At 38.8% G+C, this 144,179-nt stretch overlaps 1 protein-coding gene and 1 non-coding gene across 2 annotated transcripts; both read right to left on the bottom strand.

The window, feature by feature from the left end:
* Positions 1 to 35,483: 35,483 nt before the first annotated feature.
* LOC118500871 (1-phosphatidylinositol 4,5-bisphosphate phosphodiesterase epsilon-1-like) lies at positions 35,484 to 69,366 on the bottom strand. Its single transcript, XM_036027011.1, has 2 exons — positions 69,141 to 69,366; positions 35,484 to 40,610 (listed from the first exon to the last, which is right to left on the bottom strand). Exon 2 carries the CDS (start codon positions 40,272 to 40,274, stop codon positions 39,060 to 39,062), a length of 1,215 nt encoding a protein of 404 aa, XP_035882904.1. The 5' UTR covers positions 40,275 to 40,610; positions 69,141 to 69,366; the 3' UTR covers positions 35,484 to 39,059.
* Positions 69,367 to 100,268: 30,902 nt separating this feature from the next.
* LOC114498237 lies at positions 100,269 to 100,370 on the bottom strand. Its single transcript, XR_003684682.1, has one exon. It is a non-coding gene; the product is annotated as a U6 spliceosomal RNA (small nuclear RNA).
* Positions 100,371 to 144,179: the final 43,809 nt, after the last annotated feature.

The raw sequence follows: 144,179 nt of genomic DNA, 5'->3' as shown, positions 1-144,179 counted from the left end.
CTAGCTTTTCTGGCAGGGTGACAATTCCCAATTAATTTTTAAAAAATCATTAATTAAAGGTCTTCTTTTATTTTCCAGAACTTGAACTAAATGCTGGGAACACAGAGATAATTAAGGAAAATTGCTGTCCTCAGAGATTTCATAATTCAATGGGACAAGCAAATATGATAAAGTCTAAGTCTGCAACCTGACCAAAGTACAGAGAGGATGATGCAGATAGAATTTTGTTTTCAGGATGCTGGGAGAGAGAATTGGTGATGGGAATCCAAAGGCCATGCCTCTTATTTAGGAAGAAATAAAGGCAGCAACAGTATGAGATTTTACACATAGGGTGGAAGGCCAAGAAAAGGTTAAACATGAGTCTGGATCTAGGATTGGAAAACTAGGTTTATATTTCCCCAGATGGCAGGAGTCAAAGAGGGGGAAAGGAATGCATGGTATCACCTATCCAGGGTAATCCAAGAGTTTGGGGCCAGACTAATGGATAGTTGAACAAAGATAATCAGATATCTCAATGACCAGGGCAGACAAAGGTCCAGTCTCAGGATAAGTAGAGGCAAGGGTGAGTGACCAGCTGGGGTAGGAAATATACACGTGGAGAGTGACAGTCAGAGATAAGCTAGTAGAAGATCTAAGTACAGATGGTTTCCCTAAGCGATACTGAATGAAAAACAGAGGCCAGGACTCAATGTGGATGTCAAATGCTTTGGGGAATAGAACAAGGAATGATTAAAAAAAAAAGTCTTTGGATCATATTCTAAGGAAACAATTGCAGAACAAAACACACACACACACACACACACACACACACACACACACTGAATTCTCCCTCCAGTCATTGCTCAAGGCTCTACTGACAAAGGGCAAGAAGTAGCAGAAACAGGGTTGGGTTACTGTTTTCTATGGCACAGAGGTTCTAAACACTCCTAACCTTTCAACAAGCATGGCCATGTAATGAGCAATTAATATGACCCAACTTCTGTGCCCAGTGTCTTTAGTGCACTATTTCATTTTTTATTTCATTTTTTACCAAATCCACATAGTAAAGGTTACCATCATCATTTTTGGCTGAGAGAATGAAAGCTCAGAGAGGGTAAATAAGTTGCCCAGGGTCACCCAGTTAGAAGAGAAGAAGCTAAGATCTGAACCATAGCTCTGCTGATTGCAAGGCTCACATTCTTAGTTATTAAGGTAGCTTTCCACACCATGATTAAATTCTCTAGGGTCTGGTCATTGTGATCACTGATTTGGAGATAAGGCAAAATGAGTTTTACAGGAATAAAAATGTACAATGTATAGAAACACACAAGGCCAAGGATGTCCTTGTACAATTAATGGCCATGATGTTAAGAAACATCACCGATCATAAAAATGTGTGTTAAAGTCCCCGGGCCTGGCCCTTGCCTATCTCCTAACAATCTGCTCCTGTTTCTCTGCCTCTGGTCTTCCTTCAGTACTTTCGACATGTGGTGCAATCCCTTTCTCCTTAGGGCCTTTGCACATGATATTCATTCTGCCTAGAATACTCTTTCCCAGCCTCCTCCTATTCACCTTGACTTAACAATTACTATTCCCTCTCATGGTACACAATTGAACCTCACTTCCTTACAGAAGCCCTCACTGACCACCCCATTTCCCACTAGGTTAGGCCCCATAGAACCATTTCCTTTTTCTTCAAACACTTATCACAATGCTAATTTATTTAAGCAATATATCTTCCTCCCACTAAATGGCATATCTAAATAAAATAGAAGATATGTTTTCTTGTTCACCACAAGTAGTGAACCACCCCTTGTATCTCTATAAATATCCACTGAGTGAAGAAATAAATAATAACTAAATAGGGTTAGGGCAGGCCAAAAAATATGCTGATTGATTAAACTCCTTAGGAAGAATCAATCATTCATTCACTCATTCACACAGTTCACTCAACACATATCAGCAGAATGTCTGCTATGTGTCTACTAACTTTATAATTCACACAGTGCCTAGAATATAGTAAATACCCAGTAAGTGTTAGCTGTTGGTTTCTTGATTTTTCTTGCCTTCAGATTACAAAGACAACATTTTTAGCCCTCAAGCAGAAAATTGGAGAATAGGAGGATAACAGCTATGGAAGCTAATTTCTACCTTGCATTGCTAGAAGGTCCTTTCCAGATTTTATGTTGGCTCCTGAGAAACACAGTAAATCGTTGTCTTTTTTAATTCACTCTCCAGACCATAGTGTTCTATAGCCAATCTTGGCAACACATCAGGTTCCAGGAAAGTACGTGAATCATCATGGGACTCTGGACTCTGGACTCCTGAACTTCACAAAAACATGTGATTTTATTAGCAGATCTTTTAAATATCTTTCTACCCTGTTGTTTTCACTTCATCTACCATGGAAGCACCCCTTCCATTTGTTTTCCCATCCCTAATTTCACACCCACCAATTCTTGCCCCCTCCCCTCCTGCCACCTTTGGCCTGATCCCAAAAACATATCCCTTTTTCATGGGGACTCATTTCCCACTTACTTTCTTCCTGCTCTCTTCAGAACACCTGGTTTGCTGTGTGCAGACCCTGTATCTCCACCTTATTCACCACTCTCCTTCCTGTTGCTCCTGTAAGCAATTTCATCCTTAACTCCAGACATCCCGTACTCTGCTATCTTCATACATGGAAGCCTCACCTTGTTGGGCAAGCAGAAGATTTGGCTTTCTCATTGCCTTACGCTGGGAGTAGACACTGAACCACCACCTTCTCCCCAATTCTCACAGGATGTTAACATCTGTCTTAGGTCCTGGCTATAGTATTGCCACATCCATAATCCCAGACTGAGTATCTAGAACAAAAGCTAGGCAATTTCTCTTTGGCTAATGGCATCCACATCATAAGAAATCCAGCTACTGTTCTGTGTGATGTTAATCACTGCTTTTTATTTCTCCTGGGTAACTTACTTAAGGGCCAGATCTTCAGTACACTTCAATCGTCATCCACAGACATGCGGCGCTGCTCTGCTATGTTTTTTTTTTCCTATTTCCATGGACTCCTGGAGAACTACCAGCTAGAGATCACCTGTTCAGGCTAATCTTTTGATCTCCAGAAAAGAACTTCATTTTTACTACAACCTGTAATAAGATTCCCACACAACTGGTTTCTCCAGCTTTGTCTCAGTGAGAAGCACATTTAATTTAGTTTTCTCAGACCAGAAAAATGTAAAACAGGTTTTGCTTGAAATTTGCCATGCCAAGAATCCAGTGTCCTTGTCTCGTGGCTTCCTCCTCCCTGAACCCTTGGAGGCACATTCTCTGCAATTTCCTTAGTCTCACAACCAAAAAACACAGTAAAGTTTCATAAAAATTGAATAAAGGACTTAGAAAAAAAAATCTAAGTCCAGTAATTGTGCCTGGGTTCATGCTAACATTAAAGCTTCACAGCTGCAAAAAATATTTCCTACTTTGCAATCAGAGTTCAATATAGATGTACTAATCCTTGTAATTTTCATGTAAGGCAAGCCACAAGAGTGCTTATTTCTTCAAAGCACAGGGAAGTAAAGTCTTGCCAAGCTCACAAAACTAAAAAACAGACCTTTAGAGGAAGTTAATCTTATTTCCCATATTCTCCTATATTGTTGTGGCTTTCTTCTTTTCTATATAATTAAAATTTCTAACCAGTTCTATCAGTTGTAGACTTCACAAAGTTCCATTGCTGCTGCTGCTGCTGCTGCTGATGATGATATGATGATGATAGTCCCTTTCCACTGAGTACTTCCTAGGTGCCAGGCATCATGCTAAGCCTTTATATGTATCAAGTCACTCAAGTCTTACAACCACATTAGGAAATAAGAAGTATGATTATATCCATTTTAGAGCTAAGAAAGTTGAAGCCTAGAGAAGGAAAGTAATTTGACCAAGGCCAAGCATGTAGTCAGCTTCATTTCAAAGCCACACTGCCACCCATACCACCAGAGTCCTGACCTATATACCATATGCCATTAAAATAATTAAAATTAAAGTGTCCATATGGATATTGTTTTTAACAGTCTCTTTAAGAAGGAAAACAAAACCCAAACAATGCTCCTAATATAACTCGGTACAATTTACTAGTGTGACCAAGTTAACCAACATAGGCACTTCTTTAAAAGCCATGATGGAAACAAACCAACCATCCAGAGCAGGGAAGGAATATTCAGTACTTGAGCTGAAACCAGGACCACTCATTATATTCACTAAAACACAAAGAAATAAAATAGAGCTCAAAAAGCAGTATGTCCAATGTTTTGAAGCACTGTAATAAAACTAGTGTTTCAAACAAACTAAAAGGTGTGGTAAATGGAATACAAAGGTACCTATCCAGTGCAACAGTACCAAGTAAATAAGTTTAGTGTGTGACATGATATTTCTGGTAAGTGAAGCAATGGAGTTATTTTTGCTTAATCACACTTCCCAAGGTGCTTGTCTGCCTTGCTTACTGGCCAGTTCTATTGGGCTGCCTTGTTATCCCTCAAAATATCGACATGTCTAGTGAGAAACATCATTTTACCTCTAAATCACTATTTCTGCATACCCTCTCTGTCACTGCCAATGATATCACTTCCTCTTCTGAGATTTCCACCTTTGAGTTACCAATGGTTCCTCCTTCTCCCCCAAGAGTCAGACCTCATCAATTACCATGTCCCCATAACCCTTCCTCTGCATTGCTCTGGTCATCACCTGGCACAGGCCCATCAAGTTGCTACCAAGGCCCCAGCTCTGGTCTTTGCAGCAATTCTCTTCTGTTCTATCCTATGTATCACAGCCTAAGAAATCTGTCTGGGCCATTAATAATGTCATTTTTATATTCAGGAAGAACCAGGGGCTGCCTATTAGTCCCATGTCATTCAAAGTTCTCAACACATTAATTTTCATATATCTTGCTTTCCACCATGACTGTGTTTGTTCAGCCAAACTTCTTTTCTTCCTTTTCCTTTCACATTGTCACCACTCTATGGGTCTAATATATGGAACATACACCTGACCTTGTCATTTAGACAGGTCAACACAAGCTATATGCCAATATGTGCATATGGCCATGCTATGGGAATATTAAAAAATTCTTGAGGAAAGATTCCCCAAATCTAATTGTTTCTCAGAGACTTTCATCAGATTAAAGTCATCTCAGCAGATGACTTTAATTTTTTGTTTAGATTTTTGTTATAATTTATTTTTGGCAAAGCTGTGCTTATGAGAACTTTTTCCTTTATAGTTTTTTAATAAAGTAAAAGATAGAATCCCATAATGTTAGAACTGAAACTTTAAAGCATTATTAATCCTCCATCCTCATTTTACCAAGGAGGAACTAAACAAGTTAGGTGATTTGTTCTAGATGCCAGACTCGCCCCTTCAGGTTCTTGGTCATCACCCAAGTGTTAAAAGACCCACTCAACTCTGCTTACCCTGATTAATGGAGGGAGATGCATAAATCAGCTTTGCTCATAGCATATTTATTTTGTGGCCAAAGAAAACTTGGTCTAGTAATTCAAACAAATTCTTTACATAGGAATTTTTCATATATTCATGTACTATGACTTCCCATAGGAGCAAAGGGGAGAGTGAAAATATGAAATGTAATGTTTCCCAAACTTAGTTATCATGGAATGCTTGGCTCAAAACAAAACAAACAAACAAAAAAACTTTGCAGAGATAGAGTTCCACAGAACACACTTTTGAAAGGGCTGCTATAGTTAACATCCTCAACGGGCCCTTCAAAAGGGCTGCCTTTGAAGTTTCTGATTCCAGAGTCAGGCACAATCCTGAAAAGGGAAGAGAATCAACAGACTGTACTGAGCTCCCCACAAATGTACACACCAATAACAATAACTTTTTTAATGCTTGTGTAGCACCTGACAATTTAATAAAGCATTTTAACACATAGTAAACAAGCAAATGAAACATTTACTTTCCATTAAAAAATGTCTCCATGTCACAGTTAATAAAAGGTCTCCCTGAAAGACTGTTACAATTCCATTATAGTTAGGTTTTTGTTGCAGAGAGATTACCGAACAGATGACAAATGGTAAAATATTGTAAATAAAAGGGTCTTAAAGTTAATCTAGTCCACTGGTTCTCAAATTTTGTACTTGAAGAATATACCTATTCAACTATTAAAGTGAAGAACAGTATGCTTTCTACAATAATAAAAAAAAGCAACTTAATGAATAGAAAGCATGAGAAGGAAATAAATTCTACCAACAACCAGTGACCTTGAAAGAAGACTCTGAGCCCCGAGTGAGAATGGCAGCCTGACTGATACCTCAATTTAGCCAGGTGAAAATCTGAGCAGGGCATATAGCCATACTGCACCAGGTTTCTCTTCTACAGAAACTGAGATGATAAATTCAAGTTGTTTAAAGGCACTACACTTGTGATAGTCTGCTATGAAGCAACAGAAAACTAATACAAATTTTTGGTAGTTTCTCATTGGAAAAATGGGCAAAGGACATGACAAGGGCAATGCACACAAGTTAGTAGAAGTGTAGGTCTCTAATCCTTTAGTGGGAAATTTATCTCTAAGTATTAGGGGTTTCATATATCTATACCTTTTGACCCAGTCACTTCACTTCTAGGAATTTACTCTAAAAGAAATATTTAGGAATGTATACAATATCACTGTATCATTACTTATAATAATGATGATGATACATTAGGGAAATTGTCAACTTAATTATTGTGTAACCATATGATAGGGTATAGGCCAGCTATTAAAAACATTTTCAAAAAAAAATCAGTAACACATGAAAATAATCTTGATAGAATGCTAGGTGAAAAAGCAGCTTGTAAAACATTATAAAAATGGTGCAGTCATTTTGAAAATTAGTGTGGTGATTTCTCAAAATTTTAAACATAGAATTACTATAAAACCCAGCATTTTTACTCCTACTTATATACCCAAGGAAATTAAAAGCATGTATACCCCAAAACTTGTATAAAATATTCACAGCAGCATTATTTATAATAGCCAAAAGGTAGAAATAATCCAAATGTCTAGCAATTTCTGAGTGAATAAGTAAAAAGTGAAATAGTCATACAAAGAAATATTATTCAGTCAAAAAAAGGAATGAAGCACTGATACAGGCTATACATGAATGAACCCTGAAAATGTTGTGCTAAATAATAACAGCCAGTCACAAAAGACCACATATTGTATGATTCTGTTTATATGAAATGTCAAAAATAAGCACAGAAAGTAGGGGAGTGACTGATAATAGGTATGAACATTTTCTTCAGAATGATAAAAATGTTCTAAAATTGATTATGGTGATGGTTGCACAACTTTGTGAATATACTAAAAACTACTGAGCTGTACATTTTAAAAGGATGGATTTTATGCTATATAAATTATATCTTAATAAAGCTTTATTTAAAAATTCTAAGAAGAGCCCTGGCTGGTGTGGCTCAATGGTTAAGCACCGACCTGTGAACCAAAAAGTCACCAGTTTGATTCCCAGTCGGGGCACGTGCCTGGGTTTCAGGCCAGGTCCCCAGTACAGGGCATGTGGGAAGCAACCACACATTGATGTTTCTCTCTGGCTCTTTCTCCCTCCCTTCCCCTTTCTCTAAAAGTAAATAAATAAAATCTTTAAAAAAAAATTCTAAGAGCTTTACATATGATATGACTCAACAATTTTTTTTAAGTATATGCATAGAATCAAGATTGGAAGTTCGCCAAATACTAACACTGGCCATCTTTTGCTGGTTCAATTACAGATAATTTTTTCTTTCTCTCTTTTTTATATTCTCAATTTTGTAGACTAGATATGTAAATATTAAAATATGAAAAATCAATTATTTTAGGTATTTGTATACTATCTACCACAGTCTATTCCAGAATCAAAATTAAGAAGGTTTAATTTAGTATATATGATACTTCCAGTTATTTAATGTTTCAGTTCATAAAACAGAATTTCACTGTATTTGACAAAGAAAAACATAAATTCTGGGTAATCCTCAAACCGCACTTAAAAAACATTTATCTAGTCCAACACACTGTCTTTTCTCAATCCCCTTTGATTAATGTTATAAAAAGTCCAAGAGTAATAAGTATAAGTTTAAGCATTTGGTTCTGCTTTTTCAAAATGGAACCAAAAGAATGAATCTTCTTTATCTTTTGTAAAATTCATACCTACTGAGGTTGGAAAGAGCTTACTAAAAATTACAATATTGTGGATGTCCAAGATGGTGCCAGAGTGGAACAGCGAACTCACCCCCTGCTACAGGCGAACTCAAATATATACATACAGAGAGAGCAATTACTCCTGTGAGACACAAACCACTTCTAAACAACAAACAAGAGAAAGAGAAGGAATAGAGAAGGCTGAAAAACTGCGGGGACCCTCCAGCGCAATGGGAATTCTCCAGACTGGAAGAGTCAATGAGCACCATTGTTTACATCTCCCTGCACTTCGATGGGGTGGGCCGAAGCTCTATTTGGGTGCTTTAGCCTACCTGCAAGATTGCCACGTGCATTCCCAGCTATATCGCAAGAGCCTTTTGCCTCAGAACAAAGGGAACAAGCAGGAACAACAGGGCATCAGGACAGCACCTGACTTCCCTGCAGGGAGCCAGTCCAGTGCAGGAGGTGCTTACAGTGCCCCAGGCACTGTAAGTACCTGCCCTGCTCCAACCTGCTTCCCAAAACTACATACCACACAAAGCCTAAACCTAGGCCACTTCCCCACAAGAGTACTTTCTTTCTCTATAAGAAACAAGAGAGAGACTGTATAGAGAAGGCTGTGGAGCCATGGAAACCCTCTAAGGACTTCAGGAATTCTGGAATTCTCCAGAGTTGGAGGTGCAGGTGAGCACCATTGTTTATGTCCACCCCCACCTACAAAGGGTGGGCTGGGCTCTATTCAGGTGTTCTGGCCTGCCTGTAAGGTTGGCTCAGTGCAACCTCATCAACTAAGCCCATTTCAGCCTCCAGCAAAAGGAACAAGCAGGATCAATAGGGCATTAATATATATACCTGGCCTCCCCACCCAAAGCCACTCAGAATCAGTGGACCAGTTTCCTGGACACCAGTGCCCTTAGCTCCTACCAGCCTGCCAAAATCACCCAGCAAACACAGCCTACACAGAGACCACTTCTACGTAAGGGCCAGTCTTTTCCAAAACTGAAAGAGATAACTATTTTGTCTAATTCATATAGACAAATGTAGAAAGTCAAAAAATGAAAAGAGAAAAAAATCTCTCCTTTACTTGTATTTACTTATCTCTTCTACTCTCTTACTTACCTCTATTTCCTTAGGGATTGTTTCTAATCTCAAAAAAAAAACCCTAAGGAAATAGAGATAAGTAAGAACAGATTAGTCACATGGAAGACAGAGTAGTGGAGATCAATCAATCAAAACAACTCAAAAAGAGAGAGAGAGAGAGAACAAAAAAATAAGGATAGTTAAAGAGACCTTCAGGATAACATCAAGCACTGACACATTTGCATTATAGGGATCCCATAAAAAGAATACAGAAAGGAACAGAAACTTTTATTTAAAGAAATACTGGCTGAAAACTTTCCTAAACTGGGAAAGAAAACAGACATATAAAAAGATAGTCAACACCACTAATCATCACAAAAATGCAAGTTAAAACCACAATGTAATATCACCTCACACCTGTCAGAATGGCTGTCATCAATAAATCAACAAATAACAAGTGCCAGTGAGGATGTGGAAAAAAAGAAAACTATCATGTATTGTCAAAGTGTAAATTAGTACAGCCAATATGGAAAACAGTATGGAGATTCCTCAAAAAGTGAAAAATAGAGCTGCCATATGATCTAGCAATTTCACTTCTATATATTTATCCAAAGAAAGCAAAAGCACTAATTTGAAAAGATATATGTATCCCAATATCCACTGCAGCTTTACTAGTAATAGCCAAGATATGTAAGCAACCAAGATGTCCATTAAGAGATGAATGGATAGCCCTGGCCACTGTGGCTCAGTTGCTTGGGGTTATCCTGCAAACAGAAGGGTTGTGGGTTCAATTCTCAGTCAGGGTACATGCCTCAGTTATGGGTTTGGTCCCAGTTGTGGTGCATACTAAAGACAACCAATTGATGTTTCTCTCTCACATGGATGTTTCTCTCCCTCTCTTTCTCTCTTTCTTCCCTTCTCTCTGAAATCAATGGGCATGTCCTCAGGTGAGGATTTAAAAACAGAGAGATGAAAGGATGAAGAAGATGTGATATACAGTGGTACCTCGGTACTCATCATTAATTTATTCCGGAACTCATGACAAGTGCCAAAACCAATGAGTAAGCAACTGTTTGCTACCATGAGACTGATGCACTGACCTCTGTATCATCATGAGAGAGAGGTGCCAAGTGGCAAGCAAGCAAACATTTTTTCTCATAATATATATAAATGTGTATATATATATATATTGGCTGAATACATACATATATACAGCAATAAAAAGTATATACATTCAGCAACAAACAAATCTTGCTATTTATAACATGATGGGCCTAAGGGGTATTATGCTAAGAGAAATGTCAAAGACAAATATGGTACTAAAAAAAATAAAACAAATGAATAAACAAACAAAACAGAAACAGATCCATAGATATAGAGAACAAGCTGATTGTTGCCAAAAGGAACAGGGGTGGGGGAGACAGGAATTTCAAAAAAATACATAAGAAAAAATACTATGAAGATTAAATAAAAGATACATGAATAAAATAGCAATTCTATACAAATCAAACTATAGATCCAATACAATTCCAATAGGAATCTTTTTATAGAAGTTATAAAAAAAAAGCCTCCACAGCTTTGGAAGACTTCCAAGTATATCAAAAACCAAGGGAAAATGACACCAGAGAAGGCATGTGATAATTTTCCAGTAACTGATCCCACAGAAATGGAATCTACAAAGTACCAAACAAAAAATTTTAAATAATTATTCTAGGGATGCTCAGGCACTTCATAAGAACACAGATACTCAACTCAATGAAATCAGGAAAACAATAATATGAACAAAACAAGGTTCAACAGATAAATAGAAATCATAAAGAACCAAACAAAAATCTTGGAGCTCAAGAATACAAGTGAAATGAAAAATGCAATAGAGAGCTTTAAAACCCTGACTTAGTGAATCAGAAAAAAAAAACAATTCTTGAAGATAGATCACTTGGAATTATGTAATTACAGGAGAAAAAAAGAGAATAGAAATGAAGAATCCTTATAGGATTTATGGCACCTCATTAAGAGAAATAATATACATATTATGTAAATACCAGAAGAAGATTGAGAGAAAGTGGTGGAAAGCCTATTTAAAGAAATATTGGCATATATACAGGGTGAGCAAAAGTAGGTTTATAGTTGTTTGTGTGGAAAATAATACAGTAATTAATAGGCCCTAACTGGCTAGCTCAGGCAGTTAGAGCATCATCCTGACTATGCCAAGGTTGCAGATTCAATCCCCAGTCAGAGCACACACAACAACCAGTGAATGCATAAATAGGTGGAACAACAAAATAAGTGTTTCTCTCTGTCTCTCGAGCTCTCTCTCTCCCTTCTCTTTTCCCCTCTCTCCCTTCTCCTCTCTCTAAAAATCAATAAATTAAATTTTTTTAATTGTTTACAAGCACAGTTGTTTCCATTTTTCTCCCACCACACACCCTCACCCCACCCATCCTCACCTCCCACACTTGATCCTACTGCCTTTGGCTTTGTGCATGTGTCCTTTACACATGTTCCTCGATGACCCTTCCACTATATTCCCCATTATTCCTCTCCCTCGTCCTTTCTGGTTACTATACATTTGCACTTTATTCCAATATCTCTGGTTATATTTTTGCTTGCTTGTTTTGTGGACTAGGTTCCACTTATAAGTGAGATCATATTGCATTTGTCTTCTTTTTTTAATATATTTTATTGATTATGCTATAACAGTTGTCCCATTTTTTTCTCCCTTTATTCCCCTCTATCCTATATACCCCTCCCACCATCATTCCCCCACCTTAATTCATGTCCATGGGTCATACATATAAGTCCTTTGGCTTCTCCATTTCCCGTACTATTCTTAACCTCCCCCTGTCTAATTTGTACCTACCATTTATGCTTCTTATTCCCTGTAGCTTTTCCTCCATTCTCTCCCCTCCCCCTCCCCACTGATAACCCTCAATGTGATCTCCATTTCTGTGAATCTGTTCCTGTTCTAGTTGTTTGCTTACTATTTGTTTTCATTGTTGTTGTTGTTTTTAGGTTCAGTTGTTGATAGTTGTGAGCTTGTTGTCATTTACTGTTCGTATTTTTTATGGTTATTTTCCCTTTCTTTCTTTCTTTCTTTCTTTCTTTCTTTCTTTCTTTCTTTCTTTCTTTCTTTCTTTCTTTCTTTCTTTCTTCTTTCCTTCCTTCCTTCCTTCCTTCCTTCCTTTTCTTAATTTTTATTTTAATTGTTGTTCAAGTACAGTTTTCTGCCTTTTATCCCCATCCCAGCCGACCCCCCCCAGCCCTCCCCATTCCTCCCTCCTGTTTCCTGCCCCACCTTGTTATTGTTCATGTGTCCTTTATATTTGTTCCTGCAAACCATTCACCCTTTTCCCCTGAAATTCCCTCCCCTCTCCCTTCTGGTCACTGTCAGCCTGTACTCAATTTCAGTATTTTTGATCTTCCTCTTTTTCTTAGATAAGTCCTGTTAACATTTCATATAAGGGCTTGGTGATGATGAACTCCTTCAGCTTGACCTAATCTGGGAAGCACTTTATCTGCCCTTCCTTTCTAAATGATAGCTTTGCTGGATAGAGTAATCTTTGGATGTAGGTCCTTGCCTTTCATGACTTCGAATACTTTTTTCAAGTTGCTTCTTGCCTGTAAGATTTCTTTTGAGAAATCAGCTTATAGCCTTATGGGAACTCCTTTGTAGGTTAACTGTCTCCTTTCCTCTTGCTGCTTTTAAGATTCTCTCCTTATCTTTAATCTTGGATAATGTAAATATGACGTGTCTTGGTGTGCTCCTCCTTGGGTCCAACTTCTTTGGGACTCTCTGAGTTTCCTGGACTTCCTGGAAGTCTATTTCCTTGGCCAGAGAGGGGAAGTTCTCCTTCATTGTTTTTTCAAATAAATTTTCAGTTTCTCGCTCTTCCTCTCCTCCTTCTGGCATCCTTATGATTTGGATATTGGAACATTTAAAGTTGTCTCAGAGGTTCCTGAGTCTCTCCTCATTTTTTTTTGAATTCTTGTTTCTTCATTCTGTTCTGGTTGAATGTTTCTTTCTTCCTTCTGCTCCAAACCATTGATTTGAGTTCCATTTTTCTTCCCTTCACTATTGGTTCTGTCTACATTTTCCTTTATTTCACTTTTCATAGCCTTCAGTTTTTCCTCTATTTGCACCCATACTCAATCATTTCTGTGAGCATCTTGATTACCAGTGTTTTAAACTCTGCATATGATAGGCTGGCTATCTCTTCATTGCTTAGTCATATTTTTTCTGGAGCTTTGATCTGTTCTTTCATTTGGGCCATATTTTTTTGTGTGTTGGTGTGCCTGTTACATAGTAAGTGACTGTAATCCATTTAGGCTTGTCCTTGTATTCTCTGATTGGGCAGGACATTTTAATTGCACATGAATAATCTGTATGGTCATTTAATTTCTCACTGTTCCCCCAACAGACTAAAAGCACTCTAAGGGAATATTATTAATGAATGGCTAAGGTAATTCTGACTACTTAAGAGAGAAACCCTGAACTCTCAGGGCTTTCTCACAAAGTAGTTTATTTTGCACTCACACAGTCAGCTGTGAGTGCTCAGCAGGAAAACTTCAACATGGTGATCAGGAACCAGGCTCTTTGCATCTCTCCCTTCATCTCCAGCAGGTAGATGGGAAAAGAAAGACAGTGTAGAGGGTCAACTAGGGGGTTCTGTTAATGGGCCTACCTAAATGTGGTGTACTTCGCTTCAGTCCACATTCCACTGGCCAAAACTCAGGCATATGGCTGCAAGGGAGTCTGGGATGTGGTCTATCTGAGAGCTGAAGAGGAACGGAAAATAGGTTTGGCAAATAGCTAATCAGTCCCCTTCACAGAATAGACCGCTATGTACATACCTTTTCACCTTCTGCTATTAAAACAGACTGTGCAGCAGTGAGGGACTGATCTCCCTACCATGGGACCCCTTGTGTCACCTAGTGGTATGTCTTTCATTTTCATGACAGAAGAAAGGCCATAGTTCCATGGTAGCAGAAGCTAGGTCTGCCTTGTCTTATTCATCATATCATGCCTATAGCTAACAAACTTTTTTTTCATAGTTCCCTTTTATTTTTTTTTAGACTTTTATTTATTTATTTTTATAGAGGGAAGGGAGATAGAGAGAGAGAGAGAAAAACATCAATGTGCGGTTGCTGGGGGTCATGGCCTGCAACCCAGGCGTGTGCCCTGACTGGGAATCGAACCTGCGACACTTTGGTTCACACCCATGCTCAATCCACTGAGCTACACCAGCCAGGGCAATTTTTTAAGGACTTGTATAAATGATTAAGCACTGAAAAAATAATTTATTAGCTAAAATATGAAAGAACACTATAAAATCAAGATTAATGAATAAATTAAGTCTCCTCAAAAGGTAAATAACATTGTCAATTAGTTTAACTACCAGTTTACACAGTCATTAGGTATTTAACACAGCTGAAATTACAGGAATCAAACAAGTAATTTGTTATTTAAAAGCCTCAGAATTATAAAAATTCCTTCAAAAACATAAAGCTAAAGCTATATTTAGAATGGTTTACATGGTTTGAGGAAGGGCTTCAAAAATGAGTGGGGTTGAATGGAGATTATAATAAAACAGCCCCTCTATACAGTACTGGCCACATAGAAGGTATCTAGACATCATTATTAAATACTATTATGTTGTTTGAGAATGACATTTGGAATTCTTTTTTTTTTTACACTATTTTTTATTTTATTTATTTTATTTATTTTATTTTATTTTAATCATTGTTCAAGTACAGTTTTCTCCCTTTTACTCCCAATCCAGCCCACCCACCCACATTTGGAAATCAGGGATTCCACTTAATGGAAATCCCTGAAAAGCAGCAGTCTGAGGGAAAAAAGAAAATCAAAGATTTAGGGAAGATGAGTGAGGGTAAGATAGCATTGGCTGTCATAGGGAAAGGAAATAATCATGAAGTTGGATTTAATATTGGTCTGTCTGTCTGTCTCTCTTTCCAAACCCTTCTCAGATTGTAAGACTTTCTTAATTACATCCTTAGACTCTTAAACTTGCATTATTCACCTGAGGATTTGATCACCTGTACTGACACTCTTTTTGCCTGTTTCTTTAACCAGGATTCTGGCAACTTACACATCTGAATCTCAAGTTCTGGCCATTTCCTTTTCATAATTTAAAATATTTACTAGTAGAAAAAAAAGAAAAAAGAAAAATAAACTAACCTAGCCACCCCGTAAAATGGACTACCTTCTGTTTTTCAAATCTGATCTACTTTTCAACTTCATTCAGAGACTAGAAGGCTGGCTCTTACTATGGTGACTAGCACCTTGGCAAAACTCAGCTCCTGGTTGGAATGCAAAACCCCAAACCCCTATGCCGAGACTTCATTCAACAACTGTAAGGATATTTCTAAGATAGAGCCCTCACTCTGGATCCCAGTGCCCCACATATAACTTCACAACACAATTCAATAAACCTTTCTTGAGGACCTGTTCAATGCAAGCTACTCTGACGGTCTCCTGACATATGCAAAGGCTAATATGTAAGAGCTGATCAGGAGACGTACAGTCTAGGAGGGGCAACAGACTATAAATAACTGCCATTTAGCAGAGTAAAAAATGTCACACATGCTAAATAAGATACTGATATTGTGTATACTATTTGCTCAGATGTAGAAAGCACATTCCTCTACTATAGAACTTCACAACTGGCTATTTTTAGTAGTCATAATCACAGAGATCATAATTATAATCGTAGCTAAAATTTGTTGAAACAATTTCTATCTGCTTACTTTAATGCTTTTTCAGTGATCCTCTCCTTATGAGTCCCTGCATTAGGTGTTATTTTCATTTTTCTCATTCTACAGATGAGAAAAGTGAAGGCTTAGGGAGATCAAGTGAATTGCAGAAGGCTCCAGTGTGAGTTAACATTGGAGCTGGGACTGTTTCCAGAGCCCAGCTCTTAACTGTTTGTTAGGCTGCCTGTATAACACATTCCACAGTTATGAAAACTCAAAGAAATGGAGGTCCTTCCCAAAGTTTTCCCTTCAGAAAGCACTTCTTGGGACAGTACACTGCAGGTTCACCAGGAGGGATTAAAAGCATATCCTTGGCCATTAATCAGGAACAGCAAATGGCTTATTGCAGTCCAGACTTTTTCAATTTGCAAGCACCAAATAAGCATTTAGTCATGGAGGATAATAAAATAAAAATGAAACCTTGGGGAAATAATACAAATCACACCTTAAGACTATATGTTTTTTAGTCTTCCAAAGTCATTATCTTTTGTATAAAGGCAACTACTGGATAATGAGGAAGAGACATGATGCTCACTACCTTTATTCCCAAAGCAGTAATTAGTTTTTCAGTCCTGGTAGTAAAAGACACTTTGGACTTTCTTTGTTTCTCTTCTTCTGTTCTTCAATTAAGAAAAAGAAAGAAAGAAAGAGGGAGCCCTGTGCTTAAGGAAATAAAATGCAATATGTTTAAATTGCAATGTGGAGTCTTAGATGTGTTTTTAACAGCATAAGTTCAACTTTCTCCAAAAACATCTGTAAAAGAAATTACCCAATAAAAATACTCCACAGCAAATTTTAGAGTCAGGAGATACAAAGTAAGAGACCTATCTATTGCTAGAGCTCCTCTCCTGTCTTGCCCAACCTCCCCTTTCTACATTTTCACTCTGTGTGAAGGAGGTGAGAGAAGGAATCAATGACATCTTTTCTCAAGGTTTTATTTATAATCACTTCATTATTTCATATTAAGGAGGAAGGAACAAGGAGAAAAATACCAGAGTGTTCCTTCAAAGGTTATTAGTGATTATTTCTTGTCAGCACTGCTTTTGGTTTCTCATAAGCCTCTAGGTTTCTATTTGGGCATTCTCCATCCCAATCCCTATTTAATCATCATCAAATAAATATGTTCTGAGAACCTGTTGTTGTTTTTTTTTTTGCAAAGCACTCTTCTGGGTACAAAGGGTTACAAAGCTAAAAAAGAAAGTCATGCCTTCCAGAAGTAGGTTAAAACCTACATAGATTCATACAAAAATGGTTGGAACCAGAACTAACAAACTGTTAACTTGGATTGGGGTACAGGGTAATTGGGGAAGGAAGAATCAATCACTTTAAGAATTTTATACACCACTTTTCCTTTACAAGGAATGTGTTATTACCTTATTTCAAAATTTAAAGCCTTAGTGAGGGAGATACTATATGAAAATACAAACAAAGGCTTTCAAGAAGTTAGCCAGATGATCATAAGCCTACCTACCTATGGGGTCTACAGGTGGTTTCCTTGTCACTGTTCAGTTTTAATTACATTGATGAGAACATCATTGTTTGGCATGCCTAACTATTCTCTAGCAGTATAGACCGTATTCAGCCACAGCATGTTTCAATTCTGAATCCAGGTTTATTTTACTAATGGTGACTTTAAATTTCACTTTTAGAGTTGTTATGATAAGAAATGTACTTTCATAATGCCCATTGGTCTCCAACATTGATTGCCCAACCTTTAAACACATAATCAAAAATTTCTGACTAGTTCTGGGATGTGTATACTTTTGTCCAAAATTTATGGAATGACGTATCCTTTTGATGAGCAGTTTCTTTTCAGACGGATTGGTTTCTCTTAAAATGAACTAGCAATGACAAAGCAGATGTTTGTTCACCACATACACCAAGGCAGCTGGCAAAATCTTAAAGCATGATTCTTACTCATGAAAAACAGTGAATCTCTTCTGCAAGTATGATTTCATTTTTTTCTAAGTAATTGCAAAATAATTGCAAATTCATGAGCTTAGGAACATTTACAAATGGGAGAATTATACATTCCACATATGCCTTCTGATAAAATATCACCTAATTAGAGAATTCTTCTCTTGCCTCTCTTACTAAAATAGCACTGCTTTTCCCTTGATCCTCTATTTCTGTACCCTGCTTTATTTATCACACATCACCATCTGACTATATTAAATTAATTTGTGTTTTGTCTGTTGGGTTTTTCCCTCCGTTACAATGTAGCAGAGACCACTGCATGTCCTCTGTTATCCATTCTTCCATGGATATAGAGTCCTTAAATTTGTCTGTATATATGATTTTTCAGAATCAAGACTACATTTCCCAGTTTCCTTTGGAACCAAGTAGTGACCATGTAATAAAATTCTGGATAAGGGAATATTTTTTAAAGTGATGTGGACAATTTCTGGGGTGTGTCCTTTAAAAAGAGTGAGCATTCCAGTTCTTCCCCCTTCCTCCTGCTGTTGATAACATAGATGCAATGTTGAGCCATCTTGGACCATGTGAATGAGAGAAATATACCAGATAGAGCCTGGGTCTCTGGAGGATGTTGTAGGACAGAATTACCAAATAAATTGGACCAACCGTGGGCTATTCTTAAGTGACAAAGAAACATACTTCTGTCTTATTAAGCCACTTTTATTTTTGGTCAATGTTAAAGACAGCAGAACCTATATCCCAATTAATATACTTTAAAAGGGCAGGGGCATTTCTATTTTGTTCACTACTGTTTATCTAGCTCATTAATAATATCTGACATATAGGAGTAGGTGTTTGATAAATGCTTGTTGAATGAATGAATCAATGAATGTCAAAATGCTATATTCAATTTGAGTCTGAGTATCTTTATTTATTTAAACAAATCAGCATTTATGCTTTTTTTATATTGTTTAGTTTGGATTTTGCTTTTACCTTGCATCTTCTAAATCAGTGCATTCAGATGTCTTGCCCCATTAGTAAGATATGTATGCATTTCAAAGCACTACTAACATACAGAGCCTTTGGTCCCCCCAAATTCCTTAATCTGAAAAAGTAGTTGAGATCTTTTTAACAAGTTTCCATCATCTAGCCATGTGATAGCATTAAAATAAATGCTAAGTCTGATTTAGCTTTAAGTATCCCACCCAACAAACTAGCAATAGTTAAGGGCAGAAGCACATAAATCATTAACAACCATCATTTTTTCCACCACATCATGCTATGAACCTGGCCTACATTTTCTCCTAAAGCAGGGGTGTCACATTCATTTTCAATGGGGGCCAGCCACATCAGCCTCGTGGTTGCTTTCAAAGGGCTGAATGTAATTTTAGGACTGTATAAATGTAACTACTCCTCAACAGTTAAGCAAGAGCTTGGTGCTGCTGCTGGGTAGAAACAAGGTGGAGGGTCCTAAAGATGAAATGGAGGTTCATTGTCCCAATCATCTCTGACTTACATAAACTCTTAGAAGCCTTCAATTCTCTCCTTCCCTTGCATATCTATGTACACATGAACTCAGTGTGTACATGTTTAGGAAAAACTCAAATTAATTCTTGGCAAATGGATAGAACTTACTAGTTCATATTTTCTAGATAATAATTATTTTATAAAAAAAAATTTGGGGGGTGGGGCACTTCCAAAGATTGCACTTAAGGTTCAACTCATGGACTACAAGGTTAGATGCCATAATGGAGAATAACTTTGTATATGGGTAGCCTAAGAAAGTTTCACAAAAGGGATGGGATGTGATTACTAAAGCTTTGAAAAATGGCCAGGATCTTAAGTAAATGGGAGCATGACTGGAAGACGGAACCAACCCAGGCTAGGATTTAGAGGCTGACAGGGAAGACAATAGCACTATTTATGATAGGTTCAAACTGGAACAACCCAAGTGAATGTTGACAGTGGAATGGATAAAGAGTGGGATAGTTGTGAAATAAAATGAAATAGTAAATAGCTATGAAATGCACAAACTATAATTACAAGCAACAACATTGATAAATCTTATAGATACAATGTTCAGTGAAGGAAGACATGCAAAATAGTACCTACTATGACTTCATTTATATAAAGTTCAAAAGTAGGCCAAAAGAATGTATGGTGTTAGAAGACAGGACCTGTTGCTTTGAGGGGAGAGAGAGAGAAAGAGACTGGAAGAGGATACAAGGAAGGCAGGAAGGCTGCTGGGGTGCTAATGTTCCATTTGTTGATTTTGGTGCTAGTTACATCACTATGTTCACTTTGTGGAACACACTGAGCTGTACACTTTTATAGTTTGTTATATATATATCTATATATCTATATATATGTCCTACATCAATCAGCATCATTATAATAGTAAAGAGTAAAGGGCCAAGAATAATAAGGACACGTCTGAAAAATATTGCTAGAACTTCCTAATGTTATTGGCACAGTGATGAATAAGTAAACCAATGAACTATATTAGAGGATTCAAAGACCAACACATGTGTAGAATTTTGGTATATGTCAGGGGTGGCATGTCAGGTTAGAATTAGAAAGTGGCTATCAGCTCTGGCTAGTGTGGCTCATTTGGTTGGAGCATTGTCCCATAAATGAAGGGTTGTGGGTTTGATTCCCAGCCAGGCACTGAACCCACATGCCTAGGTCATGAGTTTGATCCCTGGTCTAGGTGTATACCATCCCCGGTCTGGGTATGCACAGAGGCAACCAATTGATGTTTCTCTTTCTCCCTCAGTCTATCTTCTTCACTCTCTCTAGCTCTAAAAAAAAATAAGCAATGGAATATGTCCTCGAATGAGGATAAGGTATAGATAATATGGAAATAAATTAAAACAATATCCTAGCCTCACACCTTATATAAATTAGGGATTTAAATAAATTAGGGAATTAAATGTCAAAAAATAAAAACTTAAAACTCCTAGTAGGAAATATAGGTAAATATCTTCTAGACTTCATGTAGAGAAAAATTTCTTAAAAACAAAAAGCACTGGCCATAAAATAAAACTTTAATAAATTCAACTATAAACATGAAGAATTTTCTTTATCAAAAGAAATCTTACAGAAAAGACATTTTTTAAAACAAGGATAAAATATTACTAATACATAGAAACAAAAAAGGATAATATTAGGAATATATAAAGAACTACAAATCAATTGGAAGCACAAGCAACAGAATAGAAAACGGGAAAAAGATCTCAGACATTTCACAGAGAAAGAAACACAGATGACAATGACAATATGAAGATATGGTTAACACCAACTGTAATCCAGAAAGTGCAAACTAGCCACAGAGAAATATTTTTAAACCTGTTTGATTAACAAAAACAAGTTAGAAAATATCAAGTGTTAAAGACAATGGTTGATCCAGAGAATCTTTTACATTGTTCTAGCAATTCCACTTGTAGGTATATATCCAAGAGAAAATTCTGAACTGTTTAAAGTAGTAAAAGCATGGAAACAGTCTAACTGTCCTTCAACTGGAGAACACACCAGGAAACTATAATATATTTGCAGAGGAATACTATACAGCAATCAAAACAAATGAACTACAGCAACATACAATGCTATAAATAAAGCTTAGAAAAACAATGTTCTTTCAAAAAGATCTAAAAATATTACACATAGTATACTTTTTAAAAGAATGTGTTATTAATATTTTACTTATTTATTTAGAAAGGAAGGGGATGGGGGAAGAGAGAGAGAGAAACATTGATCAGTTACCTCCTATACACACCCTGACCAGGAATTAATCCTGCTACCTAGGTAAGTGCCCTGACTAGGGATCACACCTGCAACATTTTGCTGTACCAGCAAAATGCTACAACCAACTGAGCCACCCATCAGACCAGAGTAAACACGGCATATTTTTATGTAAACTTCAAAACTACTAAAACTTAAAATGCATATTTTTGAGGTGAAATTCACATAATGTACAACTAACCGACCATTTATTTATTTTTTATTTTTTTATTTTAATCATTGTTCAAATACAGTTTTCTCCCTTTTACTCCCAATCTAGTCCCCCCTCCCAACCTCCCCACTTCCCTCCCATTACCACCCTCCCCTTAGCTTATGACCATCTGTCCTTTAAGTTTGTTCCTGTGAACCCTTCCCACTGTCCCCTTAAATTCCCTCTTCTCTCCCCTCCGGTCACCATCAGCCTGTCCTCTATTTCAGTGTCTTTGGTTATATTTTGCTTGTTTCTTTGTTTTTTTATTTAGGTTTCTGTTAAAGGTGAGATCATATGGTATTTGTCTTTCACTGCCTGGCTTGTTTCACTTAGCATAATGTTTGCAGCTCCATCCAAGCTGTTGCAAAGGGTAGGAGCTCCTTCTTTCTTTCTGCTGCATAGAATTCCATTGTGTAAATGTACCATAGTTTTTTGATCCATTCATTTACTGATGGGCATCTTGGTTGCTTCCAGCATCTAGCTATTGTAAATTGTGCTGCTATGAACATTGGGATGCATAGGTTCTTTTGGATTGGTGTTTTAGTATTCTTAGGATAGAGTCCCAGCAGTGGAATTACTGGGTCAAAAGGCAGATCCATTTTTAGTTTTCTGAGGAAGTTCCATACTGCTTTCCATAGTGGTTGTACCAGTCTGCAGTCCCACCAGCAGTGCACTAGGGTCCACTTTTCTCCACAACCTCTCCAACATTTGTTGTTTGTTGCTTTGTTTATGATGGCCATTCTGTCTGGTGTGAAGTGGTATCTCATTGTGGTTTTAATTTGCATCTCTCTGATAGCTAGCGATATTGAACATCGTTTCATGTGTCTTTGGATTTTCTGTATGTCCTCCTTGGAGAAGTGTCTGTTCAAGTCCTTTGCCCACTTTTTAATTGGATTCCTTGTCTTCTTAGTGTGCAGTTGTGTAAGTTCTTTATATATTTTGGAGATTAAACCCTTGTCTGAGGTATCATTGGCAAATATGTTTCCCCATACAGTTGGTTCTCTTTTAATTTTGATACTGTTTTCTTTAGCTGTGCAGAAGCTTTTAATTTTGATGAGGTCCCATTTATTTATTCTTTCCTTTATGTCCCTTGCTCTAGGGGACACATGAGTAAAAAAGTTTCTTCGTGAAATATCTGAGATTTTCCTACCTACGTTCTCTTCTAGGACTTTAATGGTGTCACGTTTTATATTTAAGTCTTTTATCCACCTTGAATTTATTTTTGTATATGGTGTAAGTTGGTGCTCAAGTTTCATTTTTTTTGCACGTGGCTGTCCAGTTCTCCCAACACCATTTGTTGAAGAGGCTATTTTTATTCCATTTAATGTTGCTGCCTCCTTTGTCAAATATTAATTGACCATAGAGACTTGGGTTTATTTCTGGGCTCTCTGTTCTGTTCCATTGGTCTATGTGCCTGCTTTTATGCCAGTACCAGGCTGTTTTGATTACAGTGGCCTTGTAGTATAGTTTAGTGTCAGGTATTGTGATCCCTCCTACTTTACTCTTCTTTCTCAAAATTGCAGCAGCTATTCGGGGTCATTTATGATTCCATATAAATTTTTGAAGTGTTTGTTCTATGTCTGTGAAATAAGCCATTGGTACTTTAATAAGTATTGCATTGAATGTGTAAATTGCTTTGGGTAGTATGGACATTTTGATGATATTAATTCTTCCAATCCATGAACACGGTATATGTTTCCATTTGTTTGTGCCTTCCTTGATTTCTTTCTTCAGTGTTATGTAGTTTTCTGAATACAGGTCTTTTACCTCTTTGGTTAGGTTTATTCCTAGATATTTTATTTTTCTTTTTGCTATTTCAAATGGGATTTTTTCTTTGATCTCTGCTTCTGCTGTTTCATTGTTGGTGTACAGAAATGCCTTTGATTTCTGGATATTGACTTTGTATCCCGCTGTTTTGCCAAATTCATTTATTAGGTCAAGCAGTTTTTTGGTGGAGTCTATAGGATTTTCTATGTATACTATCATGTCATCTGCAAACAGTGACAGTTTTGTTTCCTCCTTTCCGATTTGGATGCCTTTTATTTCTTTTTCTTGTCTGATCACTGTGGCTAAAACTTCCAGTACTATATTGAATGGAAGTGGTGAAAGTGGACAGCCTTATCTTGTTCCTGATCTTAGTGGAAAAGATTTTAATTTTTGCCCAGTGAGAATGATTTTGTCTGTAGGTCTCTCATATATGGCCTTTATTATGTTGAGGAATGCTCCCTCTATTCCCACTTTGCCGAGTGTTTTTATCATGAATGGGTGCTGTACCTTATCAAAAGCTTTTTCTGCATCAATTGATATGATCATGTGGTTTTTGTCTTTGCTTTTGTTTATGTGATGTATTACATTTACTGACTTGCGAATATTAAACCATTCTTGCATCCCTGGAATGAATCCCACTTGGTCATGGTGTATGATCTTTTTAATGTATTGTTGGATGCGGTCTGCCCAACTAACCAACCATTTAAACAGTACAATTCAGTAGTATTTAGTAAAAATGTATAGTTCTTATTAAGAATACATGCAGATACAACAACAGAGTATAAAAAGGAAAGTAATTATATCCTAAGAACCATGAAACACCAATCCAAAAAAACCTATGCACCACAATGTTCACAGCAGCACAATTTACAATAGCCAGTGTTGGAAACAACCTAAGTGCCCATCAATAAATGAATGGATCAAAAAACTATGGTACATTTACACAATGGAATTCTATGCAGCAGAAAGAAAGATGGAGCTCCTACCCTTTGCAACAGCATGGATGGAACTGGAAAACATTATTCTAAGCGAAATAAGCCAGGCAGTGAAAGACAAATACCGTATGATCTCAGGAATCTAATCAACAAAACAAACAAGCAAACAAAATATAACCAAAAACACTGAAATTGAGAACAGGCTGATAGTGACCAGAGGGGAGAAGGGAGAGAATTTCAGGGGGAGGGGGGAAGGGTTTGAAGGAACTAGTATAAAGGACACATGGACAATAACTGGGGCGGGGGGGGCGCTGCAGGGGGGTGAGGGTAGAGACAGGAGGGAGGAGGGGAGGTCTGGGGGGTGGGCTGGGATAGGGGTAAAGGGCAGAAAACTGTACTTGAACAACAATTAAAATTTTTAAAAAAGAAAAAAATGGAAAGTAAGGGAATGATGGAAATGGGACTCAGGATGAAGGTACATAAGGGATGGGGGGGCAGCGTGGCAGAGGTATGGGGTGGCCAAAAGAGGAGACCCATATCACTAGCGATAGGGTTTTTCAAGGCCCTAGCTTTGGTTCTGGCTACGTTTATGGGTGCTTATTTCATTACTGAAAATGACCAGCTACACAAACTGGTCTTCTTTGCCTCTTCATATTAACAGATGTTGTTAGCAACTTTTTGCAAAGTAGAGAAAGCAATGTGCACAATAGGTGCTTCGAAATAAAACAGGAAAATTTTTATTCTATGACAAAAAATTAGATCACTTTAAATTTTATGTGAAGTAACTTTTTAGGGAGGAAATGGCTAAGGCAAAATGGCAAAAGGCCTCTGAAATCAACGTTACATTTGGAATATGTCACACAGACTCCTCCATGTGAGACAGGTGGTCAGTTTGCTTATAATGAGACATTTGCCTTTTCACTGCTAGAAAATGAGCCATCCTGAGTCCCGACAGGACTCGGCTGGCATCCCACCTTCTTCTTCAGGAAACCTTCTCAGACTACACAAATCCTCCTATTATTATACAGCACTTAGATACTCTACCCCACAATTTGAATTTATTCCATCAGAGTTCCTAAAGAAATACCTATACTTAAAGGAAGATAAAACAGAATCTTGGTTAAAAACTGAGGTTTGAGAGCCAACTACAAGAGTAGTGCTAGGTACTGTCTGAATGCTTTAAAGTTAGCACCTTTGTTCATGTATGTTAATATTTATTTAAAGTATAACAAACCTATTAATCTTTACAACACCCAAAGAAGAAAGTTAAATCATTAGCCCTATTTTAGAGATGAAAAAACAGAGGCACAGAGGGGTTAACTAACTTTCATTAGGTCACAGATCTAGTACTGCAGGGTCAGAATTTGAACCCAGGCAATCTGGTGCCTGAACTCACTTAACTGCTATTGAGTTTTAAGCCATCAATAATTTAACTGTTGCAACACAGGCAGTCCAGTGCCATACCTATGAGTCAGAAATAGTGTTTGGCATCTTGTACAGGGTAGGAGAGAGTTGACTTCAGGGCAACCAAGGTGCCAGGCCTGGCTTTGAAACTGATGCCTAACCAGACTTGGGCAAGGCCAGTGCCTCTCTTTGAGCCTCAGTTTCCTTCTCTGTAAAATTAAAGGTTGGACCTGATGGCCTCCAAGGCCCTTCTAATGCTGATGTTTTATGAGCCTGGAATTCCTGGCTGAATTCCTTGCAGCCCAGACCATAGTGGCTCTTCCTGGGCCAGGTCTGGCCCCTCCTGCTGGGCTCAGTGTCTCACACTTGGCTCTGCTTCCTATAAATAAGAGAAAAAGAACAAGGGAAAATATCCTCCTGAGAGACTGGGAGGGATCCCACGGCTGCTCTGTACACTTTGAAGAACTTACGGTCGTTAACTACAGAAAGCTACCTGCCAAGTGAAGGATGGAAAGAAATTAGACGAAGGGGAGAAATGAACTCACAACGCTTGGCTACATCCAAATTGAAAGGGCATCTCTGCATACTTAAAGAACTTACAAGGTTATTGAAACAAAATGAGCCAGCTTCTTAAAGAACTGAAGACAGGATAAGCTGTGAAAACTGGAATGGACCAGAGAACACAGAAAAAAAACCTGATAAACTGAATAAATGAAAGATGGCACGGGCATGTCGGTTCCCGCCTTCCCACCATGAATTCCCCCAGGGCAGTCACTGTATCAGGAATCTATGCCTCCCAGACACCCTAAAGGTGTTAGGGTTCAGAATCAGCTGACATCAACAGAGCACCTACTATGTGACAGGCTGTATCATATATTTTATCTTACTTCAGAGATGAGGAGACAGAGTCTATGGAGACCCAGATTCCAGCTCTATGTGTTCTATCATTAGCTAGGTGAACCTGGTCAAGTAGCATTACCTATGTAAGTAAGGCCTCTACTTTATCCACAACACCAGGGACTGAATAAAGCTACAGAAGATCAACCTTCCAGCTTAAGAATTCTGTAGTCCATACAGTTCACCAAATACTTATTTTATATTCATACAGAAAAACATTCACACTAGACCATTTTAATTTGTTTCTAGTTCAGAACATTGGAAATCAATGAACTTCACTGTGCTGAGCACATAATATATGAATCCAAGAGAAAAAAATATGTACTTTGGGTTTTAGTAGCTCTTCTGATTTTATTCCACATAGTACTACCCAGGATCACCTGGTAGGGATGAACATATGTTGTGCCTTGTACAAGGGCACCTGTCCAAGAGAAGTGGGGGAAATGGGGCTAAATTTCGATCTGCCCTGTGCTTGCGAGGCTGAATCTAAATCAAAGGCACATACTGGGTGTGTGGGTGCCTCTAAACTATCCATCCTCACTGAAGGAAAGTAGTGAGCAAGACTGTGAAATGATGGTCAAGTTTGTGTTCAAATGGTGTTGAATACAGAATTTAAAATTTTATCTTTGCTCAAAACATGTCCAGATACTTTGTTCACCTCCAGTCAGTTTATAAGAACCTCAATGAAATAAATTCTATTCCTCATAATCATCCATCAATATTGACCAAAACCAGCATTAGCCAGGATGCTTTGAATAGACTGTTTCTAAAATCTCCATCCAAGCTCAAAGGGTTAAGATATTTTGCATAATGGCAACATAAATGGAAAGTGGGGACAGCCTTTGAATGTGACTCCTTAGATAGGGACAACATATTTAGCTGAGTATGTCCTGGTATTTATTTTTCTTTTCTTCTCTTTTTTTTTAACAGCATGGATGGAACTAGAGAGCATTAAGCCAGGCAGTGATGGACAAATATCATTATGATCTCACCTTTAAGTAGAAACTAATCAACAAAACAAATAAGCAAGCAAAATATAACCAGAGACATTGAAATTAAGAACAATCTGACAGTAACCAGAGGGGAGGTGGGAGAGGATAATGGAGAGGTGGGGGGAGGTTTTCTGGTATTTAAAATAAAGCTATTTAATTACCTCCACACTTCCAAATCATGGTAGCTACCAGGTACTTACCCAAAATACAGAAAAACAAAAACTTTGAGGAAAATACTTACTAGATTCCATTCTAGGCTTCTGGTGGTCTTTATACCCGGACTATTTGCCACCATTATCAAGTCACTCCTTTTGGGGCTTCTGATTTCTCTAGCAGCAAATTAGATTTGCACTAGCTCACTCACATTCTTTTTCCTTTACATTCATCGATAGCTATCAAGACCATTCGTTTTGCATTTCCTGGTCAGTCTCAATTTCGAATATTCTGCCCCTCTTTCCTCTCAATAAAAAGTTCCCAACTTTTTATTTGGAAAGCATGGTTGCCACAATAATAGCATTACCCTCACAAAATATCAGACATGCCAGAGTCGCACCATCATTGCAGTACCCTTATTTGGCTGGTAGCCATCAAAAGGAAAACTGGCTGATCCATCCAGGGCCTAAGACCATTTTCTGGCCTCATTAAAGAGAAAAACAATGCATTTGCTACTATCATAAATGAGTTTTGGATGAACAAATTTAGAACTCAAATGAACTTTTCCCTTGTTGTAGAAGACAGTTTTTCAAGGCTAAAAAATTATATTTGATGGAAGGGTACACAATCTGGAAAAACTGAAGCCCTGGGGCTTCCCAACTGCCAAACTCCCACATGCTGGCTCTCAAGACACATCCACACTCACTATTAAAGTGTCACCATTTATAATTTGGTTCTAAATCTTTCTGAAGCGAGGCAACTCAACATGGTCTGCAGACAAATTGATTCCTTATTCTATTAAAACCCAAGGACAAGACGAAGTAGGTGTCAGTGATAAAAGTTACCTAATATCAAGTTGAAAATGAAGTTATTAAAACTAGGCCAGCACCACAAAAGGAAAACCAAAGGGTCCGGTTTCGGTAAGCAGGTTCAACTCAACACTTGCAGCATTTATGAAAGGAAACAGCTGACTCTGGTTTTGCTTAGCTGCCTCGGCAATAGTTTTTGAGTCCCTTTTCCCCAGGTACCTCACTCTGAATAAAGAGGAGAAAAGTTATCATTGCAGGGACATTTTATAATGTTTGCTAAGCACCTGAACACAAAACCAGCTCAATTTTTTTCTCCAGCCTCACAACCTTGTGAAGCAGGTGAAAACTTCATTTTAATGGTATGACTGTGGAAAGAAATGTTACTAATATTTTTCATACTCAGGTTAGTTGGTCAGAATCTTTGACAATCACAGAAAACTTTCAATTACAATGGAAAAATACTAAATTATGTTCCACTAGTTTTGGTCATTTCAACATGATCATGAATAAGCTATAGATTCTGAGTCAGAATCTGTGTGCAGTTTTCTTTGGAATTTGTCCTTGCTTACTTGCTTATAAAACTTTTAAAATGTACTTCTAAATTACAGCAATTCAGTAAAAAATTCAAACCTGCAGGCTTGGTTTCCTCCCCTAGCAGGCTGAGTCATAAAAATAAATCTTAGCCATTTCAATAGCCAACACGCCCCTCACATTAAGAATTGGTATTGTTCCCCACGTCTCCCATTTCATCCAAAGGTCACGCCCAGCTCACATTTGAAGAAAGAAACAGCTCCGGGACTCATCCAGCTCAACATCTGAACATTTAAGAAGAGAACAGAACTTCTGCCAAGTTACAGGGGTGAGTTACATTAGAATTTCTCAGAGGAACTTCTGAGGAGCAATTGTGAGCACGGGCTTTGGAGGTAGCCAGACCTGGGTTCAAGTCCTAACACTGTGAGACCTTAGTCATGTTACTAATAGTGAGCAGGAAATGGGGATGTTCATAAATCCAACCTTGTAGACAGTTGCTGTGAGGATGAAAGGAAAAAAATGAGGAAAGATGTCTGGAAGCCCAGTGCCTGGCACACAGTTAAGTGCCCACTAGGTGCTTGCTATTTTGTTGGTACAGGCATTTCAGGGCTTAGCCCAGGACCAGGATAAAGGTGTCTCTCCTCTGCCCCCACCCCCACTCCAAGTGTTAGACAAGTTTCTCTCCATATCAAAATTCCAGGAGGCACCGCTAGAAGAGGTAGAATATTCACTCCACCCAAAACCCAGGGTCAGGACTTAAATCAAGAAGTCATAGACAATAGGCTTTTACAATTAAGAGGAAATTTACTAATTGCATATACACAAATTATAGAGAGTGTCCGACACAGAGAAGGCAATGAATACCTATCTGCCTTTACTCTTATGCCAAAAAGAACAAAAAACCATGTCCTAAAGTGACTTGCTTAAAGTCAAACAGTCAATGACAGAGCTGGAATTGATACTTGGGTCTTTGTTGGGGGGAGGTGCTGCCTTGGGTCAACTAATGAAAATATTGTGAGTCAGACAGTTTGAAGGACTGGCCAGACACCTCCCAACCTCCAAGAACAATCTTCCTAGCTAACAAACACAGCATGCTGTCCCTATCCCTTTACCACCAACTCCACCTCTGACCACCACTGAGAAAAAGAAGCTGGATTCTCTCTGGTCCATGATGTAAACCACTGCCTGTAAGGACTGGGAGATCTGAAAGGCAGGGACAGAGTTCTGGGATCTTGAGAGGAGAGGGCTTCCTTCCTCCCTGGCCCACTGCAGATCACAGCAGTGTCAGGTGTTCCCCTATAAATGCAAAACATTTGGAAACTTTCCCAAGGGTTTTTATAGCCAGCTGAAACAGCAGGGGGAGGGGTGCACGACCAGGAAGAAGTTAGTCCAAGCACATCCCTTCTTTGTCTTTTAGGCCAGGTCTGTGGTGGTGACAAGCATGGATCTCTGGGTGCACAGGACCAAAAAAAGACCTTTTTGAATATCAATGGAAAATTCTGATTCTCTCCTAGGTATTACACAAAGGAACTGGTTCCAAACTCAGAGGTTCACAGAACGGATAGCTAACAAGCCTGTTACATTTGGCCTGGGGAAACTGGGAAGCAGACATCAGCAGTGGGTAGAAACCACCTTTCTTCATTTATAATTCATTTATAATTTAAGAAATATGCATGAACACAGAGAAACTCTGAACTTGGGTCTGTAGTGGGGGGAGAGGCTGACAGGGAGGACCACTGAGGGAATGTGAAATCCAAGTTCAGGACTGAAGGATGGGTAGGAAATACCCAGGAAGAGAGTTGGGTTCTAAGGCTGGGGTAGGCTAACTTATGCTGTAAAGGATCAGGTAATAAAAATTTTTGTCTTCAGGCCATATAGTTTTGACTGCAGCTGTTCAAATCTGCTATCACAGGGAGAAAACAGATACAAAAAACAAATAAAGGAATGAAAATTTTTAAAAAAGAGGAATGAGTGTGAAGAGTAAAGCTGAATTTCATATAATTTCCACATGTCATAAATATTATTCTTTTTATTTTTTGAACACTTTTAAAAATAAGGAACCATTCATAGCTTATATAGTTTAAGAATATCTGTATTTATTAAAATATATGGAGGCTTATTGTGTAAATGTACCATAGTTTTTTGATCCACTCATTTACTGATGGGCACCTAGGTTGCTTTCAACACTTGGCTATTGTAAATTGTGCTGCTATGAACACTGGGGTGCATAGGTTCTTTTGGATTGGTGTTTCAGGGTTCTTAGGGAGTGCCTACCCTTTGCAACAGCATGGATGGAACTGGAAAGCATTATGCTAAATGAAATAAGTCAGGCAGTGAAAGACAAATACCATATGATCTCACCTTTAACAGGAATCTAATCAACAAAACAAACAAGCAAACAAAATATAACCAAAGACACTGAAATTGAGAACAGGCTGATAGTGACCAGAGGGGAGACGGGAGAGAATTTCAGGGGGAGGGGGGAAGGGTTTAAAGGAACTAGTATAAAGGACACATGGACAATAACTGGGGGGGGCACGGGGGGTGGGGGTAGAGATAGGAGGGAGGAGGGGAGGTCTGGGGGGTGGGCTGGGATGGGGGTAAAGGGCAGAAAACTGTACTTGAACAATAATTAAAATTTTAAAAAATAAATGAATAAAAATAAAATTTTTAAAAAAGATATATGGAGATTTAGTCAAGGTCATTCCTGAGCTAACAAGATGATATGCATTTCTAAATCATACATTCCCTTAGACCCTCATAGCCACAGCTGGGACTATGGTGAGACAAGTGAGCTGCCTATGCCTCATAATTTAAGGAGGCATTCACTAGTAAGCAGAGGATTGGCACTTGTAAGACTCCAAGAGCGAGTGCTTCCTTAAATCTTGCACTCTAGGAATCTCAGATGTCTCACCCTAGGCTTTGTCCTGCTCCTACCTGTGCATAATAGAGTACATTACTGTGAAGTGGTCACCTCCTCAACCATCAATGCCTTGGATGCCCTCCTTGTAATGCACAAGTTTGCAGATGACAATATGGTTCCCAGCCTGCTCTGGAGTACAGAATTTGGATAAGAAAAATGACATCAGGCAGAAGAGGAGGAGAAACTATGCAGACTGGAGTTTGCAGAGAATTTGGAAGAGAAGAAAGAAAATTTTACTTGAAAGTGGTTTCTGGTGTAGTAATGGAAGAAAGACTGAGAATGAGATCAATGTCCAAAGGAAAGGGTTAACAAGTTTTACTGTGCGTTAAAATTGCAAATCTTCTTTGCCACTCTCTTAACTTTCATTCATTATAACTATATTATACTTATATCTAGATATATATTGCAAATCATGTATCTGATAATGAAATTATATCCAGAACATATAAAGAATTCAATAACAAACAATCAGCCCTGATTGGTGTGGCTCAGTGGGTTTGACTCCCGGTCAGGGAGCATGCCTGGGTTACAGGCCAGGTCTCCGGCTGGGGGTGTGCAAGAGGCAACCAATTCATGTTTTCGTTACACATTGGTGTTTCTCTCCCTCTCTTTCTTCCTCCTGTCCCCCCTCTCTAAAAATAAGTAAATAAAATCTTTAAAATAATAATAAAAATAATCCAATTTTAAAAATGGGCAAAAGATTTAATGGCCAATGAGCACAAGAAAAGTTCATGAAAGTGCAAATAAAAACTGTAATGAGATAACACTTCATACCCACCAGGATGGCTATAAGCAAAAAGATGAACACTAAGAAATATTGTTCAGGATGTGGAGCAATTGGAATTCTCACACACCACTGGTGAGAACGTAAAAAGGCACAGCTGCCTTATAAAACAGCATTTTGGCAGTTCCTCAAAAGGTTAATTAAACACAGTTATATGACTCAGCAATTCCACTCCCAGATATAAACCCAAGAGAAATAAAAACACGTGCCCACACAAAAACTTGCACATGAATGTCCATGTACAAGTTTATTCCTAATAGCTAAAAAGCGGAAACAACCCAGTGTCCAACAACTGATGAATGGATAAAATGTAGCATATTCACACAATGGAATATAGTAAAAAGTAACAAAGTACTGACAATACAGATGGAATCTTAAACCTTGAAAAATATTATGCTAAGTGAAAGAAGCCAGTTACAAAAGACCACATACTATATTGGTCCATTCATGTGAAAGTCCAGACTAGGGAAGTCTATAGACACAGCATAGATTAGTGGATGCCGGGGGAGAAGGGGCAGAATGGAAGAAATGGAGAGTGACAGCTAAAGGGGAGGGAGTTTTTTTTTGAGGTGATGAAAATGTTCTAAAACTGCTGATGCTTGCATATACCTGTGAATACACCAAAATACTAAACTGTATACTCTAAACAGGTAAACTATATGACATGAATTACATCTCAATAAAGCTGTTAAAAACAGGAAATCAAAGCATTTCTCCTTCCCTCCAAGGGTTTCAAAGAATAACTTCTCCTCACCCTGAAAGATGATTGTGTCTTTGTGTCACCCAAGACTGAGGTGGTTTTCTAATTTCTTTCTGAGAGGTTGAAGGGTGATGGCCTAAATGAGAGCGAAAGGGCTGAGGTCCAATGGCTGAGTGTTGAGGTTTGGGGTTTGGATGCCTAAACTCTGTAGGACCCTTATTTAATCTGAGGCTCTGAATGTATCCAGCATACTGTTAGAACAAAGAACCACTGGACAGGGCAGGATTTTGGTGTCATGGGGCTCTTCAGGGCCACCAAATGATCCCAGCACCATTGTGTGAGAACAGCTTTTCAGGGAAGGCCCTGCCTGAGCCACAGGTTAGTCTAATCACTGAGGGGGTCAGGGGATGGTCACTCCCCTCACCCCCTGTGATGCATCAATTCTAGAATGCTGAATCATTTGGTCTGTATCACTCCAGGAGGCCTAGTACCTCCAAGGGACTTAGAGTGCTGTTCTTGAACCAGCACTGAAGTAGATGATCAAGGGGAGAGGAACACTCTTATCACTCATCGTGATGGGGGGTCATTCTAGGGGCAGCCTGAGTCTCTCCTATGTAAAAATGCAGAGTGCGGATTAGATCAGGGCTCCATTAGATGGTCCTATCCTTGCCCATGGGTTCTAATTCTTTTCAGGCCACATTCTAACCACAGCCCACTTCCAGGGGTAGAACCTCTCCAGTTGCCAATTCTCATTATGCAGGATATCTGGAGAAAGGAAAGGGGGGAAAAAAGTCCTAATCGTGATATGTCCTAAGCTAACATGAGAATAACAGTGACCATGAATACATTCATCTTAAACTAGAGTCCACGGTCAGTGCCCTTCCTTCCTTCCTTCTTTCCTTCCTTCCACTCTCCCTCCCTCCCTCCCTTCCTTTTTTTTTTTTTTGCACCAAATCCTATACAAAAAGCTGGTGTAACCATTGTAAAAAGTGTGGAAGTAAATTTACCCTAAACTGTCCCAATGCAGCTAATAAGTGAAAGTCATCCAATTATCACAAAGCTGGCTCCTGACAGCCCGTCATATTTTCCACTGATGCACTAGACATGACTAAACTGTACAGGGACTGGCCGGGAGCTGGATTCCCTGTCACTGTGCTCAGCAAGAAGGGGCCAGCATCATCCTATACCCATGTCACGAACCCGACATAAATCTTAGTCATGGAAGAAGAGGCCTGGCATGTCACCACGCACAGGCTTTCAGCTTAGCCTGTGCAGCCTGTGGAATTTTAACTATTTCAAGGTCCGAAGTGTACCCAAGATGTAGGAAGACCAAATTTCCAGACAAGAAAACAAGACTTGTTGCTTTTTCAACAGCCATCAGTTACAACACTGAATTGCAGGGCTCAACGGATATGTGATAGCCCATAAAAGTTATAACTTAGAAAATGAATTTAGAGTTGGTTGGTCCCTTTATACATAACAGAAAATATAGAATCAAGGACATATATATGAACAAAGACATTTATGTTAAAACTCAAAAAATTTCTATTGCCCCTTAAGTTTAGTTTTCTGTATTAGAAAGTAGAAAAATGTGAAGAAAGATACATTTTAGAAGGAAAAAAAGCAGAAAAGGAACTAGTAACATAGAAGGTGGCTTTGACTTTCCTTTTTGATTTATAGTTTTTCTATTCTCATTTTTTAAATAACACCTCATTTTTCCCGTTTCGCTATACATATTGTTGTACGTTGAATCCTGTTGTGGATCAAAGCAGGGAAATAAATAAAGTGATAACTGCAGGAGCTGATGGACTTTCTGCCCTGGCTAGCCTTGCTTCCTCCACGTTCCATCACTTAGTGCACGCAGAACTCAGGTTACATGAATGATTCCAGCAGAGGCAGGAACTTCTTGCACTTCATATTCAGAATAACTCCAGTATCTAAATTTCCCAAAATTCAGGAAGGAAGAAAACTTTTTAAAAATAAAAACACTCTTAACCAATCTTTAACCTGGAGACTTTAGCCATTTGCCAAAATATACTGTCTTGTCGAGCCAATAAATTGAAAGCAGGAGAGAGGGAGTGTGGCTGTAACTAAATAAGGGATAGGTTTTCATTTTTTATAAGCAGAGGGAGGAGGATACCAATATGATTAGTCAGCCAGCATTAATCCTCATTAATGTCTCCCATTCAAATCCATTCTCCTCTGTACAGCTGTGCAAATAGAAAGTAATTGGATCATTTTGACAGAGGCACCAAGGAAAAAAATTTTAAGTGAGGCAAAAAAAAACTAATTGGACAAACAACACATTCTTTAAATGTGTGACAACAATTGTTCAAATGATCACACCATAGATTGAGGGACATACATTCAAATTAATGCTGCTAAAAGCTTCCCTGCGCAAGAAGCTACCAAGAGGAGAGGTACATGTCATGGACATGTTCACGACAAAGCATGTAAAAAATGGCCAGAGAGAGAATAGCAGCACTCACTCTTCACCAGGCACTGCCAACTGACGCCAGGGACCATGGCTCTTAACATGACATTCTCCTGTTTACTATATACTTGGCATTATGCTTGTATTATGGAGAGTAGAAAAAAGGTGGGGCCATTCCTTGCCCTTACTACATTTACAATCTGATGCGGGAACCACAAGTCTGCATTTTTTAGCTGAAGGAAGCAATTTATGGGATCTAGGGGAAAGTGGCTATAATTCAAATGCACAACTTTTGAGGATTTCTACCAGACTCAAAACTACAAACAAGATACAGGGAGAATGCCGTACTTCAAATAATACTGTCTCATTCCTGCCATGGTATGGATGTTCAGAAGGGTCTCTTCCTTTCAGAAATCTCCCTTGATAAAGAACAGAACAGTCAGCTGTTCCCCAGCTTCATGTTAAGGCTTGATAAAAATGCCCACAGCCTCCCAGAAACCCAGTCAGAGAGGAAAGAGAAGTTTCTGGAGTTCACTCTGACAGATGTGTGACAACCTCTCCCAGCCTCCAGAGACCAGAAGAAGGGAGGAGATAATTTGCATCATCTCTTCAGTTCTTTTCCTTGGAAATTACCATTCCAGGGCATATGACTGACAGAAAGGGGCAGATTTGAGCTAGGGACCTGAGAATGTTCTCAGAAGCAGCACCAGGCTCCAAGAACTGGAAGAGGAGAACAAGCATGTCAAAAATTATACTGCAATTTACAGCAGATTCACAGCCCTCAGGCCTGTGTAAGTGTTGGGGGGAGGGGGGGGGGACTATGATAATGGTTCTCAAGCAACCTACTTTGCCTCACTTTACTATATTTAAATTCCTATTGTGCTCTGAATGTTCAACTTCAGGTGAACATGAATTTAAAAATCACTGCATTTTTAAGTGGGCTGACACATTGCTGTGATGAACTTTTTTCCCTGCATGGACAAAATTCAGAACTCAGTCAGAAGATCTGGGGAGCATGTTAGTAACTGACACCACTTCGTGACTTAGGTTTCATGAGGTATCAGGTGAAGATGCAAAAACAAACCGACACTTCTTGAGGTTAAGGGTAGGTTGGATGCACAGAGAGAAGGGCCTGTAGGCTATTTCTTTTCAGGCAGGCTCCCAGGCCCGCCCTTGACACTCCTGAGAGACCAAGCAGTGTCTGTGTCTTTAGGGGAAAGGAAGTATTTCCAAAATGTCCTGATGAAGACCAAAGAGCTCAGTTTAAGCTCCTGGTCAGTGGTTCTCAACTCCATAGAATCATTAAATCACCAGGGGAACTTTCTGAAAACAATATTCATGTTGAGCCCTACCCTAGTGATTCTGGTTCAGAGGGTCTCGGAGATGGAGGAGCTGGAAACTGTAATTCTAATATGTAACCAGGGTTAGACCAGCATATCAAACACAGCCAAGTTTGACACACCAGGTCTGAGATATCAGTGAGTGTGGCTAGCAAGTCAACAGATGCTGAACTGAACAGGACTTGTCTGTTCCGTTGAAAGCTTACCCTAAATGTTATTTCTTTCCGGATCTTGAAGAACTAAGAGTGTGGACTTCCTGGATTATAATCCTAATTACACCACTTATTAGCTAAGTGACTTTGGGCAAGGCACATTACTTCTCTGAGACTGTTTTCTTAACAATACAATGGGGTTAATAATCACACCAGTACCAGGAGCAGTTGAGATGATAGCATGAAATCAAGAATAAATTATTTGGCCCAGTGCCTGGCACGAGTATATGCACAATAAATATTACCCATCATGAATGATGAAGATGAAAGTAAAAATATGCTAGTTATATTTCAATAAAAAGGATGTTTTTCTAGACATGGTATTTATTCATAGGGTCTGGTTTGAAGGAATTGTGAAACACTAGAATGTAAGAGTTAGAAATTTTGCATTTTCTTCAATTATGAATATAGGCAACAAACCTCAGCAGTAGTAGCAGTATCTGTGATCTGTCAGCAATAGAAATTGCAGATATCTCCATATATTACAGTCATGGTAGAGACCCTAAAATAATACTTATATTTAGTGTGACCAACTGGCCTGGTTTGCCCAGGACTGAGCGGTTTCTCAGGATAATACAACTGGTGAAGCCCCAGGCAAACCATTCCCTACTTTAAATTTAGATTCATCACTACTTCGAAATTACAGCAGTTAGCTTATCACTACTGGATGCCATTGTTTAGTGTGTTAACAAAGAAGCACCTATCCTGCTATGTTGCAATTTCAAAAAATATCTTGATAAATGTACATCCACATAATCTGTGTCCTTTATAATGTTTTGTATTTCATTTGATGCATTTAAAAGTATTCTGAGTCCGTAGGCTTCACCAAATTGCCAAAGGGGGCCCATGGAACAAAAAGGGTTAAGAGGGAAGAAACAGGGAACACTGGTTGGAAAATGGACAAAACTAGACTTTAAATTCCTTTAGGCCTTGCCAACTAAAAACACGACAAAAGAAGGCACAGGGATGTATCTCCAAAGGACACAGCTACATTTTCAGCTAATGGAGTTTTTCCACTACTAGGAGTTTCTGTCTTGTAATTCCACACACAGTAGCCAGGGAATCTCTGTAATTTCTCCACTCCTGATGACACATGTATTTGTATTTTGTTACTTATATTGTTGCAGAGTTAACTTAAACTTGACAGCTATCAGTTGGAGTATCTGTTAGGTCAACTTGTTTCCAATAACTATACAAATACTTCCCCTATGAATCATAATTTGACAGAACTTAAAAAATTCCATGAATTAAGACAATGGAAATTTAGATTTTGAAACATCAAGCTTCAAAAATGATCAAAAGAAACTTTAACTCTTACCGAATACCACTGGGCTTCTGGCAGACTGTGGCTTCCATCTTGCCTAACCACCACTGTTGACAGCTGGCCCGTTCCTCTCCCACAAGGCAATAAGAGACCACTTTGCTTCATATCGATGTAACTCCAAGCAGCCAGTCCAATGTGACCAGAAGGCAGAGTTCTCACAATTGCCCTTGTCCCAGTATACACAGATTTCTTAACTTCCCTGTCATTTTTACAAAATCTTCTCACTAGCAAAGTGGACCGCTCCTTTTTACTTCTCAACAGGTCTTCTACATCTTCACAATTATCAGGGAAGTCTTCAAAGTGGCTCAGAAAGGTCTTGGTAAATGGACTATCAGCAAAATCCTCCCTGCAAAAGCTGTCACTGGAACGTACCACATTGGCCTTTCGGCAGGAACCTTCGCAGCACAAGCATTCATCATTCAAGGTATCGCAATGATCACACTGTAGCTGCCCGTTCTCATTATCACAGCTTTTTGCCAATTGCACTAGTTTACAAGTATATGCCATATAATTTTTCTTTTGTTCCCCACCAACATCAGGTAGTGGAACACAGTTTCCACAATCATCCAAAATCAAGTTATCTGATAGGGTACAGAAAGTGTCTGGCATTCTTCTGTCAAGTTCACACTGAAAGTGAAATACCTCCACGTTGCTCTCAGGGTGTGCCCCACCAGTCTCCGTGATCGCCGATTGAGCTCCTAAGGGACTAATGGCCATGGAAGGTCCATCTATCTCCAGTTGAATTCCAGGGAACACTTTTCTTTCCAGTGAAGAAGGAATTCCAGTTTCCTCTGTGACAGAATCGCATGTTTCATAAAACTGGCTCTGAGGAAGACCACGCAGATCATTTTCCAGTATGTTGTTGTAGTTAAGGTTTTCCACAGAATGTGGCATGCTTTTCTCCCAGCACTTTTCATTACAGTTCTCATCACTCATTATTTTCTCCCTTGATATTGAGAGAATCTTAGGCAAGTTGCTTCCAGAAGATCCTTCTTTAAGTTTGTTCAGTCTTGAGATGGTGTGAGAAGTCTGCCCACTCTGCCTGACAGTGTGTGTTTTTGGAACACTGATGTCCGAGACCCTGTCACTACTTTCATCTACGGCCGACTGAGAAGACACCTCTTTTCTCTGAGTCACAGGTACGAGGACAGAAGCTGCCATTTCTTCAGAAGTCATCTTGACCAGCACAGGGTTTTACCTACTGCTCTGTTTCTCCTCCCTGGGGATCATGTCAAGATAAAACGATTGGTTATTAAAATGGTCTCAGATGGAAAATCCCTCTGAAAAACAAAGTGACAGTTCCTTTGACTCAGGTACATCGAAAGCCAGATAAATGTCCCCAGTTTTTACTTCATGTCATGTGCAATGTTTTTCTAGATCAGGTTTTTAGAGTAGTAGATCAATTTTCTTTCCTCTGTTATTTAAAGCAATTCTTTTGAAGACTTTCATTTGGGATTGCAACTTCTGATCCATCACTGACTTATAATGATTTAAAAATCCAGTTGTTGTTTCCTGTAAAAAAAAAAGGGATATGTCACTGTGAAATTAAATGAATTTTTTAATGGACTCATAATTCTAAGGTAATGCAAAATATAACCAAGTTTGGGGAAGAAGTTTTACAATCAGAAGTTGATTTTACAGTCATGGGGATGTAAAGTACAGCATAGGGAATATAGTTAATAATATTGTTAATAACTATATTTAGTGTCAGATGGGTACTATACTTATTGGGGATGATCACTATATAAGTTATACAAATGTCTAATCACTATGCTGTACACCTGAAGCTAATATAATACTGTAATGTTAACTGCAAATGAAGGGATTTTAAAAATTATAAAAGATAAAAAAGAGGTCAGTTTTAATATTTTAGGTATTTATCTTTCTGATTTAATACCTCAGAACTTCTCTTTCCAGTCAAACTGGAGTAACATGGATCAAATTTATCATTTTCTCTTAAGCAACTGAAAAAATCAGAAAAAAAAATGATATGATTTTCAGAGATTGAACAATAGGCAACAGAGAATAGTGATCCCTGAAAGAAGAAAAAACCAGTTAAAGCCCTATAAATGCTGTAGCTTACAGCTTGAGAGTTTCTAGGCTATAGGAGAGAAATAAAAATTTAGGTAGAACCCAACAGTGTGCCTAATTGAAAAAAAATAAGAATGTTGAGAGTTCAACAAGGTTAAGGAAGCTACAGAAAAAAGACAAACTCAGTAGAAGGGTCTAAGATGATAGCAGGTTTCTCATCAGAAATAATGCAAGCCAGAAGAAAATGCAAAAAAATCTTTAAAATACTCAAAGAAAAAATACTGCCAACTTAGAATTCTATACCCAGCAAATATCTTTGAAACCAAAAATAAAATACTTCTTAGGCTTACAAAAGCTGAAATAATTCATCACTAGAAACCTTCATTCAAGAAAGGGTAAAGAAAGTTCTTTAGGCAGAAGAAAAATAATATAGTATTATTATTATTATAGTAATATAGTAATATATTTTCTATAGTAATATACAAAAATAATATAAAATAATAAACAGAAGTACCAGTGAGATAGAAAATAATAGCAGATAGCATCTATGCAAAGGAATAAAGAATATGGAACATATTAAATATGTGAATAAATACAATTTTTCTTACTTTTTAAATCACTTAAGATAATTGACCATTTAAAGCAAAAATAATAACAATGTATTATGGGGTTTCTAACAAATGCACAAGTAAAATGTTTGACAACAGCACAAAGGTCAAGAAAAGGGAAATGGAAATGTACAGTTATTAAGATTACTACAGACATGAACTGAAATAACGTTATTTAAAAGTAGGCTGTCAGACTTTCAGGTAAGATGGATGTGTAGGTAAGCACACTTCACCTCCATGCACAAGGAGAGCAAAAGTACAACTAAGACAACAAAGGCATGGAGAGGCATGAAAAGAGTAGAGCAGGTGGTCCCACATTCATGTGTGGTGGAGAAAAATTGGGAGGGATACCTAAGAAGTGAGCAATGCCATCCCCACACTAGACCACCCAGCCCAGGTTTCCAGCACGAGAAAGATAAGTCCCCATAACTTCTGACTGTGAAAACCAGTGGGGCTTGGAGCAGTGGCAGACACTGTGGGATTCTCAAGAGACTTCTCCTAAAGGACCCACAATGGACTTAGGACTCAGGCAGACCTACCCTCTCTAGGTATCAGCACCAGGGCAACAGCTAAAAGGGCACAAGCAGCATATGGGGAGAAGGGGAAGAAGTAAAGTTGCTGGCAAGGGGGAGAGTGCTGGGAAGATAGCTTTCTCTTGGGCAATCTCCAGAGGTCAAGCAGTAACACTGTACCCTCTCTGAGCCCTACCCCACACAAAGTCATAAAGTGGTGAAACAGGTTGCCTAACTCCAGTGACTACCCTAAGGCTCCACCTCACATAATTTATAGGTGCCTCTGCTACATAAGCAATGCTACCAAGACAGGGAGTCAAAGTAGCTGTACCTAATATACAGACACAAACACAGGGAAACTGCCAAAATGAGGAGACAAAGAAAAATGGCCCAAATGAAAGAATAAAGAACAAAAGAGAGAATAAATGAACAAAAGAAAGAATAAATGAACAAAAAAGAACTTTTTGTTCATTTAGAAAAAAAGTTCACAAAATGAAAAGCACTAAATGAAAAGGGTATAAGCAACCTATCAGAGTTCAAAACACTTCTTATAAGGATGCTCGAAGAAATCATTGAGTATTGCTATAGTATAAAAAAGACCCAGGCAGAAATGAAGGATTCATTAAATAAAATAAAGAAAAATCCACAGGGAACCAAAGTGGAGGGTATGAGGCCAATATTCAAATCAACAATTTTGAACATAAGGAAGAAAAAAAGCGTTCAATCAAGACAGCAAGAAGAACAAAGAATTAAGAAAAATGAGAATAAAATAAGGAGCCTCTGGGACATCTCCAAACACACCAACATCTGAATCATAGGGGCACCAGAAGGAGAAGAGCAAGAAATTAAAACCTTACTTGAAAAAATAATGAAAGAAAACTTCCCTAATTTGGTGAGCAAAATAGACATACAAGTGCAGGAAGCACAGAGAGTCCCAAACAAGATGGACCCAAAGAAGAACATACCACAACACATCATAATTAAATGCCAAAGGTTAAAGATAAAGATTCTTAAAAGCAGCAACAGCAAAGCAAAGAGTTACCTACAAGGGAGTCCCCAAAAGACTGTCAGCTGATTTCTCAAAAGATATTTCTTTACAGGCTAGAAGGGACTGACAAGAAGTATTCAAAGTGATGAAAAGCAAGAATCTACAACCTAGATTACTCTATCCAGCAAAGCTATTATTTATAATTGAAGGGCAGATAAAGTACTTCCCAGATGAGTAAAACTAGAAGAACTCATCATCACCAAGCCATTATTATATGAAATGTTAAAGGTACCTATATAAGAAAAAGATCAAAAGTAGGAATATTAAAATGGCAACAAATCCACAACTATCAAAAAATGACTCTAAAATACAAACTAGGTACTTCCAGTCAAGATGGTGGTGTAGGCACACATGGCTTGCCTCTTCACACAACCACATCAAAATTACAACTAAAATATAGAATAATCACCACTCGGAACCATTAGAAATTGAGCTGAATGGAAGTCTGACAACTACAGAATTAAAGAAACCATATCCATCCAGATTGGTAGGAGAGGCACAGATGCAGAACAAATCGGTCCCACACCCATGTGTTGTGGAAAAAATCTAGGAGGGAATACCTTGGGAGTGAGGAGTCCCAGCCCTAAACCAGACTCCCCAGCCCAGGGTTCCAGTGACAGGAAGATAAGTCCCCACAACTTTGGGTTTAAAAAGCCAGTGGGGATTGAGTTGGTGGAAGAAACTTCCAGAGCCCCAAGTAGTTTCTCTTAAATAACCCACACTTAGACTCACCTACTCAGACTCACTACTTCTGAGCTCCAGGACCAGGCAGCATCTTAAAAGGCACCAGTGGCATACTGGAAGAAACTGAAGTGTCTGGCATCAAAGTGAGCAGCGACCATTGTCCTTTTTCTAAACACTCCCCCCATACAGACAGCAAGCTGGTACCATATCTGAGATTCCACCAACCTGGCTAACACTGTTTGACCCACCTTGGGGATCCCCAGAGACTCTGCCCCCCCCAACTTAGGGGCCCACCCAAGCTGCTTTTCCATATGAAGGGCTGGTCTTAGCTCATGCTTCACAACTTCCTAAATCCTCTCAAACAAGCAACAGTTGGTCTCAGGGAGCCCCAGGCCTGGCACCAATAGCAACCAGCCTAGATTTACAGTTTGGCTTCTCCTGGGAATCTCCAAGCCCAGCATAAGCAACAGCCATCTCAGATTGCTTTATAGCTCAGGCAGGATGACCCTGAGAAAAATAAAGATGGGGGCTGACCTTGGCCTGCACCACCCAGGAAACCCCAGGGCCAGTGCATGCAGTGGACAGCAAAAGATCACATCAGAGCACTACCACCCTGCCCCTGCACAACTGCTCCTTCATGGACAGTAGAGGTTTGTTGGCAGTGGTCACAGCCAATCCTTGCAGCTGACTGGCCTGGGTAAATCCCTGCCATTGACCTGCCAATAGCAATCAAGGCTCAATTACAAGGGAAGGGTGTACTCAGCCCACCTGAAGGGCATACCTTGAGTACCTAACTTGGGTAATAGGGGTACCTTGAGTACCTAACTTGTGCCACTGGACCGTACAGGACACCTACTACATTAGGCCACACTACCAAAACATGGAGTCAAAGCAGCTCTGTCTCATACATAGAAACAAACACAGGGAGGCTGCCAAAATGAGGAGACAAAGAAACATGGCCCAAACGAAAGGTCAGATCAAACCTTCAGAAAAAGAGCTAAACAAAATGGAGATAAGCAATCTATCAGATACAGAGTTCAGAACCCTGGTTATAAGGATGCTCAAGGAGCTTGGTGAGGACTTTACCAAGATAAAAAAAAAGTCCAGTCAGAAAACGAAGGACACCATGGGAAGCAACAGTAGAGTAGATGAAGCCAAGAATCAAATCAATGATATGGAACATAAGGAAGCAAAAAACAACCAATTATCACAACAAGAAAAAAAAGAATCTAAGAAAACAAGGATAGTGTAAGCACCCTTGGGACAACTTCAAACATTCCAACATTGTATCACAGGGGTGCCAGAAGAAGAGAAAGAGCAAAAAATTGGAAATCTATTTGAAAAAATAGACTTTTCTATCCAAAATGAAAGAAATCTTTCCTAATTTGATGAAGGAAATAGACATGCAAGTCCAAGAACCACAGAGAATCCCAAACAAGATGGATGCAAAGAGGTCCACCCCAAGACACATAATTAAAATGCCAAAGGTTAAAGATAAAGAGAGATTCTTAAAAGTAGCAAGAAAAAAGAAGTTAAGTTACTTACAAGGGAGTTCCCATAAGACTGTCAGCTGATTTCTCAAAAGAAACTTTGCAGGTTAGAAGAGATTGGCAAGAAATATTCAAAGTCATGAAAGCAGGAACCTACAGCCAAGATTGCTCTACACAAAAAAGCTATCATTTAGAATCAAAAGGTAGATAAAGATTTTCCCATACAAGAAAAAATTAAAGGAGTTTAGCATCATCAAACCATTATTATATGAAATGTTAAAGGGACTTATTTAAGAAAAATAAGAAGATTCAAATGGCAATAAATACATATCTATAAACAATTGAATCTAAAAAACAACCTAAGCAAACAAGAAGAACAGAGACAGAATCATGGATACAGAGACTGTTTTGATGGTTGCCAGATGGGAGGGGCGTGTGGGAGAATGGCCAAAGAGGTGAGGGGATTAAGAAGTACAAATAGGTAGTTACAGAATAGCCATGGGGATGTTAAATACACTATAGGAAATGGAGTAGCCAAAGAACTTAGCAGTCACTACCATGGACATGAACAATGGTGGGAGGATTGCCTGTGAGAGGGGGTTGTGCTGGGGGAGGGGGAGGGCAAAGGGGGAAATCAGGACAACTGTAATAGCATAATCAGTAAATTATTATTAAAAAAGAAAAAGATGAACCTTAATCCCTTCCTCACACCACACATAAAAGTTAAAATGGATCATAGTCCTAAATATAAAAGCCAAAATTATAAGACTTCTAGTGTCACAGGTTCGATTCCCAGTCAGGGTACATGCCTGGGTTGCAGGCCATGACCCCCAGCAACCGCACATTGATGTTTCTCTTTCTCTCTATCTCCCTCCCTTCCCTCTCTAAAAATAAATAAATAAAATCTTTAAAAAAAAGACTTCTAGAAGAAAACATAGGAGAAAATCTTTACAACCATTTGAGTAACCAAAAATTCCTTAGAATGAACCCCAAAGCACTAATCATAAAGGAAATACTGAACTTCACCAAAGTTAAAAGTATCTGCCCTGACAAATGTGGCTTAGTTGGTTGGATGTTGTCCTGCAAAGTGAAAGGTCGCTGGTTAAGTTCTGTCCCGGTTGGTGCTCATACAGGAAGTGACTAATCGATGTTTCTCTCTCTCTCTATCTCCCTCTCTTCCCCTCTCTCTAAAACTAAATAAAATCTTTTAAAATATTAAAAATCTGTTCTTCAAAAGGTAAGACATAGAATGGTAGATAATATTTGTAATATAAATATTGAACAAAATATTTTACATCCAGAATATATTTAAAAACTCTTAAAACTCAATAATAAAAATAGCCCTATATTATAAATGGGCAAATGTTTGAATAATCACTTTGCAAAAGAAGAAATACAAATGACCTACAAGATTATGAAAAGAAAATGTTCAACATCATTGGTCATCAGGAAAATACCAATTAAAATCACAATAAGATAGCACTTCATTCCTACTAGAATGGCTAAAATTAAAATGACTGGCCATTCCAAAGCTAGTAAGACTGTGCAGCCACTGGAATATTGTGGTAGGACTATAAAATGGCACAGCTGCTTCAGCAAATGCTTTGGCAATTTATTATAAAGCTAAACATACCTTACCATATAACCCAAAAATTTACTCAAGGCAGAAAAGTAAAAGCATGTATCCACAAATTGACTTGTATTCAAATGTTTCTATCAGCTTTATTCATAAAAGCATCAAACTGGAAACCACTCCAAAGTCTAGCAACAGATGAATAAAACAACCTGTGGTATAGTCACACAATGGAATACTGCTCATCAGTAACAGAAATGGTCTTTTGATTATGTAACAAACATGGATGAATCTCAAAAACATTAGCTTGTGTAAAAGATGTCAACCACTGAATGATTCCATTTATTTGAAGTTCTAGACCTGTGCTGTCCATTATAGCAGGCACTAACTACGTGTGGCTATTAAAGTTTAAGTAAAAATTTATTTAAATTAAGTAGAATTAAAAATTCAGTTCTCAGCTGCAGTAGTCACATTTCAAGTGCTCAATAGTCATATGGGTGGCTGGTGGAAACTGTACTGGATAGCACAGATATATAAAACACTTCCATGATCACGAAGTTCTATAGGACAGTGCTATTCTAAAGCATGCGAAATTAAGCAATGGAGATAGAGTCAGGTCAATCTTGCAGGAGGAGAAGAAGGAGTGGAAAGAGCATAGTATGGTACAAAGGCACTTTCTGAGAACGGTGGAAATGCTGGTTATCTTGACTGGGGTGGTGGCTAAATACTAGCTGTACAGGGTGGGAACAAGAGTATGTTTACAGTTATAAATATGCAAGACACAGTTTATTCTTGTATTATTACTTATTAATTATTGTAATATTTTCCATATGAACATCTGTAAACCTACTTTTGCCCTACCTTCTATACGTAAGTCCATATCAAATTTCAAGTGGACTATAGGCTGCATTTCAGCCCCACCTGCACCTTTGGCCAGTAACCTCTGAGCAGTGAACAACCTATTCAACCGTACAAATGATGCTGAACATTTTTAGCTGACCACACAGCACCAGGATAGTGAAATCAGTCTCAATTTTGATCCTGTCTGTGATACTTAATAGGCTGACCTTAAACAACTCATTTAACCTTGCTAAAGCAGAGTTTCTATGTGAAATGGGGAAACATAATGGCTTTCATGCAGTCCTCACAATAATCCTATGAAGTGGCAATCCTTCAAAAAATAGTATCTTTTATTATCATCATAAAAATCTCCTGAGAGTAATTATACACAAATTACTTCCTGACATAGGACCATGTCCAATTCTTGTAAATCACCTTCTGGTACAATAATAATAAGGGTTCAACAAATATTTGCTTATTATTGCTTTGGATAGACTAGTATTTATATGTTGGTATGTAATCATTTTCCTTATTTCATCCAATGCATGCCACTAAATAATTTTTTAAGGTTTACAAGTTTACTGAGTGCTTAGCACATGTTCAAGGTACCACACAACTTCACAAGAAAGGCAAAATCCCTTTCTACAGGAAAATCATTCATTACTATAGAGCCATAAAACTAAGGATATGAACTAATATCATAAAATACATAATTGGTCCTGGCTGGAGTGGCTCAGTTGGTTGGAGAGTCATCCCATAAACCAAAAGGTATGAGTTCAGTTCCCGATCAGAACACATGCCTGGATTACACATTTGTTCCCCAGTCCAGGGCACATGGAAGAGACAGTCAATTGATGTTTCTCTCTCAAATTGATGTTTCTCTCCCTCCCTCTCTCCATCCCTTGCCCTCTTTCTAAAATCAATTAGCATGTTCTCAGATAAGGACAAAAACAAAACAAAACTGAGTTGTATAGTCCAGTCAATTAAAAAGTGAGGAAAATCATTCAATTGTGTGTATGCTAATTGTGCAATAGATAGAAAACATAAGGACAGAGACGGCAAAAACCAGCACAGACTCAAGTCATCAGCAAAGACTTCCCAGAGAATGTCATAGTCTATAAACAAGTACTCTGCACTGGGAAGAGAAGCCAGAGAGAAAACAGAGGACAGAGGGAGTCCTGGCTGCTTCTTGGACCTGGGATAAAGGTTGTGAGTTGGCTGGCACACTGAGGCTACTCTGCCCTCATTAAGCATAATAGCAACAGACATAATAGAACCATTCTGGACAGGTGCTGGAAAGTTCTCATACCAGGTCAACACAGCACAGTTTGGAAGCCTTGCAATGAAGGGAAGAGAAAAGAGGGAAGCACCTAGAATGGCTTCCTTGAAGGCCTTGCCTTACCCACTCCATATATCAGAAATATAACAGGCTTCCTCAAGCAGCCAAAGGCCACCATTGAGCTAGGGTATCATGTTACAAGCAATTTTTATTTAATTGAGAGTTAGATAGCATCAACATGCCTATTCATTAAATGTCTTTTTCAAACTGGTATTTTACAAGTCATTCCTCAATTAATGTAATTGTCTTTCCAAAGAATTAAAAATACATGTGATGAAAACTAACTCACTCTGGTTGAGCTAAACATAATAGAACCACTCTACTACCCTAACACATTCTCACATTACAGTCTCTCTGTAAAATGATCCTGATTTAATCAAAATAAGATATGATTCAGCTCCTGCAAACTCTTTTCTTCATGGCTGTGCTTCTTGCACTCCCTACCACCTGATATCTAGCCTATATTTCATCATCACACCAAGTAAAACATTTCCAGACTAAATAACCCTTTAGTTTCACAGAGGTTCCCCCACAAAGCTCCAGCAGATGGAAGGCATTTTAAATCCACATATTTAATGCATAAGATGGCCATTTTCTTTCTTGAATTCACATTATATTTAACACCAGCACCAATGAAGGTCTTCAGAGGTCTTCTGGTCAGCAAGCTTAAAAAATTATCGTGCTCCTCACCAATGACATCAAATTCTGGATGGAAGTTGAAGCCAAGAGCTAACTCAAACAGTTGATGTCATCCTAATGTCTTGTTTTCAGTAGAGGTAAAAATGCAACTAGAACACCTCATTAGAATTCAAAGTTCATTTTAGCTGTGCCTCTGACTTACCACTGACAAGTCATCATCCAAAGGGGAAGAAACAATATTATTCACACTTTTTACCTGATTGAAATATAATGATGCAAACAAGATTTTGGGATGTTATTGTTTAAATTTGTTTAATTTGTAGACCAATACCTTGACATTTTTGCTATTTTTCAGGGCAGCATAACTCAAAGTACAGAACTGTTTGATGATCCCACAATCTATTCTAAAGCAAGTAGGGTTGTTCTGACCTAAACTAGCAGCCTACAGTGCTGAATCACATTCTACATTAACCGTTTAACAAATGACACCTGTTATTTTTTTCTGATTATAAAAGCAATACATATTTACTGTAGAAGATTTTAGCCCTGGCTGGTGTGGCTCAGTGGACTGAGTGCCGGCCTGCAAACCAAAGGGTCACCAGTTCAATTCCCAGTCAGGACACATGCCTGGGTTGTGGGCCAAGTTCCCACTTGGGAATGCTTGAGAGGCAAACACATTGATGTTTCTCTCCCTCTGCTTCTCCCTCCCTTCCCCTCTCTAAAAATAAGTAAAGTCTTTTTAAAATTTTAAAAACATAAAATAAATAAAATGTTTATAAAAAAGAAAATTTGAATAAAGGCTGAGAAGTAGAAAGTAGAAAAGATAATTAGGTAAGCCATAGTTTTATTATAACTTCTTTACAGTTTTCTCCCCATTGAATATATATCATCTGCAGAATTGAAATTATACTGTATATTCTGTTTTTATTCTACTTCTTTTGTTTAATGTCATTTTGTCTAAAGGAATAATTTTAAGATATAATGAAATCTATATAAATGTTAACAATATCTTCTCCAATGTTCTAAATGTTATTTTAAAAAAAAAAGAAGATTATGGAAAATTACATGCCCTGCCCCCTAGAATCAAGTATAATCTCACCTGTTTGATGTATTTGTAAGCATGATCCCATCCTTGGAGTATAGCAAATTCTAGATCACTCAATCTTTCTTCCAAGGGCTGGTCAACCAAAGGATTTGATTCATTCATTCACTTATTCAAAAAATATTTTTGAACACCTGCTTTGTGACAGATGCTATGTAGACACCAAGTATAAATGGTCTATAAAACTGCTGGGTCTAGCTGAAATTTATCGAAGGGCTATCTGCTAGGTTTAGGTAATAATTTATGATATTAAACTAGGACAATTGGAACCAGGTTTAAGGGTGACCTAATCAAAACTAGCCCTTCCAATCCACTGTTTTCATAGCCACCTCAGCCAGGATGGTCTAGTCCTCTGCTCCCTGAACCTGCCTATTCATCCCCACTTCACTCCTGAGACCCTTCCTCCTTCCTTCTGCAGAGCCACATTTTGTTCAGGAAGATTTTCTGACAAGTGGCTGTGAGCCTTACTCTCAAACTAGTGCTGCACCAACCGCCCAGAATATTCTTAGACAACCTTGAACTGCCCTTGTTCCCAAGCAGGGAAGGTATCTGGAACATGCGCCAGAACCTCATTTCCTTTCTTACTCCCCACAGCTAGGCAGTACATGTATTACTAAGACCTAACCATTCCTTTCAAGAACTTCTCCATGTGACTTCGTCTCTGAAAATATTTTCCAATAAAAAAATATTGTACCCTCTCAACTGCTATATGTGTGTGTATGTATATATACACACACTCATACATACACATACATGCCTATATATAGGCATGTATGTGTATCTATATACAGGCATATACATAGGCATACATACACACATATTTCTATCTTGACTAATAACCTTGGTTACTTTGCTGCAGTGAGGTGACAGCTAAAGATAAAGCACTTCTGAACTAGTAAATCTGGATTCACCTTAGCCGTAATTAAGAAAGCATAACTAGTGTAAAGCAGTCTCTTGGGTCACTTCACCACCTCTATGCTACGTAAGACCTGAGATCTTCCATACAGGTCACCCACTTGAGCACTTCATCTGTATAATTTTATTCAGTCTTCATAGCAACTGTAGTGAGGTACATACTATGATCACAATTTCCAATGTAGAGATAAGAAAACAGATTTATAGAGATTAAGCAACTTGCCCAGAATTATTCACCTAGCCACTGGTGAAGCAGATACTCAAAGCCAGATAGAAACCTCCCCATAGCAAGCCTTTTCTGCCCTGGCTAAGATTTTTTTCCTCAACTGTTCTTCCCATGAGGCTGAAACTAGTGATTCTCACATTTATATCAGCATCAGAATCATGTGGGGGAGTTGAGAAAAATACACTTACTTGAGTGCTAGCCCAAGAGACTCTGACTCAGGAAGGGGAGGGGAGATGGGCATCTTTAATAGGCACTCCACCCCTTTCCACACCCCCAACCAGGTGATTTTGATACCAGTTGTCTTTAGACTAAACAGCGAGATACTCCATTAAACAAGAGGAGACTTCACCCATCAGAGAAAGAGGCTTTTGTAAATGGCATTCATTTCCTCACCACCTATGATCCAATAGGGCTTAAGTGGCAAATTGTTGAATGGGTACAGAGTACTGGTGTGAGATGATGAAAATGTTCTGGAGATGCATGGTGGTGATGGCTGCACAACTATGTGAAGCACTTAATGCCACTGAACTGTACACTTAAAAATGATTAAAATGGTAAATGTCCTGTTACATATTTTTAGCACAATAAAGAAAAATGACAGGATGCTAACCTCTTAGCTGCCTTGGGGGAGGTATCTCGGACACCCTGTCCTACTGATCTGGAAAGAGGTGAGGTTTAGTCCTAAGGGATCCCTTGAGAAGAGACAGAAGGTAAAGCCAAGTTGGCCATTGGGTTGCCCCTCTTCAGCTTTGGGCTGGCTTTGTGAGAGGTCCCAGCACACTTAGGCATGCCTCATCTACTGCCTGCCCACAGCTTGTCCCGGACATACTCATGTATGTCCATGGACATGGCAGAGAGGGAAGAAAAGAGCCCAAGGAATACCAGGAAAAAGCCTTCTTCAGGGCACCAGTGCCAGCTCCACCCTGGACTTTCAGCAAGTCGGCCACATCCCTGGGAGTCACATGGCCTGTTCCTTCTCACCTTTCGGATTTGAGCTCAAATGTCATCTCATCAGAAAGGCTCTAAAGAAATGCCTGCTCTAAAGCAGCTGCTCCTCCCTTCCCACCCATCACTTTCTGTAATATCATCCTGCCCGATCATCTCCTGAGCATTTACCACCACTGGAAATTATATTTATTATTTATTTGTACATTAGTTACTTGTTGGCCTCCCTCGACTAGAACCAGAACCCCCGAGAGCTGGGAATGCGCTGGTTTTGTTCACTGCCAACTTCTCAAGGCCTCACTGGAGACATAGTAGGAACTCAATAAATATTTGTAGATTAAATAAATGAGTAAGCCTCATTTGTTTCCCTGTATCTAATCATCTCTTTCTGTCCCCCCAAGGTGATTTGTATAAAAGGTCAAATGAAATCAGGTGTGCCAAGATGCTTCGTAAGAGGAAAGACTCTACACAAGGTGGGGTTCATGAGAGGAAGGGGCAGTTCAGGAAGCCCTGAGGAACCTGAGGGACCTCTTCTGTGACCTTGGCACAGTGGTGTGGCTCCTCCTTACTTCACCCCTTCTAGGCAGAGACTTGTCAGGAATCTAAAACGATGCTCCCCGCTGCAGACCACGCAAACAGAATGCAACCATATTATTTATGACAAGTGAGGCCCCTCAGTGAGTTTTCTTGATAACTCAAATGGGGTTTAAATAACAAGACGCTACTTAGAAAGTCAGGGATCTGCCAGGAAGGCAAACCATGAAGAACCACAAAGACAATCCCTGCCTGGATCAGCTGGGTTAACAAGCATGAATTCAGTGCATGTTTACTTCACATCTGGGCTCAGTCCCAGAGGTAGAGGGGTGACGGACTGTCATAGTGAAATGGGTGAGAAAGACACTAAATTGAAAACTCAAAATCAGTGAAGTGAATCAGACCTGGGACGAGTCAGGGAAGGTATTCTGGAGTGACTGACATCCAAACTGAATTTAATGTACAGAGAAAAGAGGGCTGGGGAAGAGTGAGCAGCCTAAGGTAAGGCATAGACTAGAACATCGATCGCCCTGGCCAGTGTGGTTCAGTTGATTACAGCAATGTCCCATATCTGAAAAGTTGTGGGTTTGATTCCTGGTCAGTGCACATACCCAGGTTGCAGTTTCAATCCCTGGTGAGGGTGCGTACCCTGATTGGGGCGCATACCCTGGTTGGGGTATGTACCCTGGTCAGGCCACATACAAGAAGGCAACCAATGAATATTTCTTTCTCACATTGATGTTTCTCTCCCCCTTCTCTTCACTCACTCTCTCTCTCTCTCTCTCTCTCTCTCTCTCTCTCTCTCTCCCCCGCTTTCTGTAAAACATAGGTGGCAAACACAAGGCCCGTGGGCCAAATCCGGCCCTCCACCTTGTTTCCACCCACTGGCAGCACCAAGCTCTCACTTAACTCTTAAGTAGTTACATTTATACAGTCCAAAAGTTACATTTGGCCCTTTTGAAGGCAACCTCGAGGCTCATGTGGCCCCAGGTAAAAATGAGTTTGACACCCCTGCAATGAAAGCAATGAAAAAATGACCTCAGGTAAGGATTCAAAAAGAACAACAACAAAACAATATCAGCTCACTTAAATAAAACGAAATACAAAGAAATGAAAGTATATCTTCATGTGTAAAACCATATCAATATAAAGAAAAATGTTTGTAAGAACATCCATTAAACCAGTAACAGTGATTATTTCTACAAAAAGAAAGTAAAATCGGACAGGGATTAATAGGGGCTTTTACTTTATCTGTAGTGTTTACATTCCTTACAACCAAGAATGTATTGATGTATTACTTGTGTAATTAAAAATGAACAGCCCTGATTGGTGTGGCTCGGTGGGTTGGGTGTCATTCCACAAAGCCAAAGTTCGCCAGTTCAATTTCCGGTCAGGGCACATGCCAGAGTTATGGGCCAGGCCCCTGGTTGGGGGCATGTGAGAGGCAATGGATTGATGTTCCTCTTGCACATCAATGTTTCTCTCTCTCCACACTTCCCCTCTCTCTAAAAATAAATAAATGAATGAGTTTTTAAAGCCTGGAATTATTACATGAGATTGTTTTCATCATGTAGAATTTCACTTTGATGAGTTAAAGAGCTGAGGAAGGCAGTGGAACAAGTCCCACTTGGGCAAGGATTTGTTTATCCACCTTATCTCAAGTTAGAGCCAACAATGCTAATGATTCTGAATAGCACTGGCCACTCCTTGGCTATCCCATCCCCTCCCACCTGGCTTCAACTATCACTTCTCTGTGGATGACTCCCAAATGCCTCCTTCCAGACACAGCCTCTCCCACGAGCTACAGTTCTGACTTTCCAACTTCGGGTTGAGTAGAGCCAACACCCCACGCACAAAACCAGACTACTGTCCTCCTTCCTCTCTCCAATTCAATTCTTCAACCTAACTTCCTCCTTTCTATTAACCAGCATCTCCATTTTCCCAGGAACCCAGAAAAAGAAACTTCCCAGTCATCTCTAGCCCTCTTTACCCATGCATCTAAAAAGTTCTTCCCAACTGTTAAACCCTTTGTCGCCATTAACACCACTTCAGTTCTGATCCCTTCTATCCATCACCTAGACTAGTGGAATCACTTTGTAAATGGTCTCCTTGGCCTGGGCTGCTTTGCTCCACCTGATTTGCCATTTGGTGAAGGCCCAACATTCCAGCCCATTCAGGTCATTTTGAGCCTCCATTCCATCACCTATTCTATGTAAGAAATAAGGCTTTATGCCTTCATCCAAGTATCTAATAAAAACGTTAAAGTGGGGTGAGCCAAAGACAAACAACCACAGGTCGTTTTTCAAGGGAACCCAGAGCTTAAGAAGAAACTTAAAAAGAAAATTAGTGTAAGCTGCTTTTCATATACCATCTAATTTATACTTTACAACAATTTTTGGTGCAAGGTGTTGTTATCCTAATTTTAGAGATTTTAGAACTCAAGTTAAGAATGGTTAGATAACCTGGGGAATGCCTCACAGCTATTAAGTGGTAGAGTTTTTATTTGAAACCAAGTATGTTGATTCTCATGTGAGCTCATGGTTTTCCCATCACACCACTGGAACCTTTCATGGATCTTTACCTTCCAGAAGATAAAACACACACTTCTTAACCTGCATTGAGGGCCTTCCACATTCTAGCTTTAAACCTACCATTGTAACAGTAGAGAGAATATACACCATGTATCAAACACAGCAATAATGTTTTACATGCTTTATTTCATTTAAACCTCACCACAAACCTATGAGGTAATAAGCACTATAATTATGACTATTTCCTGATCCTGAAACTGATGCATGCTGAGATGAAGAACAGTTTTATCTGTAAATCAAAGATTATCTCAAAATAAATTTTAAAAAATAGCTTAATAAAGGCTACCCAGCTAGTAAACAGCAAAGCTGGATTTCAAACCAGATCGTACCTGACTAAAGAGATATTTAGGAAGCAGAATGAACAGGACGTTCCATTAGTAAAATCAAGCAACATGTATCTATTGACCACCTTTGTCACAGGCTCAATATTGTGCTGGGGCTGAATATAATAGAAGTGAATAACAACAAGACTCCCTGCCCCTGGCTTCATGAATCATGTGTTTTATTGGGAAAGACAGACATTGAAACGGAAGGTAGCAGAATGTGGGGAGTACTGGGGAGGAGAAGCCCCCAGTGCTAAGAAACCAGGGACTCAGTGGTGATGACCTCAGGGAGTTGGGGTTTCTGGTCTTGGCAAGTGGGTCAATAAAGGTCCTTTTCACTGTAATGGAGAACACAGGAGAAATAGGTTTGGGAAAAGATGAGTTCAACTGGAGACACTTGTCTGGGGGAGATGTCACACAGGTAGCTAGATATGCAACTGGAGCTTGGGAGTGAGGCTGCAGAAAGGCCTGGAATTATTGATGTAAAGGTGAACCTTAACTCATGGAGATGGATGTCAAAATTCTAAAGAACCCTAATATACATGTGGGGTGAATAAGGAAAGAGAAGGCCTCAAAGGAGACCCTGCCTACCTGGCCAACTAATGCTCTACTGTGAACGAGCCTTCCAAGGATCTCTTTACTTCTCCCCAGGCAGAAACACCTTCCCATCCTTTTCATCAAGGCACCCTGCCTTAGTCAAGCCATCACTCTGCACCAGAAAACTCCAGCCCAGAGCTCCCTCTCCTGGATTCAGCCATGTAACAACTGGCCCAGGACTCAGATGTTTCTTGGTAAGGAGGGTGAAAATCTCAGGTATTTGTGCCATCTCTAAGTGGACTGAAAGACCTCTAATGGCAAATACTGGGTATAAAATCAGAAATGTAGTCAACATCCTCTATACAGAACCAACCAATAGTATTCAGTTTCAAAGAGCATAATAAAGCAATACATCAGTAGCAGGGCATCTAAGTGAACTAGTTACTGCAGATGAACCTGAATGTCTTCATCAATACAACAGCAACCAATGTCCTGGGCATTCTCCCAAGTTTTCCCCTAAGCCTCTGCACTTAACAGAGCTAGTCACAAGGTGAGTACTCGCTGCCTCTTTTGTGCATTGTAGTCTATTCTCTGGAATGTGCTGCCTTCAGTCCCAGCAGCCCTTGTTTCTAGAGTTCAAGTTGAAAAGAAACATCTTCAGAAAGAATAAAATGTTTTACTAGAGAAAACAAGTAGCCATAATAGAAGCCTCTCTCCCATGAGTCAAATCACATAGCTTTAATCAAGCCCCTTCAACAAAATATTATCAAATTGTACAACTTATAAATGATTCACATTCATGATGTTTGATACTACCCTTCCCTAAGCAAATAAATGTCTAAAATATTAAGAAAGGCAGAGAGTGAGTACATCTGATTTCACACATTATAGAAATTATTAGGTTCTCACCCGCAGTATCATCTGGCCCAGGCAAGCTCAGGTGGGCAGTAGCATCCATCAACCAGCATAGTGACTGACACAAAGGATGACTTGAAATGGATGCTATATGTATGACCACAGAATAGATGAGGAAAAAAAGGTTGGGCAAAACAAAATTGTAGAAAAAAAGGGAAAACAAGGAATGAGGGACAACATGTAAGTAGTAAGGGTCTGAAGAAAACCAAAGTGAAGCAACAATCAACCACTTCCTTATATCTTAGGTTCAGATTCCCCTCAAATTCTCCACAATGTTACCCACACAATAGCTAAATCTTTGCATCAATTTCTCAGTCCTCTATAGGGTCTGGTTAAACGAAAGCTTAAAAGTATTTGCATATATACATATTCCTCACCCAAGGACAATTTTTCATTGCTTTTATAGAGAGGGGAAAGGAAAGAGAAGCATTGATAGGTTGCCTCCTGTATGTGCCTGGATCAGGGATCATACACGCCCAGACTGGGGATAGAACCCACAAATCTGGTATGTGCTCTGACCGGAATCAAACCTGCAACCCTTCATTTACCAGACGATGCTCCAACCAACTCAGTCACACCAGCCAGGGCAAATATCTTTAAGTCTTGTAACTGCTTTCTCTCTTTCTTTCCATATGCCTTTGAAACACTTTTTGTTTTTGTTTTAACCTTTCACCTAAACAAAGACTTGACATTAAATTTGACCTCTATTAGATTCTAAGGTAATGATGTAGCTCAAGCTTTGACTTCCAGGTTTGCTGCCCTATTTAACATCCCATCACTCCAGAAAAACAGATCCACATTCAGTGTCGGGAATCCTCAAAGATGGTGCCTAACCCTCTAATAGTAGAGTTCCAATCCTATCTTATGAGAAGCACAAAAAAATGAATGTCACAGTTTTTTTTAAAAAGGCATCCATTAAGATATTTCATTTTCATCTCACAGGAAGAACAAACTTAGAGGCTACTTTTAGATTAACACTAAAACTTTTTCCAAGAGCACAATCCCTAATTAACCAACCTGTGGTGGGCACTTTATTCTCTTTAACCTCTTCCACATAAGCAGTGTCCCAGCTCCTCAAGTCTGAAGCTGCCCCTGTCACTCTCAAGAAAGTGCAAGGGGTCTGCTGGAATTCAATCTATGCATACTCAGAAGCTGCAAGCTAATTTTATTTAATACAAGCCTTTAATGACCACAGCTAAAATAAAGCTAAACTTTTAAAAATCCAAAGCAAAATCTAAATGGGTTCTAGATTAGTCTCTATTTTAGAGATATAATTCATTAACAAAATGATAAACTGCCACAACAAGATTGCAAACATGCTTTAGTGACAGGAAATTTGTTAAAACATAAATAGGTCAAATGAGAAAAAGGCATACAATCATCCCAAATGTCAGATTACTTTTCTGACATTTGATAAAATTCAATCCCTTTAATTAAAAAAATCTTTGATTATAAAACTACTTCCTCAAAGTGATTTAAATATTTTAAGCCAACATCATACTTAATAGTAAATATGGACAGCATTTCCATTAAATTCAGGAATACAATAAAAAGGTCTATTATTTTCATTTTTTGTTATTAATGCCCAGAAATTTCTGATTTAAGGAGAAGTAATCATTATTTGTGGACAATACAATTCTCTACCAAGAAAGCTCAGGAGAATCAGCTAAAACACTAAGTGGATTAAATTAGAAATAAACACCTTTTTTTTAAATGAGTAAGAAATGTATGATTAATATGAGTACTACCACAAAACTTAACTGAGAGATATAAAAACATTTGAGTTACGAAATAAGTCAGCCCTGGCTGGTGTGGCTCAGTGGATTGAGAGCCAGCCTAAGTACAAACCAAAGGGTTGCTGGTTCGATTCCCAGTCAGGGCACATGCCTGGATTGTGGGCCAAGACTCCAGCTGGGGGTGTGCAAGAGGCAACCATATATTGCTGTTTCTCTCTTGCTCTTTTTCCCTCCTTTTCTCTAAAAACAAATAAATAAAATCTTCAAAAAAAAAAAAAGAAATATATCAGTATGAAAGGACTAAGTTCTGTAAACATATTAATTCTTCCTGAATTATACAGATTTATTATAATCTCAATTAGAATTACAATGGAATTTTGAGATTTTAACAAAATATCTCAAAATTTAATTTGCAAAAATAAGCAAGGGAAAGTAAGAAATATTTGATTATAATGAGAGAAAATTTCTCTATGTGATATTAATTAATATATATTATAAGGCTAACACAACTAAAACAGTGTGGTACTCATTTGAGAAATTACAGATAGATATTTTATGCCTAAAACTGACTTTAAACTACATAAAATGAGGTTAGAAATCATCTAGGATTAGCCAATAAATATTTAAGGAAATTATGTAAGGAACATAAGCACACATATAAGGAAATAAACATATTATTAAGAAAGATTAACTATATAAGAAACAAGTTAGGTCTTCAACTCATAATATGTACAAAAACTGATTCCAAGAAAAAGCTGAATGTAACAAAAGCCTAGAAAGCTAAAAAATAAAGTTAATCACAGAAAATAGACAAAGACTACAAATTTAAAGGCCATGGAAGGAATCATCAGGGAGGACACAGATCTGTCTGCCAAATGAAAGTTAAATATTTCTGTACATTAAAAACCATGTAAACATTTCAAAAATATGATATTTCATTAATATTTATATATACATATAACCCATAGTTGGAATCAATACAATCTCCTTAATTATAATTAACAAAGTTAGGCAAAGAGAAGCAGGTTATAAAACATGTAAGTATGATCTCAATTTGGGAAAAGGCAAACAAACAAAAGAAACCTCTACAAAGCCATGAATCAAATGTTAGCAGCTACTATAGATGATAGAACTGTGAGTGACTTTGAACTTTTTCTTTATTGTGCTTATCTCTACTTCCCAAATTATACAAAATTAATTTGCATTATTTTGTAATCCGGAAAAAGTGCTACTTGAGCAAAACAGCATCAAATGACAAAGATAGGGAACGGCTTACAGCCATATGTTACAGTCTTACTTCATTAAATAAAACTAAAATGAGACAAATGCACAAAACATTAAGGAATCAACAACTAAGCATTCAACGATGGGGAAAAGGGTAAGCAAGCCCTTCATTAGAGTAAGAACCAGCCATTAAAATAAAAGTTTGTAAAGAGTAACTTGCATGGGAACATCTTAATGAGAACTATTAAGCAAAGAATTCAAGATCCACACTTGTATATTATGTATCTATGGTATGATCTCAAAATTGTTTGAAACAAAAGGCCCAGTTCTGCCACTGGCTTTGGTCAAAACCTTGAGTCTCTCAGGAAACCTAGTTCCTTCAACTCTAAAATTGAGAGGGCTAAAGTTGGATTCCCTCCTTTTCAGCCCTCAATTTTATTATTGGATGTCATAGCATACAACAAAAAGGTAACAAACTAATCATAAGCAGAGGCATGTCTTCATTAATAATTAAAGGACAGAATTTTAGTTGTTAAAATGTTTTGGAATTAAAGATTCTTTTTTCTTTTAAACTACTATCTCCAAAATAGTGACATATTTTACAACTGGCTGCTTAGACAGGGATAATTCACTGGAAATACACAGCATGGCTAGAAATAATCACACTCTCTTATCCTTTAAAGAATTTGATCTGGGCCTGCCTGCCTGAGTCGAGAACACACTTCACCTGTTGTCAGCCATCCCATGACTTGGCGTTGGTGAGGCCTGGCCCATTCTCAGTCAGCACAGGGCAGTCAAAAACCGTGACCCAGGCCATGCTAAGGGAGAACCTGCAAGGCTGTCTGACTGCTATGTTGCACTGATGGCGCAACATACTCACTTGTTAGATTTCTTTCTGCAAATTTATATAGTTTCTATGCATAAAACTCAAGAAGTTCTTGCCTTCCTCTTACATTTATTTAATTGAGCACATTTCTTTACAATACCTTTCACTGTGAATTTTAAAACCATGCCTGAGGCATAATGAACAAAACCTCAGTCATAGTAAACCAGGCTGTGTTAGGAACTAATTAGCCTCAGCAGCAGAGACCTGAATCTGAATGGCTCAGACCCCAGCAGTTAACATAACTGCAGACCAAGTAAAGCCCATGCTCTGCCTTGTCATCCAAATTCATTCTGGCTTTTGGGAGAAAAAAAAGGAATACAATTTCATGCCAAAATATTTAACTTCTGTGAGTTTTATCCACCTCTCTGAGACTGACAAACCAGGCTATTAGAGAGTGCTTCAGCTCTTCCAGGCAAACATTTCATAGGTGAAAATATGTTCATCAATGAAATCTGAGTTTGTGTTATTAACAATAACAAATGAATTGAAACTTTCTTTAGAAATGATGGTAACTTGAACCAACTCCAGTGATAGCCAAATTAAACTGTGTTATATGATATTTTAATCCCAGATGTGTATAGTATGTACTTGGTCACATGTGTTTTTCCCAATGATTTTTTTTCCATTCCCTGGATTTTCCATAGTCAGTGATATTATAGAGTTTAAACCCAAAATGAAGTCATCAAAACAGAGTCTCTCCTTGCTTCTGCTTCTTCCTTAATTCTGAATACAGCAACCTTACCATTTTATTACTACAATATAGCTGATCCTACAAAGCCTTCAAAATATATAAATGCTCACCAGGTTTTGTTTTAGCTCTGGATTTGTGTGACGGTGCTCTTCCAGGATTTTATAAATGCAGCACATTTCATTGGGGCCATCACATAGCAGATCACTCCACAGAGCCAGCAGCAATACCACTGCTAAGTAGATAATGGCACTGTTTGACCAATAACCCTGTCAAACTTAGCCACCCTGTTTATGTTTATGTTTTTATTATTTTCTTAAGCCCTAAGGGTAGAGGGGAAAGTACTGAAAAGCATTAAGTCTGAATTCTAGACCAAATGTCATAGAGAAGGAACAGAAAGAAGATTGGAGTTTCACTCTGCCCCTCCATCCCAGCCCCTCCAGCTGGCAGGCAGGCGAGGAAAAAAGAAAAGTCCTATAAGCCCTGATAGCAGAAGGCAGAGGGCAGTGAGACCTCAGGGAGGCCTTATGGATGAAGATACTGTACCCAGGAGAAGCAGCCCTGTGTCACTGCACTTCTGGTCAGGGACTATGGGCATTTCAGTGACACTAGGCAAAGAGAGGAATAATGGAAGTAAGACCCCTAGCTGCAGCATCACCAAAAGAGAAGAGACTAGATTCTTCTGCCATTCCACAGAGAGAGTTGATAATAATAAAAATAATCATTAGAGCAAGTGCTTTTTGAATTCTTATTGTATTATCAGGCACTGTTCTAGGAACTTTACGTGAATTGCCTCATTTACTAGATAGGTTCTACTATTACCCCTTCCATTAGGTAAATGAGAAAGTTTAGGCCCCAACAGACAAAGTATTTTGCACAAGGTCACACGAATTGTATATAAGTAATGGAGCCAGGACCAGGATGTAAACAAATCTGAGCAACTGGGCTCCAGATCCCAAACTTATAAAAGACAATTATAAAAACTACAGTTATATTTCTTGCACATCCAAATCTTTGGGCTACAATTGTTGTCATACATATAGTGCCTTGACTTTGGGTTTAGCTCTTCTCAAACTCCTCCTTTTGCTTTTCTACCATTAGAATCTCTCTTTCATGCAAAATCTAAGGTAGAACCTCAGTATGTAAAATGAGTAAGAGCAGGGCTCTTCCGTACAAGCAGGGTGAAGGGCTCAGATCCTCATCTCCCACCATCTCCCTCACATGGCAGAGGCTCCAAATCCTCCTGGAATGCATTTTGAAAACCCCTGGTCCAAACCAATATCACTCTGAATTATGCGCTTGAGAGACAAAAGAAACACAACTAGAAAACCAACAACAGCTAACTAAGCCAAAGGGAAAAGGCAAAAATATGCCCCCCACCAACAGCAGTTAGGGGTACCTCACAATCTGGACCGTGACACTAACCATCTCAAGTTTGAGCATATGAGGGGCCAGAGGAGGTGGAATTTGGGGCTGGAGCAGAGAGGAATGAGGCAAATCCAATAAACAGGCAGAGGTGGGAAGCTGAGCCAAGAGGGCACCAGGGCCAGCAGTCTGTGGTGAGTGAGGGAGGCTGCTACAGGAACAGAGGTGGGAGCATGAGAGGGAAGCCAGCACAGGAACTGCTCCCAGAGCCAGCGTCCTCCAGCTTCAAGCTGTCCACACATATTATATGAAATAGAAATAGCAAAAACTTACCAAATACTTCAATAACCTATTCTTTTTGGGGGAGGGTGGTACCTCCCTTCTTGCAGATACAAATATTGCTTTTTCCTTACATACAGTAACATACCATTCCATGTCTGATACTGTCACACTTAACAGACAGAAACACCCGCGGTTGGGAGCAGTGTGGGAAGCAGTTAGGAGTGCTACACTGCTTGGATTTACAACCCAGCTCTACCCTGTACTAGCTGTGTAACCTGGGGGAAGTTGCTTAACCCCTTGGTGCCTCAGTTTCCTCCTCTGGGATATGCAGATAATAAAATCTCAGCTGTGTAAAGATGACAGGTTAATAACATATAAAGTGCTTAGAACAGTACCTAGCAAAGTTCACACTAACTGCTGCCTATTATTGTTCTCTTATTTTGCTAGCTTTCATTTCACTCCTGATCACTTTCTCTTTTCTCTTCCATACTGTATTAGTTTCTTATTGCTGCTGTGACAAACTGCCACAAACTTAGTGGCTTAAATCATACAAATTTATCTTACAGTTCAGGAGGTCAGAAGTCAAATGGGTTGGCAGGGCTGCATTCCTTCTGGAGGCTCTAAGGGAGAATTTGTTTTCTTGCCTTTTCCAGATTCTAGAAGTAGTTACATTCTTTGGCTCCTGACCCCTTCCTCTCATTACTCCTACCTCCTATTAGGGACTCTGATCCTCTTGCCTCCCTCTTGCCTGCCTCTAGAATAGATTGGGCCTACCCAGATAATCCATGATAATCCCCTCTTCTCAAAATCTTTTTAATCACATCTGCAACATCCCTTTTGTCACATAAAGTAGCATATTTACAGGGTCCAGGGATTAAGACTTCTATACCTTTAGGAGGTCACTGGCATTATTCAGGTTACCACACATGCCTCTCCAAAGCCTAAAATTAAAGACTATCAAGATTTAGGTAGGCCCAGAGGGGAAAACCAACAATATTAGTAGCTAATTTTTTGAGTACTATGTTCCTGGCACTACGCAAAGTGCTATAGGTAAATTATCTTACTTAGGTCTCATACAGAAATGTTAAGTGCTTGCCTAAGATTTATAGCTAGTAGGTGGCAAAGCCTATGTAAAGCCAGTTAAACTTGATTCTAGAGCCCTTGTATATGACCAAGAGAGTGACTTGTCTCTATTCCTTAGCCATTATAACTGAGGGGCACCATGACCATTAGCAATCTTAGAGACAGGGCCACAGAGGTACACATGGTCCCCAGCCACAGAGAGATGGGGGTCCATCTAGAAGGTCCCATGCTAAAAGGTCCATGCTGAAAGGTCCACATAGATGGTTAAGCACTCAGAACATTTTCTCATATTCAAAGGAGAAAACTTGAGGTTACTCAAGAATTTCTTCAAATGTAAGTTTGGACCAAAAAGCCTTAAAGGGAACACTTAAGCCTGCCATTACTTGGGGATGGAAGGTGAAAAGTCCATTGCTGACCCTAGGCCAGACCTACAGTTCCCAAGGCATGCACCAAAAATGATTATTATACATGGCTCCTGGGTATAAGGAAAATTTCCCCTGTGGGACTGTGAACCTCCCAAAAAGAAGAGAGGAACCGACAGTCTCTCCTAGAGAAACTTACAACTGAGTCAGATTGATCCAGATGCTCTGAAACCATAGCAGGAAGTCACAGAACCCCAGTGGGCCACCAGAATGGCCCTACCCATAGTTCAACAGTCAGTACACACCAGAACCAAACCACAGTCTGCCTTTCACCCCACAACAGTTAATGAGTATACAAACCCTGGGTGTGCCCCAAGTTTTAATAAGAGCCCAGTGGTTTTGCCAATGCTCACAGTAAGCAGCCTCTTACCTACCAGTTCTTATACAGCAAATGGCTCAAAACCAGCTGTGATTGGCAAAAGGTGGAAAGCAGCAAGCCAAACAATTGCTAAGCATGCCTATTTACAGTGGTTTAACTACCCATAGCATTTCAAAACCTCGACTGCTAAACAATTTAGCCATAACTCTATCTGAGACTTTCTAATCAGCTGAGTTAATGCTATTTGGTTTCACCCAGACGAAAAAAAAGGGTCAGTCATTTGTTTGGGGGTGATGAGCCCAGAGGCCAATGTACAAAGTTCAAGTGAATGAATTCTGGAGCCAGCCTATTCTGACTGAATCCTAACTCTGGCACTTTCTTGCTCTGACTTCATGCAAGTTACTTAAACCTTTTAGTTCCTCAGTTTTCCCATCTCCATATTTCCTTGTCCAAAATCAGAAGTCTTTGGCTTTTGTAATGGTAATAGGGTATATATGCCATATATTACAAAACACTGTAGGTGGGATCCACAGCAAACACGTCCATCCATTATTTTTGAAATAAAAATGTATAAATAGTTCTTACCAAGTGAGAAAACAAACTTTAAATGTAAATGTAAATGGCCATGGGGCTTGCACCTACCATACTGCATACAGCATAGTTGTAGGGGGAGGGGTTCCAACTGGCCCATGAAAACTTACTTAAACCATAATACAGATGAATTAAAGTGTTAATAAAAACAAGCCTGAAATCTGCACCCTGGGAGCAAAGAGGACCACATGATATTAAAAAGTTTTACTTTCTAGGCCCCATGGCTGGCCCATGGCAAAGGATATCTTTGATATCTTTTTCCTTTACTCTCCACTCCCCATTTTCAACACTCCTCTAGGCAGCATATAACTGGGCTATATGCTTCCCTAAGCCCCCATCAATACCTCCCAGCCCTTCTACAGGAGTACCATGCCCCCCACTTATCTTCACTTCTCCCAACCAAATTCCCACTTGCTTGACACCAGGATCTCAACCAAATGTCAGGAGGAAAGCAATTTAGTCAAATGAATTCACACTGTAAGCTGTTACTGCTTTTTCTGGCTTTCTCCCTGCTTCTCCTTCTAAACCCAGAAGTTCTAAATCATTGTGTTCCCCTGGAACCCCTCTCCCCCTAGCAGATGTAGCCCAGGCAGAGAGAAGGAGCCCCCAACTGAAGCAATTGTCCTGTGTCAGCTGCTTGCCAGCCAGGTGTGTAAAAGGCAGGGACTGCCAACACACACACGTGCAGAGCAAATACTCCTCTTGCCCAGGTATGGGAAACATTACCTGCTCTCTGCTTTAGAAAACATCATGCACAATTCTCTTCAACATTCCTTTAATCATTTAGAAATTTGTAAGTAGCAAATTACACATTGAATGAATTTTTTAAAGTATATAACAAAAACCCAGAGAAGATTGTGATTAACAAGTTGCAAACAGAAAAAGAAAACGAACCACCTTCATTGGAATCTACCATCACCACAACCCACTTGAGCTTAGAATTTTTAATGACACAGGTCAACCTTGGAGCACATCCAAGAAGCTTATGTTACTAGAAAGACTGGAAGGACGTCCCTCCAGCTCAATCTCACCTCTTACTTGGCCCCAAGGACCAAAGATGATTACTATGCATGGCTCCTGGGTATAAGAAAAATTTCTCCTGTGGACTGTAAGTGGGGGACAATAAGAATGGTAAATATTATGCTTGTCTTGAAATTCTTTGATTATATTATCTCCTCCAAAGTAGAGATTTGTGTTGAAGAACCAAAGTCTTAGCATTTAATACCAGCTCCTACTTATTTCTAGAGGGTCTTCTAGGTGCAAGCACTGTGTCAAAGAAAGCCACAGTTAATGCCTTCGGTAGGGGGAAAATGAAACATCTACATAAGCAACTTTCAAAGAAGGCAGAGAGGAGAAAGGCTGGGAAGGAAAACTGCTGCAGGGATCAGAGCAGGGGAAGGTTGGCTATTTGGGGCTGGGGTATCAGGGAAGGTCTCACTACAGCAACAAAATTCAGTTTGAAAGTTAGTTAAGATTTAGGGTGGTGAAATGGGGCAGGAAGGGCATTCGGAAAAAGGAAAGGATGTTCTAGATGACAATATCATCAGGCATTCTTCAGAAAGTATTTTCAAAGACACCACTGCATACAGTATCCAGAGATAGCCCACCTCCCCTTCTCCCCCAAGTGACAATGGGCCCCTGTATGGATATCCATAGAGTCACCTGCACCCTCCTCCCAAGACAGGCTCTCAAAAATTCTCCCTGGTGGGATCCAGCATTCTTGGCCTCAGTTGTGCCCATTCTGTGGCAGTGGCCCCACCCTATCCCTACCAGAGATTCCTACAGTAAGAAACACAAGAGAACACACTAACCTTGCAGGGATCTAAATGACCTACTAGCAAATTTCATGTAACGCAATTAAAATTATGAACCATGTGGAAATAAATCTGTTTGATGAAGGGAATCCTACTTAACACGTATTCAGGGAGCTCACTATTTAAAATGACTGATAAGTCTTTAAAGGATGAATCTTTCTTACAATGAATAATTGGTTGAGTCCGTTCAACGAAGTGTTTCATGGCTTATAAGTACCAGGCAAGGGGGTTAAGAACCCCATACATTTACACTGTGCATTTACCATTAGCCATCACGGAGAACTAGCTTCAGGATATTCGCGATCACAGGATTAGAGGACTTGGAAAAAAGAGGTAGTTACCAGTTAAAGTGAGCCCCCATACAATATTGTATTTTCTAAAACTTGATGCAGATAAATCTCTCCAGGAACAATTCCTGGAGCATCTTCCCCGAAATACTGTTACCAAAAGGGCTGACACTTTTCTTCTTTTGTACTGGCCACCTCCACACCATGCACACAAACTGAAGTGGGGACCTGAGGCAAACATCTGAAGGAGTGAAGGAGGAGGCACTTCAGGGTGTTCTCCAGCCCACAGGAGGGCTGGCCTGCATTCGCTGGGGAGTCGCCTGCCTCAGTTCCCCGCGAGTCTGGGGTCAGGGGTGGGGGTCAGGGTTTACACTTCCGCCAGGTACGCAGACCTGGGCAACCGCCCTTGGCGGACCTCCTCGTTTAACGATAACAAGCCCGCCTCTCCCCCTCTCCGTGCCTCAGTAACCGAGCGACACAGTTGTCCCCTCACCTTTCTTCTTCTGGCCCGTCGCGCCGAAGTTCCCAAGTGCAGCGTCCCTTAGGGACGCGCTCGTCGCTAGCGGCGTCGGGTGTCCCCGCTACTGTGTGTCAGCGGCCGCGCGGCTGCCAGGAGCGCGCAAGAACCAGGCAAGTGCCGGTGAGGCAGAGCCCGGGGCGCGCGCCTCCCGCCGCCGCTCCCGCCCCGCGAACCCGCCGGGGTCCGCCGCCCACGCCGCCCGCCTGCCCGTCCCGCGTTCCCGTGCGCCCCCGCCGGGCGCCGCTCCCTCGCTCCGCGCCCGCAGAGCTCTGAGCGCTGCCCGGACCGCGGCGCGGGCGGCAGCAGGGCCCCCGCCCTGGGCCGGGCTTTCCCAGAACTCGCCCGCCCCGGTGAGAGGCCGAGAGCGCCGCCGCGGGCAGCGCGGGGAGCGGCCTGAGGCGGACCCGCCCCCGCTTCGGGCCGCGCAGAGAGGGCGGGTGCGAGGGGTGAATGCGGCTGCCCGCTACCCGCGCCTGGCCGCCGGCAGCGCGGCCCCCACCAGGTCTGGGCCCCCCGAAGGCCGTCGTTGGCCCAGGCCCAGGCGGGAGCTGGCGGGACCGCTGCCTAGTCGCCTGGCTCCGGCGAGGGCGGGAACTCAGTACACTTCAGGCCGCGGGAATTTAGCCTCACACCTACCCTCAGGGGACCCTGCTTAATAAACGGGGAAACTGAGGCTCGTGGCGGTTAACTTACTTGACCAAAGTTATTGCAGTTAATGATAGTGCCAAGTCTCCAACCCGTTCGGTCTTTCATTCACTTAACAAACACGTACTACCACGTGCCCAGTGCTGTGCCAGGCCCTGGAGATACTCCTTTTGCTGCTATTAGCGGCCACCCAGGTCTGTGAACTCCAAATCCAGTGCTCTTTCATTGCTGAAGCAAACATGGAGAGAGATGTTCACCGCTGCCAGAAACTACAGGCTCTGCAGTGAACTTTCCTTAGCCGCTGAGGTGGTTTTTATAGCCAGTTGGCAGTCACGAGAGCCATAGCCCTGGAGAAAAGTCAAATTATCATCCCCTCTCTTTCTCTCCTCTTCCTCCTACCTTTTTACCTATTTTAATAGCAAATCACCCTTCCATAGGCCTGAGCTCTCCTCCTGCATTCAGTCAGGACCAGCTTCTGGGTCCCATAACCCCTCCCATCTGTCCTCTCCTTGGGCTGAATCATTCCTCACACCACAGCCATGTTATTCATCCTCTTCTACAACTTTAATCTGTGCAGAAAACTTCACTGTCTCCCCACTGCCTTCCAGACTAACTCCCTATGACAGTAGGAACCCAACACACCCTGGTTCTTATGGACCACCCAACATGATGTCTCTCCCACTCCAACTCTGTACCTGTCCTTAGCCTGAGTCTCTACCTGGAGCATCACCACCTCCTCCCACACACTTTCCTCCTGCTCTAGTTTGACCCTTTCTTTCAGGCCACTGTTAAAAGTGACCTCCCTTCCTTTGAGCCTCTAGGACACAGGAGTTGTTGGAGCAAGAATGCACAGGAGGGCACCAAAGAATTCTCCCTATAAGAAAAATGTGCCAGCCTGGTCTTTAAACTGTTTTGCTGTTTTCTTACCCCTAGGCTTTTAATGAAAATCAACATTACGTCCTCTCTTGTGAGCTGGTTTCAGAAAGGCCTCTGCAAAAGACTCCGAGGAAACTTTGTTCATTAAGAGGTCAAGATCTTAGAGCAATCAAGAGTGGCCATTCACTCCAGCCCTTGAGACTACACTGTCCACAAGGTAAGCTATTTATTTAATAGACAGTTTTATATTATGGTGTTATAATGCATTTAATGAAGCTAGTAATATCAAGCCATCAATCACCTGTAGTCCCCAAAGACTTGTATTTTTTTTTAAGGCACAGGGGAATTAGTAGATTGTCGCAAACTGGTGGATGCATAAGCAGTTAACATTGAATCCTCCAAATGAGTCATTGCACTGTTATTGCTCAAGGCAAGTCAAGGTCCATTGGGCAGGAAAGTTATCTGAGTGTGATAATCACCATCACCCCATCCCTAGAAAAGGACACCTTCCCCAAACCTTTGCAAAGAGAGCTAGTCCAGATCAATGTCCTTTGCTTGCCCCCTCGCTCCCTCTCCAAATGAGAGTGGAGGGAGCCATGTCCCTGAGGCTGCCTCACCGCATTGGAATGTCTGAGCTAACAGTGCTTCCAGAGGGTTCATTGCTCCTCTCAACAGCACTGCCCAGACTTTCTGGAGATTTTAATTCACTCCCTAACCTCGCCAACAGTTGCACACAAGGTGCCTTTTTTACACCCTGCTCTCTGTTCAGTGAAACATGCAGACCATCTCAGAGGAACAATGGCTCCATTCAAGACTTTTTCAAAAGTGCAGCATATAACCTCCTTGCTGTGAGTCTCTGCCAGCCATTATCTGGAGGAAGAAAGACTGTCAGATAAAGTGCCTATGAATTGAGGGAGCACTGGACAGTTTCCATGGAAAATTCAGCTTCAATAAACTAAGTTATGCATCTTTGTATACAAGACCTTTCTACATAGTCAAAAACAACAACAACAACAACAAAAGCCCCAAGAAATGATCCTGTGGAAACTATTTAAATATCATGCATCTATCTTTGAAATTTCAGCCAAGAGCACAAATCTTTTTTGAATTTGTTACATAATGGTCTCTATTTGATGGAAATGGATTTAAATAAGTTGTATGTGTTGGGACTACAGAATTTAAGTCGTAAAATCATTTTAAGAAGTGGAATTATATTCCTACTTTCTTCCCCTTCCATTCTATAATTTTTCAGATGGGGGAGGGAGGCTGGTCTCTGACTTCATGGTTGTTGACGCCAACAGGAGGCCCACATCCCCTACTGCACATATTACAGAAAAATAGATTGGCCCTTTGCCACACTCAACAAGCCAGTCACCAGTTAACCCATTTATAAACAAACCTGAGGTTAGGAATTGAGTAGTCAGCACAGGCACCATTGACAAATATATTGATCTTTGTGAAACAGAAGCTAATTGCCAAGCAGAAGAATTTGCCAATAGACATCTCGGTAGTCTTGAAAGCCAAGAAAGAACTGAAGGAACAAGCCAGCCCTTAGTTTAGGTGTTGCCTTTTCCTCCCATTCAAAGTCACTGCCTCAGATTATACCAGGTTTACCAGCTGTCAGCAAATATGCTAATGAGTTCAGACAGTGGGGAGAGAGCCAAAACATGCTTTCCAGGGTTATGTGATATGTGATGGTTGAAGTACTAAGGCAGTTTGAGGTTGGTGAAAAACAACCTTGTTAAAGTAGTAGTTAGCTCTACTTCTGTGAGGTGGTTAGGATTGAGGGTGGAGGAGGTCTGGTGGCAACAGTGAGTGGAGCAGGAGAAACAATCCTATCCATTACCTCTCACATAGCCAGTATTAGGGGCACAGACTTTGGTGTAGGACCACTTGAGTTGAAATCCCAGATTCACCCTCAGGTATGAACCCTTGGACAAGTCACTTACCTCTCTGTGCCTAAATTCTCATCTTCTGTAAACTATTTCTACCCCTCAGTATTGTTGTGAAGGATTAAATGAGTTAATATATGTGAAACACTTAGACTATATAATGGTTTCTTAATTAAATAAAGCCCAGAAATTTATTTTCGCTGATAGTGTTTAAAAAACATGATCTCCTTGGAATCTTGTAAATATCTTATTAATGTTTTGACAGAAGTTCATCTATTTTTTTTCTGGAATCTCATTATAATATTTGGTTCAGAGTTACTATCAGCAAAATGTAGGACCAGCTCAAATTTTCTCAAGGAGCCATAACTACAAATTATAAGAACACAATTTAAAAAAAAAACTTTGAGCTATACTATAATACAATGCCAATACATAGTCATTGGAGCTAGAGACTTCTCTAGGTGTAATTTTTAAGGTTTCTTATTGTTTCTTAGTTGTCAAAATGTTCCTTGGAGTAAGAGAGCTCTTTTATAATAAAAGAACAAAAAGAAAAATAATATTTGCTTGAAAAACATCATCTTTTCTATAAATTTTGCTCAGGGAGTAAGTCTGCTAGGAAAATGGCTATGGCTCCTGGGTGACCACAAGTGCTATGAGCGGTCAGTAGCCACAGGTGGAAGGTGGAGGACATGGAGGAAGGTATGCACAGGCCAATTTGTTCACTGAGTCTCCAACTGGAAACTTGGTGCCAGTCAGTTCCACAAGCCTCCAACAAGCTCATTCTTTGTTTTTTTCTGTCATTTCTTCTTTATTAATGTCAGCATGTCACTATCTGCTAGCCTTCCCAGATTGTTTTATTAACAATTATTGTTTTAAGCACATCCTCACATTGTCAACCACTCCTTCTGCCAAAATCTTATAGCAATGATAACAGCAACTGTAACTGAGTTCTTACCATTGTACCATTCTTTTTTTTTTTCCATTCGAAGAATATATATTGAGCACCTACCATGTGCCAAACATTGTTCCAGGTGCCAGAAACACAGCCGTGGACACAGCAATCAACAAAATCTCTGCCTTTGTGGTGCTCATATTCTGGCAGGAGTAAACAGACAATCAATAAACTAGGGTGGAGGAGGGGAGTAAAGCAAATAGTATAGTAGAAGATGATAAGTGCTTGGGAAAAGCAAACCAAGGAATCCAGAAGACCAGGAATGCTTCAGGGCTTGAGGACTGCAGTTTTAAATAGAATAGTCAGGTAAGAATTCATTGAGAAGTTGACATTTGAGTAAAGGCATGAAGAGATGAGCGAGGTTGGAAGAATGTGCTTATTTTCCTCCAGTACACATTCTTTATTTGTCTTCTTTAGTTATTAAACTTTCTGTGCCCTGTTTTGGCTGGACCAACACTTGCTCACCAATTTCCCAGACTCTCTTGCATCCAGACATGACTAAGTTCCAGCCAATGGTATATGAACAGGAAGTAAGTATGCGATATTCAGTAACATCTTTAAAGTTGGGGCTGCTTGCCTATGATTTCTTTTCACCCTTCCCATTGTGTGAGAATTGGCAAGATCTAGGGCAGTAGTACTGGCCCAGAGATGGAAGCTCCATGCAGAGAAAACTGAGCTGCCACAGCTCTCTGGGATACTTCTGGCATTATTCTAGAAGAGTTTCACATCCATGCTCCCTTCCAATATTGGGAACACATAGTGCCTTCCATGAGAGCAGAAATATGTACACAGTGTATCCCCAACATGGAAAACCAAGCCTGAAAAATTATAGATTCTCAGAAAATCCAAGAACCACCTTGCCTCAGTGCTTTCCAACACTACTCAAACTCAGCTGTTTGCAGAAGTCACATCTTGGCCCTCCAAAGTCTCACCTCTGAAATTCCCTTCTCTGATCACAGTCTTCTCTTCTTCCTCTTCCATTCTTAGGCTGAAACTTACTTTCTTCATTCTTATTTTCTAGAAGCAGCTTCTCACCTTGTGCTATCTATCTCACTCTGACAAAGACATTGTAAGCAGTGTATGAAAGAATGTCTCCATCAACTGGAGCTCTAGACCTGCCTTCCTGAGCTACCATACCTTGGTCTAAAGTGTATGTTTTTATTTTAACTCCTCCTTTCCCTTCTGCTTACCTTTCCTCCTGCTCTTCCAGCCCTCCTGATGTGCTTTTGATCTCTTCTTTTTTCCAAATCACTCTCTCCCACTAACATGGCTTGTTCATGTAACTTGTTTTTTAATAATCCTATTGGCCTAATTTCATTCATTAATTTTAATATAGATTTTACTAATCTGATGAAAAAAGCTAAGAAACAGTTCTATTAAAGGTTATGAGAAATCCTAGAATAAATAATTATTTAACTCTAACCTAGAAATTCCCAAATTTACAAAACATTGCACAGGGCTCTTGCTATGAAATACTGCCCATGGGCCAGATAATTTTACCTATTAGTTCTTCCAGAGTTTCAGTAGACATAAATCAAAATATATTGATTTTTCTCATAAAATATTTTCCAAAGCAAAAAATATATTAAGTATCAATTATGAGTCTAGATATGAAAATCCTAAATATAATGTAATCAAACAAAATTCAATAGCACATTATAATACCAGCTGCTCTGATCAATCAGGATTTATCACAGAATTTTAAAATGTTTGAGTATTAGGTAATTATTAACAAAAGAATGCATATCAATAAATCAAAGGAACCTAATTAGCATCTTAATACATAACCAAAAGACAGTTCATAAACCACTTTCTGCCTGATTGAAAAAGTCTTTTTAAAACAAATAATAGAAGTGCATGCTCTTAAAAGAATTACAATATCTTTCACAAATAACAGCCATCATCATACAAATGGGGAACTTCATAGAGGCTACCCATTAAAATTAATACCAAACAAAAATGCCTAATTATGACTGTTATTATTTAATGTAGTCTTAATGTTTTATTCAGTATTTTAAGATATAAAACATAAAATAGAAATACACCCTGAAAAGGAAGAGATAAAATTATGATTACTTGTAGAAAACATGGTTATGCACATAGATAATCCAAGACAAATCAACTACAAAATATCTTGAAATAATGAGAACTTCCTAGAGTGGCTGGATACAAGACAAATATTAAAAAGCCAACAGCTTTTCTATGTAAGACTAATATTTATCTACTTGAGATATATTGGGGTAATCTCATTCACAATAGCATAAAAGCATTAAAAAGTGGAAATTAGGGGTAGTCATAGTAATATACATACATGTATGTGTGTGAGTGTGTTTAATTGTTTTGGAGAAATTAGAGAGATTTTAATAAATAGGGAGAAACAATATTCCTTCATGGGAAAACTTAAATATAAAATATACCATATTTATTAAGTTAATACTTAATGTTTAACAAAATTCCAATGAACTTTTCAAAAATTTGCCAGAAAATGCTGATAATTGATAATGCTTATAATTCTAAACTAATGTGATCATCACACTGGATTTCATTATAATTTCTCTCTACTTTTGCTTCTGTTTAAAGAGTTCATATTAAGAAGTTTCAAAAAATCATTAAAAAAATAAATGATTAGCCACAAGACTGTTTGGAAAAAAAACAGATAAAATGAAGGTAGCAGAGGTGACATTTTAGCACCAGCAGTGACTGTCCACAGGCAGAAGACATGTGGTAGCAGTAAGTATCCAGTGGAGAAATGCCAGCAGCTGTCTCTAAGCTTAACTGTGCCAGTCATGTGAGCTTTGCTGTGTCTTGCCCTCCTTGGTTTCAGCCATTTTTTAAGCTTGGGTCTCTAGACTTCCCAGTGATTCTGATATAATACATTTAATTTCCCCTTAAACCGGGTAGAGTTGGGTTTTGTTTGCAATAAAGAAATCTGACTTGAACAGTTTAGAAAAGAAAAAAAGATACTTCCCAATACAAATGCCCATAGGCTTAAGAAAAAAAATCATAACAGAAATTCTGATATATTTATTTTTTATGTTAATATTATATTATTCTAGTATTCAAGAAATTCTGATATATTTAGACCTGAATGACAATTTGAAAAAACTCAACAAACTACGTATCAAAACTTGGCTATAACTGCCCTGGTGGTGTGGCTCAGTTGGTTGGAGCATTATCCCAAGGACTGAAGGGTCCTAGGTTTGATCCCCTATCAGGGCACATTTCCAGGTTGCAGGTTCCATCCCCAATTGGAGCACATACGAGAAGGCAGCCAGCCAATTGCTGTTTCTGTCTCACATCGATGTTTCTCTCTCCCTCTCTCATTCTTTCTCTCTCTCTCTCTTCCTCTCTAAAAGCAATGAAAAAAAACATGTCCTCGAGTGAGGAGTAAACAAACAAACAAACAAAACCCTAGCTATAACTAAAGCAATAGTAAAGGGAGATTTATAACTTTCAAACATATTTATTGGAAAAGAAGAAAGGTGTATAAGGGATTGCTTAAGCACTCAACACAAGAAAGTAGCCAGAGAACACAGAGGAAACTCCAAAAACTCCAAAAATGAATACATATAAAAGAAATTACTCAAATAGGAAACAAAAAAAAGATCAACTGGAGTTTTTAAAAGACTAGGCAAATTTCTAACAAGAATAATCAGGGTAAAAGAAAAGAGGACACAAATATGTAATGTAGAAATAGTAATAAGTTTTATATTATTTAAAGGTGACTTATAGTCAGGTCAAGGTCTAAGTATTTGACATAACCCATTTAACCCTCACAACAAGCTTTGGAATAAATACTATCATAATTCCTATTTAAGCAATGGGAAACTGACATACAGAGGGGTTAAGTAATTTGCTCAAGATTCATGACCAGTTGTAAGAAACCCTAGGCATTCTGGCTCCAGGGTCTCTATTCTTTACCATTATGTGAAAGAAGGTAAACATAACTAGAGTTGCAGTAGAGAGTAAAAGAACACATGACAGTTATATGAAAAACTTTATCCTATTAATTTTGAAAAGGTAATATGGACAATTTTTCATGTGTTATGTTTTTGTTCATATTTAAAGCAAATGTATTTATTCAATAGCTATCGAGGATTCAATGCTAGAATCCTCTAGGTTTTCTTCACCAGGTTGTTTTGGCTATTCTGGGTTCCTTGGACTTCCTTATGAATTTTAAGATCAGCTTGTCAATTTATGAAAAAAAAAGCAACTTGGATTTTGATAGGGGTTGCATTGTATCTTTAGGTCAATTTGAGTCAGTTTGTATTTCTAGAGCAAGGAACATGGAAAAAAATTCAAAAGGTGTAAAAGGTGAGTTTCTCCTTCATTATCCATTACCACTCATTTCCCTGACCCAGGCTCAACCAATTATGTATCCTCCCATTCATTGTGTGTGAGTGTGTGTGTGTATAATTTCACTCAAGTGTAAGTAATATTTCTATAAGAGAAATTGCTAGAAGTTGAATGGTTGTGTTTCAGAAAAGTTTCAGAAGTTTAAAATTTAAAAAACTACTGCCAGATTGACCACAATAGAGGTTGTAATAATTTATATTTCCACTGGCAATGTATATGAGTGCTGGTTTTCCCACTCCCTCCAACAAAGTGCTTTTCAAACTTCTTGAGACTCTCAGTATTGGAGTTCTTGGATTCCCCTTCAGGGTGTGTTATTTTCTTTGGCATCTTGCCTTCTTTGTGGAAGGTTTAGGTTTGCATCCTTGGGTGTCTTCTTTAAGGACCTTTCCACACCTATGTAGTCTTCACTGTATTTGGTATCCTTTCTTACTGTATTTGAGAGATGTCTGAGGCCAACCATAATTTATTTCTTCTCTTAGATGGTGTGATCACTTTCCTGGGTGCCTAAAGGATTATTTTGTTTTCTTTGAAATCTGACATACCAGAGTCAAGATGACTCTGGGACATTGGATATAGAAAGGGGACACACCCTTCCAAATATAAACACTTTATGTCTTTTTGACAAAAATGTTGTGTAATATATTTAGGGTCTCAGAGAAGAAAACAAGTTCTTAGATGGGATTCCTTAAAGAGCTAAGTAATAAGAGGAAATTGGTAAATTTGGCTTTAACCATATAACCTGTATAACCATAGATATTGTTAACAAAGTTGAAAAAACGTCCAAATATCAGGAGAAGAAAGCTGCAACAAAAACAACAGACAAATCATTAGTGTCCTTTAAAGCAGCAGTCCCCAACCTTTTTGAAATCAGGAACCGGTTTCATGGAACACAATTTTTTCATGGACAGGGGTATGGTTTCCAGATGATTCAAGCCGGCCTGGACTGGTACTGGTCTGTGGCTCAGAGGTTGGGAATCCCTACTTAAAGAGTATCTTAAAATCACTAGGAAAAATAGAAAATAGGCAAATGATATGAATGGGTAATTTATAGAAAAATAAACCAAAAATATAATAAACATTAGAAAACATGCTAAGCCTCATTTATAATTTAGAAAAATTAAAAAATTCTTAAATGAGATATTTTTTTTACATCAGCTATTTAGCCAACACAATTTTAAAGTCTGGCAAGAATAAATGCTAGAATTAAAGGATATAAGAATTCAGACATAGAACAAACACTTCAAAAATTTATATGGAATCATAAACGACCCCGAATAGCTGCTGCAATTTTGAAAAAGAAGAGTAAAGTAGGAGGGATCACAATACCTGACACTAAACTATACTACAAGGCCACTGTAATCAAAACAGCCTGGTACTGGCATAAAAACAGGCACATAGACCAATGGAACAGAACAGAGAGCCCAGAAATAAACCCAAGTCTCTATGGTCAATTAATATTTGACAAAGGAGGCAGCAACATTAAATGGAATAAAAATAGCCTCTTCAACAAATGGTGTTGGGAGAACTGGACAGCCACGTGCAAAAAAAATGAAACTCGAGCACCAACTTACACCATATACAAAAATAAATTCAAGGTGGATAAAAGGCTTAAATATAAAATGTGACACCATTAAAGTCCTAGAGGAGAACACAGGCAGGAAAATCTCAGATATTTCACACAGAAACTTTTTTACTGACTTGTCCCCTAGAGCAAGGGACATAAAGGAAAGAATAAACAAATGGGACCTCATCAAAATTAAAAGCTTCTGCACAGCTAAAGAAAACAGTATCAAAATTAAAAGAGAACCAACTGTATGGGAAAACATATTTGCCAATGATACCTCAGACAAGGGTTTAATCTCCAAAATATATAAAGAACTTACACGACTGCACTCTAAGAAGACAAGGAATCCAATTAAAAAGTGGGCAAAGGACTTGAACAGACACTTCTCCAAGGAGGACATACAGAAAATCCAAAGACACATGAAACGATGTTCAATATTGCTAGCTATCAGAGAGATGCAAATTAAAACCACAATGAGATACCACTTCACACCAGTCAGAATGGCCATCATAAACAAAGCAACAAACAACAAGTGTTGGAGAGGTTGTGGAGAAAAGGGGTCCCTAGTGTACCATTGGTGGGACTGCAGATTGGTACAACCACTATGGAAAGCAGTATGGAACTTCCTCAGAAAACTAAAAATGGATCTGCCTTTTGACCCAGTAATTCCACTGCTGGGACTATATCCTAAGAATACTAAAACACCAATCCAAAAGAACCTATGCATTCCAATGTTCATAGCAGCACAATTTACAATAGCTAGGTGCTGGAAGCAACCTAGATGCCCATCAGTAAATGAATGGATCAAAAAACTATGGTACATTTACACAATGGAATTCTATGCAGCAGAAAGAAAGAAGGAGCTCCTACCCTTTGCAACAGCTTGGATGGAGCTGCAAACATTATGCTAAGCGAAACAAGCTAGACAGTGAAAGACAAATACCATATGATCTCACCTTTAACAAGAACCTAAATAACAAAACAAAGAAACAAGCAAAATATAACCAAAGACAATGAAATAGAGGACAGACTGACAGTGACCACAGGGGAAAGAAGAGGGAATTTCAGGGGACAATGGGAAGGGTTCACGGGAACAAATTTAAAGGACACATGGACAAAAGCTTGGGGGAGGGTGGTAATGGCAGGAAGTGGGGAGGATTGGGGGGGCTGGATTGGGAGTAAAAGGGAGAAAACTGTACTTGAACAATGATTAAAATAAAATTTTTTTAAAAAGGATGTAGGAATTCAAATACTGTTGGTAGGAGTATAATTTGGTATAAACATTTGGAAGAGCTACTAGGTAGTATCTGGTGAAGTTGAAGATATCCTTATGTTACAAACTCCAGCTCCATGTCTATGTCTATACATAGAAGAATTTCTGCGACTATACATAAAGAGACTTACTGTAAGTTCTTTGCAACTTTGCTGGTAACTGCCAAAAAAAAAAAAAAAAAGATTAAAACAAGCCTGAATGTTCTTCTGTTGGGGAATTCACTAATACGTTTGTTTTGTTAACTCATGTGACAGAATGCTATATAACAGTTTAAGCAAATAAGTTAGATTTCTGAGTATCAACATGGGTATGTCTCAAAATATAATGTTGAGTAAAAACAAAACTCCCAGAATGACATAAACAGTATGATGGCATTGCTGTAAATTTTAAAAACAAAATAAAGAGTAATCTGGTTCATAGGTACATATGAAATGCATATGTAAACACATGATTGTATATGTGTACATGAACTTCATGACAGTGATTTCCTCTAGACAGTTAGAAAATGAGATAAAGTGTACAAAAATCACTTTAATTTATCTGTAATGGTTTTGCTCTTTAAAGTTATCAGCAGCTGTACTTCATTAAAATTAAAAACTTCTGCTCTGTGAAAGACAGTGTCAAGAGAAGGAGAAGACAAACCACAGAATGGTAGAAAATATTTGCAGAAGACACATCTGAGAAAGCACATTTATCCAAAATATACAAAGAACACTTAAAACTCAACAATAAGAAAATGAACAACCCAGTTTAAAAAATGGGTAAAAGGCCTTAGCAGAATCCTCACCAAAGAAGATATATACATGGCAAACAAGTATATGAAAAGATGTTCAACCTCATATGTGATTTGGAAGATGCAAATTAAAACAGCAGCAAGAAACCACTACACACCTATTAGAATGGCCAAAATCCCAAACATTTACAATACCAAATGCTGATGAGGATGTGAAGAAGCAAGAACTCTCATTCACTGCTGGAGTAAATGCAAAATGGTATAACCACTTTGGAGAAAGTTTGGCAGTTTCTTATAAAACTAAACAATCTCTTACCATAAAATTCAGCAGCTGTGCTCCTTAGTATATACAAAAATGAACTGAAAACTTATGTTCATATAAAAACCTGTACACAAATGCTTATAGCAGCTTTGATCATAATTGTGAAAACTTGAAAGGAACCAAGATGTCCTTTGTAGGTGAATGGATAAATAAAATGTGGTATATCTAGACACTGGAATATTCATCACTAAAAAATATGACCAATCGAGCCATGAAAAGACATAGCAGAATCTAAAGTGCATATTACTAAGTGAGAAAAGCCAATCTGAAAAAGCTACATACTGTATGATTCTAATTATATGACATTTTGCAAAAGGCAAAACTGTGGAGACAGATCAATGTTTGCCAGGAATTAGGTGGGAGGGAGGGATTAAAACTCAGAGCACAGAGATTTTTAGGGCAACCAAAGTATTCTGCATAATACTATAATGGTGGAGACATATCATTATATATTTGTCAAACCCACAGAATGTACAATACCAAAGGTAAACCCTAATATAATATATGGGCACAGCTAGGGTGGAGAACAAGAAATGTTGAAAGATCCTGGGTCGTTAATGGAAAAGTGGTCCTGTAAATCAAATCTGAAGTTAAAGACAAGAATAAAAATGGAAGAGTGAGCAGCAAGAAGAGGGTGATTCAGAATTAAGGCAGCAAATAGCAAGCTCATGTATGGGAAGCTCCCTGCTTATACTTGGGGACAATGGACTTGAAGGTTGTCGGCAGTTATGGGGCAGTATCTCCCCTGTGCCTTGCCAAGGTAACATTGGACACTCTTTCTGCCAAGCAGCTTATACATGCCACACAGGCACCCTGGGGCCAGGCAGGTGATAGTGTGCGGCAGCATTCCTTTGAAGAGGGAATACTGCCATTTGTCATTGTAGTGGGCCCCCAATATAAGACTCGGATGACCTTTCCAATCTCCTGTCCTCTAACCATAAATAGTTCGAACTGATCATTGTTCTGGTAATTGAGACTGATTGCTATGTATTTGTAACTTCATTTGCCCAGTGAACTCCCAACATCATGGAGTGCAGGGTATTGACAAATAGTATATATATTTATTGTGTATTTGCTATGTAAGGTCTCAACATGTTATCATCTAATAACATAGTATGTCATGCACAGTTTTATGTTCTTTATCCATTTTAACTTATTTAATGTAGACACAGAAAGATTAAGTAATTTACTCCAACTAGTAAGTAACAAAATCAGTATTTGAACCCAGGCAGTTACTCCCTAGAGGTAATGTTTACACTGTCTTGATCTTTGATGACCAGGCTTTTTCCTGAACACTCTGGTATTGAGCATGCATCTCAGTTAAGCCACTTGATATCTCATGACATCTTCTGCAGACTCTGTTTCCCACAAGAGTACACCAATATGACCTCTGTTTTAGGGCCACATCTACCCTCATTCAGGCCAGTAGCCTCCTTCAGCCTCTGAACAGATTTGAATCAACAATCAAATCTCTGCCCCTCAAAACAAGGACCAACCCTTGACTATGGTAGCTCCATAGAGGACCAGTCCTTACAGTCTAGCTGGATACATTCCTGTAGCCTTTACTACAGTATTGAAATATATTACTCTTAAAATTGGGGATGTGACTCATGCTTCTATTTTTTATTGAGTACATGGAAGCAACAGTTAATGCAATTTGGTCTGAACTCTGAGCATAATTCCACTGTTGGAAGAGCAATCCTACTCAGATTTATTAGAGGCTGGAGACTCTGCCATGGTTCATTAACGTTTTTCATTTTTCATCTATATTAAACTAAATGCATTCAGACAACACAGAGCTGTTGCTCTGATTAGACTTTTCCTTAATGCAGGAGATCCTAATCTGAGACCAAGGATGTTTCAAGTAGCCTGTGGTCAGCAGCTATTGTGGCCAGCAATAGGTTTCTGAGAGTCAAGGGCCACCAGGAAACAAATAGTGAAGCTCAGTTATGGGCTACAAAGATGGCATTTATTTCTCACCACCTGCATTGGCCAGAGCCACCATCTTTTACCTACACAACTGTCAGCAGCCTCCTATCTGGTCTGTCTGCTTCTGTTCTTGCCTCCTACCATGTACTTTCCACACTGCAGCCAGAATAATTCTTTCAAAGTGTGAGTCAGTCTATAGTACTTTGTTATAGCAGCCTAAGCAGACTAAGGCAAGATAAGAGAAGAAGAAAAGTACAGGGTTGATATAGAAGATTAAAGATGTCCACAAATTCTTTGACATCTTCCCATCAAGAGGTGGGGCCTAATGCTCCTATCCCTTGAATACAGGCAGATTCTGTGACTACTCTGAGCAACAGAATTCAGTGGAAGTAACACTGTGCCAGTTTGCAGGTTTGGCCTTAAGAGAATGAGTGCTTCCATGTCCTGTATCTTGGAATGCCCACTCTTGGAGCCCTGAAATGCCATGTAAGAAGCAACAACCATGAAGTTGCCATATTGCTAGGAAGCCTAAGTTAGTCATGTGGATAAGCCGTATCTATCAGTCTGTCTATCTATCTGAAAGGGGGACAGAGGGAAAAAGAGAGAGACACAGAGAGAAAGAGAGATGCTCAAACAGCCCCCAGCTGATTCAGCCTCCAGCATTCAAATTATGTCAGCTAAGACTTCAGACGTTGTAGAGCAGAGTCAGTTTCCTTGCTGAGCCTTTTCTGAATTATGGACCAATAAATCATGAGATATAATAATAATAATAATAATAAAAGTTTTGGGATAGTTTTTATGCAATAATATACAACTGGAAAAATGGGATTCACACTTCTCTAGGTATACCTTTTGTTTTTTTATTTATTACAGTGTAACATCCCATACTTAGTGGCTAAAGACAGTTGACAATTTCTCATGATCCTGGAGTGGTTCTTTTGCTTCATGTGGTGTTAGGTGGCATCACTGACATGGCTGCCTTAAGCTGGAAGCTTCATTGGGGTGCCTCAGTTCTCTTCCACTTGGCATCTGTCTCCATATGGTATCTCATTTTCTGGAGTCATTCTACATGGTCACTATCTCCAGCAAGATAGCCTGGACTTCCTTACAGCTTGATAGCTGAGTTCTAACAAGGACTGTTCTCAGCAGACAAATCCCAATGCAAGGGCCTTGGCTTACTCATGCTTAATAGAGACACAGTAAACGGTGCAAGTCATGTGGCTATGTCCAGTATCAATGTGAGAGAAGACCACACAATGCACTAAAACCAGAAGACATAGTTCACTGACAGCCAAAAAATAATAGTCTATCATATTTAATGTATAGTTCTGCATTTTAAAAAATAAAATTAAATAGAGATGATTAAAAAACAAACTGCAAAATTGAATGTAAACAAATATCAAATTGATAGCATACCCATACAAAAAAAGAAGTTAATCCAAAAATATTTGAGCATAATACCCTAATAGTTATCTTTAGTGAGTTATATTTTAAGAAAAACACCTTCAAAAGAGTCTTGAATTTTACTTGGTAGGTTTTATTTTGGTAGTAATATTGACATAACTGTGTGTTTTGTGTATATTGTATGATAGAGTAAATATATTGATATTTTGGGGAACCAAGATACTCACTGTTTTATAAGGGAAATACAAATGTGTAATAGGGGAAGGTGAAGAAGAACTATGTGGTGTTACATTTGAATTGAAGGTGTCAGTGTAAAGTCATGATTTCTTATAGATTTATATATGTACACTCACACATGCACACATTATAGTCTTTCCATAGACAGGACTTAAAAGCAGTGATACCCCAGTAGCAGTGAGCATAACTGACATCCAGATCTTGTTTACTATCCCACTGAAAGGAATCAGGTTTCCTAAGAGAAACTGCTCATTCCAGGTCTAGGTCAGTGAAAGCACAAGGTGAATCTATAAAGCCTTTTTATGCTAAAAAGCAAAGAAGTGCTGAAAGACTAATGGCAGCTTTTCAAAAGGGCACAAGAGTTAGCTTCAAGTAATCCTTATCAACCACATCTGGGACAATTTGACCCTCAAAAAACCAACAACCCTAATGGATTATAACACTGTGTTGAAATTTTAAAAGGAGATATAGCTCATTTATACAGAGAATATTAGCTAATGTGTAAGAGGAATAATAACTGAATTAGAAATCATTTAGTATCCACCAATGTAATAACCAATTGGAAAGCACATCAATAGAACCCAGACACTCTGGGTGAAATGTTGTTGCAGAACATGATATTCACACAATCTCCAAGTATCATCTCCATGGATTACTTATTAATTTTGAAGGGAAAAGGTACTTTACAACAGGTACTACTTTAACCCCATGATAAACTTAGCATGACCAGTAATTGGACAACCTGACATTATGTGTGTCCTGGTGGGATACAATGGACAAATACATCACGCATATATAGTGTTCTTAACCAAAATGTTTGATCTGACTTTAATCATGAGACTACAAAGTGTCAAAACCACGATGTAGTATATACTATGAAACAAGTAGTCAGGACTCTTCAAAAAAAGGAAAGAAAAAGAATGAATCTCTGAGTTAGAAATATAGCCGGGCACTTTTCTAGTCTAAAAGAAAGCTAAGAGATGTGACAAACAAATGCAATGTGTGAACCTTAATTGAATCATAGATTTTAAAAATCAGCTTTAAAAAACATTGGGATTATTGGGGAATTTGCTTATGTAATATATATTAGATTCTGTTTTGTATCAATGTTAAATTTTTGTGTGTGTGATAATGACTTCTTGGTTATATAGGAGACACATGATGGAGTATTTAGGGATAATGTGTCAGGATGTTTGCAACTTTCAAGTGGTTCAGCAAAAACATTGTGTGTGTATGTTGAGAGAGAGAGAGAGAAAAAGCAAATGTGGCAAAATGTTGACAATTGGTGAATCTAGGTAAAGAGGATATGAGGTTTAATGTATTATTCTTTTAATCTCTAAGTTTAAAAAATTTTTAAATGAAAAGCTGGGTTAAAAAACAGTAGAAAAATAAACAGTTCAAGAAAGACAGATACCATTTTATGCCTATTAAATCCATTCTTACCACCTCACTGTGCTTTGTTTTTAAAAATAATACACAGTACTGCCAAGGTTGTGGAAAGCTTGTACAGTTGAATTGCCAGTAGCATGACCATAGGCTCAATTTATGTGGACTAGACAGAATACAGCAATGCTTGCCATGCATAGGGACACATTCAGACTAGTCAAGGCCATCATTGCTTTGAGGATTCATTTCTAGGAATTAGGATGGCCTGATTTGAAAAAGAGTAAAATTTTGTGCCTGAAAATTAGAAATGGAAACAGCCTAACAATAAAGGTTAGCATTAGGAAATTATGCTTCACCACTAGATGGAATATTATATAAGTATTAAACATTGGTTTCAAGACTTCCTAAATGAAAAACGAAAGATTATGGTTAGCATTCAGTTATTTTTTTAAGATTTTATTTTATTTCTTTTTAGAGAGGGAAGGGAGGGAGAAAGAGAGAGAGAAACATCAGTGTGCGGTTGCTGGAGGTCATGGCCTGCAACCCAGGCATGTACCCTGACTGGGAATCGAACCTGCGACACTTTGGTTCGCAGCCTGCGCTCAATCCACTGAGCTATGCCAGCCAGGGCTAGCATTCAGTTATTTAAAAAAAAGGACTTTTAGTCAAGATGGTGGCATAAGTAAACATGGCTTGCTTCCTTACACAACCACATCAAAATTACAACTAAACTATAGAACAACCATAATCACAACCACCAGAAATTGAGGTGAATGGAAGTCCTACAACTATGGAATTAAAGAAGAAATCACATTGACACTGGTAGCAAGGGCAGAGACATGGAATGGGCTGTTTTTATCTGTGTGGCAGATAAAAATTGGAAGGGATATCTCAGGAGTGAGGGGTCCAAGCCCCGCTCCATGCCCCTCAGCTCAGGTTTCCAGTGCCAAAAGGATAAGTCTCCATAACTTCTGGCTGTAAAAACCTGCGAGGATTGAGGCTGTGGAAGACAGGAACTTCTGGAATCCCAGGCAGTTCCTCTTAAAGGGCCTATACACAGACTTACTCAGATTCACTACTTCTGAGCTCCAATGCAGTGATTGAAAGGTATCAGAGACACACAGGGAGAAACTGAATTGTCTGGCATCAAGGCAAAAGCTGGGGAGTCAGCTTTCTTCCAGACAGAAATGCTGGCAAAGGCCATTGCTCCTCTCCTGAACCCTGCCCTCACAGAGCCACAGAGCTGGCAGGTGGGTGCCATATCTGAGACTCCATCAACCTGACTCACACTGTTTGCTCCACCCTGATGATTTTCTGAAGTGCTGGTCTACTTTTGGGCCTACCCAAGCTGTTTCCAGTGCCTTGTTCATACAAATGGCTTGTCTTGACCCATGCTTCAGATTTTTTAAAATTCTCTCAAACAAGCAGCATCTGGCTTTAGTGAGCCCCATAACTCTCACTAAGTTGACCCAGGCTAGGTATTAGCAGCAGCTGGCATTGGTTTATAGCTTGGCCTCTCTTGGGCATCTCCAACCCCAGCACAAGTAGCAGCCATCTGCAGATTTCTTTATAGCTTAGGCTGTGTGCACCAGATAGAACAGAGGCAGTGGCTGTCTTTGGATATGCCAGCAGTGATCAAGGCTTAACTACAATAGGAGGGTATTCACAGCCCACATGGTGGGTGCACCTTGAGTTCCCAGCTTGGGTAATAGGGAAGGCTGTGCCACTGGATCCTACAGGACACCTACTACATTAGGCCATTCTATCAAGCCTGGGAGATGTAGCAGCTCTAGCTGATACATAGAAACAAACACAGGGAAACCACCAAATCAGGAGGCAAAGAAACATGGCCCAAATGAAAGAACAGAGCAAAACTCCAAAAAAGAACTAAACAATATGGAGAAAAGCAATCTACTAGATGCAGAGTTAAAAACACGGGTTACAAGGATGCTTAATTAATTTAGTGAGAATCTCAACATCATAAAAAAGATCCAGTCAGAAATAAAGGACATACTAATTGAAATAAAGAACAATTTACAGAGAAATAAGGTAAAGTGGATGAAGCTGAGAATCAGATCAATGATTTGGAATATAAGGGAACAAAAGTAACCAGTCAGAAGAGCAAGAAGAATAAAGAATCCCCCCAAATGAGGATAGTGTAAGGAGCTTCTGGGACAACTTCAAGTGTACCAACATCTGCATCATGGGGATGCATGAAAAAGAAAAGAGAGGGCAAAAAATTGGAAAACTATTTGAAAAAATGACAGAAAACTTCCCTAACTGGGTGAAGGAAATAGACATACAAGTCCAGGAAGCACAGAAAATCCCAAACAGGATGAACCCAAAGAGGCCCACCTCAAGACACATCATAATTAAAATGCCAAAGGTTAAATACAAGGAGAGAATCATAAAAACAGCAAGAGAAAATCAGAGAGTTACCTACAAGGGAGCTGTAAGAATATCAGCTGATTTCTGAAAAGAAACTTTGTAGGCTGGAAGGGATTGGCAACAAACATTCAAAGCAATGAAAAGCATGGACCTAAAATCAAGATTACTCTACCTACAAAACTGTCATTTAGAATTGGAGGAAAGATAAAGAGCTTCCCAGATAAGAAAAAGCTAAAGGAGTTCCTTACCACCAAACCATTATTATATGAAATGTTAAAGGGTCTTCTTTAAGAAGAATATAAAAAATATGAACAACAAAATGGCAATAAATATGTATCATCAATTGAATCTAAAAAACAAATTAAACAAACAAGCAGAACAGAAGCAAAATCATAGATATAGAGAACATTTTGATGGTTACCAGATGGGAGTGGCATCAGGGGATGGGCGAAAAATGTGAAGGGATTAAGAAGTACATATTGGTAATTACAGAAGAGTCATGTGGATACAAAGTACAACATAGGGAATAGAGGAGCCAAAGAACACATATGCATGACCTATGGACATGGACAACAGTGTGGGGATTGCCTGAGGTAGTGGGGAGTACTGGATATAGGGGGGCAAAAGGGAGGAAACTGGGACAACTGTAATAGCATAAACAATAAACTATAATTTTTTTAAGATTTTTTTATTTTATTTATTTTTAGAGAGGGAAGGGAGGGAGATAGAGAGAGAGAGAGAAACATCAACGTGTGGTTGCTGGGGGTCATGGCCTGCAACCCAGGCATGTACCCTGACTGGGAATCGAACCTACGACACTTTGGTTCGCAGCCCGCGCTCAATCCACTGAGCTACAGCAGCCAGGGCTAATAAACTATAATTTAAAAAATAACAAAAAAGGAATGCAAAGCTATGTGATTCCAACTTTGAAAAAAAGCATGACTGTATATGAACCAAGACTAATAGGTAATATACAAATTGTTTATTTAAAATCTTTTAAAACTATTGCAGTTTGTACAATAAAGGAAAAAATCTCAACAAGCTTACTGAATTTATATTAAACTTTCATGGAATGGTAAATAAGGGCACCATACTTTAGACTATCCCAGTTGTGTGGGTATCCTAAACATCAATTGGCAAATTAGTTAACATGTGGGAAAATATGTATACCAAAGTTATGGACTGAGAGGAAAAGAGAAAACTCAGAACTATGTGCCAGTGTGGTGGGATCTTGACTATTTTTATTTATTTTGATATTGTTATTTTATCAGAACAAAAGTAATTTAAATATGAAACAAAGAATGAAACCGTAGTTTTCAACATTCATTCAACATTACTTTGCATATTTTATTTCTTTAAGCTATAGACTCACTCTTTTCAGTAAGTTGGCTATGGAGGTTGCTTTTCTCTAGTCTCAACTGGCTGGCTTCTATAGCTTCTTTAGAAGACTCCAGCTGTTTTGATCCTGGCATCCTTTCTCCACCACTGGTAATAGCATCTCCAGTCTTGCTTTGGGAAAAGCATCCCTCCCTTGTTCTTATCCAAATGCTTTTTTGGGTGGAACTGACTCCACACACTGCTTCTTAACCAGTAAAATTTGATGGAAGTGACTTTCTGGGAACTATAAGATTAGCTCATAAGAAATCTTACAGCTTTTGCCTGGTTCTCTTGTAATGCCCACTCTTAGAACTCAGAGCTGCCATGTATGAAGTCCAGGTATCATGCTAGAAAGATCATGTGGAGAATCCCTGATACTACATGGAGAGAGAGAAAGGCCTAGCCTTCCAATTGTCCCTGCCAGGGTGCCAGGCATGTGAATAAATCTACCTTAGACCCCCCCTCAAACCAGTACCACCTGGTGATCCTCATAGATGCTATAAGAAGCTGAAGAAACATCCATCAGAGACCTATCTATACTTCAGACACTTTCAGTGACTGTAGAGCTGCTGTGGTTAAAGTGTTTGTTTGTTTGTTTGTTTGTTCATTTATTATGAGTAACATAATCTAGTTGCCTAGTTTATGCCTTGTTTAAGTTTCCTGCTGCTGCTATTGCTGCTGTAACAAAATACTGCTAATTTTGTAGTTTAAACCATACAATTTTATTATCTTGCATTTCTGAAGGCCAAAGATCCAAAATAGGTCTCACTGGGTTAAAAATAGGGTGTCAGCAGTTATGCGTTTCTTCTAGAGGCTATAGGGGAAAATCCATTCCCTTTTTGTTGTTGTTTTTTCTGATTCTAGAAACTGCCTATATTTCTTTGCTTGTGGTGCCTTCCTCCATCTTCAAAACCAGAAGCACTGCATCTTCCAATCTCTCTGACTCTGCTCTCATCATCACATCTCGTTGAGCCTCCATCCTCCTCTTTCTCTTATAAAGACCCTTGTGATTCCCTTGGGCCCACCCAGATAATCCACAATTATCTCCTGATGCTAAAATCTTTAATTTAATCACATCTTTTTACTATGTAAGGTAGCAGATTCATAGATTCCAGGGATTGCAACATGGATATATTTAGGAGGCCATTATTCTGCCATAGAGGAATATTTTGGGAGACCACTGTATCATCTCATGAAAGCCAAGAAGTTAAACCACTGAGGTTTAGGGAGGACAAGAGCCTTGTCATTTCTAGGGACTTGAGCAGCAGGAGTTAGTAACAACATGAAAAGCTATCACACTTTCCCTCGCCTGGTAGCTAAGTTGGTTCAAGTGTCATCCCAATACACTGAGGTTGGGGGGTTTGATCCCCAATCAGGGCATAGCCAATGAATGCATGAATAAATGGAACAACAAATTGATATATCTGTAAAAATCAATTTAAAAAAATTTTTTTAAATAGCCCTGGCTGGTGTGGCTCAGTGGACTGAATGCTGGCCTGCAGACTGAAAGGTCACCACTTCAGTTCCTGGTCAGGACACATGCCTGGGTTGCAGGCCAGGTCCCTGGTTGGGGGCATGTGAGAAGCAACCAACTGATGTATCTCTCACACATCAATGTTTCACTCCCCCTCTTTCTCCCTCCCTTCCTGTTTCTCTAAAATAAATAAATAAAATCTTTTTAAAAATACATACATCAATCGATTAGAAAAAAAGAAAAGGAAAGCTGTCACACTTAAGAAGCTCTTAGTGTGTATCAGTCACTGCCCTACGAACTCCACATGTATTAACTCATTCAATCCTTACATCAGCTGTGTGAGGTAGATACTATTATCTGTCCACATTTTATACCTGGGGAAATGAAGGCAGAAAGACCTTGTGACTAGAGCTATACCATTGATGTGAAGAAGCTCTGAAGATCTCTCAGTCTCTGTCTTTTAGCTCACAATTCCAAATTCCTGGGACAAATCAGCCAGCTTGTGAGGAGACCATCCTAAACTATGGTTGCTGGGAAGGTCTGGTGGCACAGGCACAAGCATTGGGTGCTACTCTCAAAAAATGGATTTATATGAGAGATGCAGTCATCACAAGAAGTGATCACTTCAAGAGTAAAGATTGCTTTGGGGGCCTTCTTTGATAATAGAAAAAATAAATAGCCAAGTTAAATTTAACACATAGAGTGATTTATGGAAATCTGTAGGGAAAATAATGTTTTTTTATTATCTTCAATACTATATTATCTGATTTTGCAACTGTTCAGCCAATTAGGAAATAAGAAAGTGGGGCTAAGCATTGCTTTAAAACTGATAGAATGATTTATTGTTGCATTGTAAGTTGAACAAAAATTTCCAGATAGTGGAGAACAAAGATTTCTGGAGGACAAAATTATGGCAAATGTGATGTCTCTCTCAAAATTTACATCTAATATCCAATTTACTTTGTTTATTGGTTAACCAACAAATCTATTGTATTTAGCACAACTATTCATATATCTTCCTCTGGAATATTCCCATCTTAACACCAATTGAGGTAGCTTTGAAGTAGAGCACAAATAAACTGAAATATTTATGGAATTTCACCTTCTCATCCTAGCAGCTGAAATTTAAATTCTACTCAAGTACAGTTTTGTTTCTTTGCTAATAACATCAAGTGTTAAATGCATAACCTAGTAATTTTTAAAGTGCAGTTCTGGGCCTAACAGCAGCAACATCTGGAAAATTTTTTAAATGTAAATTCTCAGGCTGTACCTCAGACCTATTGAATGGAATACTCTGGAGGTGGGATCCAGGAATCTGTGGTATAACAAGCCCTCCAGGTGATTCTAATGTAGGCCAACTGGTGAGAGCTGCTGCAGAACACTCTTCAATAGCTGTGCCTGGTAATACTGAACTCAGATGGGCCTCTTGTAGTCCACAAATCCTGAAGCACAACAGTTAGCTTGTGATCAACCATCCTGGTTTGCATGAGACTAATGGGTTTTTTAGAGGACAGGATTTTCTCCTAAAATTGGGGCAGTCCTGTGCAAGCTGAGATGGTCGATCACCCTCTTCTAGTCTGTCTTTCCCTTTTTTACAGGTAAGAAAACAGGGACTTATGGACTCACTCTAAGTCCTAGAACTAAAACATTGTAGAGGCAGGACTCACATACAGAAAGTTGAGTTCAGAGACTGGGTGGTTATCCATCATTCCACACCACCTGTTAACGGCATGAGAGCCCCTAGCTGCTCCATGGCAGAGTGGTGGGTGGCTGGAGCCAGCTTCTCTGAGTCCAGGCCCTGAGACTGCTCCATCTGAGGGGTATCCCTCTTGGGGATGAAAAGAAGTTCAATTAATGGAGATCAGAAAAAGACACATCTTCTCCATCCCTCACCAGTTATATAGTATAGCACAGTACAGTATATTATATTATTATACTACATATTATAGTAGGAAATAGTAGCCCCCCTTTATCTGTGATTTTGCTTTTTGTGATTTTTAGTTACCTGTGCATGGTTAATGTGGTCTGGAAATATTGAATGGAAAATTTCAGAAATAAACAATTCATAAGTTTTAAATTGTACCTCATTCTGTGTACCTCACTTCATCTCATCATGGAGGCATTGTATCATCTTACATCATAAGGAGAAGGGCAAATGCTATGTAGTAAGCTATTTTGAGAGAGAGGGAGAGGCCACACTCACATAGCTTTTATTAGTATTTTATTATAATTGTTCTATTTTGTTACTAGCTATCATTAATTCTTACTGTGTCTAATTTATAAATTAAACATTATCATAAGTATGTATGTATAAGACATAAACATAGTATATGTAGAGTTCCATACTTTCTGTGTCAACTGGGAATCTTGGAACATGGATAAAAAAGGACTACTGTACGGTACAGTATAATATAGTATAGTATAGTGACAATGGCCTGGCTTTGAATCCTAGCTGTACTTCCTAGCCCTGTGACCTTGGGCAAATAACATCGTCTAGCCCTCAGTTACCTTATTTACAAAGTGGGGATAAAGATAGGGCTGAGATCAAAGAGTTAAGTATGTGAAAGCACATAAAACCCTAAACCCAGTGCTAGGCACCCAGTAAGCAGTCAATGCATGCAGAAAAGAATAGCGAGGGATACCACTCTTGTCCTTTCCCTCCAAGCCTTGGTCCCAACCCACCTGGTAAGCTCTCTTTCTCACTACACAGCAGGAGATGGCAAAGAACCAAGGGGTGAGAGATTACTCATTCACTAAGCACTATACACTGATTAGCTTTAGCACCCTACACAGTACCAGGCACACAGTAGGTGCCCAATACATATTTTCAAACAAATAAAATGCCTGCTACAAGCCAACTATAATATCGAGTTTTGAGGATACAGAGATAAACATGATAGTCTGGACCCCGTAGAAACAATTTAATAAGGAAGACAGATTTTTCTAAGTAAAGATAATAACAGTACAACAGTCATCATAACAGAAGGATGCAAAACAGAATTCAGTGGACACTAGAGGAGCACTGAGGAAGGGCCTAACAGGCTGCAGCTGAGGGGGATTAGGAAGACTTCCCAGGAGGATAGCAGAAGCTGAATCTAGGACAAGTAGGGAGTCAGTTTTAAGAGAAGTGAACTGTGGGTATCCCAGTAGAGTAACAGTATGGACCAAGGACAGAGGCTTGAAGACCACTGTGACTTAGTGGGAGAGACTGTTAGACCCAGTATGTCCAGGGTCGGGTCTCTTTCCTCCCTCCTCCCAGCACATATGAGCACTGGGTCTCCTGATGCCAACAGGACTGAGAGGCAGGAAAATTAGACAGGAGAGTGAAGGCTTCTGTTCTCAGCTTTGAAGAAAATTTATTTTATATTCATTTTTGTTCTCTAGAGAAAATTTCATGCTTCTGTAAAGACTGGGTGTTTCCTAAATGCTTAAAACAGACTGGCAGAGCAGCAATACAGGCAGCCAAAACTGTGAACAGTCTCCCCAATTGTTCTAGGGACTTGCTGTTCTCCAGCTCTTTACCCTGCGGGGCACCAGAGGCTAGATGGGCAGGCCTGGTATTATCCACATTGACAGAAATAGACTTCCAGACACAGAAAAGCAAGGCACACAAAGGAAGATACATACCCGGCTATCTGGATGTGTAGGGTCAGATGCATTTTTGCCTCTGAAGTAAAGATTGGATATTTCTGACTCTTGTACAAAACTGAACTTGGACAAAACTTCATGTAAACAAATTCATTTCTCCAAATCAGCCTTTCATCATTTCACAATTAGATTGTGATTTATTGGTTTCTAGAATTAGATTAAAGCAGTCGGTAGCCAATGACTTATTAAAATGATATCTGGCAAAAAAAAAAAGAAAAAAAGCTCCAAGTTGGTTTGAACTCCAGATGACTCAAAATGTAATATCCGCATCTTCTCTCTGACCTCCCCTTTCTAATCCTATTGAATTCTGCCTAGTTTCATATAAGGTTTATTTGTCCTGATCAGAAGCTTAATAGACTAAAACAAAATTACTATACTTAAGATATATGGCTCTGATGGGGACTAAAACTTGTTTTCTTCCTTAGATTTATAAGAAAGTCAATTTCAACTCAAGAGCAGTTGTTTCTTTCCTGGGAGGTCAAGTGGGTTTCAGTTGCAGAGAAGTAAACAGAAGTGATCTCATTCATTAAGAAAGCATAATGTAAATAGACAGTGGGAGGTTAAGAATACTATAGGAAATGGAGAAGCCAAAGAACTTACATGTATGACCCATGGACATGAAATAAAGGGGGAGGGGAATGCTGGAGGGAATGGGGGTACTGGGTGGAGGGAGATAAAGGGGAGAAAAAAATGGGACAACTGTAATAGCATAATCAATAAAATATACTTTTAAAAAAAGAAAGCATAACATTAACAAAATTCAAGCAAGTCATCTCTCAGTAAATTGACCTCTCAGAACAAACTAACACTATTTCTAAATGACCACAACAATTTACAAGTGGCTGTTTTAAACCCTTCCTCCATTTTCAGTAGTAAACAAATAATAACCTAAGGAAATAAATTGGGCATAAACATATCCATGTAAGGGAGTCAGAATGGTTTAACAGGCTCTAATCCCATCTCTGGTATCTTAAGAAAACCTTAAGAAAGCCACTAAAATGTCTGGGTCTCCTTTTCCATGTCTTTAAATGGGGAATGAAAAGTCCCTGTGCTGAAAGTGTATTGGTGGTCAGGAAGGGAAAAGGGGAGAAGGGAATGGTGTGTGACTTCTAATGAACGTAGGCTTTCTCTGTGCAGATGATGAAATGTTTTGGAATTAGTGGTGATGGTTGCACGCCTTTTCACTCTACTAAAAAACACTGATTTGTATACCTTAAAAAGGGTGAATTTTATGGTATGTGAATTATATCCCAATTTTTAGAGAAAATACATGTGGTACTTCCCACAGCTAGGATTCAAGTGTTATTTTTTTAATGAGGATCAGCTGTATTAGTTGGGAGCAGTTTTGTTGTTTGCATTTGGTTACATTTAACAGAAACCTTTACTGATTCACATGACCAAACTGCAAGATGCCAGAGACCCTGGAATTAGAGACTGCAAGTGGGCCGCATTCTCTCTGCCTCTTATCTTGGCTTTTTTTTTTTAACAACATCTTATTTCCTCAGACAGGGGAACAGGTATTTTTGGCTACCGGACAGGAAATTTTATTTTTGTCACCAGGAGGGTCAGAATCTTTGGTTCTCTGGCCCAAAGTTCAAAACTGCTGCAGAATCATCCCAGTTGGGCTGGTTTGGGTAAGATATGCAACCTTAAACATGTCACAGTAGCTTGGGAGAGAGTGTCTGTTGTTCACTAGAAAGAAAATATGGTTTCATCAGTCTTCCAGTGACAAAGGTTCACTTTACTTAGACTAATATAAATGTATTATTAAGATGAAATACAGATAAACATGTGTGGTGCTATCAAGTGCAAATAACTCATCTGAAGTGATATGAAGTGAACCGATATTGTACCTTCTATGGAATCTGCTAAATTCTCCCTACATTCACAAATTACAGTTATGTTCCATACTGGGGCATGCATACTGAACCTGGAAGCTGACAAATTTATTTAGACACATCCCATTTCAGGAATAATAAACTTTGGAGGAAAACATGTATCAGAATCACAGAAACATAAAATTATCTCTATTTTCAGATGAGGTTTTAAATGACGAAGTGACTAAGCAAAAGTGACATGGTTCATTAAATGGCAAAACCAGAAATACAACCCAGCACCCCTGATGCTAAGAGCTTTCCAGAAGCTCCTCTACTAACAAACTTCCCACGACAAGAAATTTGTCAGAACAAAATCTTGTCAGCTCTGCCTTGGCCAGCAGTTGGAATTAGGAGTCCCCCAGGGCTTTTAACCTAACTAATCCCTACAGTAGGATTGGTGTGTCTTTCAATGCAATGCAGGAAATATTTTAAATCAGGTATAATAACTGGAAATTCAGAATCAAACAGATATAAATGCATTTATATCTGTTGGTAGTTTATTATTATTTTCAAATAAAATGCATTTTATTATTTCCAATAATAATAATAAAGACAATTAAAAGGAAAATATGTTGACTATGCGAATGATGATGAAAATGGTTGATCAGATTAGTATTATGCTTTGAACAAGCCATTGTCAGATTCTCAGCATGACCAAATTTATCTGACCTTGTTTGGTTCTTTTCTTTCTTTCTTTCAGAATTACTATTTAGTTATGAGAAATTAATGCTGTACATTTAACAATCAGCTCTGAGCTCCTATAGCACACCTGTGCCGGGCCACTCAATGATCAGTTATGGCACTGATGGAACACTTTTTATTAAAAATGTATTTCATTGATTATACTATTAGAGTTGTACAAATTTTCCCCCCTTAGCCATCCTCCACCTGGTACCCTCATTCCCTCCAGCAATGCCCCCATTAGTTCATGTCCATGGGTCAAGCATATAAGTTCTTTGGCCTCTCCATTTCCTATATTGTTCTTAACATCCCCCTGTCTATTCTGTACCTGCCAATTTGTACTTCTTAATCCCTGCACCTTTTCCCCTATTCTCCTCCTTCTGCCTCCCAGCTGATAACCCATCAAATGATCTCCATATCTATGATTCTGTTCCTGTTCAGCTTGTTTGCTTAGTTTGTTTTTTAGATTCAGTTTTTGATAGTTGTGAATTTATTGCCATTTTAAGGTTCATAGTTTTGATCTTCTTCTTTTTCTTATATACTTCCTTTTAGCATTTCTTATAATAACAACTTGGTGATGAAGAATTCCTTTGGTTTTACCTCATCTGGGAAGTACTTTATCTGCCCTTCAATTCTAAACAATAGCTTTGCTGGATAGAGTAATCCAGGTTATAGGTCCTTGCTTTTCGTCACTTTGAATATTTCTTGCCAGTCAGTCCCTCCTAGCCTGCAAAGTTTCTTTTAAGAAATCAGCTGAAAGTTTTTTTGTTTTGTTTTGTTTTGTTGTTGTTTTTTTTTTAGAGAGAGGAGAAGGGGAGGAGAAAGAGGGAGAGAGAAACATCAATGTGTGCCTCTCATGTGCTCCCTACTGGGGGCCTGGCCCACAACCCAGGGGTGTGTCCTGACTGGGAATCAAACCAGCAACCCTTTGGTCCATAGGCCCACACCCAGTCCACTGAGCTATACCATCCAGGGCTGGAGAAATCAGCTGAAAGTCTTTGGGAACTCCCTTGTAGGTAACTCTCTGCTTTTCTCTTGCCGCTTTTAAGATTCTATTATGGTCCTGTTTGGATCCATCTTGTTTGGGACTCTGTGCTCTCTGGATTTGTATATCTATTTCTGTCACCAAATTAGGGAAGTTTTCTTTTATTATTTTTTCAAATAAGTTTTCAATTTTTTGCTTTTCTCTTCTCCTCCTGGCACCCCTCTGATTTGGATGTTGGTACATTTGAAGATGTGTCAAAGGCTCCTTAACCTAATACTCTGGTTTCTCTTGAGATCATATAAATCTTTCACCTTTTACTATCCTCATTTTTTAAATCTTTTTTCTTCTTGCTGTTCTAATTGAATGCTTTATTCTTTCTTATGTTTCTAATTATTTATTTGATTCTTGGCTTCATCCCCTCTACTGTTGGCTCCCTGTAGATTTTTCTTTATTTGACTTAATGTCACTTTCATTTCTGCCTGGGTCTTTTTTATGCTATTGAAGTACCCAGTGAGTTCCTTGAGCATCCTAATAACGAGTGTTTTGAACTCCGCATCTGATAGGTTGCTTATCTCCATTTCATTTACTTCTCCAGGTCTCTGTACCTCTTGATGTCTCTCTGTGCCTCTGTGCATCTCCACCCCTCCTACCCATATGAATGAATGTGGCTTCTTTAAATCCTTAGATTGTTGGACATCCATACAGCTCGATTTTCTGACAATTCTGGGTGATATTTGTTTTGTAGTCTAGTTGTAATTTTTTCTGTAGTTGTGCGAGAAGGTGAGATGTGTTTACCTATGTCTCCATCTTGACCAGTTGGAACACTTTTTTTTCCATCTTTTTAAATTCCTCTGATGCATTCTTTTTTTATTTTTCAATTATAGTTTACTTTTAGTATTATTTTGTATTGGTTTCAGATGTACAGCATAGTGGTCAGACAATCATATACATTACAAAGCATTCCCCCTGATATTCCCAGTACCCAGTTGGAACCATACATAGTTACCATAATATTATTGATTGTGTTCCCTATGCTGTACTTTACATCCTTGTGACTAGTTTGTAACTACCAATTTTTACTTATTAATCTCTTCATCTCTTTAAAAATATGGAACACTTCATGAAATTGAAAGTCATCCTTGCACAGGGGCCATGTTGATCTTGTCTGTGTCATTTTAATTTAACATATGTGGTACTGAAGCAAGCCCTGGGACACTTTCATCTTGATATAACACCATTATAGCCTGGTTTGCTACTTTACAGTGTACCTAAAAGAAAGGTGGGACAAATGATGAAAGGCCAAAAACAGGAGGAAGAAAATGAATCAGGAGAACCTTCTTTCATATTTTTTATTAAAATGGAATTTCTAGAATATAATCTCCAAGTATAATGAGGTTCTTTTTAATGTATAAGTATAAATATTATTATGCTAATATTTTTTGTTATTCAAGATTTTACTTTGCAAAAGTAAAGTAGCCCACAAGTCTGGTATTATGTGCCTTTAGAGGTTCTTTGCAATTTTCCCTTTCACAGCTGTTAAATAGCTTTTCTCTCCAATATTTTTTCCTGCATAATGATTTTTATGGAAGTAAATATACTAAGCACTTTAAAGTCTTACCATTTGTGGCAATAAAATAATGGAACTTTTAAAAATCCAACCATGTATCTGGAAATATAGAAGAAACATGCATTTACTTATTAGGAAATCACACACACTTCTCATGAGGATGTCATTGTGCAAAATGTTTTGGAAATCCTCTTTTTAAATTGTCCTCAGCACAAGATTATGAAGTTTTGAATGAAAATTAATTAGGTTATCTTGTAGTGCCTCAATTTTTTTAAATTAAAAACAGAGCCTCAGATGTAGGATAAAGAGCAATGAATTTGGAATCAGAAGATCTGGATTCAAGTTTCACATCTGTAACCTACTAGTTTTGTAACTCTGTGTATCCCTTAACTTTTCTTAACCTCAATTTTCTCCTCTACAATTTGAGAATAAAAGTACCTACATCAGGGGTTGTCCTGAAGACTATATGAAACAAGGCATTGTTGTAGCACCCTGTGAAATGAAACACACTGTCCAAATGTAAGTTATTATTGGCCCAGCTTGATTAGAATTGAATGGGCTTGATTATTTCCAAAATTCATGTAACTACTGAAAGCATAAATGTTTCATTATTGAAAAAGTATTTAAAAGAATATGGAAGAGGCAATGATACCTCAGGTCAATTTGTTGAACCCAAATGAGAATTCAGCTGAGATCCAGAGCAATATAGTTTATACTAACATCCTCCGTATCTCTGGGGCCTTAGCATTCTCATTTCTTCCTAATCCTCTGCTATCTAGCGCCCACTCCATTGGAACAGGAACTGCTGGCTAAAGTCAGGGCATTTGTGAAAATAAAATCTGAAAGAATTCTGTCTGGGCTTTTCCCAAGACCATTATCCTTTCTCTCTCACCTAGCAGCCTGGGCCAACCAGCAATCTTTATTTTAAATGACTGACTCTAGGACTGTTGCTATCCTTCTCATTTTAAGATAGCCTTGACCTGAAGGGCAAGAGCACACATTCCACAGGAGAGCCCAGGCCATGAGTAGACTGTTCTATACAGTCTGAGACTACAAGTGAAAAATCAAGCCTTAGCCCAGCCAAGACACAGTCACTCCTACTGCTAAGCCGATCCCAACCATCCCACCTTCAACCCACCCAGTCACATGAATGAAATATTTAGGCAGGTTACCCCAAGTTTTTTGCTGTAAAATTAATCCTTTGTAGTCTGCTGGAGCAATTACTGAAATCTGTCATCTGCAGTACTCTTTTTAAACCTAAAAGTATTCTCTCTTTTCATTTTGCATGTTAATCAACAAATAAAATAAGTAAACAGCAATCACTTAGGTATTCCAACAATGCTTTACCACATCGAAACTACAAAATAGAACAACAGATATTTTATTACATTCCACATCACCGTTTTTCTTTTTCTTCTTAGTTTTAAAAGTGTGCTCTGTTTATAAGAAAATAATGTAGAAAATTTGCTTAACATTCTGATGGGAAAAGAAAACCCCTCACTTGTGGCTGTAAATCTTTGCATATGGTAACAAGTTGTCCTGCACCATAACCTTATTAGTCAAGGTTTTACTGTGGGCACCCTCTCAGGATTCCACTTCAGTGCAGGGTTGTGTAGTGAGTACAAGGGAAGTATAAAGTGCCTTAAAAAAAGGGCAAACACAAATCTAATCACATTTCAAATAGTCTACAAGATATAACTGTCCCAGTGACAGATTAAACACAATGAATACTCTGACCCAAGATTTAGTTATTCTTAGAGCCACTACAGATTATTACACACACACACACACCCCCTCAGCTTTTTAAAAGGAATTATTTGAGGCAAAGGAATCCTAATAGGACTCCTCTATCAATATTTTATAACCATCAACTTAGAAGTTGAATATTTGGTGTTTGAAGGTAAATTAGATACTGAGGCAGCAGATCAAATGTTCAAATGTTCTCATCTAGCGATAATCAGTACCTCAGGCCCATTTTGTAAAGCATATATTTTTGCTTTAAAAAATACATATATATATTTGTAAGTTATACAAATATAACTTACATGTCAGTTATATATTTTCTTATTTTCTGTTGCTGGCTATAAGCATTTGCAAAACACACAGAATTGCTTATATCCACTTAGTCCTTCATTTATGTTTCTCAAACTTGGACAGAATTTTTGAGTCTTAGTATTAATGTTAAACTTGGGAAGTATTTAAACAATGACAAGATTAAACATTTCTTTTTTCCCTCCTAATGGAGACTTAATAGTCCTTCCCAATCAGTATTTTAAAAATATGTATTTTTAATTTTAAAAATAATTCAGTTTTACTTTTGAAAATTATAATATGGAGACTTGAAAATAAAGGAAAAAGTCAACTGTAGTGCCACCACCAAAAGAATAACTTAACATTTTGTTGTATATACTTTGAGAAATATTGTATTTTAATATATGCCCAGGATTGTTTTGGGTGCTAAGAGAAAAAGACATGCACGGGTCATGGTCCTTATCCCCAAGGACTCACAAAGAAAGCATTTGAGTAATTGATCAGGAACTAGTTTATTGGTAGAAAAGTTAGTTGACATTTGATCGTTTTCCATGTTTTGAATATTTATGGTTTCAAGCCTAATTGAAAACAGTCCTATCCTAGCTATGCAAAGTGTACTACACCCTCACTGAACCTACTACAAAGTCACTTTAACTTACTACCTTTTATGTCTTGTTCATTTGATCCTAATTAAAATAAATGGATTTGATGGTATCCGGACATGTTTATCAGTTTGGGTTGTTATAATGATTCCTCTAGGGAAACATCTATTTCTCATTGTATTTTGGATGATAGTTCCTTGAGATATACATAGGTGATATGTAGAAAAATCGATTTCATGGCCAAAAATGTTTGGGAAATTCTGGGTTAAGCAACCACACAAAATAAAAAATAAAAACTGATTTTTGATGGGTGGTCAACCTAAACCTGGAAATGAAAACAATAAAGATTCTAGAAGAAAATATAGGGAAATATTTTCATGAACTTGGGGAAGGCAAAAATTTCTTAGCAGGACATCAAAAAATTGACAAATTTGACTTCAACAAAACTTAAAATATTAACTAATCAAAAGACACATTTAAAAAAAATAAGAAAGTAAAAAGGCAATGCAGACTGGAAGAAAATATTCACAATTCAATCTGACAAAGTACTTATATCCAAAATATATAAAGAACTCCTATAGATCAATAATAAAAAGATAAACAATTTAAAAAGACAAAACTAAAAAAGATTAGGCAAAAGACTTGAAGGAATGTTTCACAAAAGAAGATATATAAATGATCAATGAGTACATGAAAAGGTTCTTAACATTATCAATCATCAAGGAAATGCAAATTAAAACCATACTGAGGTACCACTTCATATCAACTAAGATAATCATAAAATAAAAAGACTTAAATACGAATCATCACCAAAGATGTGAACCAGCTGGAAAACAACTTGCCACTAAACAGATAGTTACTGACAGCCATAATTCCATTCCTAGATGGACTTCTCAGCATCTGTGTGTGTATAAAACATGAGTCAGCACATGCACACAGAATGAAAGTAATATCCGTGAAAAGACTGGCATAAGAATATTCATAGCAGCTTTAGTTATAATAGGAATGAACTACTGATTCACACAGTACCATATATATGAATGTCACAACATAAACCACTGCTTCACAAAACAACAGAAACTATGCCAAGGGAAAGAAACAAGCCCAAACTAGTACATACTATACATAATTTATGTAAAATACAAGAACAGGCAAAACTTGGTTATGGTGATAGAAATAATTTAGAATAGTGAGTGCCTCTGGGGAGAGTCTGGGGGTGACTGGAAAAGAGCAGAAGGAACTTTTTGGAGTGATGAAATGTTCTCTATCTTAATTTCAGCAATGGTATTATAAGTGTATACTTTTTGTAACTTTTAATTTTGATTTAATTCCAACTTATAAAACAGTACCAAGGCTACTATAAGGAATTTCCTTATCCCTTTATCCAGATCACCAATGGTTGAATGTATATATTTATTGAAACTCATTGAACTGTATGTTTCATGTCTGTTTGTATATTTATTTCCATATAGTTAAATTAAAATGGTATGTTTAATTTATGTAAACTAATTTGCATAAATATGCAAATTTGGGCTTATGAAGGGGGGACGAGGCTGTTTTACTAAAAAGCTTCTCAGAATGTGTTAAATCTTCAAAAGAATGTTACTTGTAATGCAAGTAATTGTGCATTACTTGCCAGATGTTTTTGGATGTGAAACCTAGCTTCCAAGGTTCCACTGTGCCCCTGATTAATTGAACTAGACTCTAGTCTAGTTCATGGATCCCAGGCATTAGCCTATTCAAAACATTCCAGGTTATTCCAGTGTGCAGCCATGGTTGGGAACCACTGTCTTACAGAAACAGTTCCTCTCTTTGAGCATCTGTACTTCCCCACTTAGAAGGTGGCTCACATTTAATAAGTATCACCAGCAAGTACAAGAACCTGTTGTCCTCACTTGGAGGGTATCACTGGGAGCAGAAGTCTTTTTTACTGGCTAGTGCCCACCTGGCTGGCTCTCTGAGCTCTGGGACTCTGGATTCCAGCCTTTAGACCTCTAGTTTCTGCCTGCTCTGGACCAGATGCCCATGTCTGCCTATGGTATTTGCCCCTTTTATTCCAGCCCAGGTCTATACTGCTAAATGATCTAATTGGTTGCTGAGCCCCTGCCATGTGACCAACATCCAATGAGAATAAGGCTTTGGTCCCTTGGGCTGAAAGTTTATATCCTGAACTTTCTCAAGCCATCCCACTTCCGACTGTTTCCAGACCTATTTCTGATCTCAGCCTCATTTTTGACCATAGTCTCAAATTGACCTCTTAGATTTGGAAGCTGATACTGACCCTTTGGTTCCAGTCCTTGGCTCCAAATGTGACTGCACCCTATGCATTTATCACAGTAGCCTCCCCTACTTTTTCTGGTACCAGCACCTTCCAACCCAAACCAGGACCCCTCTGTGGTACCAGATGGGTGAGCCTCAGCTTAAGAAAGAGAAAGGGACCATTTCTCCCTGCCCTCAGCTAATGTCCCTGGTCTCACCTACATGTGCAGTTTGGGCTTGCCCACCCTGGTTTCACTGGTCTGATCCTTTTACCCAGCCTGGTCATTTTTATTCTTTTGGACGTCACAAAGATTTGAAATTAAATAAGAGAAAATGCCTGGACGTGCATTAGGCTAAAGCCATTGTATCAGATTTCTGTGTGCTTCAGAGGGGCTGGTGTCTGCCCTGCATTCCATTCCACTGACCATGTGGTGCATTCTCGGTGCAGGCGGCTGGATGAAGTGTGTATCAGAAAATACAGCTGCTCACCCTTCAGAACTCCAAGTGCCCTCTCCTCTCATCTGCCTTCCCTGGCTCCAGCCTGCCCCTTCCTGGCCTGGGCCACAGCTTTGATCCAGGGTTTATCCTTCTGTCTATTCATGATTTGTATCTGTCCCTAGACTCAAACCCATGTCACAGTTCCCTCCAAGGGGATGGAGAGGCCAAATTCCTGACATCAGGTTCATGGACATCTGTTGTTTTTGACTGCCCAGCCTTCACTCCCTTCTTCTGGTAGCAACACACAACTTTTCCTTGGAGGAATCTGTGCTCACCCACAATCAGAAATAATGTGATTTTTTTTATATCATATGTGTGAATTGTCCCTCTCCTGGCCACAGCATGGGCAGAAGTCCCAAACTAAATCCTTGGATGCTGTCTCTCTGAAACTTGAATGGAGCAGAGTAGCAAAAGCTTTACAATGGTCCAGAATAGTCAAACTTACTGATCTTCAAGGTAATGTTTTTTGTTTCTATTACCTAGAGCCTCTGAATGCCATAGTTCCTGCCCTTTTCTGAGCTTCATTCTACAGCTTTATCTTCAATTACCAAAGTTCTTTTATTATTATTATTATTTTACAATAGCAAGAGCTGGTTCTGTTGTTTGTGACCAATAAATACAATTAGTTTACAGCCAACTTTTTTTTCTTATGGTTATATAGGATTATTTTGAAAGAGTAATTTATATTCCAAGATTGAGTTAAAAGGCTGTAGAGCAGAACTAGATTACAGATCTTCCCACACATTATGCAGATGAGGAAACTGAGATTTTGGGAATTAAGGTAACATAGAATCTATTTACTATTTATATTAGGGGAACTATCTATTAATTAATGGATGGGGAGGGGAATCACCTGTTTACTGTTTACTGTTCACCTGTTTACTGTTTATATTAGAGGAACTATCTATTAATTAATGGATGGGGAGGGGAAGCATTTATTTAACATTAAAAGCCCCTCCATACAAAATGTGAATAATTTATTTACCTAAATTTTCTTGAAAACAGCATCTCAGAGCTTCCAAAGTTCAATAGAGATTTTTCTTTTAAAAAGATGCCCTACAATTGATATTTGGTAGTTGAATGTGAGGGAATTTGGTCAGAATTTTCAATTTTCCACAAAATTCTCTGGTTATAAGAGGTTAAGTAGCTCTTTCTTGGTTCTGAAAGGAATTGTTATAATTATTAGCATCTATTATTTCTCAATATGTATTACATAGTTCACATGCAAAGATAATATTCTAGATCCATCATGAATGTAAAATATGCAACTGGAGTGATTTTTACAAGATGAAGGATATCAAGTCTTTTGGGGCCCATGGACTTTGTCTATTACCTGTATAATCATATCCAAGGTAATTGTTTTATATCGCAGAACCTCAGTTTCCTCATTTATGAAACAGAGCATGCCAGTGTTACCTATCTCACAAGACCCAGCCCTGGTTGGATGAGATGTTAACCACCTCCCAGTTGCAGCCTCACAAATCACAAGCAAGCAAACATTTGTTGAATGAAGAATTTGTGTATTACTTGCCAGGGCCACTTTGCTCTCCAAAAATGGTTTCTTAAAATTATGTATTAGGCAGATGATGTGAAACTGTCCCTGGGACTTAATCATAGAAATACTTCTGAAAAAGTACATTTTGGGGCTTGGTCCAGGAGCCTAGCCAGTGATTTTGCAAGTATCTCTCTCCTGCAAAAGCAAGGCCTCTGTACAATACAATCCCTTATTCCTTTGGCTTCTTGTTTACTGGGATTGCTCTGCTTCTACAAGTGGTCAAGTCCAACCTGGAAGAGACTGCAATCTAAGCTGTAAACCCACTATCTTAACTAAGGAGGAAAATGAGAGACAAAGTGTGTGGCTTGCTCATTAACACAATGTTAATAGGAGTAGAAAAAGGCTTTTTGACTTTCTTACTCTCTCTGCCCCCAATATTTGGGGAATGTTGCTAAGTTAAGGAATAAATTACCTGTATAAGGAAATGGTAGAGAAGCTTGTCTTTTGTCAGGCAATCCTCAGTCTAGGAAAACCATGAAAAGTTCAAGAAGAGGCAGGAACAGCGGCTACTGGTGCGTGCTCAATGCAGACGCCACAGCCAGTGAGTCTGACACAGGTTTTTTTCCACCCACCCTATTTACCCCCTCTCTATTTCAGATTGTGATGCATTTTATATCTGTGTGAAACTAGAAGACACAAAAATAAGAAATAATAAGCTTATTATGTTGATATTGATTTTTTTGGTCTGCCAGTTTCTGTCTTGGAAACTTAACATAATTAAGAAATGGTTTTTATTTTTTTAAGCCCAACTTAGCTGTATTTGTTTAAAAAATTTTTTTAAATAAAAGAAATTTAAATTAGTAAAGGTATCATTGTTGTCAAAATAGATTATAAATATCAATATACTAAAAAAGATACTTAAATAATGTCAAGCTCATGAAAGGACTAAGTAAATATTTGTTGAATGAATGAGCAAATCAAGTCACTAGTTAATTTTTATATTAAATTATAGAATATGGATCTGGAAGGAACCAGGAACAGTAGTTTAATACTGACACTTTACAGGATATAAAATGAGGCCAAAAGAGGTTATTTGACTCAAGCACAGGCTGGTAGTGACTCTGAATTTTCTTATTTTCCTACAAGTTGTCATTCCAAATCTCTTGCCATAAATTCACTTTTAATGCATATACAATCAGCTTACTTACCTAATGGGTTCCCCTCAGTTTGCCCTAATAGTTTTAGCATTCTTTCATTTGCACAACATATATTTATTGCATGCTACTATGTTCTAAGCAGTGAACAAAACAGACTGAAATCATGCCTTCAGGGAGCTTATATTCTAGTGGGAAAAGGACAAGCAAGAAAAAAGAAAGTAAGTAAATATTTAATATATCATATAGTAATAAGTGCCCAAATAAAGCAAGATAAAAACGATGGGGATCCACTCCTAGGTATATACTTATATAACATATGTCCACCCAAAAACTTATGTACACATGTTCTTAACAACATTACTCATAATAGCTAAGAAGTTGAAATAAACTAAATATCCATCAACTGATGAATGGAGCAATAAAAGGTGGTATATCCATACAATGGAATATTATCTGGCAATAAAAAGGAATGAAGTACTGATACGGGGTACAAGATCAACGAACCTCAAAAACATTGTACTAAGAAACCAGTCACAAAGGACTACAAATTATATTTTCCATTTATGTGACAAGTCCATAGAAGGCAAATATATAAAAAGTAAATTGGCGGTGCCCTGGCCAGTGTGGTTTAGTTTATTGGGCATCATCCTGCAAACTGAAAGGTCAGGGAACATGCCTGGGTTTGGGCTCCAATTGGGGCACTTACCTGCAGAAGGCAACCAATCAATGTTTCTCACATGGATGTTTCCCTCCCTCTCCTTCTCCCTTCCTTTCCCTCTCTATAAAGTAAAGTAAAATAAAATAATAAAATAAAATATAAAATACTAGATTGGTGGTTGCCTTGGACTAGGAAGCTGGAAGGATTGGGGAGTGATGGTTAAAGGGTACAGAATTTCTTTTGGGATAATGAAAATGTTCTAGAATTGATAGTGGGGATAGGTGCACAATTCTGTAAATACACTAAAAGTCATTGAATTGTACACTTTAAATAGGTGAATTGCATGGCATGTGAATTATATCTCAATAAAGCTGTTTAAAAAATTATAGGGAGCACTAGGGTGGGAATGGGCTGCTGCTGCTTTAGGAGGGGTGGTTGAGGAAGGTCTCATTGATAATGTGACATTTGAGCAGACACCTCAAGGAATTGATGGAGTGACCTTATGGATACCTGGGGGAGAGCATTCCAGGCAGAGAAAACAGCAAATGAAAAGGCCCTGTGGTAAATAAAAGAATGAGATGCTGGAGGAACAGCAAGAAGATCACATGGCTGGTGGAGTGAGCAAGGGAGAGGTGGTGGAAGAAGAGGTTAACAGTTAACAGGCTAGAGTGCGGATGTACTGGCGGGATTTATTGGCCCCTGCAAAACTGTGGCTTTTCTCTGAGTGAGATGGATAACAACTGGAAACTTTTAAAAAATATATTTTATTTATTTATTTATTTTTAGAGAGAGGGGAAGGGATGGAGAAAGAGAAGGGTGTATGAGAGAAACATTGATTGGTTCTCACACACGCCCCAACCAGGGTCCATGACCGCATCCTAGGCATGTGCCCTGAATGGGAATCAAACCTGTGACCCTTTGCTTTGCAGGACAGTGTTCAACCAACTGAGCTATGCTGGCCAAGTGCACCACTGGAAACTTTTGAGCAGAACCATGACATGAATTCTAGGCAAATCACTCTGCTATGCTTGTAATCAATCAGAAATCAAATAATTTCATAAGTGTATTCAAAGGACCTTCTGCCTTCACTTCTGGGCTTAAAGTTCAGAATGTAAATGGAACCAGGGCAGGGGTCTTCCTCACCCAGGCCTCCTGAGAGCATTGCTCAGTCTTCACTGTTGAAGCTAGGGAGGAGCTTCTGAGGCTAGATCTGACGCAATTCCATCTGGTCTTACAAAAACTTTATGAGAGGAGACAGCTATCAGATTAACCAGTAATTGTATTTGACAATAAGAATGCCAAGCTATAAAAGATTATCTAATATAACTGAATTATATTAGATAGCCAGTGACTGAGGTGAGCAGTAGAACCTGATTTCTGAGTCCCTGACTAAATCAGAGAATAGGCAGAAGGAAGATAAGTTACTGAGTTCACAGACTTTAGAATCCATTTATCTGTTCTTAAGTTCTGCTCTCTCTGTATGTACTTTTCTACCAAGAGACACTGCAGAATTAATGGGGGTGAGGGGGGGTAAGAGGAAGTGATGAAGTTTATTCACTTTATTGGTGGCTTATAATTCCTCATTGTTTTTTAGAACTAATTTTTAATATTTTATTCCTGTGCATTTTAAATCAAACTAGTTTTTAAAATGGGTACATTCTAAAGCATCCTATTTCTTTTCTTTTTATTCTTTTTTTTTTTTTTTGCATATGAGGGAGTCATCCAACCATAAAGTATCCTATTTCTGTGGGTGAAGTTTAAGGAGTGGACTTTTTTCCTCTAAGATTTTACTCTGTTCAGCTAACCTCACTGTTGACAACTTGCATTTACTTAAAAGAAATATGGCTGCATGTAAGATATTCTGACAGAATGGTTACTGGGCTGGTACTAGAGACTTGTGTTGTAGGAGGTGAGAAATAGCCTCATAAGTCAAACATTCCCAATTTCTCAGATGGCATTCAACTGGAAATGCTAGTTGAATGGATGAATTTATAAAGCACAAGGTATGTACTTTTACACAACTCCTCAAAGTGAGCTATCCAGAATGCAACCAATAAAACATGTACACTCTAGAAAAAATTGAGATAATTAAGAACAAAAGCATTGTAGAGCCATTACTACCCTAGGTGTGTCCATTATTTTTAAGAGAATTGAGACACATTTGGGGAAAGATCCTGTGGCTGGTTCTGTCAGGGCATCTCAGGAGTTGGATCAATGGCATTGGGGACCAACCTGAATAGGTTAGAAATGTTGACACTCATGGAGCAAGGCCAAAGAGGTATGGCATTTTCACAGTTAGGATATAAGATGAATTTGGGGGCTAAGGTTGTTGGGAACCTGGTGAGTGGTCTAAACAAGGAGTCAGCTTTTCCCTTTCTGTCTTTGGTACACCTATCTTTCTGGTCACCCTCTCTCTTGTCCTTTTCTTGCCATTCCATTTTCTCTGTCTCTTTCCACATCAGACTAAATGAAGCCAGTTTTATTGATTGTTGTATTTACTAAATAAAGTTTTATATTCCTGTGTTTATTTTTTAATTTATTTTCTTGTGAGTTGCCTGAGACAGGAAAACAAAAACAAAAAACAGTAAGCTCTATGCTTCTTTTTAAAAGTGGACAACTTTAAAAAAAGTTTTATAAGTACAATAATTCTTTCTTTTTAGTGAGTCAATGGTTTTTGAGTAAAAAGAAAGAAAGAAATCTTCCCCATTGACTCCACATCAATACAGAAATGCTCAAAAGATTCCTTTGGTCGAGAAGAAAAGTGGTGAATTAGGAAAGGGGAAAGGCCATCCTATTTATGTATGTTATATAATAGAAATTGATTTTTGATAAGGAAGTCAGCAGCTGCAAGTATTGAAGTTTAGCTCTCGTGAGAAATGGTTGCTCTATTTTAGGGTTCTTGCCAAAGCTGGAACAGGTGCTAACTTTTCTTTCTTTTTTAATCACTCATAGCTCACAGGGGTTTAACTGGCTAGAAGGGGCCCACACTCAATGGACTTATGCCCAAATGGGTTGTTGTTCAGGCAACACAATGCTCCAACCAGCCTGATACTCTGATACAATTCCCAAAGCCCTTCTGTAGTATTTGGCTAGTCAGACTCCCACCCATAGTAAAATTAGACTCACACCTGCCACATCCAGCATGTGTTAAGTTTCTGAAAATACTAGAGAAGGAAGGTGGCAAAAATATTCATGACAATATCCTTTAAGAGACTTGTCCTAGGACATTATAGGTCGAGGTAAAAGGGATGAGAGTGGGGATAATCAGTGGCCTTCGCTTCTAAAGTCTTCTAATTAATGCAGGACTATGGAGATTCTTTGAGGCAATTTGTGATAAAACATTTCTTTATCCATTTATTTTATAGTTTTCAAACATAAGCTTAGTTTTGCCAAACTTGAGGGCCTTTTACTTCTTTAAAATTAAAAAAAAATACTACAGTTTCACTGAGAATAGAATGCAGTGCAGAAAGATGCAAAGAAGAGGGTGGAGAGACCAAGGGCTGAGGAAGGAGGATTTTCAGAGGCAAGTGGGGAATTCACAGTTTACCTAGACTTGTCACAGGCTCACATGCCTGCAGAACTCACAGGTTGCATAAATGAGAGACGTGGCTGGGCAGTGGTGGGACTGTGATGAACTGAAGAGGATGTTCTCTCTGTGAGGTTCCTCAGCTCCAGCCACTTGTTGCCATGAAAGATCGTGGGCTCAGTGTTGCCAGGTTTTCTAGTTTTCAAGGGCAGCCAGGAATCTGGATGCCATATACGATTTCCAAATAATACACATCTGCCAGTTTATTTAGCTGTGAGCTGCTGATTTGTGACTACTGCCCTATACAGCTCATTACTTGTGCGCCTTATGCTGCTAACCATGCTTCCCTTCTGTACCAGTGTGAATCAGTGGTTCCCATTGTTGCCAGACACACGCCTGGACCTGAGCAGGTCTGCCTTGGGCCAGGTATTGTGTGTGGGTCCTTGTCCAGGTGAATATGAGGATCCACTTATTAAAGCTGGAGACAGTAAAACAAGGAGGAGCTTAGCATAGAAGCAACGGGAAAGACGAGACTGGGCTGCTTTAACTCATTGGGAAGTCAGAGAAAAGGGCAGGTTCAAGGGATCAGCCTGGGACAAGCTGCCAGCTTCCCACTATCTTAGAGTTTAGGAGAAAGAAGTGGGAGAAGAGAAGGGAAAGAGAATGGCTGGGGCTGCTCCCCAGAGGGAGAGCACGCACTCTGGGTCCTCTATCTTGAGGCTTTCATTGCTCTTTTGCTGGTGGCAATCTTATTGGAGGTCTCAGGGAAGGGTTGCAGTAGAATATGCATCAGTTATCCAGGTGTGGCCTTTCAGGATCATGGTCTCCACTGATTAATTCAGTCATTGCACTTGACTCTGGAGTTACCCACCTGGGTTTACTGCTTTTCTAGGTCTGGAGCAAGATCTGGAGACCTAGATGTTATCTCCAGGGAGGAAAGGTCAGGGGAGAAAAGGTTACCCTGAGGGTGAGGCCCTTGTTTTTCCAGCTTTGCCCCTTACCAGGCACTGGAGCCTTCCGCCCTGGTGACTATCTGCACCTGCTGTAAATTGCCCAGCCACTGTGTTAAGCTATTTGTCTCCGTTTCCCTATTCTGCTTGCCAAGGAATTTTCCCAGCTTCCCACTATCCTGTCTCACAATGTGGTCTGGCTTTGCCCCATCCTGCCAGCCACCCTGTGTTTTCAGGCCTGGATGTGTCCTCATCTTCGCTAAAGACCCTTCCTACCATCATCCCTCCTCATTAAGTCTTACCCAGCCTTCACTTTCCCTCCTACTTTCTGGGCTTCCTCAGTCCATTCGTTCACTTATCACATATTACTGATGCTTATTATGTGCCAGGTACTCTTTTAGGCATGGGGACATATCAGTGAATAGGAAGGCAAAAGCCCTACCCTTGTTGAGCCCACTTTCTAATCTTTCTTAATCTCTTCTTGTCCTTGAATCCACAGAACTTTCAGGGAATTCAAAGTTTGACCACACTTCTGGTACCTAGGGCTAAAATTGATCATTATGTCTTCAGCTTGTAAATTCACCTCTTAATTTACAATAAGAACTTCCTGACAGCAGAGACCATGTGTTCTACTCTGGGAATCTTGCAGCCCTCCTCCAAATGACCTCAAACCGAGTTTCTAAAATGTCCACTCTTTGATTGATTAAACTGATTTTATCATAACCAATGGAATGGAGCACATTAGAGTAAGTAATCTCTATTTTTCCAAAAGGAGATTAAAGGAACTTTCTTTACTTTGAATTGCAGATTACAACATTTTATTTTGAGGCATAGGTTAATTAACCTCAAGAATAAATAGCTTGGATTTTAGAGATTCACTTTTGGGACTTTGTGGTTTGTGCCAGGAGGCTTATAGAGAAGCTAATCAAAGGACGAAAGGAAAAGGGAGAACCTGTCTGCACTTCTTTTGTCAGTGATGTTGTTCCAACTCTACATGACTTCGTCTCGTGATTTAAGGCTGTTCATTCCGCAAAGCATGTAGGTCACACTTGAGAGCACTCTCCCCATCAGGACTTCCTTGGAGCGTGAAATTAAGTGACGAGCAGGTCTGGCCTAGGAACTAGTGATTGTCTACTTTTGATGAACCCTCTGGCCCCAACCCAAGATAGCTCAGAAGAGCAATGAGAGTATTTGGTTTCTATGTCTTAGCTCACACAGTAATTCAGAAGTGGACATATCTGGCTTTGCTGGCCTAGCATCCAATCCCTTCCTCTGGGACACCACCCTGATTTTACTTAGAGAACTAAACTTAATTAAACCCTTATTCCATGTGATTTGGGGGAAAGTAACAAGTCTCAGATCTGCCCATCAGCATTTTTTCATGCTCTCTGACTACTCAGGTCAGTTCATTGATGTTTAGTAGTAGAAGTGTGTAGACCATTTGTACAAAATATCTTTTATTTCTGCTGAACTAGAGAGCTATGTGGGGCCACCATATGGAGAGTCAGTTTAAGAGAGAGAATACAGCCAACATAGAGGAAAATAGGGGAGAGAGAACAAGAAGGAAAGAAAAGTCCAGATCCTGATGATGTAGATTGAACCCCTGGATCCAACTGTGCCTAAAGCAAGTACCCCCTTTGACTTGACAGTTAAATGTACTGATTTTCTTTGTCATTTGAGTAGTTTGATCTGGGAATTCAAAGAATCTTTATTGGACTTTGTCATTTAATTTAAGCATTTAATAAACATACATTGAGCATCTACTCTGTTCCAGAGTTTGTGGTAGGAAGTGCTGGGGGTACATAGTTGAGGTAATTTCTTTATAAATTTGAAAACTTCACTTTTTATTAGAAATTGAATACATTTGTTTTTCTTAATTATATTTTATTGATTATGCTATTATCGTTGTCCTGATTTTTCCCACTTTTCCTCTACTCCATCCAGCACCTGCCACTCCCTCAAGCCAACCCCCCACCATTGTTCATGTCTGTGGGTCACGTGTATAAGTTCTTTGGCTACTCCATTTCCTATACTGTACTTTACATCTCCATGGCTATTTTGTAACTACCTCTTTGTACTTCTTAATCCTCTCACCTCTTCACCCGTTCACCCACCTCCCCTCCCATCTGGCAACCATCAAAATGCTCTCTGTATCCAAGATTCTGTCTCTGTTATTCTTATTTGCTTAGTTTGTTTTTTAGAGTCAATTGATGATAGATTTCAATCTTTTGCCATTTTAATTGTTCATAGTGTTCATCTTCTTTTTCTTAAATAAGTCCCTTTAACATTTCACACAAAAATAATTTGGTGGTGACTTCAGGCCAAGATGGAGGCGTAGGTAGACAGACACACTGTGCCTCCTCGCACAACCCAAACAAGGACAACAACCAATTTAAAAACAAAAAACTACCAGAGCTGACAGAAAATTGAACTGTATGGAAGTCCAATTAAGGAGTTAAAAAAGAAACATTCATCCAGACCGGTAGGAGGGGCGGAGACAGGAAGCCAGATAGAGAGGACTCGAAGCAAGGTAGTGGCTGGTGGACTGGTGAGGTGGTGGATTGCAGACTGGGTGGTCCCACATTTGCATGCAGATAAACTGGAAGGAATAACTAGGGAGCAAGACAGACCCACAACCCAGGGTTCCAGCACAGGAAAATAAAGCCTCAAAGCCTCTAACTGAAAACTTTACCTGTGGGGGTTGAGGCGGCAATGAGAGAAATTCCACCCTCACAGGAGAGTTCATTGAAGAGACCAACAGGGTCCTAAAATGTACACAAACCCACCCTCCTGGGAATCACCACCACAAAGGCCCAATTTGATTGTGAGTAGCCGGAGAAGTGACTGAAAACCAGCAGAGAGCAGAGCAAGTGGCACTGTTCCCTCTTGAACCCCTCCCCCACATACAGCATCACGACACAGTGACATAGGTTGCCCTGTCCTGGTGAACACCTAAGGCTTTGCCCCTACCGTACATATCAGGAGTACCAAGACAAAAAAAATTGGCCCAAACGAAAGAGCAGATTAAAGCTCCAGAAAAAACACAACTAAGCAACCAAGAGAGAGCCAGCCTACCAGATACACAGTTCAAAACACTGGTTATCAGGATGCTCCAGGAACTCACTGGGTACTTCAACAGCACTAAAAAGACCCAGACAGCAATGAAGATCACATTATGTGAAATAAAGAAACATCTACAAGGAACCAACAGTGACAGGAATGAAACCAGAACTCAAATCAACAGTTTGGGCCAGAAGAAAAAAAGAAACATTCAACCAGAGCAGAATGAAGAAACAAGAATTCAAAAAATGGGAAGAGTCTTAGGAACTTCCAGGACATCTTTAAATGTTCCAACATCTGAATCATAGGGGTGCCAGAAGGAGAAGAGGACGAGCAAGAAATTGAAAACTTATTTGAAAAAGTAATGAAGGAGAACTTCCTCAATCTGGTGAAGGAAATAGACTTTCAGGAAGTCCAGGAAACTCAGAGAGTCTCAAAGAACTTGGATCCAAGGAGAAACACAGCAAGACACATCATCATTAAGTTATCCAAGGTTAAAGATAAGGAGAGAATCTTAAAAGCAGCAAGAGAAAAGGAGACAGTTACCTACAAAGAAGTTCCCATAAGACTATCAGCTGATTTCTCAAAAGAAGCCTTACAGGCAAGAAGGGGCTGGAAAGAAATATTTGAAGTCATGAAAGGCAAGGACCTACATCAAGATTACTCTATCCAGCAAAGCTATCATTTATAGTAGAGGGGCAGAGAAAGTGCTTCCCAGACAAGGTAAAGCTAAAGGAGTTCATCATCATCAAGCCCTTATTATATGAAATGTTAAAGGGACTTATCTAAGAAAAAGAAAATAAAAAATATGAACAATAAAGTGACAACAAACTCACAACTATCAACAAATGAACCTAAAAGAAAAGAAAAACAGTGAACACAAAAACTAAGCAAACAACTAGAACAGGAACAGAATCAGAGAAATGGACATCACATGGAGAGATTTCAGTGGGGAAGAGGAAGGAAGGAATGGGGAAAAAGGTACAGGGAAGAAGCAGCATAATCAGTAGGCATAAAATAGATGGGGGGAGATAAAAAACAGTATAGGAAACAGAACTCAAAGAACTTATATGTACAACCCATGGACATGAACTAAGGAGTGGGAATGCTGGAGGGTTGGCAGGGGGCAGGAAGGAGGGCAGATAAAGGGAGAAATTGGGAAAACTGTAATAGCATAATCAATAAAAAATACTTTAAAAATAAAATAAAATGAATACAGCTAGACAGCAGAATATCAGGATGATACCTGTAAAGAGAGAAGCCAGAGAGATAGGTAGCTCACTGATGGAGGGCTTATATGCTAATAAATTGAATTTCATAAAGTGGAAAAAAAAGAAAATAGACAGGGGGAAGTTAAGAATAGTATAGGAAATGTAGAAGCCAAAGAACTTATATGTATGACCCATGGACATGAACTAAAGGAGGGGAATGTGGGTGGGAGGGGGTGTGCAGGGTGGAAGGGAATAAAGCGGGGAAATGGAACAACTGTAATAGCATAATCAATAAAATGTATTTTAAAAAAATGATTTGGTGATGATGAACTCCTTTAGTTTTTTCTTCTCTGAGAAGCTCTTTATTGGCCCTTCGATTCTAACTGATAGCTTTGCTGAAGAGCAATCTTGGCTCTATGTCCTTGCTTTTCATGACTGTGAATATTTCTTGCCAATCCTTTCTAGCCTGCAAAGTTTGTTTTGAGAAACCAGCTTATGGGAACTTTTCTGTATGTAACTAACTTCTTTTCTCTTGCTGTTTTTAAGATTCTTTGTTTATCTCTAACCTTTGGCATTTTAATTATGATGTGTCTTGGAGTGGGTGTCCTTGTATCCATCTTGTTTGGGATTCTGTGAGTCCTGGACTTGCATGCTTATTTCTTTCACCAAATTTGGAAATTTTTCTTTCATTATTTTTTCAAATAGATTTCCAATTTCTTGATCTTTCTCTTCTCCTTCTGGCAACTTTATGATGAGAATCTTGGACCTCTTGAACTTGTTCTAGAGGCTACTGACACCATCCTCACTTTTTTCTTTAATTCTCTTTTCTTCTTGTTGTTCTGATCGGTTCTGATTTGCTTATGTTCCATATCATTGGTTTGATTCTTGGCTTCATCCACTCTACTGTTGTTTCCCTGTAAATTGTTCTTTATTTCAATTAGTGTGTCCTTCATTTCTGACTGGATTCTTTTTATCCTGTTGCAATTTTCACTAAGTCCTTGAGAATCTTTGTAACCCGTGTTTTGAACTCTGCATCTGATAGATTGTTTGTCTCTCATTCATTTAGATCTTTTTTTGAAGTTTTGATCTGTCCTGTCATTTGGGCCATGTTTCTTTGTCTCTGTGTTTTGGCAGCCTCTCTGTGTTTGTAGGTATTAGGCAGAGCTGTTTTGACTCTGTGTCTTGGTAGTGTGGCCTAATGTAGTAGACATACTGAAGCCCCAATGGCACAGCCTCCCCTATCACCCAGTCTGGGTTTTAGAGGTATGTCTTTCGTGTGGGCTGAGTACACACCCACTTGTAGTTGAGCCTTAGTTGCTGTTGGCAGATCAATTGGAGGGATTTACCCTGACCAGTCAGCTGCAAGATTGACTGTGACCACTGACCACAAACTGCCACCCTCCGTGGGTGATCAGTGGTACAAGGACAGGGTGGTGGTGCTCTGACATGGTCTGTAGCTGTCCACTAGGTGCACTGGCCCTGGGACTTCCTCAGTGGTGGAGGCCAAGGTCAGTCCCTACTTGTGTTTTGCCCAGGGTCACCCCATCTACACTATAAAGCAATCTAAGATAGCTACTACTTGTACTGGGCTTGCAGATTCTCAGATGAAGCCAAGCTGTGAATCTAGGCTAGCTACTGATAGTGCTGGCTCTGGGGCTCACTGAGGCCAGCTGTTGCTTGTTTGAGAGGATTTAGGAAGTTGAGAAGCATGAGCCAAGACCAGCCATTCACATGGAAAATAAGCTTGGATGGGCCCATAAGTTGGGTGGGGTGGAGTCTGTGGGGATCTCCAAGGTGAGTCAAAAAATGTTAGCCAGTTTGATGGAGTCTCAGATATGACACCAGCTTGCTGGAGTCTCAGATATGACACCAGCTTGCTGGCTTTGTGGGGGAAGGATATATAAAATGGTCATTGGCCTTTGCTGGCCTTGATGCCAGACACTTAAGTTTCTCTCTATATACCACTGGTGCCTTTCAAGCTGCTACCCCTGTGCTGGAGCTCAGAGGGAGTGAGTCTATGTAGGTGAGTCCATGTGTGTGAGTTCTTTAGGAGGAACTGCCTGGGGCTCCAGGAGTTCTTCCACCAACTCAGTTGTTCCTGCTGGTTTTTGCAGCCCAAAGTTGTAGGGACATACCTTCCTGGCACTGGAACCTGAAATAGAGGTTCCTGGTGTGGGACTGGGACTCTTCACTCCCATGATATACCTTCTGAAAATTTTTTTTAAGAAAATAAGGTTTTTATTGGTAAAAAAATCTTTTTAAGTATATTTTATTGATTATGCTATTACAGTTCTCCCATTTTTTTCTCCCCTTTATTCCCCTCCACCCTGCCCACCCCACCAGCATTCCACTCCTTAGTTCATGTCCATAGGTCATACTTGTAAGTTCTTTGGCTTCTCCATTTCCTATACTGTCCCCCTGTCTAATTTTTACCTACCAACTATGCTTATTCTCCCTACCTTTCCCCCCATTTTCCCTCCTCAGCCTCCCTACTTATAACCCTCCATGCAATCTCCCTTTCTGCGATTCTGTTCCTATTCCAGTTCTTTGCTTAGTTTGTTTTTGTTTGTATTTTTAGGTTCAGTTGTTGATAGTTGTGAGTTTGTTGTCATTTTACTTCATATTTTTTATCTTCATTTCTTTCTCAGATAAGTCCCTTTAATATTTCATATAATAAGGGCTTGGTGATGATGAACTCCTTTAGCTTTACCTTGTCTGGGAAGCACTTTCTCTGCCCTTCCATTATAAATGATAGCTTTGCTGGATAGAGTAATCCTAGTGTAGGTCCTTGCCTTTCATGACTTCGAGTACTTCTTTCCAGCCTCTTCTTGCCTGTAAGGCTTCTCTGGGAAATCAACTGACAGTCTTATGGGAACTTCTTTGTAGGTAACTGTCTCCTTTTCTCTTGCTGCTTTTAAGATTCTCTCCTTATCTTTAACCTTGGATAACTTAATGATGATGTGTCTTGCTGTGTTTCTCCTTGGATCCAAGTTCTTTGAGACTCTCTGAGTTTCCTGGACTTCCTGAAAGTCTATTTCCTTCACTAGATTGAGGAAGTTCTCCTTCATTATTTTTTCAAATAAGTTTTCAATTTATTGCTCTTCCTTTTCTCCTCTGGCACCCCTATAATCACTCCTATGATTCAGATGTTATAATGTTTTAAGTTGTCCTGGAGTTTCCTAAGTGTCTCCTCCTTTTTTTGAATTCTAGTTTCTTTATTGTGTTCTTGTTGAATGTTTATTTCTTCAACAATGCCACTTGATCAGCTCCTGGATGGCTTTCAGTCACTTACCCCACTACCCACAAACAAATTGGGCCCTTCTGGTGGTGATTGGTGGGTCTCTCCAACAAACTCTCCTGTGAGGCCAGGAGTTTCTCCCACTGCCACAATCCCCAAAGGTATTTACAGCAGAAGTTTTGAGGCTTTCTTTTCCCACACTGGAACCATGGGTTGTGCGGTCTATCTTATTCCCCAGTGGTTTCTTCTGGTTTATCAGCACACAAATGTGAGACTGCCGGGTCCAACAACTGCCCCCTTGCTGTGAGTCCTCTCCACCCCCAGCTGCCCATCTCTGCCCCTCCTACAATCTGAATGACTGGGTTTTTTTTTTAACTCTTTGGTTGCCTGACTTCCATACAATTTGATTTTCTGTCAGTTCTGGTTGTTTTTTGTTTTTAAATTTCTTGTTGTTGTTCTTTTGGCTGTGTGAGAAGGCAAAGTATATCTACCTATGCCTTCATCTTGGCTGGAATTCCCTTCTGAATTTTTATCCACAACATTGGGTGTGGTAGCAGCCCATTCTGCATCTGTGCCCCTCCTACCAGTCTGGATGGATATAGTTTCTGTAATTCCATAGTTGCCAGACTTTCATTCAACTCGATTTCTAATGGTTCTCAGTGATGGTTGTTCTATATTTTAGCTGTAATTCTGATGTGATTGTGGGAAGAGGTGAACCACATCTGCTTATGCCATCTTGACCAGGAGTCTTCTGAATTTTTAAAGAGAAAACAAAGTTGTTTTTTTTTAATTAAAAATATCTCAAAACATGTTCCCTAGGACATTTGATAGCCCCAAACAGGTCTTGACCATCTATATCCAAACCACAAGGTGGTGCTATTGGAATTTGGATCAATACCCCAGCAACTTTTTCCTTCTGTAAAATGAATCACATTGGCAGTGGTGGAGATGTAGTTATTTTTTTTCTTTTTTAAAAATATGCTTTATTGATTTTGTTATTACAGTTCTCCCATTTTTTCTCCCTTTTATTCCCCTCTGCCCTGCCCCCATTCCCACCAGCCTTTCCCCACTTCAGTTCATGTCCATGGGTCATATGTATAAGGTCTTTGGCTTCTAAATTCCTATACTACTCTTAACCTTCCCCTGTCTATTTTGTACCTACCAACTATGCTTCTTTTTTCCTCTGCCTTCCCCCCTATTTTCCTACCTCCCCCTCCTCACTGATAACCCTCCACGTGATCTCCATTTCTGTGATTCTGTTCCTTTTCCAGTTCTTTGCTTAGTTTGTCTTTGTTTTTGTTTTTCAAGTTTACTTGTTGATAGTTGTGACTTTGTTGTCATTTTACTGTTGATAGTTTTGATCATCTTCTTTTTCGTAGGTAAGTCCCTTTAACATTTCATATAATAAGGGCTTGGTGATGATGAACTCCTTTAGCTTTACCTTATCTGGGAAGCACTTTCTCTGCCCTTCTATTCTAAATGATAGCTTTGCTGGATAGAGTAATCTTAGATGTATGTCTTTCCCTGTCATGACTTTGAATACTTCTTTCCAACCCCTTCTTGCCTGCAGTGTTTCTTTGGGGAAGTCACCTGACTGTCTTATGGGAACTCTTTTGTAAGTAACTGTCTCCTTTTCTCTTACTGCTTTTCAGATTCTCTCCTTATCTTTAGCTTTATATAATGTAATTATGATGTGCCTTGGTGTGTGCTTCCCTGGGTCCAAGTTCTTTGGGATTCTCTGAGTTTGCTGGACCTCATGGAAGTCTATTTTCTTTGCCAGATTGGGGAAGTTCTCCATTATTTTTTTCAAATAAGGTTTCAGTTTCTTGCTCTTCCTCTTCTCCTTCTGTCACCCTTGTGATTCATATCTTGGAACATTTCAACTTGTCCTGGAGGTTCCCTTAAGCATCTCCTCTTTTCTTTGAATTTTTGTTTCTTCATTGTGTTCTGCTTGAATGTTTATCTCTCCTTCTGCTTCAAATTGTTCATTTGAGTCCCAGTTTCCTTCCCTTCATTGTTGGTTCACTGTATATTTTTCTTTATTTCACTTTGCATAGCCTTCACTTTTTCCTCTATTTTGCGACCGTACTCAACCATTTTTGTGAGCATCCTAATTACCAGTGTTTTGACCTCTGCATCTGATAGGTTGGCTATCCCTTCATTGCTTAGTTCTTTTTCTGGAGTTTTGATCTGTTCTTTCATGTTGGCCATATTTCTTTGTCTTGGAGCTTCTATTACGTTATAAGGGTGGGAGCTTTAAGTACTGACAGTGGGGAGGGGCAACCCACTTCTCTGAGTTGTGGTGCTGTTTGTGGGGGAGGGGTCAGAGAGGGAACAATGCCACTTGCTCGGCTCCTGGATGGCTCTCAGTCACTTACCCCACTACCCACAAGCAAATTGGGCCCTTCTGGTGGTGATTCCCAGGGGGGTGGGTTTGTGTACATTCTAGGACCCTGTGGATCTCTCCAACAAACTCTCCTGTGAGGCCAGGAGTTTCTGCTACTACCGCAACCCCACAGGCTTTTATAGTTAGAGGTTTTGAGGCTTATTTCCCCACACTGGAAGACTCGGTTGTGCGGTCTGTCTTGCTCCCCCATTGTTCCACCTGGTTTATCTGCACACAAATATGGGACCACTGGGTCCACCAGCTGCCTCCTTGCCACACATCTTCTCCAACCCAGCTGCCATCTCTGCCCCTCCTACGGTCTGAATGAATATTTCTTCTTTAGCTTCTTGGTTGTCAGACCTCCATACAGTTTGATTTTCTGGCCATTCTGGTTATTTTTTATTTTGAAATTTCTTTGTCCTTCTTTTGGTTGTACGAGGAGGAAAAGTGTATATTACTATGCCTCCACCTTGGCTGGAAGTGAGATGTGGTTATTTGGTGTGTTCCGGGAGCTTGCCTTTAATAGTCATAAATCTGAATGAGGGTTGAATGAAGATGAGACTAAAGAATTCTTCTTCTAATTGATTATATTTATACAACCAGAATGAAGAATATAGTGCTTAATTTCCTACTTCAACTTAAATCTTCACTCACACTAATAATCAAATGCTAGAGGGGAAGGAATTTAGAAGTCAGCTTTGTTGGGTGACCTCTCCTTTAAATAATCTGGTTTGAAGTTATGCACCTTAACCCAGAAAAGTGCTTGGATGGCTGAATTTTCAATAGAATTCCTGGAGATTTCCAGGCCCAGATTAAGGACCCTTCATTGATTTACTTCAGTCACTTTATTTGACCCAGGAGGAAAACATGGTCCAGGAAAAATCAAGGCCACAGAGCCAATGGGAGGATAGATCAAACCCTGTTTCCTCACACCTGGTTTTCAGCGCATCTGCAACCAGAAAAGAACCAGGTGACCAAAGGTTCTAGAAACTGTGGATGGTGCCTGTCAGGGAGAGGATACTCTCTAAAATTGAGCTTCTGCCTTGTGGCTGCATCCCCACTCCAAGTGTCAGATTATGTATGTATTTCAAATTAGATGGTCTTTAAAAATCAGTCAAAGATTTATTTTAATATTTTTTTTAAAAACCTTGAAGTGAAAAGAACTCATTGCTCTGTTGATGTACTTTTTAAAATTTATATTTAGAAAGGTTGAGTTTTAAAATATACATAGTAGCCATTTGTATTTTCTGTTTGGGGAGTTTCCCCTCTTGTTTGGAGAATTAATAATACATTTATACAGTTTTGGAAGGCCACTCTGGAAATTGATATTTACTGTGTACTTGGTTATCATACTCTTAATTTAGAGATATTTATTCTGTGATTTCTCCAGAGCAAGATTTTCTACCTGCACTTAAGCAAAGTGCATTGGGAAAGATATGAGTCTGAAGAAATTACCTTAGTAATTGTCACTCAACCAGATTTACCTACCTCACCAGAAGCCAGGTGAAATTTTTCAGAGAGGACTTCTAAACATAATATGCAATGAGCTATTTAACAAAGTATTTCAAGTGGAATGGAGGCAAAAATGAAACCATGCTGGTAGAGCCAGAAAATAACCTACACATATATGAAGAAACACAGCCCTGACCTGTGTGGCTCAGTTGATTGCCTATTGTCCCACAAAGTGAAAAGTTGCCACTTGGATTTCCAGTCAGTGTACATGCCTGGGTTACTGGTTCGATCCCCAGTCAGGGCACATATGAGAGGTACCCAATCAATATTTCTCTCCCTCTCACCACCTCTCTCTAAAAATAAATACAAATGGGGGGAAGGGGGGAGACTTGGGTGGAGGGGCTGGAACGGGAGTAGGGGGGAGAAAACTGTACTTGAACAATGATTGAAATAAAAAAAAAATAAAAATAAATAAATAAATAAATACAAACTTAAAAAAAAAAAAGAAACACAAAGCAGGCAGATTGCATTGTTTAAAACCCATAAATTAAAGCAATAAACTCATGTATCTTAACAATACAAACACAAATGTCCCTAAATAGGTTGTCTCATGATAACTTGTGGTTTTGAAAACATTCCTTACTTAGTTGTTTTCCTTATTTCAAAAGCAAGATGACATTAAGATATTAAATGTCAAGTTAAATAGATAATCAACACTGACAAGTATTTCAGTTTCCTTCTCTTTCATGTAGTGTTATTAATTATCTGTTTTCATAATAAAAGTTTTTAAGTGCTGAAAATTTTTCAAGAGACAAGACTAAATTCTGTACTGGAATTTTTGAAGCTTGAGCTCTAGCCAGAGGTGAATTTTGTTTTGGAAAATCTGGGAAAATAAGCTCAATTAATTTGAGGAGTGGAAAGAAGGATCTTGAATAGCCCTCGCTTCTTCAGACATTATTTAACCTAGTGCATTCTTCATAGCAGCTGCTCCACATCTCCACTTTCTCCAAAGCTTCCTGGGCTGTGGAAGACAGAGGCTGGATGACCTTCCCTGTTCAAATTCCTCCTCATCCCCAAACACTGCCATCTCTACTCCTGCTCAATTATAAGTTCTCCTAAACTCATTCAGCTATTTTGCCATTATATTCTCCTTGTTCTTAGCACAAAGCAGAGCACTTGGTTCAAAGACATAGTTCAATAATTAATATTTTTAACTGAAAGGGGAAAAATATTTTTAACTAAATGATACAGACTTCAGATTTTAATCTGCAGTCAGACCCAGCCTAGATCCTGTTGCTTGGGAAAATGAACTAAGAAAGATCACAGCACAGTGCTTCACGCAGGGCTAGGTTGGAATCTGGTTCTACTGTTCATTGACAAGATGATCTTGGATAAGTTGTTGAACTGCTCAGAGCCCCACCCTGCTATTTTTAGATACTTTATTTTTTAACATGAGGATGATAAAAACTCCTGCTTCATAGAGCTTTTAGTAGGATTAAATCAGCTAATGCTGAAAATGGATGTAACACATATTGTCATATATAATAATTATCAAACCTCTGAATAATTTACCAGCTTTGTAAAATGTTTTCCCAATCTCTTTATGTTGTCTACAGGTGAGCCTCAGGAAAAAAAAAAAGGAAAGTATGTGTTGAAGGAGAGCTAGTTAGGAATTGTTTCTTGGCTCCTTCTCCTAGATTTTAGAACTTGTCTTTCTCTGGTGCCAAGGAAGTCTGCCCCTTCCCCATTTAACAGATGGAGGTCAGAACAAATGACCTCTGCTTCACTTTCCCATGTTACTCTTGGTACCATGTCTGCCTCTGTGTCTAGTAGGACCTAACTCCACACTGATGGGCGGGTGCATTTAATGTCTTTGAAATCAAATTGCTTGAATCGCCATGTGTTTTCTCATGAATGCACTCTAGACAGGTTGTTTTCTTTCAAGCTTATCTGTTCATATCTTAGAGATCATTTTTATTTTGCAAACTCTAAAGCTTTTCTTCTGACATTCCTATCAGAACATAATTCAGTCACAAAGATTTCAAGGCAAAAAAATTAATACGTATTGCTTGTTCATTAACCACTCAGCAAACATTTATTAGATGTCTATTGTATTTTCTTAAATAAAAGAGTATGTGTTTAGATACAGGAGCAATTGTTTGCTTTTCCCTCTGATATCCTTCAAAAATGAGGTCACCTCTTGTGTTTTTTAAAATAATGCCCAACCACAGCGACATCTACTGGTAAAATTGAGCACTAAACCAAGAGGATCCTGAGTTCATAGACGTGAAGGTATTTTGACAATTCTTCTTTCCCTAAAGTGTGGTCCAGGCAGACATCCAATCAACATTCTTTGATAATGAGAACTACTAAGCCACTCTCCTATAAATTATTTCTTAATCTTAAAAGGTTTTCTGTTTGAAATACTACTGCTATTTTTGCTAAAAAATCATAAACCAAGCTGCCAGGCAGCCTTTTGTAAAGACCATACATATGAAAGTACACATAACCTTAGAAAAATATTGCACTGAAATAATTCATATTGGATTGAAAGTCTGGGAGCCATAACTAAGCATTGCCATTAACTGACTGATTCCAGGGCATTCCAGCTCACAAATGAATTATTAGAAAAAGTTAATTTGTGTGCCACCTTGGAATTTTCTCATATATAGATAGAGCCATGTCCAATGGTTAAGTTCCTAAGGTATCCATCAATAGATCATTTTATACACATAATTTAAATACTTTTTGCAAAAATGGAATAAAAAGAGGAAAATAAGAAACAATGTTTTCATATTATTAGTAAATGATTAGGATGTTTAAAAATGTTTTTAAGTAATGGATTTTTAATTACATTGAATTCAGGAGGGAGAAATGGTTGTATGATTATCCCATTTTGGTTTTTAGCTTGCAAAATGTGAACTACCTCTTGTAGTGCCACTGAGTTTTATCAGTCACCTATTTGGCTAGATGGCCTCACATTTGTATAAGGCTGCAGCATCTCCAGGCACCTCCTTATTACAAAGCAGAGAAGGTTCTTATCAGAAGCCTCATTGTGAGACCAAGAAAGTCTTTCCCAGAGGTGTTCTCCGTAGACTTATCCCCCTCATTAACCAGAATTGGTTCTGGTTTTCATTAACCAGAATTGATTTCTTTGCCCCTTTCCACATCAATCACTGGCAAGGGGATTAGAATTATCATGGTAATTAAAATTCACTCCCACTCGAGCCTCTCTCCTGAGGCTGGGTTGGTTGGGTGACCTTCCCTGAGCAACTAAACAGAACGGGATTTACAAGCAAGGAAAAGGGAGGTGGATGGATTTGGTTGGTGTCTTCTATAATTGAGATGTTGAATGGGAAGGGAGAAAATGAGACAGTTGTAGCTCATTCTTTCTAGAAGTCTAAGTTTGATGGCAAGAACTGAGATGAAGCAAAAGAGAATGGTTGGAAGTAGAGAAGGATAGGCTTACTTTTATTTACCTTAAAGAGTCCTGAACATATTCATATATAGAAGAAAAGGGGCCAGCAGAAACGGAGCATTCAGGAATTAGAAAAACAATTTCCTAGAGCATATGAAGAAGGATGGAATCTCTAGCCAATTACCAGACTTTGGGATTTTGAAGGTCAAATTTTTTTTAATGAACGAGGTCCATCAGAGAATTGCTAACTTTTGATTTCCTCAGGGAGCTAGATAGATAAATAAATAAATAAATAAATAAACAATTCTTTTTATAAAAACTACTTTTTGGTAGCAGTTTCTGATTTTTTTTTATGTTTTTATTGTTGATTTTGGAACTGTCCAGATTTATTTTTAATTTTATAAATTTTTTGCTATTAAAAAATGGTGAGATCTGAATAAGGTGAGTATATTAGTTAATAGTGTTGTACTGATAATCAATTTTCTGTTTTTTCAAATTATCCTGTGGTCATTAGGATATCCTTTTGAAGGAAATGTACACTGCAGGATTTTAGGGGTTGAGAATGGTTAATTTTATGTGTCCATTTGGTTAGGCTACAGTGCCTAGTTATTTGGTCAAATACCTGTCCAGATGTTGGTGTACAGGTATTTAAATCAATTGACTTCAAATAAATCAGAATATACTTCATAATGTGTATGGGCCTCATCCAATCAACTGAAGACCTTTAAGAGCAATACATAGATTTCCCAAAGAAAAAGGAATTTTCCTGCAGACTGAAATATAGAAAGTCTGCCTGAAATTTTATCCTTCAGCCCTGTGAAATTCAGACCCAAGACTGCAACATTAATTCTTACCTGAATTTTCAGCCTGCCCTACCTATTTCAGACTTTCCAGCCCTCACAATTGTATGAGCCAGTCCCTTAAAACAAACCTCTCTCTCTTCAGATTATATATATATATATATATTTGTTTACTCCTAGGGAATCTGGGTGAAAGATAATAGGAATTATTGGTACAATTCTTGCAATGTTTCTGTAATTCTGAAATTATGTCAAAACAAAAAGGTAAAAGGAAAACAAAGCATATTTAAAAGCCAGTTGGGATATGGTTTTCTCTGATGTTGTAAGCATATAAGCATTTGGCTAAGTTCCCACAGTAGCTGACAAAGGACTATTTAACACATAATGTAGCTGAAATACTGGGCCATTGCAAGGTGATTACATAAGAAGAAGGTCATACTGTTTTATTTTTTTAATTCTTAAATTTTTATTAAAGTATAATTGACAATATTACATTAGTTTTATGTATACAACATAGTGATTTAACATTTGTATACATTATGAAATGACTACCACAATAATTCTAGTTCCCATTTGTTACCATACAAAGATTTTTTTCATACAAACACAATATTATTGACTATATTCCCATGCTGTATATTACATCCCCATGACTTATTTGTGTTATAACTAGAAGTTGGTACCTGTTGGTCCCTTTTATCCATTTTGCCTCCCCCTCCAACATTTCCCAGTCCTCTGGCAACTGCCAATCTGTTCTCTGTGTCTATAAGTCACAATTTTGTTTTGTTTTGTCTGTTTTGTTGTTAGATTCCACATAAATAAAATTATGCAGTATTTGTTTTTCTCTTTCAATTCAAAATAGTTGTTGAATTTTGTCAAGTATTTTTCTGCATCTATTGAGATGATAATATGATTTTTTTTCTTTCATTTTGTTAATATGGTGTATCACAATGAGCGATCTGAGGATGTTGCACCATCTCTGCCTTGCTGGAATAAATCCCACTTGAGTATATGATCCTTTCAACATATTGTTGAGTCAGTTTGCTGATATTTTGTTGAGGATTTTTTGCACCTATGTTCATCAGGGATATTGGTCTGTAATGTTCTTTTTTTGTGGTGTCTTTATCTGGTTTAGACATCAGAGTGATGCTGGCCTTCTGAATGAGTTTGGCAGCGTTCTCTCCTCTTCAATTTTTTTGGAACAGCATGGGGAGAATAGGTATGAAATCTTTGAATGTTTGGTAGAATTCACCAGTAAAGCCATCTGGGTCTGGATTTATATTGTTGGGAGATTTTCACTACTGATTAAATCTCCCTGTTAGTAATCAGCCTATTCAGATTTTTTTCTTTTTTTTCATAATTCAATTTTAGAAGAGTATATGTTTCCAGAAATTTATTAATTTTTTCAAGGTTGTTCAATTTGTTGGTGTATAATTGTCAAGTATTCATAGTTTCTTATGAACATTTGCATTTCTGTGGAATCAGTTATAGAACCTCTTTTATTTCTAATTTTATTTATTTGTGCCCTCTCTCTTGTTTTCCTGGTGAGTCTTGCTAAGGGTTTGCCAATTTTGTCTATCTTTTTAAAGAATCTCATTTCAGTTTCATTGATCTTTTCTCTTTTTTCTAGTCTCTATTTCATTTATTTTCACTCTGATCTTTATTCCCTCCCTTCTACTGACTTTGGGCTTTGTTTGTTCTTCTTTTTTACTTCATTTAGGTGGTAAAGTTAGATTTTTTTTTGAGAGGTTTTTCCTGTTTTCTTGTATTGCTATAAGCTTTCCTCTTAGAACCACTTTTGCTGTATCCCATAAATTTCAGTATGTCGTATTTGTTTCATTTGTGTCTGGGTATTTTTTTTTTATTTCTCCTTTGATTTTATTGATGACCCATTGATTGTTCAACAGCATGTTATTTAATCTCCATAGTTTTGAGAGTTTTCTAGCTTTCTTCTAATAATTGATTTCTAGTTTCATACCATTGTGGTTAGAAAAGATGCTTGATATGATTTGTCTTACTGAATTCCTTGAGACTTGTTTTGTGGCCTAATATGTGATCTATCCTGGAGAATGTTTCCTGTACACTTGAGAAGAATGTGCATTTTGCCACTTTGGGGTGGAATGTTCTGTATATACCTATCAAGTCAATTTGGTCTAATGTATAATTTAAGGCCAGTGTTTCCTAATTGATTTTTTTGTCTGGATGATCTATTCATTGTTGTAAATGTGGCATTGCTATCAGTTTCTCTATTTAGGTCTATTAATATTTGCTTTATACATTTTGGTGCTCCTGTGTTGGGTACATATATATTTATAAATATTATATCTTATTGTTGGACTGACCCCCTTATTGTCATATAATACCCTTCTTTGTCTTATTGCTGTCTTCATTTTGTTTTTTTAAAGATTTTATTTATTTATTTTTAGAGAGAGGGAAAAAGAAAGAGAGGGAGAAAAACATCAATGTGTGGTTGCCTCTTAAGATCTCCCCAGTGGGGACCTGGCCCACAACCCAGGCATGTGCCCCAACTGGGAATTGAACCAGTGACCCTTTGCTTCCCAGGCCAGTGCTCAATCCACTGATCCACACAGCCAGGACTGCAGTCTTAAAGTCTATCTCGTTTAATATGAGTACCACTATACCATTTCATTTGCATGGAATAACTGTCTCCATCCCTTCACTTTCAGTCTCTGTGTGTCCTTATTTCTGAAGTGAGTCTTTAGTAGGCAATATATATATATGATTCTTATTTTTTATCTGCTCAGCCATTCTGTGTCTTTTGATTGGAGAATTTAGTCTATGTACATTTAAAGTAATTATTGATAGGTATGTACTTATTGTCATTTGTTAATTGTTTTCTGGTTGTTTTTGTAGTTCCTCTCTGTTGCTTTCTTTTTTTCCTTCTCTTTTCTTGTGGTTGATGGCTTTCTTTAATGTTATGTTTACCTTCCTTTTTCACTTTCTTTTGTGTATTTACCTAAGTTTTTGCTTTGTGGTTGCCATGATGTCAACATATAACATCCTATGTATATAACAGTCTATTTTAAGTTAATAGCTACTTAAGTTTGAACATATTCCAAAACTCTACATTTTTACTCTCCATGCATTTTATGTTTTTGATCACATTTTAATTTTATGTATTTAACTAGTTATTGTAGGTTTAACTTTACTACTTTTTTGACCATATTAGCTTATAAATGATTAATCCACTACCTTTACTATATGTATATAAACCTTTTCCAGTGAGATTTTACTTTCCTATCTTTTCTGGTTATTAATTAGTGCCATTTCTTTTCAGTTTAAAGAAGTCTTTTAAACATTTCTTGTAAGACTGATTTACTCCTTAATGAACTCCTGGCAATGAACTCCTTTAACTTTTGCTTATCTAGAAAACTCTTTATGTCTGCTTCAATTCTGAATAATAACCTTTCCAGGTAGACTATTGTTGGTTAGATTTTTTTTTTCCTTTCCCCACGTTGAATATGCTATGCCACTCCCTCCTGGCCTGCAAAGTTTCTGCTGAAAGATCTACTGAGCCTTAACAGGTTTCCCTTATGTGCAACATGTTGTTTTCCTCCTGCTGCTTATAGGATTCTCTTTTACCAGTAACTTTTAACATTGTAATTAAATGTGTTTTGGTGTGGGTCTTTTTGGATTCATCTTATTTGAAACTGTCTGGGCTTCTTGGACCTGGATGTTTATTTCCTTCCCCCAGTTAGGAAAGTTTTCAGCCATTATTTCTTCAAGTAATTTTCCTGCCCCCCTTTTTCTCTCTTCTCCTTCTGGAAACCCTATAATACAAAAGTTATTCTTGATGTTGTCTCATAGATCCCTTAAGGATGAGCTCCATTGCTTTGTCTTTCAGGTCACTGATATTTTTCCTTCTTTCATTTGATCTGCTGTTGAGCCCTGCTAATGGTGGATTTTTTTTTCCATTTCAGTTATTCTATTCTTTGGCTCTGTGACTTCTGTGTGGTACTTTCTTATATTTTCTGTCTCTTTATTGAAATTCTCACTGTGTTCATCCACTCTTCTCTGAGTTCAATGAGTATCTCTATGAACATTATGTTAAACTCTTTACCAAAAAGATTATCTCCATTTCTTTAAGGTCTTTTTATGAGATTTTTTTCTTATTCCTTCATTTGGAACATTTTTTTGTCCTCATTTTATTTGACTCTATGTTTGTCTCTAAGTATTAGGTGAGACAGCTGATCTCTTCTAGTCCTATAGGAGTGGCATTTTGTAGGAAATGTCCTGTGGGGCTCAGAAGTGTAATTCCGCCTCTAATCAGCAAAGCCAGATGCTCTAGAGGCATCCCCTGTGTGGGTTGCTCATGCCTGCTGGCTGTGGTGGGGCCATGGATACAGCATGGGTGGGAGAATGGGGCATTCACCTGGCTGGAGCATGGCTGAGACATGGGGGTGGGTGGAGCATGTCCACCATTGCTAGCAGATTAAATAGTGAGTGCCAAAATGGTCCTTTCCAGTACCAGCACTGTCAAGATAGAATGAGATTACAAAAGTGGTGCCTACCAGTGCCTTCATCGTTGGAGAGATCCCCAGGAGGTTCTTGCATCTCTGGCAGATGTTTTAAGATTAGTAAGTGGGTCTTCTTCACTCATGGTGTAGGAATTTTCAAACTGTTTCTTTTGCACTGTGTCTTGGGATGAGTGAGTCTACATGTAAGCCTTTTAAGTGAAATTTCTGCATTCCCTACAGTTCTGTGGTTCTCCTAGATATATTCCCCATTGGTTTTCAGAGGTGCCTGATGTGGGGCACAAACCCTACTTCCCCAGAGAAACGTTTCATATTTATGAGGTACCTCCTGATTGTGGGTCACCATGGCTGGGGTAAGATTTTTAGCAAGATCATGGTTCTACCTCTCCTACCCATCTCAATGAGTCCCTTTTAACCTTTGTTGTGGAGGTGCTGTTCATCCAGTTTTCAGATCTTTTTTGAAGAAAAATATTCCATATGTAGTTGTAAATTTTTTGTGTCCATGGGAGGATATTAGTTCAGGATATTCCTCTGTTGCCATCTTCAACTGCCCTCTCTCAATATCATTTAATTAATCATTTAAATTGTTTTATTGGTTTGAGAGAGAGACAAACATTGATTTTTTTTGTTCCACCCATTTATTCATTCATTTGGGTGATTCTTGTATGTACCCTGACCTGGGATCAAACCCACAACCTTGGCGTATTGGAATGACACTCTAACCACCTGAGCTACCCAGCTAGGGCTCACAACATTATTTTGCTAACAATTAAACCATAAAGGAAAACATTAAAATTGAATAATACATTTTAATTAATCTTTATCTTGGTGGAGAAACTATTGCACAAGTGTTTAATATTAAATTTCCAGTGTAAAAAAATAGGTTTAAAACAGTTGGAGGAATTGAGGAAAGAATAGTAGTTAAAGAAGAACCAGCTGCTCTGGTTTGCCTGGAGAGGAAGAGAAGACAGTTTAACAAAAGTTTTCTTTAATCTGGTTTAATTGGAAAAAATTTTAGCATATTTATGTTTTGAAGACATGGAGCTTGGATAGAGGAAGTAGTAGAAATTACACCAGAGAGGAGCAAAATCCAATATATATGAAAAAAAATAGAATCTTAAGCAGTGGTTTTTACATTTTATATACCATCAAAGTTTTTTTTAATAATAAAAGTAGAAGAGCAATATAAAGTTGTCAACTTTTACATTTGCCAGGTGAGAACATTAGGGAAAAAAGTATAGTCATGTAAAAAATGGCTATCTATTATAACCATCATTTTATAAATAAAAGGTATTTGAACTATACATATAGAAAAGGTATAATGTAAACATTTAATAAATATAGCGTGATGTTCCATTGAGGGCTGTTTATATGGACTCTAGCTGTGGGAGTTAGTCCTAACTTAGTCCATATAAGCAGCTGTGTCTGCTCTGGTAGCCTTTGTGGAGCCCACGAGAACAGGACCTTCTGTCATACCCACCGTGGATGGTTGCACATTTCTTTTTTCTCCATTGTGACCTTTGCTCTTCCTGTAACTTGCTTCCCTTTGCCCCCATAGTCAATCTAAGTAACCCCTGGCCTGGATCCAGTTTCCAGTTTCTCCTCCTCTCCAGGGCAACCTTACAGATATGACTGGTGGCACCCACTTACTTGATTATTGAAATTGCATGTATATCTGCCCTGATATGACTACTTTTATATCACCAACTCTGCTGTTTGTTAATGTTCAAACTCACTTATGTCTTTGCAGTTAGTGTTGCTTTCTTTTTGTTTTCATCTTACTAATCTACTCTCCATTGCTTCATACAGAATTTTCTTGAATGAGGAAATTTCTTAGCACCTTGTTGGCTGCTACCCTAATTTGCATAGTAGCTTTGAAATCAGAAAAGAAAACAGGCATTTATGCTGCCTGTCACATTCGGAACCCAGTAAGCAGAGACAGGGATTGAACCTTTGTGGGCACTTTATTCAGATGGCTGGCGATCTGAAAAGACTGCAGGTTCATACCCTAATGGACCGTCTTAAATTCCCTTCTAAAATGGCCCTTTTAATAAGGAGAACAAATTGTAGGTAAGGGGTTTGGAATTCAGGAAAGAGTTAAATGGATTTAATAAACTGTAGCATTCTCATGCTGGGTGGTGATCTTTAGCTGTGCCCTCAGCTGTGGTGGTCTCACCCTGGAGTACAGTGGCTCAGACACCATCTTGATTGCTTACAATCTTCCTGAGGCACAAAGGTGGAACTGCTTATGGTCTCCTGGAGTCAGAGTGGGTCATACCTTCAGTTCTAGGGACAATAGCCTTTACATGCATTGAGTACTAAGCCTACTAGCGATTACTTAAACTTATAGCTAAATAACTAAAATTTTCCAACTCTTGAGTCCCCTATCAGCTTTGGTTGCATACCTTACTGGTGATATTAGTGCTGTTCCTCAGAGATTTGTTTAGGTTCTTTCCTGTTTCACTACCTTTGGAGTAAAGTCCAGAGCAATTCATCTCCTATCTGTAAATGGGAAGCATGAGGTCAATTAGAAAGTGCTTTGGGTCAGAGACTCATGGGACTAATATGTGTGAACTGCTCTATCTTCTGCCCTTTGCTCACTATATAAGCAAGTCTCTTTAACTCTGTAAGTCTTATCTTCCTTATCTTTAAAATAAGGAAAATAACATCAATCTCATAAGGTTATTCCAAGGATCAAATGAGAGAAATGTGTAAGGAGCTTTGACATGTCCCGGCTCATAGCAGGGCTCAAGAAATGGTGGTTATTATAACCCCTCTTTTCCTGCCAGCACTTTATAGAATTGGGCTGTCAAGCATGGTAACCACTAGCTATATGTGGCCATTGAGCATCTGAAATGTGGCTATTTTCAGATGAGATGTGCTATAACTGTAAAATATATACCAGATTTTGAAGGCTTAGTATAATAAAAAGAATGTACAATATCTTACTAATAATTTTTATATTGATTACATTTTGAAATAATATTTTGAATATATTGTTTGATATTTTGAATATATTAGATTTGATAATAGATGAAAATTAATTTAACCTATGTTTCTTTACATTATTTAATAAGATCACCAGAAAATTCAAAATTATATGTTGTCTTTGTCAACTCAGGCTGCTGTTACAAAATACCATGGACTGGGTGGCTTAAACAACAGATTATTATTTCTTATTGTTGTGGAAGCCAGGAAGTCCAATATCAAGGTGCTGGCAGAATTGGTTCCTGGTGAAGGCCCTCCAGGAGGAGGAGGGCCAAAAATAGCTGTTGCTTGCTATTTTCTTGCAAATAGCTACCTTCTTACTGTATCTTTACATGGAGAGACACAGGGCTCTGGTCTCTTTCTCTTCTTCTAAGGACACTAAGTCCATAATGTGGGCCCCATCTTCATGACTTCATCTAAAGCTAATTATCTCCTAAAGACTCCACCTCTTAATACAATTATACTGGGGGTTAGGGCTTCGACATATAAATATTAGGGGGGCACAAACATTCAGTCTATAACACACAGATAGCTTGCATTACATTTCAATTGGACTGCACTATTATAGAATCATGATTTTTGTCTATGAAATAGAAAAGATTGACAAATTGTTGTCTGGGAGTTTTCTTTAGAAATAGCTGCTGGATATGATTCTATTGCCCACTTGAATCCCTGCTGAGGATGATGTCATGTTGTCTTTACCATTTATTTTGTCTTAAGTATCTGCTTTGTACTGTTCGTTGCTTTTTTTACATGCATAGACCAAAGAAAGCAGGTAATGAGATAGAGCAGTGTCACCTGGAAAAGATTGGTCAGACACCCCCATCATATCCTCATGGGGAAACACTGCCTCTGTGAAATTATTACCATTCAAGTCTGAGTCATGAGGGAATGAGAATTTGGTTGGTCAGCATACAGATAGCAATTATTGGATATTGATGAAGGTATTTTGGTGCAAGCAACAGAAAATTAATCATAAATAGAGAATTAATTGGAATGATAGTGGTGAGCCTACAGCTTTGACAAAGCTGAACAACTGGGCATTAGGAGGGACAGGACCCAGTGAAACCACAAGATTCTGCAGCCAACACTTATGGCTCCCCTCACTGGGCATTGCCACCCTACAATTTCACTATGTGCCTTTTGCTTTGGCAACTTTGCTCAATATTCAAATGACCAAGATAGAGAAACTTGACTTTGTTTAGCTCAGTTCATGGATTCACCCATTCCTTAGGCCATAGGAATGGGATTCTGTATTGCCAGATCCACAAAACTGTGGAGATTAGGGTTGGGTGGCTCTCCAAAGGAAGGGAGTTGTGGCAGAGACACTGGTTTATATTCACAAAATTCTGTTATCTTTTCCTCTTTCTGGACACAAAAGAACCTTATTTCCTACCTTCCTTTTTAGTTCAGTTAAGGTTAATGGAATGCAGGTGGAAGTGATGTTCTTCAAGCCTGTGTGGACAGAAAATCTGCTTCAGGCCTGGAGGTTCTGTGTTTGAAAAGTCAGGGTTATAGAACAGGAGGAGCCTGGAAGACTAAGTCAGCACTTAAAAGGGAGACTACAGAGAGCTTACAACTTATATCAGCCTGTGGTGTAATTAATACATAAAATTTTATTGGCACATCTCTGAGATTTGGGGGTTATTTGTTACAGCAGTTAGCATAATTACCCTGAGAAAGAAGATGAGGGATTCAGAAGTATTATTTTACAATGTCTCTCTCTGGAAAGAGTCACAATAACCAAGTACATGGAGACTGCTATGTGAAACAATGCCAACTTTATTAATATATAATGAGAGATATAACAGTTTAGGAAACCAGGTGCTCAATCTTTTACTTCATTCTCTTCTGCAATTAAAGTATATGAGAAGCCAAGTTATAATCACATGAATACTTAATAACATGCATATACAAAGAATAAGGGTGTTGATTTATAATTGAAGTGGTTCATAGCATGAGGACTTGACTGTCTAATTTTTGGGTTTGTTGCCTTTTTTAAAAGATTTATTCATTTATTTACTTATTTATAGTGAAAGGGAGAGAAACCTCGATGTGAGAGAGACATTGAGCAGTTGTCTCCTGTATGCACCCCAAGTTGGGAACAAACCTCCAACCCAGGCATGTGCCCTGACTGGGAATCCAAACAGTAATCTTTCACTTTGTGGGATGATTCCCAACCAACTGAACCACACTAGTCAGGGCTGGGTCATGTTTCTTAACATGGAGTTCAAGAGCCCCTTGGGCTATTGTAGAGGGCCAAGGACACAGAAAACACAGGATAAACTTGGCATATTTTTCTAGGGGAACCAAAGATTTGGGGATAAAAAGTTAAATAACTGAATTGTCAATTTAAAAATATCTTTACACTAAAACATACAGATATGTTATTAATTAAAATGCAAAAAATTTTATTAATTTAAAAAAACCAGCATGAAGTCTAAAAGAAGCTTTGAGCTGGTGATTGGCAGCTTCTGGTTTAGGGTGAGCTGTATAGTAGCAATGTGAAAATCATAAGCTTGGAGTTTGAAAGACCAGGATTTTAAGACCCAAGCTCTCCTACTTATTAGCTATGTGACCTTGGACAAATCACTTAATTCCTGGCCCTGGCCATGTAGTTCAGTTGGTTAGAGTATCACCCTGATACAAAGATTATAGATTTTATCTCTGGTCAGGACACATATGAGAAGCAACCAATGAATGCATGAGTAAGTGGAACAACAAATTGATGTTTCTCTTGCTCTCTCAAAAATCAATCAATAAATTTTTTTTAAAGTCACTTATTGTTGGGGGTAGGGGGCTCCACCTGCAGAGTGCCCCCCCTCTACCCTACCCAGCTGCCACAAATGAGAATAAGTCTATCAAGTACTTGATCTGCTTGGGGAGGAAAGGTGGCTGATTTCTCAAAAGGGAAGGGCCAAAACCTTTTCCTCAATGGGCTTTTATTGGGCTCATTTTGCACAGGAATACAGGTAAAGCTCATCAATCATTGTCAGGCAGTAAGGACCAAACAATAGATAACATCCATCAAAGAACTACAAGGGCTTATACTGAGTCAGGGTCTGTTAGCTAAAGGGCTACAAAACTTTGGGAAAAAAACTCATTTCCTGCTGGGACCTTTATCATTTAATTAAGAACATTCTTAGCAAAGCAGGTTTCACTGGAGTTTATGCATTCTTTCTTAGGCTTGATCACCCGGGGAACCCGCCCTTTTCAGCACAGGGCTGCACCACCCTCTGTCATTGTTTAAGGTTTAAGTCAAGCAGGGGAAGTAAGGCAGCCAAGAGATTAGGAGACTTCTTGCAGACAGAATGAGGACTCAGGCTATGTCAAAGCCGAGGGGCGAGGGTCCCTCACCCCCTTTTGCTATGGCCCCCCAAGTCCTTCCCTGGGGGCCCTCTGTGATCATGCCTGTCTTAGGTTGTCCCTCCCTTGAGGACTCTTACCTGTCATTGGCTAACTGATCATGCACTGGGGGCCAGGCAGAGTGAAATAAAAGGGGCAGAGGCCAGGTGCCCCTGCCAGGGAGATAAGTTTTGTCTCCTTAGTGGCTTATGGTTTGAAGGTTGCTCACTCGGACTTAGCCATGGGGGGATTATAGCTTCTGAAACCAGGCAGGGCAGTTCCCAACAACTTATCTCTTTCAAGACTCGATTCCCTTGACAATGAAATGAAGACAAAGATTCTTCCTCAAAGAGTTTCAAGACTCAATAAGCCAGAGCACAAAAAGCAGTGAGGACAGTAGCTGACACATGAAGGATACCATCAAGGGTAGTGGTTAAAAGACACTGAAATTGAGAACAGGCTGACAGTGACCAGAAGGGAGAGGGGAGGGAATTTCAGGGGAAAAGGGTAAAGGGTACAGGAACAAGTATAAAGGACACATGGACAATAACAAGGGGGGCTGTGGAAATGAGAGGGAGGTGGGGAGGGTTGGAGGGTGGGCTTGGATGCGGAGGAAGGCCAAAAACTGTACTTGAACAATTAAAATTTTTTTAAAAAACCACTTCAAAAGGGTAATGGTTATTGTTGCTATTGTAACTATCTGTACAGACTCTTCTCAGCTATTGGGGGCACTTTGGGGAGAAAAACTGGGTACTGACCATTGTGGTGCACCTCATCTTCACAATGGGAACATGATGGCCACAGCCACCCTCCTTTCCTGTTCCTCAGGCTGGCCTCTTCTTTTAATTGGTATATTATACCCTCAGAAATGTTATTAGTACCTGTAGGAAAGTAATGGCTGAAAGTGGCTAGCCCAGAATTCAATTCTGTATACTTAGGCATCATTGCATTCCTCCCTTGTTTGAGACCTCAGGAGGCTATCTCATTTCAAGGTTCTTGTAGTATCTGCTGTAGTCCATGTATAATGCAGTGTTGCACTCACCTCCTTTCTTTCATGTACAGCTCTTCTTAAACAGGGGGAAGGAGATAGGAGGAGTACATACATACCTCCAAATCCCAAAGTCAAGAAACAATCCTTTCACCAGGATTGTTTAGCAATCCTTGGCAGCCTCTGTGTATGTTTCTGTGTATAAGGTAGAGCTGCTTTGACTCCCTGAAAAAGGTACCTGTAAATTGTGTGTGATGGAGCCTTAAGTAATTGCCAGAGTGGGGCAACCCACTTCACCTCTTTATGGCTCTGTGTGGAGGGAGGGCTTCGAGAGGGGACTGGGACACTGCCTGACTTCTGGGGGTTTGCTATTTCAAGTCACTTCGCTCACTCCCCTTATGCAACTGGCACCATTCCAGCTGTTGCCCTTATGTTAAATCCCAGAGTGTGTGAATTTGCATATGTTTTAGACTGCACAGGCCCTTTAAGTGGAGTTTTCTGAAAACCTGGCAGTTTCTTCCACCCGACCCCCACTGGTTTTTACAGCCAGAAGTTATGGTGATTTATTTTCCTGCGATAAAACCCTGGGCTATATGGTCTGGCCTGGGGCTAGGATCACTTGCTACCAAGATATCCCTCCTGATTTTTATCCACCACATGTGAATGTGGGGTCACCCATGCCTGTTCTGCTGCAGCCACTGCCTCTGCACACCGTGTCTGTGCACCTCTTAGCCCTGTCTCTGCCCTTCCTACCCATCTGGATGAATGTGGCTTTTTAAATCCTTGGTTGTTGGACTTCCATAGTTTGTTTTTCTGACAGTTCTGGGTGTTGTTTTGAAGTTTAGTTGTAATTTTTTTTGTGGTTGTGAAAGGAGGTGAAGCATATCTACATACACCTCTATCTTGACCAGAAATTCTCCAAACACAATTTGATCTGACCTATGACAATGAACCAATTGGATTGCTTTTTATTCCTTTTCACTTTCACAGGTAGGGGATTTGAGTATTTCATATAGGTTTAATCTTACAATTCTAAAATGGAATGCCACATTAAAGGTGTTTCCAATTCAGTTATTTAACTGCATTTCAGACTGACAGAACCTTATGAACTTAGATTTGATGATGGTTTGAATCTTAATTTTTTAAGATTTCAAATTTCATAACTCTCCTTTATCCCTTTACTCTCTTAAGTATCACTAAGAACTCCAAAGAGCTTTTGTTTATGTGGGCTTTATATATATAGATAGATATTTACCATGTTGAAAGCAAATTGAAAAATTGAAATATTTATTTAAATGTTCAGTGTTAACATAAATAACATTCTTGTAAAAAAAAAACTATGTAAAAGTTAGTGAGAAGAAGATTGTTTTATATTGTTGCATATCTGACTTAGTAGATGATAGTTGGTATGGTACCTCGGGGAACCCAGCAGAACATTTTCCTATGGATTGTACTTCTCTGCTAAGCACTTCCGGCTCTCTCTTGACACTACATATGGCTGCTCCTTACCCTACTGTTACAAGGCCCCATCCCCAATTTCTAGGACATGATGGGCAGTACCAATGTTCAAGAGCTTTATGTGAACTGGTTTTTGAAGTCCAACTCCAAACCTAGTATTCAAAGTAAGGCTAAAACTTGGATGGGTCTGTCTTTGTGGATCACAGATATACTCTAATAAGGTATCTTGCAGAATTCTAAGTGACTATAGTAGCTGTAGTAGATTTAATATAATTACCAAAGGGGTCTTATAGTGTGCTTGGGGTAATGTCCAGGTTTCATGTGCTCAGCTTAGAATAACAAAATTCTAATGCCCAATACTGACTACGACACCATACACCTAAATCAGAGGCCAACGTACTACCCAGGACATCCAACACATCCCACAGATTACCTTCAAGAGACTAATGTTTATTGGGTGAATAGATAAGAGGCTAAAAGAGCTATGCTGAGTACAGAGAATAGTGCATGAGAAATACACAGAGAATCTGGCTCATGACCCTAGCCAGAGCTAAATGTAATACAGAGGACCACAGCTAAAGTCAGAATGGGAAAGGCAAACCTATGCATAAGATAAAAAGGCTGGTGACCCTTGGCAGCCCTACATGAGCAGATGAGCCATGAAATGAGAGCTGCCCAGCAGTAAAATGAAAGCTGTTAGCAGGAGACAGCCAAATGAGGTTTTTAATCCAGAAGACCATTCCTATAGTTCCTGGTGAAACTACTCAGGAGTAAGGACCCTGCCATAGGCATCATGTTGAAGAGAAGGAGAGTGAATATTCAACTCTACATATTAACCACAGTTCAATACTTAGTGTCTCTGCCCTCCTTTATGGTCTACAAGTCTTTTCTATGGCACTTATCTGAAACATGGGCTGAGCAAGTAATATTACTCTAACAAATGAAGCAAACAAGGAAAACCGGCTCAGGGATACTAAGTGACTTGCCCAGCTGGACAGTGATAAAACTACACTCAGATCATCAGACTTCTAATCCAGTGCTTTATTCACTCTTCCAAGGTACACTAGTGTAGGTGGAAGACCCTGAATGTAGTGGAAGAATGTAGTAGACGAAGATGGTACCAGTAAAAATGACCAAGAATGAATCCACACAACAGTAAGAGACTCCACAATTTAGTAACAAATTAGCTGTGGAAACAAAAGTACAGAGTTCAAAGTTGCTCCAGGCTCTGGGGGTCTAAAACAATGAAGTTCTTACTGAGATTAAAGTGTTTATTTTAGAAATACTGGATTTAATGTAACGATAACAGAGGGACAGATAAACAGTTTGACACTTGAGATTACGTCACAGCTGAATGGCTAGAGGTCAGTCTGCTCTATAACATACATTTTGAAGCATGTAAATGAAAAAGGAAAAAAGTTATATTAGCT

The sequence above is a fragment of the Phyllostomus discolor genome, chromosome 5, assembly GCF_004126475.2.
Source record: "Phyllostomus discolor isolate MPI-MPIP mPhyDis1 chromosome 5, mPhyDis1.pri.v3, whole genome shotgun sequence".
NCBI lineage: Eukaryota > Metazoa > Chordata > Mammalia > Chiroptera > Phyllostomidae > Phyllostomus > Phyllostomus discolor.
The sequence above is the reverse complement of the archived record's forward strand: the minus strand, read 5'-3'. Positions and strand labels throughout refer to the sequence as shown.

Excerpts from the sequence above, each read along its gene's own strand:
- LOC118500871 (XM_036027011.1), bottom strand. The coding sequence starts at position 40,274 with ATGACTTCTGAAGAAATGGCAGCTTCTGTCCTCGTACCTGTGACTCAG.